The 138,286-nt window shown below is 41.9% G+C and overlaps 1 protein-coding gene across 2 annotated transcripts; it reads right to left on the minus strand.

Moving 5' to 3' along the window:
* Positions 1-52,960: 52,960 nt before the first annotated feature.
* cdh8 (cadherin 8) lies at positions 52,961-121,356 on the minus strand. 2 transcript variants are annotated; one of them, XM_037246549.1, is made up of 12 exons: positions 121,147-121,356; positions 117,640-118,056; positions 92,091-92,385; positions 74,322-74,441; positions 70,618-70,785; positions 70,366-70,553; positions 66,383-66,636; positions 61,215-61,351; positions 59,093-59,214; positions 58,364-58,481; positions 55,320-55,571; positions 52,961-54,566 (listed from the first exon to the last, which is right to left on the minus strand). In XM_037246549.1, exons 2-12 carry the CDS (start codon positions 117,865-117,867, stop codon positions 54,079-54,081), a joined length of 2,370 nt encoding a protein of 789 aa, XP_037102444.1. In that variant the 5' UTR covers positions 117,868-118,056; positions 121,147-121,356; the 3' UTR covers positions 52,961-54,078. The 2 variants fall into 2 exon arrangements, with proteins under 2 accessions (XP_037102444.1, XP_037102443.1); XM_037246548.1 differs by having other exon boundaries at positions 52,961-54,572.
* Positions 121,357-138,286: the final 16,930 nt, after the last annotated feature.

Here is a 138,286-nt window from a genome sequence, read left to right on the forward strand (position 1 = left end):
CTGATGCGGTAGCATTACTTACCTTAATGAGTCGCCGCTAATTGTAATGAATTACCCCGGGGTTTGATACATTAGCCCAGCCACAAACAAACACTCTGTTATATGCTGCGACCGCCCTCAGGATTGATTAGAAAATACAATTATGAATGAATAAGTTTGGACTGTTCATGCGTGACAAGTAGCACAAGTCGCGTCCCCTAAAAGTATCGATCTGGACTCACATTGGGAATTCCTGAAATCAAATTATGAACCATTGGTCTTACTTGTCTCGATTCTAGCTCATAACCTTTAGCGCTAAAGCTAACTGTCAACTCTTGAGCTAACCATTAGCTAACCGTAAAGATAATCTGTTAACTCCTAACCGTAAAGCTAATCTAACGCAGAACTCAGGAAAAACGTGAACTCTGACCCTTTGGCCTTAGCCTAATCCCAAACTTTAACTGTTATTTTAGCTTTAAAAGGCGAATATTTGTCACTTTGAAGAAGCCATGCAGCATACTGCGAGATAAATGAACGGCAAGAGTCGAAACACACGACTGCGCCTTTTCCAACATCATGTCTCAATCTTATTTTGTTGTTGGTGGCTTCTTCCGCTCGACACGCGTTACTGCCTCCTCTCGTTACCTAACCTAACGGGGCGCCATGCTCGATAGCGAGCCTGCAAAAGCGCAGCTGCCACTAAGTAGCCTGAACCGGCCTGTCAGTCTGAGGAAACGACTCTTCTTTGCAAGACACCGACTGAGAGCTGTCAGTCCTCTTCACGTTTGGTTCTGATTTATCAGAAAAGCGCTCGGCCGTGGCCGGGACAACGGTCGGGGACTTGACTCAATATAATTACGTTCAAACAAAATAAATACGATTTTTTAAATCGTAATGACATCATAGTATATTGACAAACTAATTCCAGATCTGGAGATTTATTTTCCTTTGTTTGATTATTTTTAACAAAATTAGCACAGATTTGTAAAATGTATTTAAGATCATTAATGACATCAATGGATTGTGCATTTTGTATTTATCTTTTTTAATTTTACATTTTAAAGCAAAAATCGTCACGTGAGAGTATGTTGACAAACTAATTATAGATTTCAAAATTTCTCATCGAAAACGTTAATATAGGCGTGATATAGATGAATTATATATTTTTTACATTTTCATCCAAAATAAGATTTAATGATTCAAGAGGATTTATTAGTGTGTCTCAATATAGTTGTTTGCAAGTTTACTTATTTGACATTGTGCACAGTGATCAACGAGTTCCACCACGTGACATTGAGTGCATCATCCATAGATTAGGACACAGCACATCCAACAACTCCAAACTAGTCAGACAAGTATGGCCGCCACTGCGTGCACCAGATAGTGTGTTTACTACTTAGGCGGCGAGTCATAGGAGATGTCGTCTTGGAATTAATTAAAAGTCAGTAGCGTGAATCGTCAGAACGCTCATTAACGTTGACGCCGCCTGATGTGAATTTTGTTGACAAGCTATCAGCGCAGCGGCATCACTCAGGCACGTCAAAACGTACAAACACACACACGCACGGCGTAGTCAAGCGAGGCCAGATGAAGCCATCCCTCATGCAGTCCCAGTGTTACCCCCCCTCCAAAGTCTCCCCCCCACCATCATCACCATCACCCTCATGCTGCGAAACATTAAATTTCTCCTTCAATCTTCTCGTTGTAATTACGGCATATTAATATAATGTAATTGGGCGAGACAGAGCAGTGGGATGCGGTGACACACTTACTGACATTAGCAGGCCGTGTTACATTTCCATGGCTTCTATTAAAAAAGGAGTGAGCGAAAGAGATAGCGAGAGCAGCCCTAATTTTCCTTTGATTAGTGATCACTCCCACCGTTTTTAGCATTTCTGTTTATTTCGATTGGTGGCGGTTTTCGTGAATAACCGGCCGGAAGAGTCATCAAATTCATTTAATGATGTTGACGTTGAATTGTACTCATGATTGCAGTGGACTTTTTTTTTTTTTCCAGTCGATGGATTTGTTCTCATTTTTTCATTGATTTATTTATTGATTTATAATATAATAAAATATAATGTAATAAATAGCAATAAATACTTTATTTATTTATGTATGTATTTATTTGTTTGTTTATTTATTTAGGCAATTTTTTTTCAGACCAATCAAAGTTGTCCATACATTTCTTCATTATTGTCCATCTCGAAAATTCAGATTGAGTTCCGCATCATAGAATTGACTTCAGGGGTGTAAGATTAAAATCAATAGGAAGATGTTTTGACTTTTTAGCTAAATATCTTTTTGCTAGGTCCCCAAATCACAAGAATAGCAAGTTTTCACTGCATGATAAATGTTTCATCTGCTCTTCACGTAAGTTGAGGGTTGAAGAAGAAAAAGTGCATTTGAGTCACAATGGCCACACGGGTACTTGACCATATCGATCATACGGCGATGGCAATCACTCGGTTTGAGAAAAACCTCGGCTTGCCTGATTGTCTGTTTTCTCGTGACCGCATCTCACAAAGTGATAAGACCTCAATTACCCAACAGTAGAGAGCTAACGTGTCCGAGGCAGCGAGCCTGTTACTCGCCGGAATGACTCTCGGAATGTCATTTCTTGCACATATGATGACGATCTAGTGTGCTTCACTGCCTGCGTTCTTTACCAGTCGAACTCCAAATAAAAGTACGTTTTGTAAAAGGTACTATTTGTGAAAATGTGGCACAATCCCTCCACGGTCTCCATTATTGAGATGTTTATGTATGGCTATCAAATTAAATTTGAATCCAGTTTGACCCATCAATGTGAAATTCGGTGGACTTGTCTACTATAACAGGGCACACAAAAAAATCTCGAAAAACCACAAGAAGTCCCCGCCCCCAATTTCAGTTGTGAATCTTTTATGTGTCTTCTAATTTGGGTGGAGCTTGGTGTCCACTTTCGGTGATCATTTTGATGATTCGCGTGCAAAAGGGTGTGTGAGGGCCCATTATTCAATCCTTAATTTAATAGAAGAACGAATCATATTATAGCACTTTATATAATGAGACGCAAAAAAAAAAAAAAATCAACTTGTTTACTCTGTGTACTCGACTGGAGGTCACCTCACATAGAAACCTTTTTCCATCAGCACAAAAAAATAAATGTCCAGCCTACTCCAACACACGTTTGAACAACCTGTACGACAGCATAATGCGCACCGCCCAGGGCTTATTCTGCTGTTTGTCCTCAGCGACGGCCCGAGGAAGGGGGTCCCGGCCCCTGCGCCGAGGGATCGTTACTCCGATGAACAAAGCCTCCATTGTAAACAGGCTCATTGAGTTCTGGTGCGGCACAGTCCGTTGTTGCCCCTATTTGTCACATCGATCATTATACGCGAGCTGCCGGTGGGGAACGGAGCGAGCGAGAAAAAAAAATTGGAAAACGCTTATTGACTCATCAAAAACATCTGAAACATGGTTACGTTTATGGGATGCGCTTGTGTGCTCTTAAAGAGAAATCACTTGAAGTATCACGTCGGGAGAACGGTCGCAGTTGTAAGTACAAACGAGAGTGAGCCAAAGCTCATTAGCACGCTATATGCTAACTCACCGGCCGCAATATTAGGCTAAGTAGACTTTCTCACTTTAATGACATCCGATAGAAGATGTAAATAGAAAAACAAACCTTTAGAGACGTAGAGTTCACGTACCACCTCATAGAATAGTCAACATCCCTGAAAGTAAAATGGCGCCTTCAAACAAAATGGCCCCCTTCGGTGCCATTTTAGGTGAATTCTGAGGCTAGTACTCCTATTTCTGTTAATATTTTTGCCATTTAATAGTGTCAAATACATTACACATGAGATATTTGGTATTTGTGGTATTTGATATTTGAATGGCCGGCATCCCCAAAAGAAAAATGACGCCTTCAAACAAAATGGCCGCCTTCGGTGCCATTTTAGTGAATTCCGAGGTTCGTACTCCAATTTCTATTAATTTGTTGACAATTTAACAGTGTCAAATACGTTACACACGAGATATTTGGTGTTTTTATTGCCTGCAGTTGATGAGTTGTTGACTATTTCGAAGTGTGAGAGTTCACAGATTCCTTAAAGCAAACGCATTTGGAGACCCATAATGATGATTAAGCTCACCGGTGAAATGCCGCTGCAGCCTGCAGATACAATTAACACGCACCCCCAAAAAAAGTAGTAAATCTAAAAAAATATATTTTCATTCTGCCCTCGTCGCTCTGCGAATGTATGTTTACATGCACCACCTCGGTGTCTGTGTCGGCCGGAACTTCACAGATGTGCTCCACGGGGCTCTGCATTGTTACGCCGCAGTCAGCAAATTTCCCAGCACTGAGCATATGTGAGCGCTCTGCCTGGAACGCATCCACGAGGTAGAACCCGAGAAGCATTGCTGACCCCGGACAAAACAACGTGTGTGTAAGTGCGTGTGTGGGTGCAGGGGCGGCCATTTTGAGAGGATTAAAGTGCAGCGATTAAACTTTAACGACTCCCCGCCTATTGATGGAACGGTCGTCCACTTGCCCACATATCACGCACGCGCTCGGTGTGAGTGCGGTGCCAGACTACATTATGCTAAGCCGTAACGCTTTACGACAAACTTTAAAATAAATGCGTGTTTGGCTTGAAAAGGCAACATCATGTACCGAGGTGATAAACGCGAACGAGGGGCAGATGAAACAATGGCGCTAATTGCACGAGACTGGGAAAAAAATGATATTCAGACTGTAAGTGAGGTGATGATTTACTGTACAGATGATAATGGACAGTAGGCATGCTGTTCAGTCATTGTATGTACAGTGGGTAACCAGAAAAAAGGAGAAATGGGACATACTGATGATAAGACTTTGCAGAAGAAAATTATCAAAAAAACTAAATATTTTAGACACTTTGTTCACAAATACTTAATTTTAACAATTTACTTTTTTCTTTCTATCCATGCACCCCAGAATTATAATTTATTTTCCCAGTTGGAGTGTGGCCTTAATAATTGCCAACAAAATGGCTGCCCTAAAACCAAAACAGTGAGAGGTTAAGATAATAAGAAATTTTATTTTGGCAACATTTAAACTTTTTTTTACTTGGAATGTCAAAATATAATTAGACTTTTTTTCTCTAACTTCATGCATTAATTTCAAGCTATTTTTTTCTTTATTTTTTGTCTTGATTGAAAAGTATTTGTTTGAATGTAGAACCAATTTTTTGGGTAATTCTTTGCTCATTTATTCTTAAGAAGAATTACTTTTTACTCAAATGATAAGAAAACTATCTTCCAGCTCTACTGGACCCGTATTGCTTGAGTATTTCAACAAACTCTCGGCACGGTGGTGGCAATAAAAAAATCCCGCTGACCTTTAAAGGCAGGCGAGCCCGTCATATCATTTAACCTCAAGACTGTAGCGCAAGTGCGAGAGGCGTGGTGGCGCGGTCTAGCCCTCATTACAAGCTGCTCTGACAGAGCCATGCTCCTTAAACCAAAGCCAGCCTTTGGTGACACGACTCTTTATTGCCGTCATTTCACCGAAATCCATCAGTCAAATTGAAAACTCAAAAGCATCTAGTCATTTTTGTCTATTGTCCAGAAAATACCTGCTAGACAAAATACACCAGACCAAAGTGACAAAAGACAGAAAGTTCCAGCCAAGGTCAGTGTAAAGAGGTCGTATTGGGTGTTTGTATTGGATTGTGCCCTGTCAGGTACTGATGAGCCCCGCCGGGCTTTGTAAATCAAGCTGGCCGGCACGCTGAGAACATATCGTCCATCAGTGCAACTTCAGCGCGTCCTCGTGTTGTGCAAATTGATCACCTCGGACAAACATTGTCGCTGCTATTTCCAAACTATTTTTGCACACGGGGCCAGCCACCGCAAACATGCGGCATAAATAAGATAGACGACACACACGCACACGAACCACCCGCCTAACACATAACGGATGGCCTTTGGGTGCGCCAATTGCAGATTTTTGACAGAACAATTAGCATCCTGCAGACAGGCTAACCTTTAACACAATACATCACCTTCATTATTCCCGACCTTCCATATGTTGGTGTGTGTACGTGTGTGTGTCGGTGTTGACGTGTTAAGCTCACCCCACAACACCCCTAAGGAGCGTGGCGAGCGTTTAATGCGGTGAAACAGGTGCAGCCAGACAGAAAGGCCAGCACCGTTTCAGCGTCGCACTCTGACCCCGCAAGCTAGCAGCTTTGTGGGCAGAGAGGCACAAATTGCTCTTGCTGAAATCAGAATGAGAAGCGATGCCGCAGTTTTGGCAGATTTGCTAATTATTTCTATTTGTATTATTTGCTATGGGAGAAAGTAAAAACAAAATGGAGGTTATAATATTTTGGACTTAACAAATGGATCACAATGAGCTTAATAATAATTAAAAGACTGGGCATACGGTAGCTGGTTGTCGTTAGCTTGGAAGCTAAAGCCATCTCCATTTATTTTTGGTGCCTTTCATACCAGTTGGACTCGTGAAAAAGTTTAAAGTAGCATAGTTGCTAAAGTTGCATAGCTTATATAAAGTCTTAGAAAAGCAACTTTCTTTGCATGTGGGAGGTCCCTGCAAGCTCAGTGATGAGATTTACATGCAGTGCAGCCAAGCAGCTCATCGCATGCAATTTATCAGCGATATAAAAATGTACTTTGAGGAGATTTGCGGGCCGTTTTGGATCGCAAGCTACCCACTTTATCGCGGCCAAAGCAGAACTACTTAGCGCGTATCCGCTGCCAGGCCGCCTCGGCGCAGTCAGGCGGAACCGCCCCGACATGAAATGTCATAAAGTCATTTATGATATTTCTCTCTTAGAGTGAACATGCAATAAAATACAGACGTAAATACAAGTAGAGGTGGGGGCACCCCGACCCCGATGAATCAGAGAGCCCGTGAAGCTGTTCCCCATTTTTGTGTATTTAATTTCACACATATTTGCACAAGGAAATTACATTTGACTTATCTTCTACAGGTAAATATCAAGCGCTAACATGACCCAAGAACTTATTCTTCTTGTGCTATTCATGAAAGAAAATTAACAAAAACTTTCATGGGTGATTTCATTCCATTCGTCAGCTTTTTGGAGATACATGGCACCCTTATTTGGCCTTGAAAGCTGCCACCTAAAGTGGGTCATTGCCCTCAAGACAACTCATGCGCATAATGCTTTTATCGATAGCGGGCTCCGTGATGACGATCTGATTTTATGACCACTAAAATATGCAATTTCGCTCTGATTAAATGAGCTTCATACTGTGAGACCCAGCTCATTACTTGGTGATATGACCCGTGGCCTTGGTGTTTGCCTTCACTTGGAAGGTTGCTGCTTTCGAGAAGCTAGATGACAACAATTGAAGGAGAAAAAGACGATGAACTTTGGTAGGCAAGGGAGAGTGGGCAAACTAAAAAATGTAACTGTGATAGGCTAGGTAGGCTGAGTAGATAATCGTAGGCTAGTTAGCTAAAGTACCTAAAATAAGCTAGGTTGCTACACTACCGTTCAAAGGTTTGGGGTCACAAAATTGTTTGGGTGACCCCAAACTTTTGAACGGTAGTGTATATATTTATTTAGATAATTATTTATAGATTATATATATAATCTTCTGTGTAAAAAATCTTATAATATATATGTATACTTATATTCATAGATTATATATAATCTTATACAAATATAAGATATAATTTATAATATTTAATTCATAATATTTTATTATAATAATATTTACACTACCGTTCAAAAGTTTGGGGTCAATTTTGTGACCCCAAACTTTTGAACGGTAGTGTATGTTTTGAGTAGATACACTTGCTAAGTCGGTGGGAAGCTAGCATGTTGCCGTGATCGTGCAAAAGCTGAAGTGATTCCAGTGAAAAGAACCTCAATGGTTATCCTTCCGACAAAGCGATCATCACTTTTGAAGATGCGCATGAAAAATGCAACGGCAGCCTGGCGGAGAGACGCGTTTCCTTCCCTCTCCGCCAAGCGATCCCTGTTAGCAAGCAGGTGCGAGAACAGAGGCGGACAGCGGGAGAAGCCACGGGAGCTCCCGACCTGCCCCGCTGAGGCGGAGACGCACGTCCTGCCACTACTACAATATTTATCACAGCGGTTCTGGCGGTTGTAGACACAAACGCAGAATTATGGATCAAATGGCATTCGCCGCTCTTTGACAGGCTTCAGCTTCAGGGTGCCGGTTGGTCCGAGAACCTGTCATGTTAGCTGAATAATCCAACCCACTCTACATCCTAACATCTTAACACATATCTGAGGTTTTAGACTTGGATTGTTTTTTTTAATTACATCTTTAAATTGCTTATGTCCTTTATTGTTTATTTAAACAACCGTTGCTGGTTAGGATGGTACCGGATCCAATATAAAAGATAAAAGCTTGAGCACAGTACATGCGGCTAATAGACTACCACAAAGCCCCAAAAAAACGACCTTTTCTAATAATATCATTTTGTGTGTACCAACGTGACGAGCGGAAAATGTGAAGTCTGAAATCAAATGCCTGAAAGGATACGCAGTCGTCTTTGTGAATTCATAAAGTAAAATAGAAGCTCTCTAACATTATATTGCTTCTCGGCCTAATGTGGGGCTTACAAAGAATACAATACAAAATAAAGGACTGTCATGCTGCATCGCAAGGTTGTTTAAATGCTTAAATATAACACATTTATTCTGTAATGGTAGTCATGGAGGGAGGGGGGGCGACATCGACAGATGCTTCAAAGCAGCTTTGTAGCGATGGCCAAGAAAGACCCCCTCGTCATGTCTGATAAGGCAGGTGGGTGAGAGTGCAGGGGGGACTATCGTATTAACCCGTGCGAATCCGTCCAAAGCAAGTTGCAAAGGCCGAAGAATAAACAGGCTGACAAAATTCGCTGGTGTGTACACAGTACATGGACAACAATAGCGGCTTGCTACAAACTGTCCACTGTCAAACTGTACCAGGCATCATCATCATCTTGTGTCTGAGCAAGTCAATTTAAAGTTGTCTGTTGCCTTTCACACCATTTAATTGATTATGAAAAGACAAATCAATTTCTGTTCCTTTTTCATTCTGTCGCAAGGTGCAAATAATGTATCAGAGGAGAAAGAGTTGTATTTATTTCAAATGTGCCATCAAGAATGTTTTTTTAGAGGACAACTAATACTTTAGCTTAGCTTTCCATTGGCACAAAATCGAGCAAAGTTTGGACTTTTTTTTTTGTGTACGCACGTCGCCCATACTTTGACCTTTAAGGACTATCCGTGTGAATCAATAAGAAGTTGCATGCTGTCCAAACTTTTTTTTTTTTCTCCAAGTATTCCCCATATCAGCATGCTGAGCATGCGGACGGTGCAATGATTCCACGTCAAAAAAAAAAAAGTTTTGCAGAAGTTGCCAGCTTCTCTGGCAGTAACACTTAAGTGAGAAACTAAGTGTTGAATGCTAACTAGCTAATGCTAGCTAATGCTAAAGAGCATCACTGTTTATAAACCAGATCTTTTTTTCGACAATGTCCACTTTATGATGACATTTCATGTAAATTTTCAGTTCAGTGGATTTCACAATGACTTGAAATTGTGATTGAAAAGCTCTTTTCTTCAGGTTGACTCAATTATGGGATCTACAATATCCTTTGAGCATTTGTGTCTTGTTTGACCTCCAAATCTGTATATAGCGCCAGACAGCACAAACAAGCGCATATGTCTTTGTTTGAAACAAAGCGCCGCGCCGTATTGATTATTTGCCTTTGCCAAACAGTGGCTCCAACACGCCTTATCCATATTTATCACCAAAACAAGCACCTCCACGTGTTCCTTTTTTTTTCCCTTGTGGCCATACGGGTGCAAATTGTTATGCATGGTGTGACACAACCTGCAGGCGCTGCTCAGATGCTTATCGGAGCGGGGCTCTCATCTGATGGCGACACATTGCTCGGACAAAAGGTGGACCCTCCTAGATGCCGCTCATATCTGCTCTTTAACAATTCCATCAGCGGCGGATAAGCCGGTCCACAATAAAAGGCGGCGTGAAAATACATAGAGGGATCTAGGGGGATGACAGATAGCACAGCTGACGCTTGAATCATCAAAATGTGCTTTAAAAAAAAAAAAGAGATCGCATTTATGTGCGGTGTGATAATATAAGCAGGGGTCGTCACAAAATCCGCAAATATAGAAGTTTATTTCCTAGGGAATCGCAATGGCTCAACAATGTATTTAGATTAAGAATGCCAGCATTGCTTGTTTTCGGGAGTGAAGATTTATTGATGTGACGCTTAAAGAAACCAAACATTAACATAACTTTCCACGCTGTCAAGTTCTCGTCTAGCCACCTTTTGATTGACAGGTTGCCCCCCTCACACCATTGCTGCCCAGCCACCAAGACTGATTGGCACTCAAGATCATCACACCGATAGGGAAGGCGTTAAATTCGGAGACGGCGCCACTTCCCTGTTTTTATCCGAGTTCCCATTTTCAGGAGGGTTGAGCAGAGGCAGAGAGAGCCAAGGACTACTTTGCATGCTGCCAGCCGACGATGGCGACCCCGAGGGGGAGAACATTGGTGAGGGGGCGACGGCTTTCTATGCAGCAGGGGAGAAATCTCCTCCAGGTTGCACACACACACTTTGAGCCCAACCTTTCTGACTGCACATATTCCCGGCGTCTGCAGGGATTTATGACACATCACCCCAGCATCTGTTGGGTGTGTGCGGCCGTCATCTGCGTGTCACTCTCGTGAGCGCCGTGTATCACTCTGTTTCACGGGCGACACGGCGAGAATTGTAAACAAAAACGCACGATTCGATATGATGAGATGTAAAAAACACAATGAGCCGGTATGCAACGTTATGAAACATGATAGGGATACAGAATGTGATCAAATGCGATACCGTGTGATATGATTACAATACTATTCAATATAATAAAAATTCTATATGCTGCAATATGATACAGTATGACTGAATATGCTTCTATACTATGCGATGCAGTCGGCTTTAATAAAGTATAAAGTACAATAAAGTATCTCTCTCTCTTTGTCTCTCTCTCTCCCTATCCTACTGTATAAATCGTGAGAATCCGATACAGTTCAATAAAATCCGATACTGTAAAACGAGTGTAAGGATGAAACAAAAGCGAACACTGGTGAAACAGTAATATTTGAGTCAGCCTTTGAATCTCCTATAAATTGCGTAACTGTGCCTTGGAGGTATAATAATCAAGCGGCTTCACTGTGTTGGAGCTCCATCGGAAACGACAAGTGAATTATGCCCGCTGTTGTACGCTTAATGCACTCTTGAGCTAAGACGGCGCTGTTTGTCAAAACACAATTTGGTCTTGATGTCTAATGCTGCAGCATAATGTTGGACGGAAAAATAGGATATCAAATTAGATACAATGATAAGATGCAAGAGAACATTTGAGGTGAACTGGTTGGAAATAAGAGCGATGACCAGGATGTTGGGATTAAAAGATGCAGCAGGCCCAATAGAGGAAGAGGAGAGCAGCAAATATTCCCAGCAGCCACCAGAAGCATCAAGTAAAGAGAGCGAGAGTAAGCGGACGGCTGACACAACAGAATTCCGGGTGGTTTCTTGAAGCAAACATGAGCTGAAGGGAAGAAGATGTCAGCCGAAAGCAATTTCTTACTCGACTTTACGGCAGCTTACGAAACTCGCTGAAATGACTTCATCAAACAGGCTAGCCAAGTTTGTGTCCACTCATTTAAAAGCATTACAATATGTTCAGTGATGGGTTGCTGTCATTTTTTTTTTTTTTGCCGCACGTCATGTAGCCAGAAATCGGATGGCTTGGCGGCCTCAGAGTGCTCGCTGGGAGAGAGAGGGGGGAAAAAAAATCATCCAGGGGGATCAGTGTATCGCGCAGCTGTGGCCCCTTCGAAATGCAACCGCGGACGGCGACATGTTGAATTTCAACAGGGGCAAAAGAGAGGAAAATTGCCCCTGCCTGGCCGCCGGGGCTCCTGGCCGACAAAGATAGACCCTCTGTCGCTCGTGAGAGTGCGGGGACCGCTTGGAAAGAGCCCCGATGGCGGGGGAGCAGGGGTCTTTGATTGACAGCTGAAGGTCACCTTCAATGAGCCCCCCCCCACATTGTTTTCTAAGTGGAATGAGGAATCTGATTTTATTACTTTTAATATTTTACTTTTATTTTTATATTCTTCTATTTTTACTTTTATGTCGTTTGTGATTTTTTTCCATTTATTCAAATTTGACGATAATCATATTTAGTCTCTTTACATGGTGTTTAAAAATTTAATACGGTATTTTTACGGTGATTTATTACGAAACAATCCGATTTGATATGATTCGACATAGTCTGATATTTGAAACAATTCAGCGTGATACACTGTGATATAATCTAATATGTTAGACTGTCTATTTTTTTTTTTAAATAAAAAGTCAGTGCCAGGATGTAGAAGAACAAGCTGCACTCTTTTCATTCCACTTGAGAGAGAAGTAGCTCAAGAAGAAGAAAAAGTGAATTTGTCATGGCGGGAGCACACGAGATGTCCAGCGGTGCATCAGATTTTTTATTTTTTTTTCCTGTTGGATGGAACAATGTGGTGTGCTCTTGACAGTAAACGCAGTCATCCTTCAGGAGAGGCGGTGGCACCGACGACTTGGGCTGACTGATGGCACTGTCAAGGGGTAAAAAAAAGACTCTCGCGCCCACATGACGGCACTCGGATGCCTGGAAATGTGTATGTATGTATTTATATGTATGTTATATTTTCTTTTTTATGTATTGGCCTGGCTTGCGGACGACGGTTGAAAACTAGCCATACTAGACTATAATCAATATTGACATTTGTTTTCGTACTGATGTTCAGTAATGTGCACTGTTCCGATTCAAATAAATCTAAATAATGTGGAAATAAATAAATTTAAAAACAAACCAAAATAAATAGAATAAATTAATTAATTAAAATAAATACATATTTTGTGTATAAATTATACAATGGAGCATGAACAAAATGCTCATTAAAAAATTGTTCATTAGACAAAACTTCCAAGTTTACAAAAATACCAGTTCTGTTCGTCAGACTAAACCTTGTTGATGTTTAAAAATCACAAAGAAAAATCACATTAGATAAGAAACAAACTGAAGCTTATGAGCTAGCTGTGTTACTGTCTTTGATGCCTTGCAAACGGAATAGATTTTGATGCTAATTTTCCCCAGTGGCTTTGTTCCGTCGCATCGACTGCAAAAATGATGCTCTATCTCGACCGCTTTCAACACTCCCTAGCATTTTCTTTCGAAATTGCTATTCTACTTTGATGTCGACCAAACACTTTACCGGTGTCTCTGATGTTTTGAAAAATATCTAAATTACGTCCATTTAAATTGGCTTTAATGTTAAGGAAATATTCCAAGACCGTATTGGCATGTGAGTGTTTTCATTGACTTCAATCAAGTCTTTACACCATTTTTGAAAAGACAACACGACATCCCCTCATGTTCCTCATCTACACCGTACGCATGTTTTACACAAGACTTTTAATCCACGACATCTTCTAACTCATTTTTGGAAGCGGCTGCAACTCTGGTTCAGCTATTTTTATTCCTGCTCCTCCTTTTGGCTGTGTGTCATTCTTTTATCCCCATCTCACAAAAGCTGTCTTTGTGACGAGGCCTGGAGAGAAGAAGCGTGTCAGGCTTGAACATATTTGAATATGTTGAGCGAGTAGACGAACGCGACATAGGCGTTTGAAGCAAAATAAGAAAGGGGGAAAAAAAAGAAGGAAGTGATGCAGCTGGAAGGGTTCGTTCCGGGTGACCCCGCAAGGATGAAGAGAGGTGCGCATCCTGGCGGGGGTGACCTCGCCGGCCCCGGGTGACACCGAGGAAGGATGGTCCAGGTGGAACCTTTGACTTCCTCGAGAACAACTGAGCTCAGTGGCCACAATTAATCTTCATTAAAAACTATGTTGTCTGCTCTTCTTGGCCCCAATATACCAAGTTTGTGCACGGAGGTGGACAAACTTTACCTCACTAGGACAATAAAATGGATTAAGAAGGTCCCTTCAATCGGGAGGATGATGTATTCTCGCATATAAATATTGTTATAATATATTCTGAATAGAGGGGAGTAGCAGAAAAAATGGATGGAATAACAAAAAATGAAAAAATTAATTATTCTATGAATATGTAAATCATTAATTGCATTCAGTCTTTAGATTTTGACTTCAGAATGATTCTGTGGTTTTCAAATATCAACATGTATCGACTATTCTATGAATACGTAAATAATAACTGCATTTAATCTTTAGATTTTGACTTCAGAATGATTCTGTGGTTTTCAAATATCAACATGTATCGAGTGGGATCAAAGTATCGATATTCATTCAGCTAGTGGGCATGGCTCTATTTTTTTTTGCATTGCGCTTGCCAGCTTTTTTGACGCAAATCTACGAATTATCCTGAATTACATGAAATAAAAAAGCAGTTCACGTAATTGCTAACATTGGTTGTGTTAGATAAGCAATCAAAGCTTTTCTTTTCACTCCATCACATGCTTTTACTCAGCGTCAAATTCTGATCGAGATTAAGCAGTGCGACGACGTTGCTGAAAATAAAACTCCAATGAGCAGCGGGAAAATAAAAAGCATTCCGCTCACTTCCAGACAACAGTCTCTGGTGAGCTCTGAAATAATCAGCCCAGGCGCTTAAAACGCGATACAATGTTGCAATGCTCCTGAGGGGGACTGCTTCTTAGTTTTTAATAACGTGTTTTTGTTACCCCTAATATGCTTTTAATGCTTTTTGTGACAAACATGGTGCTGATAGCACAACGCTTTGATTCTACAAAAAAAGCAGGAATTAATTCCTCCCTCTGTGACACGTCGGAGGATTTGTGTCATCGAGACAACGGTGTTCGCCGACTTCCTTGGAGAAATAACTTTACCCGCAACAATTTCCTTTAATTAGATGGGGGTGGGGGTGGGGGGGGCGCAACGGAAGCAAAAGGGGCGGGGAGCGTTCATGATATCACTAATAACGAAGATTAATTTTGGATGAAAACTTGCTGTAGTTTCATCATCTATCTACATATGTGCTAACCTTTATATATATGTTTGACATCCTTGTACTTTATATAGCAATAAAACTAATCAAAATTTCAAATTAATTCGTCTTTGATCTTTAATTTATCTTTATATAGCAATCAAATTTATAAAAAAATTTAATTGATTTATCTTTGATCAATATTATGAATATATATATATTTTAATATACGTATATTATGAATATATATAAATATTTTATATATATATATGTATATATAACAAAAATCTGAACTGTCCGAAAAATTTACATACCATAGAGAGGAGTGTTTGATTCTACATCAAGTCATATTGACGTTGAATGGACATCAGATGCCCGAAAGGGTACAAAAGCCACTTGAGCTGAAACACTCGTAACTCTTGCCCATTGTATTCGTAGTCGTCCGAGCCAAACCAGGTGTGACGTCTCACGCTCGCCTTCTCCTCTACAAAGTCACTCCGAGTAAAAGTGACTTTGAATCAAGCTGATGATCACATCTTGCGATTGTCACTGTGCTGTTTTGTGTGCGTCTGACAAGGAGGCGAAGGTGTCCTATAAAAAGGGGGAGGGAGGGGGCTGGGATGGTCGTGATGCAGTACAGTACTTAAAATGAGATACAGTCCTGTTGCTCACAGGTGCATAAAATTTTATTGTCCTTACACAGGGGGGAAGCTTTGGGGCTTGCTGGACGTGTCTCCAGCTTGACTTGCTGCATCTTTTCCGGCCCAGTGGCTAACGACCGTGATCCTCCTGCCATATTCATTTCTATTTTTTTTTTTTATGTGTGAAGCTGATTCTACCCAAAACTTTCTTGAACATAACCTTTTGTGTAACTGCAACAAACATTGTGAGCAGCTGGTAGCTCGAAGACAAAATATGGCAGGGATAGAGTTAAAAGGAAAAGTGTGTGTGTATGTGTGTGTGTGTGGGTGTGCATGCTGACATTTAGCAAGGCAGATGGGTCTTTTAGCGCATTATGTTTATCATTAAAGAAGGGCCCCAATCTGTTTGTGCCACTTGCCAACAGTATACACAGCCATCAACAATATACACGTGCATCAATATGACAATATGCAGACACCACTTGGAAAAAGAAGAGAGGGACTCTTCAAAAATTGCCCCAAAAAAATAATATTCATAATATCATCAAAAACATTGGATCATGGGGCAGTTTTTATACTTGCACGGAAGTTAATTAAAAAAAGAAAAAATGAATATATATATATATAATATTTATAATTGATGATATAACATTTTTAATTTTATAATAATCTAAAATGAAAATAATATAAAATAATCCCCCCGAAAAAAAAAAATATATATACATACCTTATGTTTAATGTCTTATGTTAACCGATGCGCCATCGCAGGAGGGAAGTGACCTTGTTCCGGGTTGGGGGAGGTGACGGCCTGGCTGCACCTGATAAAACAAGAGTGAGTGTGACATTTAAGGAGAGTCGGGTGCGGGCTGATGAGGATGAAGTGGAGCTGATTGAAGAGCAGATGTACTGGCACGCCAGCAGATGGGCACGGTTTAAGTAGGAACAACGAAAACTAAAGGCGGCTGTTCTGCTACTCATCCTGAAGATGACGACTAAAGAGACGATCCCCTGTTGTGAGGAACCAAAGCCAGAATCCATTCATGTGCTCCCAAAACTAAAATAACCTCCAGAAAGTTTCCGTACTTACTTTATGTAACCATCTACCTTCAAAATATTCACTCTATCTGCAAAGCAGTTTAATTTTTCAGATCACATGTAGAAAAAGACCTTTGGGTCCTTTTGACTGTTAATATAATTTAATAAGCATCACCTACAGAATAACCAATTTGTGTGCTTTTGCTGCCAAGGTGTAGCAAATGAGACAATTTAGGTCATTCGATGGGCTTGGAATTAAAAGCATGGCACAAAAGACGTAACCTTGACAACACAACATGTCGCAGATGTTTTCAAGCAAACACTGGGAGGATGAAGCAAAATGTGTGGCGTGTGTACATGTGTGTACGCATGTGTGTGTGGAGCAGAGCTGCAGTAAAGGAGCACAATTATGAATATTCATTTGCACATTTTACCTTGGGTCATCGTCATCCAGACTTGACCTTTGAGTAAATTGCAGCATGCTCCTTTTAAGAGCATGTGCGATGTACGCATAACCTGCTTCAGATTGGCCCTCATTTGAGCGAGTAGAAATTCGTCAAAGTACAAGACCCGGAATTGTCCTAAGATATAAATTAGTGGTGCAAGAGTCAAAAGTTCTTGTGTTCCTGATTAACTCTGCTGAAACTGTGCAATGATGAAAGACAATAAAGATTTAAGATAAATAGATGAAGATAAAACACTAACAAAAAAGGGATTATCTGAATGCAATCAGATTACAATTTGCAATTGACTGAGGGAGTAAAAAAAATAAATAAAGAAATATACTCAAATTAGATGCAGATTTGCCTTGGCACAAAAACAATAGGCGAGTTTCGTTTGAATAATGAGCAAGTAAATAAATAAAAATAATGAAAAAATATGTTTTAACTATTTAATTTTGTTTCATTTATTTTAATGATTTATTTCAATATTTTAAAATATGAAAAAATGAATAATGAGAAATAAATAAATATATATATTAAGATCATATCAAATTAGTGATCAAAAATTGTCTTGCAAAGTCTTAAATTGGACCTACCCTGAGATTGTTTTTCTCTCTCCTGCAAAAACAAACAAACAAACAAACTACAAAACATAAGTTTCACCTCTTTTGGCCACTTGTGAGTTGTAATCATTTCACGCCTGCAACTGAGTTTGTGTTTGCATGCTGGTGTTGAGCCATATTAGCCATCTAATTAGCGTGCAGACAAAAGGAAAGTGTTTTCCGTATGGGGAACATCCGTTCACACGGAACACTCTTATGCATATTAACCGCACCGTGCCATCGGGGTGCCGTGTTTTTCTGCATTAATAATAAAGAACTGCCATGACAGAGAAGCCTTGTTTTACACACAAGCAAGGTTTCATCTCCCCCTTCCTCTGTCGGTGGGTCCTATCATCTTCTTGTAAAGTATTTATTTTTTTCCCCGGCTGTCACTTTTCACTAGTGCCTTGCTTGCGGTCGGTGAGATATTTCCCGCCAGCGCCGGCAGAGGCCTCCACCCCCCGGGGTCCCGAGTTTGTGCCTCATTAGTGACGGGGCATGAAAGTAAAACCACAGCCATCAAAACATCGGCTAATTGTGTTAAAGTGGAGACAAACAACGGTTCAGATTAGAGGCGGGGGCCGGGGATGCGTGGAGGGACTCATGACACATCCCCTGTCATCCAGTGATGGAATTTGGGAAATGTTTATGTCATTTTAAATGATGATGAATTCAGGAAAATGCCACGTTTTAAGAGGTTCCATAGCAGGGATATAATACATAATAGTTTTCAATTTTATGTATGTATTTATTTATTTATTTGTTCATTTAATAATTTATTATTTATTTTTCCAAGTGTTTCTTTTTTATTATTTTATTCTTATTTATTTATTCTTTTATTTGTTCATTTATTTTTTCAAGTGTGTTTCTTTTTTATGATTTATTTATTTATTTATTTCCAAGTGTGTTTCTTTATTAGTTTCAGAGTTAGTTTTATTTTTTTTGTACTGTATGGAGTTCAAGTGGCATGCAAGATTTGAAGAAAAAAAAAGAAGGGCCTCAAAACATTAATTCACCCGAATTCTTCAAAAGCATCGTGGAATGTTAGTCAATATCCACGTGCACATGCATTGAGTCAAGGTTTGATGATCATGTGAAAGACTTGCAATGAAAAAGGGGTCGCAAGAGCCCATTCCTGCTCCGGGTCTCTTGTTCGATGTGTTCTACTGATACTATCGCTTCCACATCATGAAATCCAAGAATTATGGACCATCGATCGGAGGCAGCGGGATTCAAAAGTAGCTCAACCTTCAGAATGATGAGTTCACACTTTTTTCAATGGGTCGGGACTGGATCTGGTGTTGCTATTCTATTCGGAAGCCACTTAAGAGCTGCGGGGGATCTTCTCGGAGAAAAGACACTATTGATCGAAAGAAGACGACAAAAAGGGTGCTTGGACGCCACGGCGCAAGGTTAAAATGTCTGCTGACAGGTGAAAAGATGAAAAGACACAATGACTTTTTGGACTGTTGGTAAACATGCATGCTGTGGAATATGTGAATATGTCTTTTTTTATTTTATTTTTTTTCTATCACGCGGGGTGGCAGCCATTATTCATAACCGAGAAGAAACGGTCACAATACAGGAATTATACGACCCGTATCTGTCGCCGTACAAAAAAAACCCCCAACAACCTTGTATGTGTTTCATTCCATCCTATCGTCTGCAAAGCACACACCAAAAAAAGTAGCCTCGCACCCGAGCGGCTATCTTTACAACCAATCTCCACTTCAATCCAATCCGACGAAAGGCCGCCAATCTCGCCCCGCGCCGGGTTTTAAGCGGCGGGAAAGGTCGGGCGGATGGACGTGATTCATGCGATGCGCCGGGAAACGTTCACTTGTTATTAGGAAGGACACGGAGGAGGAGGAGGAGGTAGTAGGAAGAGGCGGGAATGCCGGCCGAGCCAGATTGTGTGGTCTGAGGGGCTATTAAAAGTGACAGCGCCGAGGCCTTGGAGTCGGCGAGGCGCCTGATTACACCTCACCCCCGTCTACCCCGCCCCCCCACCACTCCTCCTATTGACTGTGTTTAGAATGTAGCTTTCCATTTCCTGCCCAAATAAATTGAAAGTCAGAAGTAATTTGCCTGATGTAGGGGGGTGCAGGTGTTTTTTTTACTCCCCGCACCAGCATCCCCTTTTATTTTGATCTTCAAAGTTGCTGAATAAAAGAAAAGAAAAAAAATCCTCCCGGTCTCGGAAATCAATTGAACCCGAGGCTCTTTGATAAGGCCTTATTCTGAGCCTGCTGACACTTTGTGGTGGGGGAAAAAAAGCAGAAAAAAAGGTTGTGATTTGATTAAAGGGGAGATAGGCGTAGATTGAGGTCTTGTTATTTGCCGCAGGACAGATCAAACCGCGTGATCGCGGCTGCTACATGGCAGCCTCAGACGCCCGCCACGCACACACAAGTGCACACAAAGTGGGTTCTTTGTACCCACAATCAGTACGAGAACTTTTTAACCAAACTATTGCCGTCCAATTTTCTATCAAGGATATAGAAATAAACCTTTTGCATGATAACATCATTGAATATTCCCATAGGTGTGAATTTTGTGCCCTACGATTGGCTGGCTTAACGTCATGTGACATGGACTCCAGTTCACCTGCGATGATAATGTGGACGAGTAGAAAAACAAATTGATCAATTGTAAATTAAAGTAATGGTCGTATTACCGTAATTATGTGGCAGTTATTGAACTTGCTAAGAAATGTCACCAAATCAATTGCCACGTCATTTTTTTTTTCTTCTGGATAAAGTAATTGCAAGGGACAGATATAATACAGCAATTGAATGACCTTTAATTACCTTTAATACAGCTGGACTAAATGACAGCTATCCCTCCGTCCGTCCGTCCGTATATATACACTAACACTTCAAAAGTTTGGGGTCACAAAATTGTTTGGGTGACCCCAAACTTTTGAACGGTAGTGTATATATTTATTTAGATAATTATTTATAGATTATATATATAATCTTCTGTGTAGAAAATCTTATAATATATATGTACACTTATATTCATAGATTATATATAATCTTATACAAATATAAGATATAATTTATAATATTTAATTCATAATATTTTATTATAATAATATTTACACTACCGTTCAAAGGTTTGGGGTCACCCAAACAATTTTGGGACCCCAAACTTTTGAACGGTAGTGTATATATATATATTTTTTTTTTATACGTATTTTATTCACTGGCTCAGGAAAACATGTCATTTGCCGCAACACAGTCTGGCTCCTAAGCGGCAAATAAGCGCTTTTAAATAATCTCTGGCAAGAGTCACACACTTAATAGGAAGGAGAAGTCGGGAAGTAGACGTGAAGGTGAGACTGAGGTCTGTCTGCTCCCCAGTAGGAGCTGTCAGCCATCAAAAAAGACGCCAAACAAAAACATGTTTCCTTGCTTAACAAGCTCACCAGGACATTCAACGGTGAGACGAGTGAAAGGCTCACTCTGCGGGGAGCCTGAGGAGGAGGATGAGCGTGTGGGGGGTTAAATGGTCGCCATCAGTCAGTTGGACGCCTTCGCAAAGACAAGCTCAGATTGTCACATTTTGTGGCTGGTGCAATATAATGCACGCTATGTAGCTAGTCCAGTGTGTAACACGCTACATGTAAGGTCTTCACTTGACTTTTACTCGTAATGTTGTTCTTGAAGAGCCTTCATTGTGTTGTGCTGCGTACGTAACACTTGTTTGTCAACGTCTGTCCTGTTTGTGCTTTGATCAACGTCGCCGGCGTCACTCGGCGGAGGAACCGCGACGAATGATGAAAGTGTCACAAAGTAGTTTCAGCATCTCCCCCGTGCAGCTTAAAATAATCATTCCGTGTTTTCCACCCCCGCACGTGTCAGCGTACACTGTCGTTGTTATTTTCCCCCCCTTGTTGATTTCCTACTGACAAGAGACAAAATGGCTTACAATGGCGCAATAAAAACCTTCATAAGGCCTCGGGTAATTTACAGGCGTTGACGTCCTGTGATCACTGTTTGATCCGGAGAGCAAGGCGCTGATCAGTCACAAGGCGTGCGTCTTACGAGCTGACTTTTTACAACCAATGAACATGCCGCGCCGCTAGCATGAGAAGGCCCACTTAAACACACTTGTGGGGATTGCATCACTGTGTTGTCTTTATCGACAGTAAAACTCTCTAAAAACACAACAGTTAATGATATATCTATCTATATCTATATATATATTGATATATTGATATATAGATATCTATATATAGATATCTATATATCTATCTATCATCATCATCATCGTCGGTTTAAAGTCCGCTTTCCAGGCGCCGCTGGGTTGGACTGGGTTCTCGATATGGCCTTCTTCCACCGGGAACGGTCCACGGCCATCTCGTGGTTGATGCCGAGTGCCTTCATGTCGGCTGCCACGGTCATCTGCCAGGTCTTTTTAGGTCGGCCACTGGGTCTTGTTCCCTCTACGTTATACGACATAACTTTCTTCACCCAGTCATTCTCGTCCTTCCTCACTACATGTCCGTACCATCGCAGTCTGCCTCTCCTCACCACATCCACTATGGCCTCCACTCCCATCTTCTTTCTCAGCTCTGCACTGGTCTTTTCCTCCCTCATTGACACACCACACATCCATCTGATCATCCTCATTTCTGCTCTGTTTAGTTTATCTATCTATCTATCTATCTATATATTTATGACTTTTTTTCATTTTATGTTGCATTAATTGTGACCCTGGTGACAGTTTTAAATAACTTAACTATGTAGCGCTATGTAGCAATTGCTATGTAGCATTTTATTCAACGCATGCTATGTTGCTAGTCAAAATCAGTCTTTGGCGCTGAGTAATAAGCCGCAAGTGAGGGATATAATAATAAATAATATTTTGGTGCACAATGATTGTGATTGCCCCTCTCACCAGTTATTATATATAAACAACATTAACAATGTAAAAAAAAAATCCTCCAGAAAAAGGCAACAAAGGAACGACTTTAATGACATTGTTGGCAATGCATTTCATGTGATTGCTCAACTCGCCAGCTATTAATTATAAGTATCACCTTGTAAGACAGAATTACATCAACAACACTCACTAATTTGCAGAGTAAAACAAACAAAGTGGCAACAAATAAAAAGCTACTGCATGTACGCAGGAAATGTCAGGTTGATTTCCCACACAGCTTTCTCCCTGCCTGTCTAAGGTGAACATTTTGCGAATGAGCTTTAATTGTGATTCTCGCAACTGAAATCAACACTGGCATGCTAATTACAGCACTTTTGTTTAGGTTAAGCTACATTCCTCACTCATCAAGTTAGCATGTTTAGCCACATGTGTGTTCTCTGCGTCATGTAAACACCTTGTTTCACTGCTCACAGGATGATTATAAAAATATGCTTTTAAAAATTGTGATTACTCTTATGGACAATCCTAAATACAATGTGTGACATATCGTGTTGATGGGTTAGCGTGTTTGTCATTTAATTGGTCAAATGCATGCCATGTGGCCTAATCACCGAATTTAGTCCATTGTACGCGACGAGGCTAGTCCAATGATTTCTATCTGTCCACATCACTGAATGTCAAATGTGTGATCTCCAAAAATTGTCTGGCTCAGTCCTTTAATTGTGTTTAACGTGTGCTATGTGGCTTGTCGAATTTATGTTGCCAAGTGACGTAAATTGGTCGTTTTTATTATGTGGCATGGTTGGTCCAATTTATGCTATGTGGCTTATTAACGGGATTTTTAAATAGACTTAAATTAGATTATTTGTTTTGCAGTAGATTTTAAATGTGAGCTGTGCTAAAGTTGTGCTTTTAGCCACATGCTATGAGGCAGATGAAATTCAGTTTCTATTGTGTTGTGGCATCCCAGTGGATTGTTTCTTCACACATTTTGACAAGCAACGGTAAGCGCCAGCATGACTGTGTACTTTACAGGCAGAGTGCCACTGAATTAGCAAATGAAGTCAACTTTACTACTGCCATTGTGGTCACTGTCATACTCGTTTTACAGGCAAATTAGTTCCATTAAAAACACAACAGCAGCAGCATGCTGCCTCCATTTAGCAGTTGATGCACATACTAAATAAGTTGAATTGATTCCAGTTGTGAGAGAAAATCAAGCCGAGAGAGTTTGGGGAGTTAGTCCGTGAAATGAGTCTTCTCACTGACGTAGTCATTAAAAATCTGATGAGTGGCTAATCTGCCGTTCGCTCAGTCTCTCGCCGCGTTTTGGGAGCAACACCTGCTAAAAGTGCCTGGCGCATCTTGATGTTATCATGCGTACACCAAGAGACATTTTAATTTGCTTTTAATACGTCGGGCCACTCCCAGTTTAAAAGCACGTGCGGATCAAAGTCAAAGCAATTGTGGCAGATTTTGTTCCGAGATTTTGTCTCACTTGCATGTCCCTGGTGTTGCAAAAAAAAATTACAAGCAGTACATTCGCACCTCAAATATATTAAGTCACAATAAAAAAAAGAAAAGAAAATATAGAAAAGCATCCCGGAAGACTTCAACAGCGCAATTTTGTTAGCTGCTCAACCTAATCAAGTCTGCCTGTGTCATACGACGATCCCCATGGAAATATGGAGATTCATCATCTTTTATGCTCCACGCTCTACTGTCCCCGAGTACGAGGAAATAATTTCAATTTCTCCCCTTGATGAGCTTCGACTGCCGGGGCAATTATGTGCACACAATAGACGGCACCTGGGTGAACAATTTGGCGGCTGCCGGCCAGCCGCAAAATGATGCAGATGGACGACGGCGAAAAGCAAAAAAAGCTCGTAAGTGGTTGGAGGTCCGTAGAGGCGTTGCAGTAACATGACCATGTCAGGATTGCAATCACTTCACATAAGGAGGACACACTTCAGAAACACTACCGCAAAATAAAAGGCTCGAGAAGTAACGAACCTTCTGCCATTTCGATGACTCATTTTAAAGCATCTTTTAAAAACAATCTTTGGAAAATTAACCCCTCAATGTCACTATAGTTGGGAAACATAAAATGTGGTCGCAAAATCAAATTTGGAAGGCCGATCAATCTTAATTTGACCCACAAAAAATTTGGAAGACCGATCAATTTTAAATTGATCCACAAAAAATATTGTGAACCTGGACCAAAAAATACAAATGATATGCGCCATATTGCTTAAAAGAAATGAACTCACCAAAAACGAAGGCACTAATGTCAGTAACAGGAACTTTTGGGGGCAGGAAATTTGTTGGCATGTCAACAATGATTCGACCCACAAAAATGTCTCAACAACACATGCATGGAAAAGCAGGCAGGAAGTCTTCCACTTTGATATCATAGATATCTTAGCTCATTTCCACAGATCTTGTAAAAAAAGATCTTCAAAAAATCAGCAATGAAATTTGGTAGGCATGTCTATCATGGATGGATGGACCCACAAAAAAATCTCAAGAGCTCATACCTGGACAGAAACTTGCCGTTTTTTGGACTTGACATTTGTTGGACTTGTCAATCAAACGGGACGTAGGAAACTATTTTAGTGACTCATACTTCGAACAGAATGGTACGTTACTTTACATACTGCGGGATAGAACATCCCATAGAAAACACAACATTGTCACTTCTCAGACTGAAGATGTAATTGTGCAGCACACTAGTTGTTGTTTTTTTGTATCACTATTATCGAGCGATCCGGTCCGTCTCCGCTTGGGTGTCAAAAGAGCATATGATTATTCTGGTATGTGACAAAGCCGTTCGCCAAAGGGGGGGACAGTAATTACATTGTTGTCTGCTTTCCAGTCGGGAATTATTGGTAATCATCCATGTAATGCTCTGCCACTCAGCTTTTGACAGCTGAGTGGAGCACATGGCGGAGAACCCGCAAGCAACGGCGCGACTCCATCTGCTCCTTGTGCCGTGTTTGATGTCGCCCGAAGCGGCAGGAGGACACCAGGACGATCGTTTCTACCACTTTGGCGACAGGCACGGCTAGTCGACAACTGGCGACAAATAAGACACTCATTAAACTTAAAAAAATAACATCCACTATCTACCTAGCGACCGACCTTGCTAGTAGTAGTAGCATGTTTTTGTCAGAGCAAAAGGTGAACGCCAGTGATTAATAAATAAGTGTCCAAGGGAGGAGGGGGGGGGCAGTCCGAGTACCCTCCCAGACTGTCAAACACTGCTGGGCTTCAGTGATTTGGTTTGAGTAGATTTGGCACAGGACCGCAAGGGAGCTGACATCCAATTCTCTCTTTCTGAAGGCATCTGAGGTGAGGGTGGAGAAAAATGGGCCGTCAACAGGTGCTCAACTTGTCAAAAAGAAGCATTTTGGGATTGGTAAACAACCTGACAGGATGGTATGGGTTTTATTTGGGTGTACAGGCTGAACTTCAATAAAGTTTTGTAGCTATTTTACTTACATCGACTATTGACGATTAATCGGTCGAGTTATTTAATCGCCAGTATTAGGTCTTTTACAATCGGCATAAATTAGCCATTTGTTTGCTGATTTTGGATTGGTAAACAACCTGGCAGGATGACACGGTTTTTATTCGGGTGTACAGGGTGAGCGTCAATAAAGTTTTGTAGCTATTTTACTTACATCGACTACGACCGATTAATCGGTCGAGTTTTACAATCTGAATAAATTAGCCATTTGTTTGCTGATTTTGGATTGGTAAACAACCTGGCAGGATGACACGGTTTTTATTCGGGTGTACAGGGTGAGCGTCAATAAAGTTTTGTAGCTATTTTACTTACATCGACTATGACCGATTAATCGGTCGAGTTTTACAATCTGCACAAATTAGCCATTTTTTTGCTGAATTTTGCTGATTGTTATTTTTTGAAAGATATTACAACATACGACAATAAAATTTAAACATTCTGTTGAACAAATACGACCTGGAGACCTCGGGTTTCAAAGTAGGTTGATGATTTATATTCATTGGCTTGCCTGCCGCTGAAATGCAAGTATAATAATAATGTGGAGTTGCTTCATTGCCCATGCCCACTTCCTTCCACCATCAGTGGGTGTTCCGGCAAATAGAACATTAGGTGTGTTTGATTTCCTTTTAGCAGCAGCTCATCAGGTCCCACTCATCACAATGCCCAACTATTATTTAAAAGACCAGTCGACTGCTGTGACCTCAGGGGGATCGTTTTTTGGCCATCTGGAGACTTGTTAAGGGGACCCTCGCTACCCTACTTTAAATGAGGGACCTTAGTGATTTATAGATGTTTGCTTTAAAAAGTCATCTGCATTAATCCCACGGCTCATTAAGCATTTAATTAAAATTAAATTCTGTGTGTTAGGACCTCACAAGATGGAGAGCGCTTCCTCCTGGCGGGAGGCTGTCGATTCGCCATTGTTTCTTCCAGAGGCGCAATCATTTGAAAGCCCACATTGAGTCTGAAAGTGTCATTTGAAATCGTGAACACTTTTGGGCGAGCCTGAGCTAGTCTTGAAACGTTGTCTCGCATCAATAATTCGAAACCATAATTTTAAAACATAGCTCCTATTGTGATCATTTCAAACTCTAATCCTGAATTGGAATTTTAATTATGTATAATTATAATTATTATAATACAATATATTTATATAATACATTATGTTATAATTATTATTTTTTATTTCCAGCTCATATCTTCGATATTGAATGTATTTAGAAACTAATCACAAAAATCCCTCCGCTTCCGTCTTTTTGCAGTGACCAGCGGTTCCGCAGTAAAAGCGCTTGAAGGGAGCTGCGTGATACGACGCAATTAAGAGGCACTTCATCACGGCGCGGCACGAGAATGTGTGTACTCATCTAAATGGCTTTCTAAATGCGTCTGTTACCCAATAGGTGCTTTCCACGTACAAAATCAACTTAGCGGGACAGTGAAAAAGATGGATCGTAATTCAACTCCACTTAGTTTCCTCTGCTGCTTTGCGTGCCTTTTAAAATAGCAATGCGGTAATGGGCTACACACACGCACACACAGGCATGTATGCACTTTAAAGGACAAGGTGTGGTCTAAAAGTGCTGGGAATTGTAAGCGGGTCAAAGGGATTATTTTGCATCTTCAGAAATACAGGAAGTGTAATTTGCCATCTATGTAAGACGCATACAAGATTTAAAACCATAACCCTGTTTTAACGCATTAAACCTCATTTTGAACCCTACCCTGGCTTGAAACCCTACTTTTTAAACCCAAGCCCTGGCATAAAACTTAATTTAAAAGCCCTGCATTTTTAAGTACCTAACTAAGGCTTTTACCTTGATACATTTGAAACTCTAACTGATCTAATTTGACATCATAATTTACAACCCTCACTCAAGTTTGACACCCTAATGGGAAATCCCAACATTAGCAAAGTCACTTTACAGAAAACGTTTTTGAAAATGAAATTATCGCCGCTTACCACTTGAGCTACGGTCAAAGAGGCCGGCGGCCATTTTTATAGACCCGCTCGTTCAAACGCTGTAAAAGTCAAACGGTGCATTCTCGCATATATATATTTCTACTTTCAAACTTATACAACTTGCTAATAAATCTTTCCCTTGGTCACTCATTAGCATTAATGAGGCGGACCACCTGGATGCAAACACGACCTGTTGAAGGAACCTCACCTCGACGAGTTCCGACTTATCTTACAAAAGTGGCACATGGCCGCCACATCAATATCCCAAGTAGCCCCGAAGACGTAGTGACGCTGGGTGAGTAAGTCAGGGGAGGTTGGAGCCACTTTGAAAGTAGCAGCTGGCGACATGATGTGAGGCTTCCCACATTGTGCCGAGGGGCTTTAAGATTCATTTAAATGATAGAGATTACTTTCAAGCGCTACACACATTAATTGATGTTGAGAAGAGCCGCCAGAGATGGAAGCTGGAGGATATCTGCGAGCAGAGATGAGAACACCAATGGCTTTTGTCTGCTCTCTTTGTTTTACTGTGACTAACAGTCGTAGATTGTGTCCACACGCACACACACACTCGCACACATGAGCTCACATGCCACAGGAAAAGAAATCTCAAGGACATTTTGCCGCGCCTCTTAACATCCATCAAGATAAACACTGATCCTCAAATGTTGCGCTCGCAGGTTTTGTGAAGCCTTCATCTTTCGACTGTCGGAGGAATTTCACTCATTGGCCGTGTTAGCATTGTAGTCGAGCAGCCTCACTCTGTCTGGACTCTCATTAAAATTCTTCGCGGGCCCGAGAGGTGCTGCTACTTCCCCGAGGAGCCTGCTGGCTGGCGCTCAGAAGCCCTTTGAGCTGCCAAATCAGCTGAGGCCGCCGGTGGCCCGACGGCACGTTCCCCCCGCACGGGCCCTGGCCCATTGATTTAGTGCCGTGGGCTACAAAGCTCTCCGAGGAGTGCTCGCCATCCTGGCTGGATTCTTATTTATTCCCGAAGTGCGTTTGGCCAGCCGGCTATCTTGGCCCTCCTTGAAATGCATCGCGGCGAGACAAAACAAAATGAGGTCTATCAAAAGCTGTGATGCAATCTTTGTGAAGGATGGTTGAACAAGATGGCCACCACCAAAGCTCATGCATACCATGTTCACGAGGGAGTCGGGTGTGATGTCGCACCTATTTTACACTCAAACGTTACAAACGTTTACTGGATAAAAGACCAAAGTCTCAGGACTACCGTATTTTACGGACTATAAGTCGCAGTTTTTTTTTCGTACAATTGCCAAGGGTGCGACTTATACTCAGGAGCGACTTAATATATCATTTCACATGTTATTTTCACACTAAACCCCAAGAGGGCGCTTATATATGTGTCCTTTATTATGCATTTTATGGCTGTGTGACTTCTACTTCAGAGCGACTTATAGTCCAGAAAATACGGTATATTTTGTGTTTATGTCATTTTGATTAAATATCAGTCTAAGTTAAGATGTTCATTTTCATTTCCTTTATCCACTGTCGACCTTGGCTTTTTCAGTGTTCAATTCTGTCAGTTTTACCCCAAAAAGTCTTTAACAACAAAGCGCTGTTGCTACAAACACAAAGCATTGTTACCTGCCGTCAATCGTAATGCCCCATGTTACCATAAATATTTAAATTCAAATATTTGAGCCTTTTCTTTTTTCTGCCGCACGGCCCTTTGCAAGCTCCCTTTGACAGACACCAGAAACAGCCGTATTTATAAGCAGTGGTCCGTGGGAATAAACTTTCAAGACATTACATTTGACGGCAATCTTCAGCGGGACCTTGAATGACAGCTACGCGTCTGTTTGGAGACAAATGCAAAAACAAAATGCTGCCACTCAACTGTGGCGCTGTTGTCCCCACGGCCGAGACACGAGGCGCTCACGCTTGAAAACAGAACAGTGGAAAGAAGGCGGCCTGTGTTTGCATTTGGGGGGTTTAAAGTTGGTAAGAATATGAGTTTTACGGTAAATGCCTCCTCCAATTTAATATGATTGCCGTAACCCATACCCCACAAAATTGTGCATGGTAAGATTCTCGTCAAACCAAAAAGTTGCACAAGTTAGTTGTTCTACTCATTCAGTGCCAACGACGTCAAAGATATATTTTAACTCGCTTAGCGGTGAATGAGTTAACGTGCCTTCGGTTAACTTCCTTGTTGAGTCACTCGTTTCGAGCCGTTATGCTAACATCTCTCTGCTAGCTAGCTTAATGCTAGCATTATTGATATTATGGTGCTGAATTAAAAAAAGTCTCCATTTTGACCCGACTGGCCAAGGCAGATGGTCACCCCACAGTGCTTGGCGTCTGTTCGAGGTTTCGTCCCAGAGGGAGTTTTTCCTCAGTCACCAAGTGCTTATGAGGGGTCCAGAAGATTTCTTAATATACATATGGTATTTATAATGTAACTTTTTATGAGTGATGTTGTGAATTTGTCCTCATTGTGTAAAGTAGCATGTCAACATACATTTTCAGAAATAGGCAGTGAACAGAAGATTTCACTTCTTGCTTAGGCACGCACCTTAGAGAGCCAATTATTATTAATTTTTTTTTTTTATAAAAGCTATTAAAATATCAATTTTCTATTTAATTTTCTTTGCCTTGCCCAAAACAAATTTCAGCTTCCAATTGATGTGGAATCAGGCACATTTGGGAATAAAGTTAATTTTGTTGTTCTTCTCGGATAAATCGAAAGGCCAACTTTTTTTAATTTGATTTTTATTTTTTTCTATTTCATAATATTATGTAAAAGTATTATTATTAGTGTAAAAGCTGATTTTCTATGTACAAATAGAATGAGCTACTACTGTGTTTGAAGGTATTATCCTTGAGTTTTTCTTATTTGGGAGTCTTGCAAATCAATTAAATGTGACCCCGGCACTCAGCGTTTGTAATATTTGGAATCAATCAGCCACTGGCTTAGTATGGATTTACAATGGCGCACCCTTCAGTCCTCTTAAGAGCAGCGGCGGGTTTTCAATCAGAGCCTGCCATTACCTTGGGCTGCAAAAAACCCCAAAACAAAACAAAAAAACAGGCTCTGGAGATGTTGCCATTTAAAAACCATCACGTTCCAAAGTGCAGCAGATAAAGAAAATTGTTCTAAGGTCAAGACCGGCATATAAAAAGCATGTCTCTGGAAAGGGCGAGATGTAAAATGGCTGATAAGCGGCTGAAAGGACGCCGGGGCGAGCATGTGTGTATGAAAACAACGGAGAATAGACCAGGCTGTCACCTCGCAACTTTTCCAGATGATGCGATTGCCAGCAATTGAGCGTGTAGGGCTCATGTCCATCTTCGGCTGATAGCCAAACGATAGAATTACCACTGATCTCCTCAAAGTCATTTTCAAAATTGCATCATTTGCTAACTTAATATTTTTATATATTTTTTATGATATTTTGCTTTCTCTCTTATTTTACATCTTCCTTAATAAAATCCCGGAAATCCCAGCGACGGTGGTCATCTCCATCATAATAATTACCGTATGACATTTTCATATCGTTTCATCTCTGCTACACTATCACAAGGGCCATAAATTGCCTGGAAGCAAAAAGCCTTCTTTTGTCTCTATCTCAAATGCATTGCCCGAACCTTTCCATGCATTTGTAAAGACCCGTGGCTCACAAGGGGAGGGGGGGGTGATATAAACAAGTCATTCCGAGCTCACGGCGACTCCTTCATTTCTGGAAGACGCAGTCCCGAGATGCTCGACGCTCTCGGTCCCAAACATGTCACACTGATTGTGTCATGGCAAAGTCCCCTAAAACCTTGCTAGTATTTTTTCAGTGTCCTCCGCAGTCTCGTCTTTGCTGTAGCGCTCCAACGTAGCTTCTTGCTAATTGTAAATCGAGAATACGTGGAAGGTTTTAGATGAGCGTAATCAGTACGCTCGGCGTGAACCTTAAAACCGATGTGCAAATGGCGCTCATCTGACAGAATCGTCGTGCAGCGGAAAGTATTGTAACCTAATTAACACCGGACTGTGGCCTTTTGCTGCCCCCCCGTCCAGCTTTGATATGTTTCGTGATGCGTTCTGACACCGTCGTTAGGGGAGTCGCTTCCATGCGCATGGTGGTATGAGCATCGTAATTGCACTTTAGGGTTCAGACTTATTACATTATGTAAATGACTTTCGCAGTCGTGCCGCGGATAACTTAATGATGTCCCTAACCGGTTGTACTTAGCGTGATCGAGGGGAGTTTTTAAGGTTTAAGCGTTGGAAAAATATCGCCTTTGCTGCGAGGATTTGCAACCGGGATTGGCCGTTGCTCGAGATATTTTGTTTTACTTTTAATTGGAGACGTTTTATTTTGAAGACGGCCAGGCGATGACACAGTGGGAAATTCGGAGTCATTTAGTCACCCTGTTGCGTAAACCGGTGTTTGGAAAAGGGAATTTCAGTTTATAGCGTTTTTGTCTCGGCTCGAACAAAAATAGTGGATAGACTTGTTTGTCTACCAAGGGTGGGAGGGGTGGGCGGGCTATCATTTGTGATTTCTCACAGAGAAGAGAGGGAATATATGTTCCTAAAATCTATCTCCTTGGATGGAATGAGCGCTCTGCAGTCTGACGGAGGTCGGGCTTATGAACTTTGGCGTTTGAGACGCACCTAAGAGCACTGGCGTATGCGCTCCCTCCTACTCTGTCCCGCGCTATTACCGCCACGGCACAGCAGACCCTCCGCCTACATTTACATCAAGTTACGTCTGATGAGAGCAGCTGCTCCCGGCCATGGTCAACTTGAGTTTTTTTGTGTGTCTGTCGAGGTCCTTATGCCGGCTGGCAGATGTTCATTAGCTGGCGAGCCTTTCATCTCGCTATGGAAAACAATTGCCTGGCACTCCTTTGTGCCCTTTCATGGTCTAATAAGGGATCATATGCGACCTCGGACTCGGCGGCGATCTCGGCCGTGGTAAACACCTGCGGAGATTTCATCAGCAAAAGTGGACAAAGGATTGTCGGTATAGTCGGTGAGATTTCTGCTTGTCGACCGTGACGATTTTAATTAAAGCTGTAAGATTTCATTTTGTTTCAAGTTTCCGACGTGTGGCTTTTTCCATGTTGTGTTGGTTAAGTCGTTTTTTTCAGTTCGCTTACAAGTCGACAGACAGACGGAGAGTCAGCTAGACAGATGGACAGACGGACGGAGAGTCAGACAGACAGACGGAGAGTCAGACAGACGGACGGAGAGTCTAGATAGATAGATAGATAGATAGATAGATAGATAGATAGATAGATAGATAGATAGATAGATAGATAGATAGATAGATAGATAGATAGATAGATAGATAGATAGATAGATAGATAGATAGATAGATAGATAGATAGATAGATAGATAAAAATAAAATCAGAACATGCCACAGAGGAAATTCGGTTAACACGATAGCAGAATTTTGCACCTGCCCCGCTCTCTCTGGGGGGAGGGGGGGAGTGTTTTTGCTGGCGACATAGTTGGCTTACAATATGGCGTCGGGCAGTGTCGTAATTAAATCCACTCGAACAGCATCGCCTTCTTTTCTAAATCTAAATGAGCAACGGATAGTCATTATGTTTGCAAGATGGGAACATGTTGGCAAAGTGCGTGACAATGCGGCAGCTAGTGACACAACAAAGCGCCACGCAAAATTCGAAACAACAAACTCAATCTGCGTTGGCTTTTAGCTCATAATTAGAAAGTAAAAATAACCTCTAGAATTAGAGTTGGATTCGACACTCTTTCTGGACACTTTATTAGGGACACCAGTGCGCTCTAATGCAGTTGCTCTCGACATCAAGAGCTGTACTTTAAAGTTCTTCAAACTAATTGATTTTAAATTATGTCGTTTCATTCCCAAAAGTGAAAACCTACATTCGAGTTTTCCAATGAAAGCAACATAAAATGTTTATTTGCCCTGTTCCATTTAGCTTTAAACTTTCCAATGAGAGTATCCTGCAAATAATAATAATAAAAATATAACAAAGCTATAATTATGCAAATGTTCAAAAGAGTGCTTGGACCAAAGCAGTGATGATTGTATATAATTATTCAATTATCCTACCATTTGTTGTAAATCCACTGCACATTCGCCTGACAATGTTCCTCCTCTGTGACAGCGACGTCGCTGAGATTAGTAATTAAAATGACAGGGAAGCTTTTTGTGTTCAGTTTTGTTTTTGCTGGTTTAATATTAAGAGCGGCTTTGAAGGTGAGGAAGGCACCACACCATACTGTTAAGGCAGGAAAAAAAAAATATGCAAAGGCGTCCAATGTCATGAGAGCACCGAGCGAGGAGGATAAGTGACTCCCATGGAGACAATGAAGGGAAGAAGAAAAAACCCTCAGGTGTGCTGTTTCTTTGTTGCTTATTAAACCCGCACGTTGTTTGAAGTGTTTAGGCGGCGAGCGTGTACCGCAAACAAGTTCTACCGCTGAGCATCAGCTAGTAATGAGGCTGCAGGAAAATGTAAAGCAGGCAAGGATGAAAAAGACTGAGTGATCCATCAGCTGTTCAGCCACGTCGAGTCCTTTCGAGAAATCTTGCGTGACTCAATTTTGGTACGATTAATACGTAAACCTAGAAGTAACAGTGTGTGGTTAATAAATTTAATTTCATTTTATTTATTTTAATTTAGCAGTATTTTGAGGGTATTTGCGTATATTTGTGATTTATTTTTATCATTTGGCCTAATATATCAATATGTTCAAAAGTTAAGTAAGCAAATAAGAAAAATACTGAATGGAAATCATGTACTGCTGATATAATAATAAAATACTAAATGGAAAATACTGAATGAAAATCATGTACTGCTGATATTATAATAAAAGCATGAAATTACAAAGAAAAAAATTGTAAAGGATCCCTCGACCCGAAACGTTTGCCAACGTCATCATGTCGAGGATTACGACAGGCTCAACAGGAGATTCACTCTATTTATCGTGCAAGTTCTTGATAACCGGCGAGCCCGCCCCCACCCCGAGGCCGACTCTGGGAATTGATTTCTGACGAGGCGAGATTCACTGGAAGGCAGAGTCAGACAGCTCTGCTGGTCGCACACCATACAAACAGCCATTAGTCCTCCTGATAGCTCTTTTTGTCTTCTGATTTGGAAGGCGAGCGACGGGAAGGTGAAGGTGTGAAAAATCACAAAGAAAATTAAAGCTGCAAGCAGCGACGAACGAGTCTTGGCATGCCTGTTGTCAGGGCGAAACCTCAAAATGATGACTTTGACTTTGATTGTCTGGCGCTGGTAAAAAAAATAATAATAATAACACTTTACAAACTTAATTTTAAAAGTGCAAAATGTAGAATAAATGCTGAGCCGCTGCGTTCATCTGTTGTAGTAAGTAAATTTGCAATAGATGAATTAATGGTCACAAATGAAAAAGGGTTACAAATTGGCGCTACCTATACTGGGCAGTGGTGCGGCTAGCATATTATTAGGGAGGGTTGTGGCCACCCCTGGCCACCCCCCAGTGGATGCTCCAAAACATTGGTGAGTGTGTGCGATGATTGTCTGAACAGAGCAGTCAGCAGTAAAATTGTCTTATCTTGAACTCGGATGGAAGCATTCAAATTACCATTCATTTTCTCAAGTTGCAAAAGTACGCACACCCTGTACACCCTGTACACCCTGTACCCTGTACAGAACACATACTTGCTACCACTGGTCACATGACACGATGATGGATCAACACAGTGGTGACGACAAGTCTCTCTGCCTCCAGTCGGGCCCGGTGCGTTTTTGACACAGCCGATCCGTGTCACGCGGCGTGACAAACGAGCCGAGCCGCGACTCGCCGCCCCGCCATGAGGCCGCACTTCATAAAAGGGGAACAGTGCACTCAAGGGGGGATTCCACTAGAGGGTTATGGATTTTCCAGTACATCTCTGATAGATTGCACTAATATAACCTCAATAAAAGAGTTGGAGAACAACTTTATGGATGTTTCCCATCTTTTGTCACCTCGCCCCCCCCTCACCCAACACCCTTTTCATCTCCTTGTGTCTATTTTTCCGTGGCACTCTGCCTGGCTGTCACTCATGCTGTCGCAATGCATTAGTCGCGGGATGCCAACCGTGGAGGGTTTCAAACAAAGTTTCACAACAAGAACCTGGAGCAGCTCTTTTTTTTTCTGTACTTGAAGCCACAGCAAATGGAAATACATTCCTGAAAGAACCACTGTTTGGATTCCTGAGGGGTTTCTTCTTATAATGTTTATAATTTTAGAATAAAGCAGTCGGGTTTTTTTGTTATTTTTTTGCTAGTACAGTGAAAAATGCAGGAATGTGCAAAAACAAAAGGAATGTCACTTGAGAATTAAATATTCACTTGAACCTAATTTGGAGTGATTCGGTAATAATACGGTTCCACCAAATCGATATACGGTCTCAAAATAGTTCTGTTTGGCCCTCTTGCCGTCTCAGAGTCCAAGGTTCCACCCCGAGTACCGTCTTCTTTTGGACCAAACGATGATGTTAGGACAGATGACCCCCCCCATTCCATCTGCCCCGCCTTTTTCTCTGCATTATCGTCCCTTGCTGCCCACGTTCAACCACCTTCGACCCAGTCTGTCTTTAATGGCGTCTGGACTTTTTGCGGCGCACCTGCGCTTCGTAAAAAGGCTCTTCTCTCCTAAACTGGTGTGTGTTTGTGTGTTTGTGTGGCTTGCAGCTTCCCCCTCACCACATCGCCCACCTCTCCTCGGAGACCTTGAGCGGTTTTTGGGTTTGTTTACGAGCTCGTGTTGGGAGCGTCCGGAGGAGCAAGAGGCGTGTGCCAAGAAAAGCATATGGCACTGCTGGGATGCGCACACCTGCCTTCGCAAGCCATCCGAGAGCACTCTCTCCGAATCGTCAGGAATTAGAACACTTTAATCACTTCACAGACAATGTAAATTCATTTCCTCGGTGGCTCCTGTTTTTAACGCCCGAGTGGGTGACTTATGTCTGCTGTAATGAATCCTGTCTCACCTCCAACAACCCCAACGGCGCAACTTTGGAAGCCATGAAACGACCACAACGTTCACCGTGCTCCCTAACTAGCTTTAACTCTCCAGACATCTGCGGACTGCCACCTTCTCTGATGCGGAATGGGGAGTAATAAACAATGGCAACAAATAGTTAGTATGAAACGCTGATGTAAGGGCTACTTTTGAGTGCATATGCTTTGTGGATGGTAAGCAAGAGAAGCCACAATTGAGAGGAGAAGGTGATGACAACCATTGTCATTGCGGAATTATTAAATACAGTCTAACCAACTTTGACGAGCTTTGCTGCTCGTCTAATTAAAGGAGAAGCTTGTGAGGAGGTGGTTACACTGGCGGAGCAAGAGGAAGGGGGGCCACAGGGGCATTGGACCCCCCTTGAAATATGAAAATACCCCCAGTTGCTGAGCCAGAAAATTGACTTTTTAATGTTTTTTCTGTTCTATTTATTTATGTATGTATTTTTTTGTATTATATATATTATCATAGATATTATATTCATTTATTTATGTACTTATTTATTTTATTAATATTACGTTTTTAAATATATTTTATTTATATTATATATATTATTACTATACATATGTTTATTTATTCATTTGCTTATTTATTTTATTATTAATTGTTTATTTATTCATTTATTTTGATGGGACCCCTGAGATAGATTTGCCCCCCCCAAAAAAATCCTCGTTCCGCCCGGATGGGCAGAATCTCTCACCCATTGACATGACATCAAACAGAATTTTTTTGCGTAACCCGAGTGACGCTGAATCAACAAATAGGTGGCGCAAAAGCATGGCTGTAATTCACGATGTCCCCCACCACGATGTGATCCTAATGTTTATGCATGTCTTACAAATGTCTCAGCAGCAGTGCCAGACAAAACCACATACGGAGACACAAGTTGTGTTTCATTAGTACAAGTTCAAGCAAGAGTGATAGCAACAAACATTTTGTGGCTGTGTAGCGGACACGGGTTGTTGTGAAACAGGAAGGGAAGTTTCTCACGCATTAAATATTCATGAAGGCTCAGGAGGAGCCACTTACGATCAGGTCCTAATTAATAAAGGTCAAGTTTTGTTTCTTTAAACAGGTTGCTTCCTGAAGTGAGGCACAGCGGTGAGAAAACAAGCCGGCTAGCGCAAACCTTCATTGAAGGTGCTTTTCAAAGTACATTCCTACGACATTTATCTGATGGGTGGATTTTTTTTTTTATGAGCGTCTGATGAGGAGCAGCGTCGTAAGTGAGCACTTCTTTGCATTTTTTTTGGAGTGCTACTTCTCTTCTTGGAGTGCACGAGACTGATTCTTGATTAACAATTGTAATCAATGCCCAAGCCTACTCAAGTCCACTCTCTCCGGGAGCCAATCGAGATGGGCCGCGAATACCCGCTCGCCACCACAAGCACTCGGCACCAATCACGTGGAGGGTCACGGAGTTTGAATAGTGACAATCAGTAAAGTAAAGAAGTGCTACCTCGGGATCTTTTGGTGGCCACTTATGCTTCTGATTTCACTTTTTAAGTTCCCCAAAGAGTTAGTGAACTTTAGATAAGATTCTTTCCCACTGTCAACTTTATGTGCTCATTCCGGCAAGTCACTTTAATACTTGACTGCTTGTACTGGGAACTAAAGTTGATTGTTTTAGGAATATATTGTGTACTTTAATTTTTACATCCTGAATTTGTACGTATTCCGCACTTGACGATAAAATCTTGCTTGAAATCTCTATTTTAAATCCCGGGCAAGGATTTGCATCTCCTGGTTGTTCTATCCCTCCACTGTTGTGACAGGTGGTACTTTTGAGCTCGCAATAAATCACAAAGCAAACAGCACGGTGAGCTAATTATTCTTTTTTTTTTTTTTAGAGATCGCGCGCTCGGTCTGCAGACCCAGTCTTTGCTTGTGCATAAATATTTGCACAGCAGCCACGTTGTGTTTGGCTTCACGGCCGCTGATTTGCTTCGTAAAAAAATTGCCAGACTGAAAATAGTAAATTTTTGAAGGAGGGGGAAGCATGACGGGAAATAGCTTCACTAAAGATACCTGGACTTTCTTTAAGTTCCAGCCAAGTACACACAGGAGAGCGCAAATGAGAGCTTAATTATGTCGCAGCTCCAGACGCAAGCAGCGGGATTTGGACACGACATGGCCTCGGGTCTGTCGCATGGCAATTAGTCTCCTGAGATTTAATTTAACGCAAAATCTATTTGGGATTTTCACCATGCAAAAACCTTATTAGCTGAGGTTTCAGCGACAGACCCAAAACGTCAAGATGTCGCCTCGGGCTGAGGTAATAACGCAAAGGCTGTCCAAGCCTGAATGATGAAGACATTTTAGTGTGCTGGAGCAGAACGCAAATATTGCTCGTCTTGCAATCCACAGAAAAAACATCTTCCATCGGGACCTTTGACCTCGGCTTCCTTCGGGATGTGGGAGTCGACGGAGGAAGGAAGAAGATTTTATTTTCCTCAAGAGAGGAATTTCACTTTCTATTTGTTATACTTTAACCATTTTGATGTCCAGGCATGCTCGGTTTTAGCGGCGAGTTCTCACATGCAAATTAGCCCCACCCACTTTGTAAGTTTAATAGTTTCGAACAATAATTTGGACTCAGCGTCTTAAGAGAAAAGTGAGCCTCCAAAACAGATCAACTAAATGTACCATGTGAATTTTCGTCGGTGCATGCAGCACTTCATTAGCATGTCAACAAATGACAGTCAATTACCGTAGCAGATTTGTTCCTGTCTTCCATTTGAGCAAATGTGGGCAAAAGGGTCCAAATTATCAGGCCCTCCTCCTCCCTTCACCCTCGGCAACCTTTTTGTCGACTTTGCCTTCTGAATATTTCACTTACATTTTGTGTGCGGGAGAGGTCGAAAATCCCATTAATCGAGGCGGCGCGGCAGAAACAAAAGACGAGCGGGTCTATTTATTCATTTATTTTCTGGCTTGTTACAAATGAGTCTCAAGGATTGCCTAAGATTTGCCTTCGAAGGCGGCGCGCGCCCTTGGCAGCAACTAAGGTTGGCGCTGCTTTATCTTATGTACCTTCAATTACAATGTGTCAGAAGAAGTACGTGAATATTTTGTTTAATAGCGGCCGCCAATGAAGAACTCTGGAGCACGGTGTGTTCATTTCATCTTGTAAGCGCCGCTTGTAAAAGGGCAACAGTACAAGGTACTGCACACATACATACGCAGTGCTGGATTTGGAATTCAGTGGACATTCCGAATATGGTTTTCACAGGCACACCAGATATGAAGTAGAGATGAAAAGGTATTAAAATTTCATACCAAAATTATCATCTCAACTGTTGTCTGTGTTGTCAATACTGATAAAAAATATATAAGAAATTAAAATATCTTTATATGTATATATAATAAAAGAATATAATATATATAATAATAATATAAATATAATAAACTAAAAATCTAGTAGCTGTGTGAACGTGCCACACCTTGTCAAGATACTGATAAAAAAATATAAGAAAATGAAATATCTTTATTTATATTTACATATAACAAAAGAATATAATATATATAATAATAATAATATAAATATAAAAAAAATAATCTGTGTGAACTGTGTGCCCTAAACCTTGTATAATCATCTCAGCTGCGGATACTATTGCTAATGTTGCACGAACTGAGCAACAAACATAATTTGGTCACTAACTCCCAAATAGTGAGTGTTCACGGAATTGAAAAAATAAAATATTAAAAAATATATATATATATTTTTTTTTAAAAGGTAACACTATTTATCTGAACTGTTTAATGACCTATGCGGACTTTGACTTGCCAACTCAAAAGCTACAACGTCTTGTGCAGCTGAAAAGTTGTCTTTGTAACAAAGTTCTGCAGCAGAGATCATGTGGGTGGAATCATGGCATTCCCGTGGGATCCAAATGTTTGTCTGCTGGCAGAACAACGAGGAGTTGCGTGCCGTCTCTCGACTTGGACCGCTCCTCTCGTTCGTATACTTTCTGTGACGTGTTGGCAGACGTGTCCCGGAGTGAGGGGAGGAATTATCTCACTCCACTTGTCTGCAGATGTGATACGCGAGGAATAAGTCAAGGCCAGCTAATTGATTTAGTCCCTCGGGTTTCTCTCCATCTTGCAAATGTCTTTTAAGACTTGTAAGCGATAAAAGGCACGTGGGCGTGGAGTCCGACAGCTGCGGCGCTGACGTTTCGATGAATTGCGAGGGGCGCACATGTCCGATCGTTCGAGGTTCCTTCTGGCACGTTGGGCTCAGGTGGTGCAGACCGGCGCAATTCGACCAAGACAATTACTACCAAAACCTGTCCCGGGCTTTGCGGCGTTTCACTGACAGCTTCCGTCTCTCAAAGAACAGATGAATTCAATGGCCTGGAAGCTAATTAATTAACAAACCGAGCGTCTGGATTTCTCGCCCTTGGTTGTCGTTCAGTTTGAACATGACATCCCCCAACAAATACCTGGCTCGGGTTTCTCGCCTGGTGCCCGGCTGGGGAGAAAGTCGTGATTGGCACAGTTTAATTTTCACCAAGGTCTGCATGAGGCTGAGTGGCACTCTGGTAATTATGTTTGCAAATATCTCGGTCGCTTAGTCAAGCGTCTTGACAAGCACAGGAAGTTTACACTTGGCTCCAGATGACAAAAGATGCCAGAGATGTCACTGCGAGATCTTTTTTAATATTGCAGTAGCTTGTTTGTTAGTTTGAGGTTCACTGGGGTTGAGGTAGGACATTAAGACAGCAGATGAGATTGGTTTTAGGGAGCCATGAGGTTCTATCTCGAAAAATCTTGACAATGGTTTGGTCCATGTAGCTCAGGGGTGTCAAACTATTATTTGTTGCGGGTACGCATAGTTTCCTTCAGTGGGCCATTATGACTCAAATAAATGTATGAACGCCTCATATTATATACGGTATAGACTACAAAACAAATCGATGGATAACTAGTTTTCAAATCTGAAACAAGTAAAAAATATTCAAATATTTTGAAAAGATAAATGGTAAAAAAAAATCCTATCAATATCTCTTATTTTTTAAAAGTGAAGACAGTTTGCAATTGTTTTACTGACATGAATTTGATTTGTCTTCGCGGGCCACATAAAAGGATGTGGCGGGCCGTATCTGGCCCCCGGGCCTTAAGTTTGACACCTAGGATGTAGCCCATAGATCAGGGGTGCCCAATACGTCGATCGCGATCGACCGGTCGATCGCCAAGCCACTATTGGTCGATCGCGTGATATTAAAACGTTTTTGGTTTTTTTTCGCACTTGACGCGTGTACAAACAACGGCGCTAACAACACAACACAAACACGCTAGCTCGCGAGTTCCCTCCAATTGTCAGAACCCTGTTTTTTCTCTTAAACTTAAGAAAGGGTATAAAAATGAGTGGGGCAGCTGGCCATAGTAAGAAGTATCACTTTCATAGGGAATGGGAGTAGGACTTTTTTTTCACGATGACACATATATATATATATATATATATATATATATATATATATATAAAATTATTATTTTTTTTTTTAGTGGGTAGATCTTTGTGACTTGGTCATTTCAAAAGTAGCTCGCGAGCTGAAAATGTTTGGGCACCCCTGCCATCGGTGATCAATTTCTGCTCAATGCTCAAAAACACAAAACGGTTAAAGGATAAAAAGTATAACGAATGCGTTTTTTAGATACAGGCAACTAATATCCTTGAAGGCAGATGTTTTATTTCGGAAAGTAAATGTCAGATGATGTGAGTCAGTCGCACAGATCAGCACGCCGTCATTCGCAAGAGACTTAACCTGACGTCTGTGACACCGGATCGACGCTCAGTATTTTAGTTTCCGGGGTTATTTTCAGTTTTTTTTTTCCATGTCATTCTTCAGAGGCAATCAATGGACCCTTAAGTGCACAGAACAGCGGATGAAAGCAAGAAATACTGACAAAAATAGGAGAAGCAATTTGTCTCGCGATCCTGATTTCCTGTCTACACTTGAAAGCAGCCCACACGGCTACATTATGTTTCGCTTTGGCTTAATCCAGATGAATTCTGTACGTGTGACTTTCAACCGTTGCAATCAGCGAGTCTTGAGGGAAACTATAATGTCCAATCAAGGACTTGAGCTTAGTGTTCCGGCTTTCTTGAACTGCACAAATGACTTGACCATAATTAGCCCGTATGTAAAAAAAAAAAGACAGCATTTTTTTTTTCTCTCCCTCTTGCAACTTCTTTGTTGCTTTCTTAACTTTAGCCCATCTATCAGAGCTCAAGAATAATCAATGCATTCCTAATGACCTTGGAGCCCCGTGGCGTCTCTGGCGGCGGTGCAACCACGTAGCATAGCAAAGCTGTGATCCTCAAAGAATTTCCATCACAGAAATAATGCTCTCCCCAAAGGCGCTGCCGCAAACGCCCCGCCCCGAGCACCAACGGGCTGAGATAATTTCAACACATAAGCAGGTTCTTAGCACACCTTTAATCAATGCCAACGCAGCTTTTTTGGGGGGAGGGAGGGGCGAGGCAATGAGGAGATAACGCCGGTGTAACCCGGGGACTTGCTGCGGAGGAAACGCGGGGCAGCAAAAGCCCGCTGGGTAATAAGAAACAAAACTCCTGACAAAGACTTCCCCTGCCGGGGTTGGTTGCGGCGAAGTCACCTAATGAGCAAGAAGTTTGCTAGCCGACAACAACACAAACGATAAAGTGTTTTGCTGACGTTTGTGAGATGTACACAAATCACAATCTTAGAATTTCGGGATCCAGATCAAACTTCAAACCAGCATTCCCACAGCAAAGAATATGAAAGTTCCTCGGTGGTTTCCGACCCACCCGTCTGTATCCCGCCACCCCCTTCGTCTCCCATGAAACTGATAGATGAAACCATTTCCCCCGAACCAAACATGCCCGCAAACATTACGAGCGCCATTTCCTCTTCCCGTATGAGGCCGGGAAGTCGTGAAGGCGGCTGTTGAGGGCCTTTCCAGGTGATGAAGTGCCTTCCCTCGGTGGCTCTCTCCTCACATATCACGAAGGAAATACGCAAGATTTATCAGTGTTGGCCCTCTGCGGAGCCCATATGCTGTTTTATCTGGGAGCAGGTGTATTGAATTGAATCCTTGATAACATTGTCAGAAAAGGCAAAACGAGAGACGGATAACTCAGCGCGTGTCTCCAGCCCAACAATTTTGATAGTGTGAGACCACCTGATTTAATGACCCGCCTCGCCCTTTCCGAGCCGCTATTTGTAACGATGCCGTCGGCATGACTGAGATTAAACACTGTGCCGGTTTTTCTGCTGCTTAATGACAAGCGCCAGGTGTCAGCGCGCGCTAAACTCGGCTAGCGGAGACTCGTGCTAATAGGACACCTTCGGGCCTTTGGCTTTGACCTGTGGGGGAATTTGCATTTGTGAGACGTGCGGTGAAAATGCATGATTTAAATCGTGCGGCTGGTTACGCATAAAGTAGGTTGAGTTTGGTACTTAGACAACATCATCAGCACTTTGCTGATACTTTTTTTTTTGAAAGGGTTAGCTTTAGCCATTCTCTGAGCAGTATTGGATTATGAAATTTATGAATAATGGACAACCCGCCCTCCTTCCAAAAAAAATTAATAATTGATTATTGGTCTTCAAATTACATTACTCTTGCATTAAAATCAGTATTTATTGATTGTATAATTTAGATCTTTACATAAATCATATTTCTTATTTAAATTGTTTTTTTTCATCCTCATTGATAGCAAACAACATTATTAAAAACTTTTTTCTTTCTCTTTCCAAATGAAAATATAACAGTTTTATAATGCAATTTTCTGGATTCATCTTGGACATCTTGTATTTTTTTCCAAATGACATCACTTCTGATGATGTCAGAGGTCAAACCGCACAGAAACGTTCTTCTCCGTCAGAAGGAGATGGAAGTGCACGTGGCCAAAATGTCGCACATTGTCGACCTGATCGATTCGCCGCCTCTTCTGGGACTAATCCGGCCAAACTGTGAAAATGGAGTAATATTAGCAGCCGGTCCATATCGCGGGGCTTCATCGACCGAATGCTCAATAGCAAAGAGCAAATATCAAAGTGTTGCACTCAGCGACGCCTGCTCGCCATTTACTTGCGAGCGCTGAAATGCAAAAAAAAAACCTTTTGTGACGTCTGAACGGCTTCTTTTTTGCCTCCCGGGCGCTCGCCGTTGGATGCTTGACTTCCGCCTCCTCCGTCAGTCAAATGTCTGCCAGGGGAGTTTTTAAAGCCTCCACATTCCTCTTCTGACTGACAGATTCCAGCCGAAAGAGTCTATGTTTAGAAGAACGTAGGCCGGCCGCGTCAGAAGAGGGCTTTCAATTCATGCCACATCGCCAGGAAAAACAACACTAATCTTTGTTTTTTTTGTGAAGCCCTTCACCTGTTAGCTTATATTGTCCCCATGTTTTCAAAAATACAAAAAAGTCATAAAGGTTTAGAGTCGGCCATTTTGTATTAAGCAGACATTTTTCCGTTTCCAACTCGAGCTATCTCCATATTGGCGGAATCTGGTGTCAACGCAACAATCTTGTCTCTTTGCAGACATTTCCTGAAGGTGTGTCAAAGTAAAAGAAACCGGTGGCAATCAAAGACTCTTTTGTTACTCCATGATAGAGCTTTCTTTCCTCTCGTCTCGTTTTGAGAACTCAGCACAATCTCCTTCTTTGGAGCGCTTTAAGTCCTTATAGGATTCTATTGTGAAGACTCAATCATCCTTCAAAGAATGGAGGTTTTTTTTGTTTGTTCTCGAAGAGGATCTTTCAGTCTTATCTTTCTGGAGATTTGGCATTCATCTTTCTTGTTGGCAGGTTGTTTGAGCTTTCTCGTGGTGTCAAGCAGATGTTTGTCTAGCTAATTGCTAGCAAGACTTTTGCTAGTTAATTAGAAGCTGGTATAAAATGCGAAATTTCAAAACATTTGAGATTTTGTTATTGCGTCATGTAGGCTATTTCCTGGATATTCTTTATCGACCAATTTTTTTTCCGTCAAACCTTTCAACCACACACAGTACATAGAAGGACAACCCAAAATTAAGAAACATTCGAATTATCATCCTTGTTTGTGGGCGTAGCGTGACAGCAACGTTTGATGACTCGCCATAAAAGTCTAATAACTCAACTCCACAAGATCAGACGTTACCGGAATAAAGAGGTTTACTTGCCACAAAATCTTGTCAAACCAGCACATTTAATTTAAGACCGTGGTTGAGTTGTTGAATAAATTGAGTTGTAAAACACAGACGCACTACCAAGCAAGCCGGGCTCGGATGCAAATGTTTGATTATGCGCCGAGTAATGCGCTTTTTGGGGAAGAGGAGGCACTTAAATATTAGTAAATTGGCGGGATGGCCTCATGCGTGGTTGCCCCAATGAGAAGGCAAACACAGAAAATTGAATTACACAATGTAGTTTTTGTCTTTATTTCCATAATGTGGCCCTTTAATGGAATTACTCGGCTAAGCACTGGATTTTCATTCGTCATTTGAAATTCAGATCGGCGCATTATGGCAAAGCTGCTGACAAAATCGAAACACACTAAAGTGAAACGCAGGCTTGCATTTAATTACACAAAGAGAGCCAGAGCCAAAATGGATATTAATATTCTGCCGCATCATTAAAGAGAAGAGTAATTATTAAGAGGAAACACTACACTTGGTCTCAGTTATGTTGTCGTTATAAATGTCAAGGCAAAGTCAGCCCGCAGGACAAAGCGGCAACCATTAAGGCCGGGGCTTTAATTTAGAGTTAATGCCGTGTCTTCTTTAGCATATTTTTATTAATTTTCACGTTTTATGACTTTGTTTTAGAGGCCTTGCAAGGAAGATGAATTACTTAGCGTTTTGTTCCGTCTAAACCAACAGACTGATGACATCATCAGAGATGTTTTGATGTTGGCTGACCGGCTCTACGACGGCCATTTTGGTTCAACATGTATGTCTGATAGACATACAAACAAAATTTCACACGGCTGAGTTTAACTGGTTTCCAGGGCAGGATTTATTCTTATTATTATTAAATATATTATTATTATTAAGAAGAAAGTTAGATGGAGAGCTCTGCTTACAAGCTATGACATCAACTCAAACAAATTTGTGCTTGCATCTATGCGATTCAAATATGAAAGAAATCCGAGAAAATCTCAAATCGTCTTTGAAGGACACGAAAGACGTAGCAGATTTCACGACGGTGAAGGAACAAAGCAAATTCCAGAGGGCCTTGTCGGGTGAGGTGAAATTACAGAAGGTGAGGAACATCGGGGAGGATATGGATGACTCCCGGGGAGAGCTTTACAGGCTAATAATTAGACATCAGCCATAACCTCTCTGCTCGTACAAACCTCTTCACCATTTCCTGCAAGTCATCACTTTTGCGTCACGTTTGAATGTACCGCACGGCGGCTGGCAGACTGGGACCGGTCGCTTTGAGGCAAATTCAACCTCATCAAAAGCGGCCTTGTATTTCCTCGTTAAGCGCGGGAAGCGTGATGAAAGCCACGCAGAAGGAGCAATTGTACGGCTGCTGTATTAGCCGGCCTCCATAGTTTTGTCTTCCTGTTTAACACAATGAAAGATTCATCCGCCGGTTTGGTCCCAGCACACCCGCTGTGCGGCAGCGCGGCGGCTTCCCGCCATTTGCCGGCTCACCGGGGGTCCTTTTAGATCCCGCTCCCGGTGGCCATCTTGTAATGTATCATCTCACGAATGGTAGCGTCTTTTAAGATGCGTTTCAATAAAACATTGTGACGTTTGACGCGAGTCATCAAATCGACGAGGATTACGAGGGCCCGACTCGTACGCTGCTTCCTTGTATTTCGTGGAATATGGACTTATTGGGAAGTAGAAAGTAAATACAGTAGATTATTTTATTGCCTCTTTTTCACTTGTTTGACCTTAATTGTTTTTTTTTTGATTGACAAAATTTTATGTTCAAAGTATAAACCTCCCCCCCCCATTATATTTTCTGGTCTTTTATTGTTAAAAAAAAAAGTAGTGTAAAGTGTCTGAGGTCTTTTTGTGGCTCAAGTAATTAGCTTTAATGATTAAATCCGGCCTAAAAGAAAAACGGTAATTAGTAACACTCTTGTCACCGCCGCAACGCTAAATAATGAAACACGATTCATCTCGTCTTAATTCTCGCTCAAGTAATTAGCTTGAATGATTAAATGTGACAAATGGAAAAGTATTCATTTGCATTTTCTCTCTTTTATGGTTCAAAGCATCAGTTAGTATTGTCCAAAAGAAAACGTGCAGTCGCTAGTACTTAATGTTACCCTTTATAACATTTTTAAAAAATCATCTTTGACTTTTTCAGCTGCCGAGTGGAACAAAAAGTTCCTAAATAAAAAAAAAATCCCTGATTTTGCTTTCGCCACCGTCGTGTAAATCTTCCTGCCACGCGTTTGTCAAACAAACAGCTCTAAATAGTTTGATGTCAGTCACAGCCTAAATTTGTCATGTTAGCCTCCAGCTAAGAGGCTGTTTTCGTATTTTAAAAGCATTTTTGGGGCTTTTTCAAATGACACTGAAAGTGGAACAGACAGTGAAGACAACATTAATGCTAAAGGGTTAGCGGTGTTGTGGATTTTTTTTTAGGGGTCTTGTATGTCAGATTAAGACTCAAGCCGTAACGCATATTCATCATGGCAGAACGAACGAGAATCACAAAAATGATCATCTTTCATTATTAATAACAAGAGCTGCAACTAATAAATCTTTTCGGAATTGTTCCTCGGGTAATCGCCCCGCCCCCGTTTTCGAGGCAGACATTTTTGGGCCAAACAACTTTTTTCATAGGTGAAGCTTTTTGCTTGCAAATTTGTTTGAAAATACAAACGTTCTACAATTTGTAACATTCGACATGTGCTCTACAAGCTTTGCGTGCAGAGAAACAACTTCGTTAGCCTCCAGGTAATAAATAATAACAAAAAAAAACTGCGTATTGATTCTCGTCAACAAAAGCCCTTAATTCTTACCTTTTGTTCACAATAACAACATCCCAGCAGAATTGCCGTCTAACCCCCCCTGACTGTTCTTTATCCCTCATTACGATTGAACTTATTCAAGCTAGCTAACCTTCACGTTGGAATTCATCAGTGTTTGCGTATCTAATTCCGTCCACTTTGATCTTCGCTGGTGAAATAGAAACATCACGGTAAACAATCGGATCAGGTGTGCTCCACTTGAGGAAGAAAGTTTGCTCCCTTGGAGTGGACCGAGTTGCGCTGGCCCGCTTATTCACTTTCTCGGGTAGCGACCCGGGTGGATGGAAGTCGATGCGATGACAATGTTTTTGTAATTTTTTTTTTAAGGACTCGGTTGCAGATCGTATTGGTCCGAGCGGGGATGAAAGGATGACCTGATTGTATTTTAATCCTTATCCTAGGCAATGAAAAGGTTTTTATAATTAACCAGAATGGTAATATTGTGTTACAGTACAACTCATCACCCTTCCTATTTACTTTTCTATGAGAACAGGAGATTAGATATGATGCAATTTCCCCTTCTTTACTATTTTTTGTTGTCTTTTTTTTTTTTTTCTATTTCTGAACGTGGTTGCGGTCTTGCCTCTCCGCTAATCTTGTCAGGAGATTAGACTTTGTAGGCCTTTATCTGATTCTCAGCATTCTCATAAATAACAAAAGCTTCTGATGTTATCCATTACTGAGTGTGACATAAAAAAGTGTGTGCGCCTATAGCGGGCTTACACGTGCTCGTGTTTGTTTTTCAACACATTTGTAGCATTTATTTGGAGTCCAGCTCAGTCCGCATTAATTACACGACGTGATTGGGAACATTTTCACTTTGTATATTATTTCAGTTAATTCTATTTTTATTGTGCCTTATATAAGACACTTGCTAATTGAGTTTGTTTCAAGCTCATGTCGGTTGTACTTCGATTTAAAAAGAAATTCTTCCAAATGCAAACCGATGAGATTGGACAACTTTGAAGGTTTACTTTGTGTTGAAAGGGAAGTGCCCGACAGCCTTTGAGGCGTCTTCCACTTTATGCAACACGGCACTAAAGGCTCCGACTTTCCTGTTAACACTTCATAATGTCAACCTGATAAAAAGAAAAAAAATAGAAAAAGTCCACATAGGCAGAAGCTTGGCAGCATGAAGGTCTGCGTCCGACATTTTGTCGTGTTGCTCAAGGGTGTATGATAAGGTTTTTGGCGGGTTTTTTTTTGTTGTAATAAAAGCAAGTTGAGTCAAGTGGGTGAAAGTCAATTTTCTGTGTGGCATAAGCAGAGCAATATTTTGGTTTTATTTTGTGTAATTCTATTGACGTCGAAACAAGTCCTTTGTGTTTACACCCACAACGGCGCAAAACACCTTATTTTATTTTTTATTATTTATTTTTAAATATAACACGTTGCATAATTCACATTGCACGTGGGACTTTTTTTTTTACCTTGTGGATTATTTTATAAATCTGTTTCTTTGACTTTCTACTGTGCAACTGGAGAGAAAAAAAAAAAAAACACTTTTTGGGGGCTCTATGGAGTCACAGTCGTTTCTGTAGTTTATTTCTATTTTGTAACTACAACGATAGCACAGCAAGTAAAGTGTGTTAAAAGGCATTTTCTTTTTCTTGGTGCAGCACACCCAGAAACAACAAACTGACATTTATAGCAGGGAGAAAGGCATTTAAAAAAAAGAAAGTTGATGAGTAAGTGAAGAGCGGCGTAGGAAATGGAAAGCTACGGGAACGCTTATCCTGCGGTTAGATGATGCATAAACCTGCCACCAGCCTTCTTGGAACAGATTCAACACGCCCGCTCCGTCCGCCCTGTTGTTTCTTGACACCGCCGGCTTTTAAATCACAAGAATGCCGGTGCTACAAGGCTTTCTTTAGACTTTATTTCTTGATGAAATGTTCCACTTTACTTTATTTTTGTTCTTCTTCTCCCCTGACTCATGCAACATGGTTAGACGACTTCTTTTTTAAGATTAGAGGAAATGAGAGCATCACGCAGGACTGGAATGGTTTTGGAACAGCAGGGTAGGCTCCACTACTGAGTCTTTAAAGGCTCAGCAAGAGAAGGAGAGAGATGTTTACTACGTTTCCCATAAACACTTTCTTTGACTTATTTGATCAATAAGGCCAATCAAATGGGAAGTACTCGGCGATGTTTTGAACGCCTTTAGTTATTGCCGTCTGACTTTGCCAAAAGGAAAATGCGTGATAACGACCAACCTTAACCGGAACATAACCTTAAAGTTTTACAAGACAAACTAAAATTACAGAAATGGAATGGCCTTTCTCCACAGGGTAATTTATAAGCATCTGACATGGCTGCTCAGGACAATGTAGCCAAAGCAAAAAGCATAAACTGATCCCCATTCTATTTATTTATATTCTTATTTACTTTTTTAATTTATATTCTTATTTATTCTTATTTTTATTTTCATGTACCGTAACTCCCTGCTAGTATTTTCAAACTTTTACTTTATCCCTCTCAAGGTATTTTTCAAAGATTTATTGCAGGGGTGGCCAACCAGTCAGACACTAAAAGACATTTTATCATACACATCCATCCCTTCCTCTTACACACACACGCCACTGCTCAGCCAAATTTATTGTGTGACATTATTATGTCACACACCAACATGATAATGACAGAAATTGACTCCTACAATACTTAGACCACAAGCCAGTCATTTTCAATAATGAACATTGTGTGCACTGTCTCACAAACTCTCAGTTCAAAAAAGTCCAGAAACAAAACATAATAATTTACAATAGTGTTTTTTCACTTACTATGCATGTTGCTTCGTGCGACTTCTGGCATTCCTTGCCTTGAACAATCCTCTTCAAATGTGGCTTGTATCCCGTTGTTGCCACTCGAAGCAATTCTTTTTGTTGGATGTCTGATACCATTCGTTTTAGTTTGGCGTTTTCAGGAGACAAGATTTCAAAGACGTCACTGAGGTATGTTTTAACTTTTTAGACCGTGCAATGTTGCAAGCCAGTTGTTGCAAGCCAGTTGATGCAAGTGTGGCAGTCTCTGAGTGCTTCGTATTTTTTTTTGCAAACCTGCACCTGTTTTTCTGCCTGATTTTTCAAAGTGTCCAACTTGCGCTTGCAAAATTCAGTCCCTTTTGGAAAGTCCTGATCGATGTTAGCGTGGAGTGATCGGAAGTGGCGCTGAAGATTTCAACCTTTGACATGCGCGAATGACGTCTGACGTATCAGGCAGAATGGCTTGCCCTGACGTTGGGGGGAAAAAAAAAAAAAACTTTCCCACCCTGTTAAAAACCTCCTGTGTTCATCTTCATATTTTCGTTTAGCTGCGCATTTTTTCCTGCCATTTTGAGAGCGAAATTGACACTAATTGTTTATTCGGGTTTGCCCCACCTGCTTTGTGGAATTTCACCTCATGCGCATGCGCGTTTGACGAAAATACCTAATTGAACTCAAGCGAAATGAACACGCACAAAAAATAACACTCACACAAAGAGACAGCCTGATGTACTGTAACCCCCTGCTAATATTTTCAAACCTTTACTTTATTCCTCTCAAGGTATTTTTCAAAGGTTTATTCAATAAACCTTTGAAAAACACCTTGAGAGGGATAAAGTAAAAATACATCTAAATAAATAATAATAATAAATATCTAAATCTAAAATCTATAATAAACTTTCCCCTCAAACTCTAATGGCCCTAATCCAAAACACTAACAGTAGCCCATTGTTTCATTAAAAAAAAAAGAAAAAAGGTTTGCTGATGTGTGAATCACACGACCTTAAAAACCGAGCTACATATCCAACCGCAGTCAATATTTTGGTCATCTCCATGGCGTGTTGCTTTCCTCTCCAAGTCGACGGTCCTTAAGCAACAGACGGAACCCAGTCAACGCTATTTATAAAAATATATTTCAACAAGTAGGAAACAATACAGGGTAATCTGGAGAGATTACAATACAGGGGAGTAAATAATTGAACATACACACTGATAAGCTTTTGAACGCACAGCAGAAAAGGTGAGCGGAAGACCGTCGGTCGAGTCTTCTGTTTTCGGAAATTTGAAATTCTCTACCAGCCTCGTCTGAAACTAATGATGTTAGCAGAAATGCTATGTACAGCACAAGCCAATATTTTTCTTTACTCGTATCATACAATGTACGCACAATATGCACACGGGCTGGATTTGCGTCTTTTTTTTGTCCTGGCGAATCAAATGCTGAGTTAGCGGTCAGCAGAAAGATGCTAACGCCGCAACCGGTGTTTCTCTTGGACTAAGCCCACTTATTTGAAGAGGATGGAAAGGAAAAGATGTAGAAAAACTCTTGAAAGGTAATGAACAATCAACACAAAAAAACAAAGCATTAGGTTTCAATTGAACTTGCTTCTGTAAAAAGAAGGCCTCAGAGATTCTACATTTTTTTGTTGTTGTTGTTGTCCTCATGTCTTTTTATAGCTCAATGGCAACGCGCCAACCGTAGCATGTAAATACAAATAGTTGTATAAAGCGTAATTTATAAATGTGGCCACCATAGAGAGAACATATCAAATGATAACAAAGTCACTTTTGTTGTCAAAGCCAACACTCTTTTTTTGTCTTTTTTTGTTTTCTGTCGTTCAAATCTTCTCATACATTCATTGTTGCAAGTTAGACCACGTATTGCTTTAAAGTCCGTTCGAGATTCGCTGACCTTGCAGCTCTCTGCTACTGGAAGTCACGGCAATGACTAACACCCAAAACACTGCTAGACACTCCACAACGGAATCTAAAGTTTTTACACCCCACAAGAATCTCCTAGTAAAAAGACGGTTTGTTTCGGCTCAACGATTACAATGTGGATGACTGCTAGACCTCAACTCTAGGAAGAATACAAAAAAAGTGGCCCGTGGTTTTTTTTTCTTCTCCTTGTTTTCTGTTTCTATAAGCCGATAGAACTCTAGCGCTTAATACACACGTGAACGGTAGAGAAAAAAAGATTCCGAAAGTCTTATGTTTTTTTTTTCAGGTCAGGTCTCGCGGTCGCTCTCGCCCACCGAGTACAGTTCCCCAAGTCTCCTGAAGCGAGGGCCCCACTCCCTGAGGTAGTCATAGTTCTGGTCCGAGTCGGACGAGGTGGTCTCCAGCGAGCTGAGCGAACCGGCGACCGATCCCCGGCCCTCGTAGCCGTAGATCTGGATGGAGTCGTACGGCGGCGCCGTGGGGTCATTGTCAGCCTCGTGCAGCCGCACGTTGATGAATTCGTCCACGTCTACTCCGTTGGGGCCCGAGTGGTGGCCGGCGCGCGGCATGAACTGCAGGTCGGGCTTTATGTCCTTGCGCGGGAGATACCCGTTGATGCCATCCGGGTTCTGCAGGGTGGCGATGTCGAAGGCCTCGGTGTCTTCCTCGCCGCCGCCCTCGTCGTCGTAGCGGATGATGTTTTCACGCACGTCCTCGTCGTCCTTAATTATGAGCGGCTCGTTCTTGTGTCGCCGTAGCGTCACGAAGAGCACCACTATTACTATCCGACAAAGACCGAGTCACAAGAGGGGGGGGGGGAGACGAGGAAAAACGAGTTCAAGCTTGTCTATCTCAAAAGTTTGCCAGAAATCATTTATTTTGTTGGCTGCAAAATCATCATTGCAGTGTGCGGGCACCGGGAACCGTACGAGACAGCCAGCCAGCTTCCGCTAGCGGGACCGAGCCAAAAAGGCAGCAGGTTTAGAGAATGGTGAGCGAGGAAGTTGGTGCAATTTGTCTATTTACTTGTTTACAGCTGTTTAACTGTGAAACAGCATTTAGCGTTAGCCAAAAATCTTAGTGCAATCATCGGCCGTCTGATTGACTCGTGATTTTCATAATTTTTTTTTTGTCTTCTACGTGCTATATAAATAACATAATGTTTGCAGTTAGGATGCATTCACAACAAGAGAATGAGTTTGTATGGGACAAAAATCCCACTACCCAGGGACTAAAACCAAATTTTGTGACTGCTCCTTGGTCATGGAAATTGGCTGGAATGTTTTTTTTGGTGGGTCAATTGGGATCACGTACAAAAACCCTAACCCTGACCCTGTGCCGTGTATGCAAATCTATATTTGTTAACCAAGTAATGTCCAGAGGCCAAAATCTGCTCCAGTGTCAAAAGAACTGTCTAGAAATGTGTTTGGTTGGAGGTAGGGTCATTTGGGTCAACATAGATGTAGCCAACATTCATCGTCTTCTCAGAAATGTCAGGTCAAGAATGAAACTTTGGTCCAAACCTCACCTAAGAGCAAGATGATGCAGGCCAAGATGGCGATGAGCGCTCCCATGCTGAGTCCGATGGGAAGGACGTAAGCCTCTACGTTGCAGGACTGCACGATTCCGTCCTTACTGCAGCCGCACACCCGGATGGTCAGTGTGTTGGTACTGCTCATGGGCGGGCTACCGTTGTCCGTCACCACGATGGGCAGGAAGTACATCTCCTGTTTCTGTCGCCGGAATGTGTCGTGCTTGGCTAGGACGCTAATGGAGTTGTCTGAGAGGGGGAAGATGAGGAGAGAGAACTAATTTCACATCAGTCACCGCCTCGCTTGTCTAGCGTTGATGGATTTTTAGTGCTTTTAATCAACAGTATGAGGAAGGCGAAGCGGCAGGAAATGTGCCGGCTGATCTTTTGAAGCCGCACGCCAGAAGCCGCCCGCTCGTTAGCCGCCTCTCCTTATTAAACACCGGGCCTCTTCTTATGAAAACTCGTGAAATTCTAACCTTTACCTCTCCCGCTGCCGGGCGGGAACAACACGGCGCTCAAACTTGATCAAGAAGATGCTCGACGGGCGGGATGATTGATGTAATTGATGCTCGGGTTTATCGTCTTATAAGTGGCGAAGAACACACGGCTTCCTGAACGCCGGAACGTCCCATCTCATTTGGATCGCTCCGCACTTCACGGGGAGGGAAATTAGATGGATTGTTTAAGAGTAAAGCAAGTGGGTCATTTTCGATCTTAAAAATAGAAGTAAACACCATAATAAATACACTTTTGATACCAAGGCTGAGTATATATTTTATATTTTCCCGGCTTCAAACGCTCTTGTGTGAAACTAGCCGGGAATTTTGTAAGTTGACTGTCGCGAGTTTGATTTAGTTTTTATGAGGGCTCAGGTGGATATGGTGGGGTCTTGACTCCCACTTAATATGAATCCTAATTACTTGTATGATACTCCCTCGGATGCGGGTATATTTGGTTCGGCTTTTCTGTCAAATTGCCAACTGGGAGAAGGTTTTGCTCCTTTTACAGGTGCTCTGCTGCAATTCACCATCTCGTTATGGCTGCTAAGGCGTTCGTTCACCTGCGGGGGGATCATTTTAATTTGTTTTTCGCATAAAGGCTTTTGATTTGACACAACTTTGGAAGTTGGGAAATTTGCGGGTAGACTTTGCTGTCAAGTTGTTGATTGCACTTGTGTATGTGTGACACCGTGGGGGCTCGTGTGTGTTCTTGCGGGGTCATTATAGCTGCCGTGAAACTCCCATGTAGTTGATCATGAAATCTAGTTAACGTTTATAATACAAGCTTGGCGCATGAAAATTTTGTCGGTCGAGGTGGGGATTTATTGTCATTTTGTGGATTCGGAGGCAATCTGTCAGGGCGTTGTTGGCATTATTTCCCATTTGAGGCAAACCCTGGTGACACTTATGATACTACCTCAGAGGTTGGGAAAATTTGCGCGTCAACAAAGTTGGTGGACGAGGGATTTATAAATTTAATGGGTGCTCAAAGTTCTATTCAGTGAACTTCAGGGCTTGACTTTTTTTGGAGCGAACCGTCTCCCAGATGGGATGGCATTGTAATCTCAGTTTGAGCTTGTTTTATCGATAAATTCAACCAGTCGTGAGTAGGGAGCACTTAAAGTTCAATCCGTTGAAGAGTTTTTTTGTTCTACGAGCGTGTGGGCCGTTCCCGTGATTACACTCATCATCCCAAACAAAAGCGGCACACGGGGGCCCGCCTAACACTCCTCAGTCAAGTGTCTGCCGCCACCTCCGCCAGACAGAAATAGTCGCTGGAGTGGCGATGGCGGGCCTCCTTTCAGGCGCTATAGACAAGTGGCTGCTGCGTTGTGTACTATATAGCTGAAGAATGACAGCACATATTTGCTTTGATTCTTGCTAGGGTTACATTGTGTGCGAGAACAAACGTACGCTTGCTCGACTCGACGGAAAAGCCAGCGAGCGAGTCAAAGAAAAAAGAACAACAGCGGCGGTTTTGATCCGACACGTCGCCTTGAGAGAAGAGAGAGGAGCTTGGAGAAGAGCAGAACCTCCGTGACTCACATTTGATCCGGTGTTGTATGGGTTAGGATCGGACCAAATGTGTTTATTTTCCCACTGGTTGAATTGTTAAAGAAATCATGAGGTCATCTGAGCCTACCAGAAGACTGAAGAAAGTCATTTCCCCAAAAAATAAATAAATAAATATAATAATAATAATTAATAATAATAAAGCAACTTCTGCCAACTTCTGCAATATTAAAATTAAAGAATGAATGAAGCGGGGGAAAGAAATGATATCTCATAAAATACCTTATAAATAATAAAAATATAAATAATATTACATAAAGGATATAACATAAAATATAAATAATAATATATTATATTGAAAAGAATTATAGACAATAATACATAAAAACAGTAATGGGGAAAAAGAGCTTACAAAAGCCAAATATATAATAAAAAAGGGAAAGAAAGAAAACATTTGTTCATATTCCGTATCATTTCCTGCTGTGCCAGCTAATGCACCAGCGTAAAAAATACTACTATTTTTTGTGGAAGGTGAAAAGAAAATGTGTTTTTCTTCCTCAACTATGACCTGCTTTTGATGGCCTGAGTGAGCCATCAAAGACGACTGCAGTATGCTAGCCCACAGCCCGCGTGTCCAAACAGAAGGCTGCTACCATATGAATAGATTTCCGCTGTGAGCCCAAAACATTACACGTGACGGTGAACACAGCTTGTTCACCGCCACTTTGGACCAGCAGAGAAAAAAAAAGATAGATACCCAAGAAAGAAATGAGCAATATTGTGTAAATAAACATAGCACCATCTGCCACAAGGTAGCTTGGAAGTTCCCCTACATTGAGCAGCAAAACTAGCAGGACAAACTCAATTTGGATCTCGTTGGTTTATCTTCACTTTCAATCCAACATCTGTTGAGTGGGGCTGGATTGAAGAACAATCTGGTCACAAACATTTTGCTGCGGAACTTTTTGTTCAAAATTGAGGAAGAGTTTTACCTGCTTAATTCTTTTGAGACTTTTATTCGCTCACCTTGGTTGTTTTTAATAGTGAAGTTGGGATTGTTGAGCATCTCGGGGACCAGACGGTACTCAAAGTAGTGACCCTGGATTGGGTCATCTCGATCCACGGCGCTGACCGTTTGGATCACCTGTGTTTAAAAAAAAAAAAAAGATGATACTCATCGCACGTGCTGGAATATTTGCTCTTCACCGCTAAGAGATTTGGATTGTTATCATTGAAGCTCTGTCCGGTCTGCCTTAAAGCATCGCCGGCTTTATCCGCTAATCTGTCATCGGCGTTCTTATCGCACGCTCGGATTGATTGGGAATTAGAATCCGGGGGCCTTTGAGACGATTTTCTTTTTTTTTCCCCCGCCCCGGTCCAATAAAAGTGCATCCGACACATGTAGCTGCCTTGAATGAGGTTGATTGATGAGAAGGCAGGTGGGGGGAATGCTAAGCACCAGTCTGAGGCTTTTTTTGGCAGGGCAATGCATTGTGCCATCTGGAGGAGGCCACATGAAAGACATTCTCAACTGACGATGTGTCGTGATCAATCCTGACGGCTAAGTCCCCCCCGCCATTTTTTTTTTTTAACACCAGACTCTCAACCTCCGAGGCTTCTCTGCGAAATAATTAAGGCCATAATTCACCATGGCCAATCATTAAGTGGGCGGAAAGCAAGAAAAAGGAGAGTGACGGATGGCTGCTTTGATGAACGAGCGTCTACTGTATTCTTTTTCCCTTTTTCACCCTTTACCTGTCCGGGTTTTCCATTTTCACACAAAAAGGCTTCATATTCGGTGGCGAACTCCGGGGCGTTGTCGTTTATGTCCATGACCCGGATGGCAACCACCGCCCGGGATATCTGACTGTGGTTACCTAGGAGACAGAGAAATGAATGTTAAAACAGGTGAGTCTTTGGGAAAAATACAAAATGAAGCAGGGTGGATGAAAATCCCAGCTACATGACATGACCTAGTTTTAATTTCCTTTGTTTTTCCATCTTTATTTCTCCTTCATTTCCGGAGATGATGGGAGGACGGCATGATAAGCCACATCAATCTACCTTTCAGCCATGCAAAATAAAACGACACAATTCAAAGTGCTTTTGAACAGCGCCATGTTTGAAACATGAGCGTTAAGGAGACAAAAAAAGCATATTAATGACTCATTGGTAACGGAGGTCTGAAAAGGCAATCAAAGACAATTTAATTAGTCCTCGCTAGAGTGAGTGGTGCAAGTGGCGAAGATGAAATCCGTTGTGGATTAACGTGGCCTCTTAAGAGGCCTCGAACTTTAGACAATGAGGATGACAGCGCGTAGAAATTTTTATTCGAGTTAAAAATAAATGTCAAAGTGAGATTCTGCTTCCTTGCAGTCTAACCCCAACCCTGAATTGAAACGCTCTCAACCACAGTTGTCAAACTCAAGACGCGGGGGCCAGATCCGGCCCGCCACATCATTTTATGTGGCCCGGAAAGGCAATCAATGTGTGTCAACTCAATGTTTCTTCTTAAATGACACCTAAAATCCAAAGTGTGATGATGCACTATAACCTCGCGCCAAAGCTAACCAGAATCCTAGCCCTGGGGTTCCCAATTTTTTGAACACCTAACCTGAAGTACAGCTGTAAAAGAAATAATAATTAAAACCCAGTGGCTGCGGTCCAAGACTTTTGCACCGTTCCGGATATGATGTTAACATTAAACACCGTACTAAGAACAATTAGTGTTTAAGCCATGGATGCATCAACGCACACTCATTTGCTTAATTTTGATTGAATTAAAACAGCTCAGTAGTCACTTTGCACAAGAACATTAACACGTATGGAGTAAACACTTTTTTTTTTTCATCCAGACACGCCTTACAGATTAAAGAACATCTGCAAAGCACAAAAAAATTCACTGACGAGGTGGAAAATCTTTGCCGGCAGAGCTACAAACAGCTTTAGCCCGTACGGAAGGCTTTTATTTGCATACAGATTGTTTCAGGGGGGCTGTATGTCGCGATAAAGCTTAATGTAGCCCTTAAAGCTACTGAAACAGAAATTTACACTGCTTGTAAGTTGTCTGTCTCCACCTCCTCGCGCTTAATCAAAGAAGGTGCGCGTTAATTGCCAGGCTAAACGAAAGCTGTCGGAATGTTTTTTTTTCATTTGGGGGGGTTGGTCCCGCTGGCGTGAGGAGTCGAACGTCTTATTCTGATAAGCCGCCGTCGCCGACATCTTGTCTGGCGGGTGTACATCTCGAGGCTAAGTGACTGCGGGTTGCAGATAGCGCTGGCGAGCAACAACACTTTATTGAGAGTTTACAGGGGGTGGGGGGCCGTCTGCTCTACGTGAAAGGGGGTAAAAATAGAAGACGGGTATTACATTTCAAGTTGGCTCTTTACGGTGACGCCATTACACCGAATTCCCGGATAATTTTGCGCATCTGAGGCGTAACGGTAGAGCTGGCATTTATTCGCCCGTGTCTTTCAGAGCCGCCAGGTGACATCTGACTAATCACATTCTATTCCCCCAAGGGAGGGGGTGGGGGTGGGGGGGTCACAAGAGGGAGTGAGGGTGTTCGTCCCTGCCCTTAATCCATCCATCACTGCCACGCTGCCAATTGAGCGCCTTCTTTACAGCTTACCTTTCTCTGCCTTGCAATTAATTGCCCACAGGTCCAGTTTAAAGATTGGTTTGGAATGGTGCATGTTGTAGAAAGCACATTGTCTTAACTCGTTTACTCCCATTGACGGCTATAGACGTCAAAGATCAATTTTAACTGGGTTAGCAGTGGATGAGTTAAATGCAAACCAGCGAATGCAAATCAGGAATTTGCAGATTTTGTGAACCATGGCGTCTCCTGAAGATGATTCCAGAAAACAGAACTTACGGACTTCAGTTGCAGTGACGGTGATGTTGTGCCACATGTCCGTCTCGCGGTCCAGTGGTTTGGCCAGCGTGATCTTGCCATCATCAACGTTGATGTTGAACTGCCTTTCCAGGTCCGTGTGACGGTCAATAAAGTACCTGAAAAAAAAAAAGACATTTGAGCCCAAACGCAGCAGCATGGTTGAAGGAATTCCACACCACTGCCCAACTGAAGTCATGGAAAATCATTAATTATCCCCCGTGGAATGATTACACAGGCAGCAGGGGACATTAAAGATTATTCAGGTCCGAAAAAAGCCCCCCCCACACCACCCTCGAGTCTGATCGAGCCGACACCCTCCCTCGCCCTGTTTAAAAGACCATTAGTGCTTGTTGTGTCAGGAAAACAGATGTGGTGGTGTTAACCTCATTTGGGATCTGTCAACAATCAATGATAGCTCCAAAAGAAGTGTAAATAAAGAAATGACGCCGGCCGCACGCTTGACAAATCCCGTGGCGAGGTGTCCATTCAGACTTTAAATGACCGTATACCGTTCCTGAACCTGTGAATTTTCCCTCAGTAGTTTTCTCTTGTGACTGGACGTCTTTGGAAAGTCTTCAAAACAGTGCAAGAAAAAAGAAAAATCTGAAAAACTCACCGGCACCAACAGCTTGCTTTGAAAGTGGACCGGCACATAAAAGGACATTTTTCTTCCCTGTGAAATCGCGCTTTTTGAATGCAGGAAACCAGCGCGACACCAATTCTCAGGCCAAGGCAAAACACTCGTTCGCACACACATATACACACACATGTGCACATTGGTGAAAAAAGACAACGGGTCATTTTTCGTGTCACTTATTTTGACCCCCACGGACATCCCCAATGAGACAGAACATGAAAAAGAGCTAATGTGCTAATTACACCGTTTGTAATTATCCTCCATCATTCAATTTCCTACACAGATTGGTCGGCACAATAGTTACGAGCTAATCCTACCAGTATCAACCAAAAACATTAAAAAAAATTCCAGTTGGCTTTACCTGATGTGGGGTGAGATTTCTAAGATTCATTACACAATTTCGAATAGTTAATAATTTATAAGAATGTATAATTTAGAATGTATTTTTTTCACAACACGTATATTAGCCTTCAACCACAAAATCCAACCTTGAACCTCTAACCCGTGCTCAAACTATAACTTAAAACCCCAACAATGGATCGAAACTTAAATCCTTGAGTAAAACTCGACTTTAAAACCTTGACCCTTATTTGAAACGCAAATCCTCAACCTGTCCAAAAACCCAAACTCCTGACTAAACTCTTTCAACCCTAAATCGAGACCCTCACCTTTAAGCGCCAGCAAACTTTGATACCTCAACACCGGCTCAAACCTTAATTCAAAACCCTAATTTGAAACCGTGACAGGCAAGTGTGGACAGAGAATGAAATAAATAAAAGCAATGGCCCAGATTCCAATTGTTGGAGAGACGTAGCGAGCCGTGACATTTCCATTTTTTTTCCAGATGAAATGGTGGAAACTCCTCGAGACGCCAGTCGGGGGGGGAGACGTCCACCAGGACCTTGGAAAAAACTACACTCCCCCCTTCCTCCCCCTTTCCCCGGCCCCCCGCAAAAGCACTTTCAAGACGGGCCGACAGCAGCAAACCACTTGGGAGCGCAGCAGTTGCAGGAGAATCTCTTCTCCGGCTTCCTGACAGCCTCACGGCTGAGCGACGAGACGCTCAGCCTGAAATGTTCTGCCACCTGTCACTCAAACTGACAGCTCACTGTGAGAAAGAATTAAAAGCAAATAAAAATATACAATTGCGACCAGATTTGCAATTTTTTTTTTCTCCAGAGTGTGATAACGTGAACCGCGTAGGTTTAACAGGATAAGCGTGACCTAGCTGGCTTCTTGGCGCTTTGTCATCGTGCAAAGGAACATTGTGACTTGTATTTCACGTTGTTTGTTTCACTCCTCGTTACTGGGAAAAGTCTCAGTGGTGAATAACCCTTGCAAATCGACTGTCAATCAAAAGGTACAAAGCATCTTTATGTACCTTGTTACCTGCGCCAAGGAGCTGTTGTTTTTGTATTAGCAGCGGTAAATGTTTCACAACAGGAGGATTTTCAAACTTTGTGTATTGTGAAATTGTATTTAAAAACATCTAAACTTGTAATTTAATAATAACTCTTTTAATTATCTAAATTAGGAATTAGACATGTTTAAAATATTGAATATAAAATTATTTGCAGTTTGATTCTTTAAGATAAAATAAATTCAATTTAAGTATAACTTTTTTCTTTATTATTATTATTATTACTTTTGTGATTTTATTAGTATTTATTTAAATTTAGAAATTAAATCACATTACCAATCAATATGATGTATATTTGTTTTAATAAAATAAAATACGTCAATACATTGATTTTTGGGGGGTGAGTCATATAAATTTAAATATAGATTTTATGTAATGAAATTAATGAATTTTTACATCTGTTTATTTATTGAAAAAACTAAATACGTCAGCTTATAAATCTTTTAAAGTCAAAATCATCTTTGTTGCTAGGAATGAAAAACATTTTTTTTCTTTTTTTCTCTTGACCTCAACAACATCAAGTCTGACATTGCCGCTGTTGCCGATGAAGTCACTTCTTGTGCAGCAGCTCATATTTTAAATAGCATACAAAGACGTTATATTACCCATGTAATAACTTTTCAACTCAGCGGGGGTCCCACAGGCGGCATGTCAGCTCCCGCTCTTAAATAAATATTCTGGCTTCTCTAAAGTCAAATAAAATCTTTTCAAAGCTTGTCACAGCAGCCATATTTACGAATGGAGCGCAGTCATGGCTCAACCCTGCAAAATTGCGTCAGGCAGCTGGCGAGATGTCACGTTGCGTCTTATTTGTGATCACTCAGGTAGAAATAACGGAGCGGCGAGCGATGCAGGGCGGCGGAGGCATGGATTTCATGGAGTGCACCTGAAACGTTGTTTGGATGCATTAAGCCAGGCCGAGGGCATGTGAGCGCAAGTCCCCTTAGTGGCTTTTTTTGTCCTGCTGCTGCAACACTGAAAGCCTCTCCGAGGGTTTGAAGAGGTCGGTGTGGCGACGGCGGAAAGGAAAATGGCGTGCGGGGTGATCATCTATGGATCAATCACCATGCTGCGAGAAATATGTTGAATAACTTTGTTGTCAAAGTGATGCCGTAATGCAAAGCAAGCCGGGGTAGCTACCAAACAAAACACAAAAGAATGGAGAGAACATTGCTTTTCGCACCGTCAAATCATCGTGATCTTTGTTGCCGTTCGATGACGTAAAGGTCGGATGAGCAAAACATGAGCGCCCAGACATGCCGGTGGATATATAGCCGATTTATATTCACCAAGGAAAAAGGCCTGGTTTGGATTTGAAAAATATTTGAGTTGTATTGTTCACATTGAAAAAATATAGATTTTTGGGGGGTGAGTCAGTTAAATTTAAATAAAGATTTTTTTAATGCATTTAATGACACAAATTTTTATATCAGTTTATTTATTGAAATAACTAAATAGGTCAGTTTCTAAATTAGCCTTGTTGCTAGGAATGGATACATCTGTCACTGTCCAGTGAAAAACCAACATGGCCGCCAAGATGGCAGCCATTTCCGGTACCGACAAACTTGTCAGTGCAAAAGAAGCAATTTGATTGATCTCTCGCTTCCGTTATATTGAGGTTCCATTGTATCTTTGCCCTTGGAGATAAAGAACTGAAATATTCCTGCCAACTCTACCACACAAACAGAGGACGAATCTATGGGTGTCAATCAAACGTGAACCGTAATATCAAGATGGTGTATGTTTACCCATTTTTTAATATTCCAAAATGTCATTTTGATAAATAACAACAATATAATAAAACATAATTTAGTGTACAACAGAAGAATAGAACCCAAGAGACGAAAAAATATATAATTTTTGGCTCACCTGATTCCCGCTACTACCGCCGCTGATCATAAGTCATAATGGAATTCATTACTTTGTGGCTTCTCTGCACATTAAGTGGAACAGCAAGTACTTATGATTGGAGCAGGCATAAAACAGCCGAGGCAACAGTCGGCCCGTGTGAAGGAACAAAGATCTTAGGGGGAGCTACACAATGGTAAGAGCATACTTGGACTCAATATGATTCCAGTGAGCTCAAAAGGAAAGTGTACATTATATAAAGTATTTAGTGAGGTTAATGTAACCCTCGGAAGCTTTTATGTGGAGTTCCACAAAGAGATTATTGTCATAGTCACGGCCGCTTTTTGACAATAATGATGGGAATGTGAGCATGGATTGAGAAAATTGCTAATTCACTCTGTTCCTGCCTGACTTGCTGTAGCTTTAAAGTCAAGCCGGCATCAACAAAATAGGCCAGACTGACCTAAAAGAGTTTTTCATTCTTTTTTTTTTTTTTTTTTTTTACCAGGGGAGTAACATCCTACAACCTCCATTTCTGGCTATCTCATCACTAAACATGAGGATGCCACCATGCATGCAGAACAGCAAAAAGTGCAACGGCGTTTTCTTTCGAGCCAATCTATGAAAGGCGGCCAACCCGCCACGCAATTACAGTACACACAACCTGATGAGTGTTGTGTCCTGGGAAAAAGTCGCCAAGGGAATTAATGAAATGCCACGGCGGATGGAAGAGGTGGAGAAATTGCCTGTGTAACCTATCGTCAAGGTGCCCTTGTCATCGTCACGGGTGAGAAATTGCGGCAGCTTCGACTCATAATCTACATTTTTTTTGGCTGCCTTTTCTGACGTTTGTGGAAATGAGTGTGATTCTTAAGTAAAACGTACGGAAAGGTCACAAGAATGAAGACATTTAATTACCTCTGTGTCAAACTTTATTTTAATAATACAACTTGGAGACTGTTCGCCTCTTGTGCTGCAAGGGAAAATTGGGGTCATCATTTGGTTGTACAGCGGAAAAGCTGACAGAGTGAAACGATGCAGAATTTCACCAAAATACACTAACAACTTGACTTACCAGTGCCCTGATGAGTTTCTCAAGTTTGCAGTAGTTACTAGGTTGATTTTTCTGGTAGGATGCTGGCGACCCAATTTTGAGACTTAAATAAACTTAAGCTTTGTGAAACTAGTGACGTTTTCAGAAATGTAGTAACTCCCAACTGAAAAATTGAATAAACTCCTCACCTGACTTGACTGCTGCTGGAGTCCGGGTCCCTGGCACCAACAGTGCCGATGACGGTATTAACGGCCGCATTTTCATTGACCTCCAGCGTGTAGATTGACTTGGAGAACACGGGCGGCTCATCGGCGTCCTCCACGACAATCTTAACCGTTGCCGTATCTTTGAAGGGACCGCCAATGCCGCCACCGGGGTCTGACTGCACGTTGGTGGCCTCTACTTTGAGCGTGTACGTCCTCCGGCTTTCAAAATCTAATACCTGAAAGTAAACAAAATAGGAACAGTCACAATGTGTAACAATTTACGATTCACATAATGACATTGACGATAAGCTAATGTTGTTATTAGCATTGCTCAGTCTATGCTTTGCTTCAGTTTCATTTTCTCATTGCTTTAAGTCACCTATTGAATAAGATTGTGTCTTTTTTGAAGTAACCAAGTTACCAAAGTCAATTATATCAGTTGTAGATAAACATCTAGAAATTACGAAAGGAAATCCGCATGTTAATGTTAGCTTAGCCTGCACAGTTTCTGCTTGACTATGACTTCAATGATTTTGACTAGGATTAGCCTAAAGTGGTACCCAAATAATCCTTATTGGGGTAATAGTCACTTAAAATCAGTAAGTGATTATTGTTCTGTCAGCGAGCACACAATTGATTTACTTTTGCATCTGTCGGGCTTTGTCGTGATACTTTTCAGAAAATGATGCTTTGTCAGGCTGAGCAATTACCCTTGTATGAATCTTTTTATTTACGCTCTTGCTGACATCATATTATTAGCTGCCCGGCTAACACAAAATCAATAACGACAAGCACTCTGCGTAGGCTATCAAAAAATTCTCCGAAGGGCGTTTAAAACGTTTTGTCCAGGGCATGTTGACATGTGGGCAAGATTTTGTAGTCGCCGTACTTGGCCTGCAGTGATTCTGTCACAGATGGTCGATCATAAATATGTAACCACCTTGTTTTAAATGTTTGTGTTTGGGAAAAAAAGGATAAAAAGTTTTTGTTATAATTTAATTTATTCAATTGTATATTATAAATATTATATATTAATTTAATTTATTAAATTATTTGTCAGTTTTCATTTTTATTTTCACATTGACCTATTAAAATTTTTTTGGGCTTCACTTTTTATTACTAATCATACATTGGGTGTTATATTGACCCAAACACAGTTCTGGTTTATCCTTTTTAATGGCGGGTCACATCGAGAAAATTTTAGGTGCCCCTAAAACCTCTCTGAGGTTCGTTCCTCCACGGTCTGAGAAGCTATTTGGAGCACTTTCATCCTCCTCCATCGTTCTCTCCCTCTGATCCCTCCATATGTGGTGACAGACCCCCAGCCAGCGGATAACACTTTAATTCAAAGGTTAGCGACGGGAAAGAAGCCGGTGTGAGGCTGTGCATGGATGGTCAGAGTGATTATATGGAAATAGAGAGGGGTGAGCTTTTGGAGACTTTTATTCACCCAACCAAATATTGCTTCCACCTTTCGAGTCGGCCTGGTAAAATATGGATGAAAACCAGTGGGGGAAAAAAAGTCAGTGTTATACTGCACTATGGCGAGATAATCGTAAAGCGAAACGGTGACGTTCCCATTCGTGTCGGTTGAAATGAACTCAGTTGGCAATATAATGTGCGGCTTGTTTAAGTTGTGATTTGTCTTTGAGTCGTGTGTAATCGGTGGTTTCAGTTGGGATTGACGGATTTTGTAAATCGCGAAGTTCCAACAGGTGTTGTCATTTGTTCTTGTTTCGTGCTTGAAATTAAAATGAACTATAGCCTAATGCAATAAAAACCCGAGCGACGGCTTCTGTTTTAGCTAGTGAGTGCACATCATGCTTTTTAAAGCAGAAGCTCTCAAGGACAGCATTAGCATGGTTTCTTGTGTGTTTTGACCTTCACTACTGTCGAGTGGAGGCATTAAAGTACTCAGCAGTAAATTCCAATACCATCCAAATAGCTTCAAACACACACACACATGGATGCGCACACACACAGTGGTTATAGAGCATTTATCCTGACTTGCTCTCAACAAAATGCTTCAGTGTCAGCGAACGGACAAGTGAGAGGATCTCATTTCATGAGTTATGTATTGTAATAAAAGCCCGCAACCTGAAGCTAAATATGCTAAAAAAGTGTTGCAGCATGGCACCGTGTTGCGAACCTATTGAATAAAACTCAAAGGGAAAATTCAGCTTGCCTAAGGGCTCAGCTCGCCAACGTCGCATGACCAAACCCAGCAAGCTGGTGAGCTGTGGCAGTCATTACCTCAGCCCTTAGACCACAGGTGTCAAAGTCAAAGCCTGGGGGCCAGATACGGCCCGCCACATCATTTTATGTGGCCCGTGAAGACAAATCAAATTCATGTCAGTACTAAAATTGCAGTTGTCTTCACTTTAAAAAAAAATATTTTTTACTAGTCTGATTTGAAAACGAGTTATTTGTCAATTTGTTTTGTAGCATATACTGTATATAATATGAGGCGTTTATACATGTATTTGTGTTGACGGTCATAATGGCCCTTCGACGGAAACTATGGCCCTTCGACGGAAACTATGGCCCTTCGACGGAAACTATGAAACTATGATAATACCCCTGGCCTTAGACTTTGTATTCGACTCCTATTTTAAGGTTCAAGACCCCCAAAGAGACACGAAGGACCATTTTGTTTGGTGTCGATAATATTCACAGTCTTGTAAAACATCACCTTTGAAATAATGGAGTCAACATGTGCTCAGTCACAAAGAAACAACAGAGAAATTTTGAGTGAGGTCGAACACTCCGCCGCCCCCGCCTGCCCTCGTGTCATTTCCAGTCGCGGCATCCCATCTGGATGGACTGACTGAGCATGAAGAGACTTCAAAGTTCAGCGCAGGCTGCAGGGGTGAAAGCTCAACTAACATTCTTCTAAAGGCCTGAGGGTGAACCGCAAAAATATTTTTGAAGCATCAAAAAGCAAATAAGCCTCTCCAAATCAGCACTCCGATTTAACCCAGTCGGTTGAAGACCTCCTCCAACCCCAAAAAGTTTGATCGATAACTGATAACCTCGCAGCAAAAGTGTTTTTTAACAAGCGCTAGATGTTAAAGACCGGATGGGATGAGTCAGCGGGAGTCTTTTTGGTCTGTCACCAAGCTCCTTCACCGGACCAGAAGAACTGAGCTCACGAAGAAGCTGACTTCCACTCGCATCAGCGTCATCGCTTCCTCTTCCTCCCCTGAGGGCCCGACAAGTGTGTTCACACTTCAGAATATGGACTAAGACCACGATTCAAATTGCATAAGGCCTTCAAAAGTAATCACTAACTTCCTGTGTCTTCTCAGGAAATAAAAACATCAAAATGTTCCTGTCGTGTTTATTTAAACAATTTATTCTTGTGATGTTAATGAAAATGCGACTAAATTTTACAAGTGACTTACATAACAACCTTCATCCAAGTGGCATTTTCAAAATTAAACACCGTCCGCCCACTCGTCTGACTAACGCGGCAGCTGCTCTCGACGTTACACAAAAGATTCACCATCTCGTGATGGCAATTGTTTACAATTACCGAGGCCGGAAAGAAAATTTAAGTTTCAACTTTTACTGCAGTGTAGGCTTGGAGCCTTGAAACGGAAGTTTCCTGTTTGTGTTTTTACAAAAGACTCGACAAACAAGACAATTGTGAAACTCCCACTCAGACGAGAAGTTGCCCTAAAACAGACAAACATACTTGTGACATTTACTTTGTCAACATTTGGCGCTTTTTATGACTGATGTTCTTTGTGGTCCCGGCGGACTGCCTGAGTTGTTTTTGCACTGCACACCTCCTACACGTTGTGCTCGTCATTGTTCACACTCAGAACTAAAGCGGAACCGCACGTCCTTGGGCTAATGTGGATTCACGTCACAGCAAATATAAAGAATAAAAACTGTGGTTTGTTTGCTTTGTCTAATTTCTACAGCAGCCCGGGTAGGAAGGAAGCAAAAATATTACGTACCTTTTTGAGTCGCAGGATGCCTTCTTGGGTTTGCGGGTCGATGACGATTTCAAACACGCCTTGCTCGTCACCATCGATGATGTCGTAGGTGGATTTGGCATTTTCGCCCATGTCCCGGTCATTGGCCTTTACTTTGCCTCCCGTCTGCCCGATGGGAAGGTTTTCCGGAATCACAAACTCATACAAATCTGTCAAAAAGCCAAAAATTGATTAAAAATTGATACGGAGATTTTGTCATTTTGGGATGCTCACTTTTTGAAAATTTAGGTGGATTGTCGTTGATGTCGGTGAGGGTGATGGTGACGGTGGTGGTCCCGGATAAGCCGCCCATGTGACCGCCCATGTCCTTGGCCTGGATGACCACCAGGTACTCCTCTCGCATTTCTCGATCCATCCCGTGGAGAGCAATTTTGATGGTGGCTGGAAAAAACAAAGACCAATTAGAATTCCAACATCTGCTGAGAAAATGTTCTAACCTTCACAGCCCACATTACTTGACGTGCATTTTTTCAGAACCACTACTTTTTTGCAAAGCGAGGTGACGAATTCCCTGCAGGGATATGTATACATTTATTTTCTTCGCTTAGCATACGGAAAAAAAATACATCAGCCGCTTGTTTTGTGCAGTCTGCCATCATTTGTATTCGGATTGAGTGCAAATGATGCTGTTTGTGTCGTGTATAATCTGAGCTACTGTATGCAGAATTGGACCTTATTGACTGTGCCACAAGCGTGGAATATAAAAAGGGGCTCAACGGCGGCATCCCTGGATAATCCACTCAGAGAAACAGAGAGCCGCAAGATCATCAAATGAATATCAAACTCGGGGCATTTTTTTTTTTTTTTTTGGCACGACACCCCGTAAAGCTTCCATTCCACACCCCACAAAATGCGATTAGGCCAAAAAAACAACATTGAGGGTGAAGCTTGCATTTTGTATTCTGGAGGCTTGCTGTCCGCAGAGATGGAGCACCAGTAGGGGTCAGATTGTTTTTTTTTGGGGAGGTCACGGGCAGAGGTGAAAGTAGATCACATTTGTGCAAGTCTTAACCTTCGAGTTTCAAGCATGGAGAGAAAAATCAGGGAAAGTCTGGTGGAGGAGTCAATGCGAAATTTCAAGCAAGTAGAAAAGTCATCGTCATTCACCAGTTCTACAATCTACAACACAGGTGTCAAACCCAAGGCTTGAGGGCCAGATACGGCCTGCCATATCAGTTTAGGTGGCCCGCGAAGACAAATTGTGCATGGAATTCATATGTGAATGTCAAAATTTCAAATTGTTTTTACTTTTGAAGAATAGAGATATTGTTAGCAATTTTTATTTTCATTCATTTTTTTAAATACATTTTATTTTTAAATATTTGATTTCAATATTTCATTTTTAAATATTTGAACAGTTTTTATTAGTCTCTGTTTTGAAAACTGAGACGTTCATACATTTATTTGGCGTGTCAATTTTAGTGGCCTTTTGAAGCAAACTATGACTATGATGCGACCCGCGACAAAAATAAGTTTGACACCCCTGATCTACAATCATATTTAGTCACTAATATGGAATCAGTATACCATTTTAAAAGGCACATATATATGAGGTGCACCATCTACCCGTCATGTGATGCACCAGGAAAGGTCTGAAGAACTAAAAATGTATAAGGGAGAACTTGAATATTCCATAAATATTCCATTACAAGTCATTATATTCGGATCAAATATTCCAAAGTACTTTTAACTCCTTGTTCTTGCCTGAGGAAAGTTGTGTGTGTGTGTACATGTGTGGTGAAACAATGTGTGTGGAACTCGCATCTGATTTGAAGGTAGGCCATGTCAGGCAACAAGCAACAAACAAATCCAAAAATAAGACGAAGGCACTTCAGTGACTGGCGCGCTCCTCATCTCTGAAGTTGATCATGGTTGATTATTCAAATTAATTCCTAATCACTCAAAAATGGGAGGATAGACAAACACTCATTTCCATAGTTGATTCCCCCCCAACCCACCCAACCACCTAGCGGAGTGATAAAGTGGGCCTCAATGTTTATTTATTGATTTATTCATCCGCAGCTTTTCATTCCAAAGTGTCAAACACTCCTTAATCATCGCTTACCGTTTTTATTTTTCATTAAGATTCATTAAAACATCTGCCGTACGTGAACGAGCCATCTGCATTCGCGCAGCTAGCACGGAATGCTAATGCCGCGCGCTATTGTGGATGATCTCTTTCCCGACTGCAGGTGCTGTGAGACCGCGGCGATGGCGAGCACAAGGCCGGCTCCGCTTAGGACCGAGTGTCCCGGCTAATTATGCACATAAATATTCTCGTCCTCGCCGTCTCACTCTCTTTTTCCCCGACTTGTTTACGTCTCATGTGTTATTAATATAATTCATGTAATCTTGTCCTTTATAGACACGTATTAGAACGTCATCTTGAAAAGCAAATATTTCAAGCTTCCTATTAGATTTTGGCTCTTCCCAAGTAAAAAACGAGAAAATACAGTTTTGAAAGAAACAACAGATCCAAGTAGCTGGAATGTGTTTGATGATTCGACGACGGTTCTCGAGTCTTTCTGCCTCATAACGGCAACGAGGGCACGTCATTATTATTACTCTTATCATCAATATGAATTCATAACCATGCGACCGTGCTGCATTAAGGACGGCCGGGCCGGCAGATAGGCTCCTGCTTACGAATCTCGCAATTATGTAGATTTAATAAGGGCTTTGATGCCGCTCATTGTCCGAGCACGCAATATATCACAGATGATCGCTTGACCTGGCTAAATCCCCTCGCAAACAACGACGGAGAAAAGCGCCGATGTGTCCCGCTGATATCGAGGCCGCCCGCCTTTTGTCCTCATCTATTCAGCGGCGGCGGCCATTATACGGTTTTTGCAATCACATGTGCGGCAAGCTGATAATACTTTCCATTTGTGCCGTCATTAACTTTTGAAGCCGGGGCGAAAGATCCCCAGTGAAGATCGCCAACGTGGCTTCATTAAAAATCATCTAAGGCCACTGACACGATCGCCGCATGTTTTTTCCTTATTCAACCTAATTACTCTTTTCGGGTTTTGGTCAAAGCTTTACTGTCAAAATGAGAGGGCGAGGAAGCCAATTATCAACCGTCAAGCCCAAAAACCACGTTCACTTTCTAAAGACTTTTTTTTTCCCTGCATCTTCACAAATATGAAAATATTGTGGATCAATAAAATTGGCGCCGAGAGTTTTATAAAACTTCCAGTTTAATTGGGACACAGGTGCTTGCTAAGATTTGGTGACTTTTCGGGTATGATGAGACCCACAAAATGGTGATTAGTTCGTTGTAATAATTACAGAGATTACAAGAGGACCTTGAAACCACCAAGTGTCCTTGCCGTAAATATAAAATATAACATATCTCCCTACCTGACCTCGGCTGACATTGTGAGCCGGTTTATCTACGTGTCAGCGGCTAATGAAAAGGGCACAATGTTTAAATACTAAAAGAGTTCTTGGCCTATTGAAATAATCCAATAAGATGTTATCTCCACCTCCCGTTGAAGCCTATCTCACTGGCATTGTGGCCCGTTGTGGGCGTGGCGGTGTTCATTCACACACCGTTTTGTCCGACACCGTGTCGACTCGGAACCGGTGAAAAGGATTGGCACGCCATATTAACAACCGCGATTAAATTTAATGAGCCATCTTGCGGGGATCTGATCGAGGGGCAAACAATAGCAAGGAGCACAAAAAGAAGCTTTTGTCGGCCCAGGTGCTCGTAAGCATTTAGCACGAGGGACTTCTATTTTTTTTTTCTTCTTTTTGGGATGTAACAAATTAGAAATGATAAGTAAGTCGATTTTTACGGCCATTTTTTGTGTACACACATTTCAAATTTTAGTCAGTGTACTGCTAGCTAAGAGCGCGAGTGATTTTGTGCTTGAATGATTTATTGTCAATGAGGAAATAAAAAAATTCACCTGAGTTGGGGTCCACGGAGAAATAGGGCTGCCCCTCCAGGATGCTGTAGACTAGCCTGGCGCTGTTGCCGTAAACCGGGTCGTCAGCATCGGTGGCGGTCACCTGGGTCACCGGGGTACCTGCCGAGAAAGAGCGTGGCATAAATCGTTTCGTATATATTCTTTCTTGGTGGTAGATCAAATGAAATCAAATTCAAACGATCCTTCTCAATTTAAGTTTGGGTCGCTTCCAGGACTCGTACTTTGAAGAAGTCTGAGTAGGGAATCGACCCAAAAGAGCCACAATCCGAGCAGATGGGTGATGCTAAACTCTCATTTGTCGCTATTATATACTTACTGTGTGTTTTTCTGGCATTAAAGTGTCATTCTGAAATTGTGACACGGCCCCCACTTGAGACTCCTCATGACAAGCGTTAAGCCTTACTGAGCATTCTGCGTTGATTAGCTGTCTCCTGCTAGCTTCCAGCTAACCTGATGGATGCAGGGTGTATTTATAGACACAAGGCAGAAGAGGTAATTAGTCAACTGAAAGCTATGTTCCGCTCATTTTTGTGTCTGATTTTTAATAACTGTCCATTTTTGAACATGTTGGCTCACCTGAAGAAAAAAAAATAGTGTGAAAATGCTAGTCAGACGTGCAACCTTCACACCTCTAATGTAGCGAGAGCCTCCTGGGAAAATTTCCAAATAGATTAGCCACGACCATTCAATCGGGTTATTGAAAAACAGACTACTGAGGAGTTATTAGTGAAATTTAACCGGTTCAGGCTTATGCATGGTGAGTGATGCCCTCGTAAGTCCCCGTGCAGGAGCAAAAAAAACAACAACAACACAGACAAGCTGGCTAGAAGCTTCAAACAGGAATGGAAATGGTGCCTGTGAAGGATGTTTAAAAGGTGGGCTGGCTACAAACGCCGAGCGGTCCCTTGTCGTCACACGACAGAATTTATTTTGGCCTCGGATGCGGCAATTCAACCCTTCCAAAAACATGAAAAAAAAAGAATGCACCAGATGTGATAGGAAAATACAAAAAAAAGCCTGCAAAGTTCAATGCAGTCTGGCCAACAGTCTGATGTCTGTGCTGTGAAGTCCAAGACAGGGTCTACAATAAATGGGTTTCCGGTTGGTTCTGACTGGAATATAGAATTCTTACTACCCCTGAGGCAGCATGGTCGGACCGGGCATAACAACGAGACCTTAGAGGAAAGGCAAGCCACATTGCAGTGGAAGAAAACACGGCGATTGGAAGGGCGGCCATTTTACGGCTGCCGAGAGCCATTGTCGTCGTCTTGGGCCGATGATTTCACAACGCGAGGGTGGTCATCCGAGACACGGTCGCTGCACTGAATCACAGTCCTGAAGATTTATACTTGCTGCCCGTCTGTTACACCTCCCGTGGTGATTACGTTGTAGACAAACGAGTTGTTGTTTGCCTCGTAAGCACACGCACACACAAAATGGCCACTTTTAGCCTATAACAACACAAACTATTATTATTTGAGTAAATATTCACGCTAGTTTCTTTTTTATTATTTTGACAGAAGGCATTAAAAGTTAAGCAGCACATGCGATCATTAAAATCGGTCCACTTGTGTGTCCGTGCGGAGGAACAAATTAGATCCTGTGTGCTGTTTGCCAATTGTCAAATGAATAACAGGAAAGACAGCCAAGGAAATTGCACCTTCTCCCGGAGATGCCAGGTCTTATCTTTGCTCAAGTTAAATTACTGCCACTCGAGCGAGAGAAGGCAGCCAGACACACACACATGCACACTCCTAATTATGAAAAGTACCTTCGTCCTTCTAAAAGGTGTCTGACTATTGCAAACAGGCTTTATAAATCCCGAAGTGGGGGGACATTGAGGGTGTGGTGGTTCATAAAAAACAGTGCAAGCGGCGAGGCATGAAATAGCTCCATCTTTCTTTCTTTCTGCACCACCCCATTCCTGGATTTAAAAAAGTGACGGATTACAACACCATTGTTTTTTTTTTTGGTTCCGTTTCAAATCAGCAGATTAGCTTTTCCCAAAACATCCTGGCATGCTGAGAGATGTTGGACCCTAGCGAATGTTCGCCGCTGGAGAAGAGACATTTTCCCCGCCTTGACATTGTGGAGATTACGATGCAGGCTTCAAACTTCTGCCGGTGTGGAGAAGGCCGGAAAAAAACATGGGGAGGAGGGGTGATGGGGATTATCCGTTTTAAAAGCCCACAATGGAGAATGTAATATGCCAGAATGAGCGAGTATAATGACTCGCGGGCGCGTAGATAAATACGAGCACGTACGATATCGGCTAGTGAATATGTAGTGCGCTTTGTTTCCACGTTTACACTCTAACGACCAGTGAAGTGAAGGACAAAATATGGGTGTGTGTATGTGCTTCCGCGGGAATAAATGGATTGGAATGGAAAGCGGTGGGGAAGAATTGACGGTGAAATGAATTGGAAAAAAAACGTGGTGAAGAACTGCAATCGTTTTTCATGGTGAGGAGAAACGTCAAGTGAACTTGATTCGAAATTCACGCTAAGAAATTTCAGAAACTTTTTCAAATATCGATCAACACTTTGACTGGGTCATTATTACACGTGCATATTATTTGATTTCATCGTAACTCTGGCTTCATTTTTAGTGTCGTCTCACTGGAAAATGAATTGCCTTCGCAATTTTTCAGTTTTTTGCGGCTTCCAACAAGTTTTACCCCACAAAAGAATGGTCTGTCCAAAATTTAAGTGAAATTTTATTTAAATAAATAAAATAAAAAAATATAAATAAATATAAAAATAAATAAATAAATCATTTTTACCCCGCAAAAACCAGTCTGTCCAAAATGTAAGTGAAATAAATGATTTTTCCTCCTGGTAGTTTTGAATGCTGTGGCCGCCGAGTTCAAGCATTTTCTAATGTCCCCTGCACTTTAAATCGTTTCTGCCTCAAAATGTTTAACTCCACACCCAGTCAATATGTTGGCTAATGCAACTTGATTTAGGTTGGCGAACAAAGGCACACCTCAATTGTTCGTCTAATGACCTGTCAAGTTAACAAATACTGGACTCGCCTCCCCGGAGCCACGACTGCCTTCTGCTTTTACTTTCCATCCCGTCTTCAATCATGCCAGCCACACTTGGCTCTGGTCATATTTTATTGTGAGAAATATATTTTGTGATAAACCATCAGTTGTTTGTGCAAAAAAAAGTTTTAGAGCGGACAGACAAACGGACAGATGGACGGACGGATAAAATTATTTTGTAATATCCAATATGCCTGTTTTTTTTGTAAACATCAAATACATTTTATCTGGCCGAATAAAGCTATCTGCCTAAAAATCAAAGACACCTGAGTACTACCATATTTTTCGTAAACATCCAAGACAATTTACGGTAGTCTTTGAAGAACATTAAGATCAAAGACACTTCAATGAAACGTCAAAAACGATTTATTAATAGCATGAAAGTTTTTGTAAGAATTAAGTCAAGCAACAAAAACAATACCGCTTTCAACAAACCTTGTATCTTTTATCGAAAAATCAAAGACACATTGGTTATTGATGAATTGAGCATAGTAGCGCCGTGAAAATTGAATTTTTGATGACCTGAGCGTATTTAATTTCATATCAGCTACAATTTAGTTTTATACCAACGCCGGCGTACATGTTTTGCATAAACACGGTCGAGCGTCAAGTCTTAGATGAAACACGACTGGACGAGTTCATATTGCGTTGCCTCACACATCCAAAATCTTACAAAGCAGCAACACAACCTGCAGATGTTTTGCTCAAGCGTTTTTCACCACAGGGGAGGATTTCCAGTGAAAAAAATAAAATTTTTAAAGGCCTGCCAGCTGGATGACAAAAGTATGCAAATGAGTTACCTGCTACGAGTAAACACTCGTGATATTTCTCTTTGTGTACAAGTGAGCCTCAGCCGGCCACCTTGGTGCCGCACAACTGGAGCACACGTGCTCACTTTCTGCCTATCTTTATTCATGCCGGTCTCGGCGCTAGCCCTCTTTGTGTCCCCCTGGGGCGTGCAGCCAGTCAGACATAAACACTATTGTTTTAGCAGGGCTCGCGCTCTCAGCAGGACGCCGTGAGCCCCCCCGATACTCTCTTCTCCCCTTGTCCTCCTCGCCTCGGCAAAATCCCTCTGCATGGCTCACTGCCCGCATGCATATGAATGCCGAGCGGCTGGCGGCTGCCCTTCACGCTTGCGCACCACGTCACCCAACCGCCCCGTTTTTGTGGACGAGTTGTGCAAAAAAAAAGCACGCTGGGTAATGGTGTCACCATTCCGATGAGTTGCGATGTCTAAGAATCTGTTGATCTTCTAATTTCATCGACACCAAATATAATTTCAATGACAATTCATGTCATAGTGTTGTATCCATGCAGCTGACAAAAGGTCCTTTGCAGAGTCGTAAAAAAATGTGTTATATGGAAAGTCAATATTCTCTTGGCAAATAATAAATGGCTGTTGCAAAAATCAATGGAGTTTGCTTATTGCCTAAAAAGTTGCTCTTTACGACCAATCGATCAAAGTAGACGACAACTATTTAAACAAACGGACTGAAGAAATGTTATCATTCACTTGTGTATTGTTGATATAAAGCCAGTCAGTATTTTCTGTGTCGTATTTTCAACTTTTGACGAGTAAGAAGAACTGAGGCCATCTGGGAATTGTCGAACAAGCTGCTCAAAAACTCAAAAAATCTTCCTGACCCTTGGCCGGCATCGGTCATCCTTGAAGGAAATAAGCAAACGTTACCGATGACGCTTTGGCTAATGCGTTTTGCCCCAAATGAGTTGCGATGTTCTTCTGCCGCCTTTGCGCGTCACATCTCCAATTTATGCCCCTCGCCGCTTCCAGGAAGATTCCTATTGATTTCCTATCTCACAGAGTAAATAGGAAGTGCGAGGCCCATTATTTCTCAGCCGGACTGGCTCGCACATGTCTTTATTCAACGAAAAAGCCCGCAGCCCAACAAATGTGATCCCGAGGCACGGACATATCGGTGTATAATAACGCTATGACTAATGCGATTAAACTCGGCGTGAGCATATAAGCGTAATTACAAACAGTGGTCCTGTAGGCCAAACAGACAGAGAGGTTGCTTTTATTGAACTAAGCTGAAATGTATTGATGGTATGATGCAGCTGGAAATATGGAATCCAGATCCAGAAAGTTAAAATCCTACCACAGTTTGGATTTAGTCGCACGTGCTTCAAAGTTGCGCTGACTGACATGGCAGGTAAACCAGGCACCTTTGGTTAAAGCCAAATTGTGGCATGGTTTTATCTTATCCATATTTTTGGCCATTTTAGTACTACCATATTTTCCGGACTATAAAGCGCACCTAAAAACCTAAAATTCTCTCAAAAGCCGACAGTGCGCCTTATAGTCCGGTGCGCCTTATATATGGACCAAATTCCTCAATTTAAACTGGCCCGAAGTGTCATAAAATCAATCATAAGTGGCCGGCTGATGACTATGAATCATGAATCAAAAAGACTATGGATCATTATTTTGTGATTATAAAGTAATTTGTTGCGTCTGAAGTTGAAATAAAAAAGATAAAATGGTGAATGATTTGATTTGGATTAAAAATCTGACATGATGTATTCATGGTGCGCCTTATAGTCAGGTGCGCCTTATATAAGGACAAAGTTTTAAAATGGGCCATTCATTGAAGGTGCGCCTTATAGTCCGGTGCGCCTTATAGTCCGGAAAATACGGTATATATACACATACTCTAATATACATGTATAGTTGGACAGTTGCGTGAATGGGTTTTGTTCAAAACTCAACACTTGAAAATGTAATTTTTAGGGTTAGATAACATACTCGAATAAGGAGCACGTCCATGTGATATTCATAGTAGTTTCTAAAAGATCCTTTTATGATTAGAGCACTCCAAAAGAGAAAATGAATGCGGCAATTTTGATTTTGAATACAGATGTCCTCTGCTAATCAAGGATAGAATAATGCATTTTAGATTAAGTGGAAGCTCTGTCTGCTTGCAGTGTCTCGGAAAAATGTCTACACTTGATCCTCGCTTGGGCTTTTATTTTAACCAAAAACGTTTGTACTAGATTAGTAAAAATCGCAACTTCTTTTTTTACTTGGCCAAAAAAGGTACCCAAATGACTTTTGGGTTTATGAAAGCGGTGTACACTCGATATATCAAAAATGAAAATGGTTTGGATTTTGGGTAGAAAAAGCTCAATGTGTATATAGTTGTATATAGTTGTTGATATTTTCTGGGAAAAAAAAATCACAGTTAATCCGAATCTCGAGTGTTTAGCATGTTCTTGTTTCAGTGGTTTCTGAGTGGTCTTTCACCTTCACAGTTATTATTTTTTAACTTAGAAAGACGGCAAATGGAACTTTCTTTGTTTTTTTTAAGACAGCAGGCCAGTGCTTATACGGCAGCACGGAGTAGCTGATTGTGTATTGATTACATGAACACCAGTGTCACTCTCTCAGCTGTCAGAAGACGAAGAAAAGGAGGAGGATGATCAGACAGAATGACAGCCTTCATCTTTTCAGTGACTATTTTTAGAGTAGAATGCCAATTTGGTTAAAAATATACATGGAGATTGAATTAGTGAGACATTCTCTTAATGTCTTTGTTTATCCTCATTCATTTACGTGAACATCCAATTGGCAATTAAGACGATGTGACAAACTTGGCCTATAGTGTCACCAATTTAGGTCATCCATCTGTCCATCCAACTAAAAAGAATATTACCTACTTGATCCTGCATCCATCCACTCATACTAAAAACCATCTCCATTTTCTCATCAGTCCTCACTACAGCACTAATGCCAAACACAGCAAATGAACGAAGCTGCTCATAATTTGACAATGGTGACACGGGCCAAAGGATTGTGGCCCTGGTGAAGAAAAAAAAAACATCTTCGAAGATGAGATATGCTTGTCAGCATCCCAGAAATTGCTCCCAAGAGCCAATGATGGATAAGGGACGCCACGCTTGTGACGAGGAAGGGGACCGTCACACTTAACACTGACACTGTTATTGTTGTAGTGCAATTACGAGTCTTTTATAAGACAAAGCATGAGGAAGAGGAGGAAGATGATGATGAGAGTGGGAGGGGGTGATGACGGTGTTTTCCGCTTTTTCATGTCCTTGTCTGTTTTTGACATCCACTTCTGTAGGAGTCGACGGAAGCAGGAACAAAATAATTAGGCGGGTTCTTTGTTGCCATGACACGCCACCGCTTCAAAAGAGGGACGCGGAGAAAAAGTAAATCAGGAAGCATTAAGCTAGATGGCAATTTGGAGAAGCAAGAAATTCCTCGTGCACTTTATTTCAGAGAATTGGTTGATGTTGTCCGGTACATAAAATTTGCTATCATTTGCTAGCTAGTTAAGGATTTTTTTTCAGTTATCAAGTTTACAACTAAAGTTACGGGGACACTTTTTGATAGCATAAAAGGTTAGCCAGCGCTAGCTAGCTCTTTAAAACCTGCAAATTGATTTTTTTTTTTATTATTCCCTGTACAAGCACAACTCAGGTTAAATTGCAGAAAACACTTTGGGTTATTTTTTATTCTCAAAATAGATTTGTATATGCTTCAAAGATTTTTTTTTGTATTTTTAGTTGAGGTCAGCAGTAGAATTAGGATGTTGTCTCCTCTGAGTCTATCTTTGCATTTACAGCATACGAGTACCTTTGCCACCTCTCGTTGTTAGTGATTTACTTTAATTATTCACGTTTGGGCGCAGATTTATAGAATTAGCAAGAACGGAAAATCGGGATTGCCCCTTTTAGCCATGTTTAATTGCTCCCAAGGCGAGGTAATAACAAAGCCTAACGGCTGAGCTGTGTTGTCTAATGAACAACTTCATCACAGATAAAAGTGCCAAATGTTTCTTAATTTGAGAGCGCTGCCACCCAAGCCAGCCTTTTAATGTGAATTATTCCTCAGAAGACAGAATAAAAACAAAATTCAGCATAATGCAAATGCAGCAGAGTATGTTGTGGTTAATATCATGCCACCCCCCCAGAGAGCAAAGACCCCAGATCAAGATTCCTGTTAAATACAAGAAATATATTACTTATGTGTGTTCGGTCACCAAAAGTGTCTTTAATGAGGCATGTAAGCTGCTCGCTGGCCGGCAGACAATTCCAAGTTGGTGTTTATTTCTGCGTGTGCGTGTAAAAAGCTCCTACGCATGCTAGCATCATGCTAATTAAAGGCACGCGTGCTAGCATCATGCAACAATAGGCAACAAGTGCGGACACAGACAAATACATCCTCATGATTTCTGATCATTGACAAGAAAACTGCAAGATTTTTTTGTAACAACAGGCTACATTGATGGCAAGAACCAAATCCGGTTACAAAACCCTTACTTGACTTTGTCGCCAACCTTAAACGGCTAAAGGCCACGTTCAAATCCTCTCGAACCACGAAAGCAAAATCAGCTTCATGACATAAAAGACAAACTGTAGGAATGTAAACACGTGGTATGGCTTTCTATAGGTGCCACTTGTTCTTGATTCTGTTTCATCTACCGAAGGCAGCCGCGGTGAAGAGCAGGTTGCAATAGACGAGGACAGCGTTGGAGGGAAACGCTCAGCCTGAGCGTCGACAACGCCCCCAGGTTGCAGCGTGGTGCGAGATGTTCTGAGTCAATTTTTCCATTTTTAAATCCTCGCCACGGCCAAACAAAAATAAAGCAAAACAAACCCGAGGCCCCGCGGCTGACACCGCTAGCTCTCGGGCCGTCCGTAAAAATGTGACAGCGGTCCTTCAGCCTCCCACACGCGTGAATCTAACATGTTTGGCAGCTCCTAAGCAGCAGCGCCTTGTCACCTGACAGCCGTGTCGGAGCGAGCGGGTTCAAAGCCTTTTCCGCCCTAGAAGGACGTCGGGATGCTGACGTGACCGGCGACTCAATGTGTCCGTCAGCCTGCGCGAGTTCCGCCGGGCTGCTGTCTGACAAACTAATCCATCACGGAGAACGTACCACACGCGCACACATGGAGAAGTTGGCCCGGTGGGAAATGATATGAAAAGTAATCTGAGCGTCACTGTGCGTTCCGTCTTACTAAGAAATCTGTCTGCCGCTTATTTGCATTGGAAGTGACAATTTTCAAAGGCCACGGATCTGAAACTTTTATGATTACTGTTGTATATTTCCAGTTGTGTTGTTTAACCAAATGGAGTACTGATGTAGACTCCAATACTTTTTTCGAAAGGGGCCATCTTGTGAACAGGTTCGGCCAATTCTACGGTGGTCCCTGATGCGACGTCGCTAACCAGTAGTGGGATTGACTGTGTGTTTTAGTGGGTGTCGTAAAATCACGAGGCTGACTAAATCCATACTGAGTGATGCGGCTGCCAAATTCAATGCCAGGAGAGAGTAGAAAATTGGAGCGGCACCTGCAGAAATACACCCAAAGAAATGACAGCAACTAGTGATCACTTGTTGCTAGGCAGAGTTCACACGGTACCTTTATTTTTCACGTTGTATATTTTCTATTGATTCATTGTTATCGTAATGATAATTTCGAGAGCTAAATGTTGTTAAAAAGAAAAAAACACCAAGCTTTGTGTCACCTGGGGCACCACAATGCTGTAGTCACACATGCGCACCCACATCCAACCCACTCACACTTCTGCACACCACACACTCACACATATCAACACAACACATTCAGCCCACACACACACAGTGAAAATATTTACCAAACATTAGCAGATATTTTTACCATGTTTCCTCTGCAGTGAAATTGAATGTACACATGATTATTTTTTTCCAACTTTGAATCGTGTCAGCAGTGCTTTCCATTTGGAGCAGCAGTCAGCAATGTAAGGTTTGCCCGAAGGCCTGAAAGCCAACCGTACTTTGCTCTGTGGCATGCAGACAATTAATAATGCAGACGTGCGAGGATGAGAAGGGAAAGGGGATCCTGCTCAAATTCTGTAAAAGCACCCCGAGCGTGACGGGCAAATGCTCAGAGGCGCGATCGAGTCCCGCGTTATGCTTTCTTTGGAGGATTGTGAACTCAAACTTGCGGTAATGGGACGTTGACTAAATTTGCAATTGCAAATCAAATTCAAAAGCTCGGGCGAAAAATTGTTAGTGAAACTATTTGTGCAACACTTAAAAAAAAGGGTTGAACTGACCTCGTCCCTCAGGATCCAATCAAACCGAAAGATTAAACAGTTTGCAACAATACTACTTGGCACAGTGGTCCTTAAAGCCAAGCTGTTCTTGACTGAGCAAGCAGTCCCCAGTCGTCCGCACTAAATTGGTCCTCTTCCCACTTTCATAACATCCATGATGGAGTCTCTCCTGAGCTACCGCATCAAAGGTAAACACGTTAAGGTGCTTCCATCATTGATGGCGGGATCATAAATAAAAATGTAATCTTTTCCCAGCAGCAACATCGGTGGCAGCAGGCGGCTTGTTGAATCTTTGACGGCGGCGGGAATGCTTTCGTGTGGAGTCGGAGGAAATCACTTTAAAGCTGCTCCACATAGCAAACGCCGTCACTTGACAGCAGTCGGCACTCTAATGAATGTTACATAGTGTAAATTAGGTTCCTTCCAGTGTGCGAGCGCAAACTAAAAATGACTATAAAAAAAGTTCCTATAGAATAAAAAGCTCCTGACCTGCTGTGAAAAACTTAGAGTGAAAAAAATCCACCAACAGTTGTCTTTTTAATTGCGAAGAAGCAGAGAATGTAGCAAGATTCTTCGATATTTTGGGTTTTGTGCCATCTACGAGTATTTGCCCCTACTAGCTTAGCGTCACAGTTGGCAGGCAGCTAATAGAGTATCTACCGTATTTTCCGGACTATAAGGCACACCTAAAAAGCTAAAATTTTCTCAAAAGCCGACAGTGCGCCTTATATATGGACCAAATTCCTATATTTAAACTGACCCGAAGCATTGTGTCATGAAATCAATCATAAGTGAAAACCATGAATCATGAATCGAAAAGAGTATGGATCATCATTTTGTGATTATAAAGTAATTTGTTGCGTCTGGAGTTGAAATAAAAAAAATAAAACGGAGAATGATTTGATTTGGATTAAAAATCTGACATGATGCATTAATGGTGCGCCTTATAGTCCGGTGCGCCTTATATAAGGACAAAGTTTTAAAATGGGCCATTCATTGAAGGTGCGCCTTATAGTCCGGAAAATACGGTACTTGTTCATATCTGGCACCAACACACAAAGGAATGTCTTGTCATTCGATACTTTGCTAACGCTCTCAGGTATGCGAGCTGATTTTTAATTTAGCATCCGAAGATCCAAGTTGTGTTTTTCAAAGTTTATGAACCAAAGAATGCAGATTGGTAGCAATAAGAGTTTGAACAGAGAGAATCATGATGCTATGAAACCAGAATGTTTTCACTGTGTTGCCAGATTTGCATTTGTTTCCTCATTTGGAAAACACTCTCTCTCATTTACCTTCTTCAAGCATGCCGTCTTTGTGCTGGTGACTAAGTGAAGCGTGACAAGAAAAGAAACGTTGTTTGAGGCGCCCGGTCGGGATCTTATGGAGATTGCGTTGAAGGGCTTCATTACTTTTTGTTCTCCCTTGAGGGAAGGTTAGTGTTGGCTGGGAGACAAACGGGGAATTTTAGCTTCATATGCTAACTAGCGTGAAAAAAATGCCACATGCTAGAGGATGCGTGGAAGACACATTAGCTAAGGCATGAGAAGTGGAAGTCTAATATGACATCTACTTTGTAAACAAAAACAGTGGCAGTAATTAATTATGAATCTCACAATATTGCAGCGGGGCATGTCCCGCTTTGAATTCAAGAGGGATTCATGACATGGCCTTGTCATTGCTAGCTAGCAATACGCTTTTGATACGACGTCAAACCTGGTAAAAATAGTTTTTGTTTTGTTTATTTCTACTTTCTACTTGATTCTCCCCTAGGGAAATATAAATAATATATAACCTCTGCAAAGGTGCCAAATCAGACCGTTGACACTTCATCTGCAGTAGCTACAGGCAAGAGCAGCGAAGACAAATGGCCGAGCAGAAAAGGGGAAAAAAATAAAAACACTCGGCTGAGTTGCTGACAGGTGACACGTATGGCGGATCACAAAATTGGATACGGCATAAACATGAAGATGCGAGACGACGCGGGTCATCTGAAATAGATTCGAGAAGAAAAATATGAAGATGTCACCACTGTAAAATGATCTCTGCTGTTGTTATTGCTCGACGAATAACATGTGAATGTGCCAACGATCGTTTCCGTGTCTCGTTTGGTTGATCTTCGATCCCGGCGGTAATAAGCAACCGTTTCTTCCCTGGGTACGACTTGCACGTTATTTCCAACTTAATTCCAGCATGTTGGTTGAACACCTCCGAGGCCTGGCCGAGTTGCCTTCATACGGATTCACACACAAAGGCCACCGAGCAAGACCAAGCTTTATGGCCCGCTTGGAAACCTCTAAAGCCGTCGATGCCAGGCACCACTTCGCCCCCTCTGGCTGGTCAGATGTGCCCCTGCCCTGCTGCCCACTGTGTTAAAGGGCCAGGGGCCTCCTGCCACCGACTTCATCTGCCAAGCCGCCGCACTACGGCATCCATGAGCAGCAGCCACGCTTGCTTTTTATAACTTCTTCTTTATTCATGTGACCCGGAAACACGGCAAGATTATCATTATGAATTAAAGAGCATTTAATAATCCCCGACTTCCTGAGATATGATCATCACTTCCTGCATGGTAAGATAATATTTTTCAAAAGAACATCTGGCCCAAGTAGAGCGTGAAATGCCCTTTAAAATGGCTTCTCTCTCTTTCCATGGATCAAAAAGATAAATAGACGGTGGGAGATGAACACGATGCATTCCCGATCGGCATTGTGCAAAAAACGTCAGATTTGTCAATTAAGGTCAATTAGTGAACTTCAGGTCATGATTCAAAGAAATACAATTTTATGACCTTCTGTCAATTTGTATGTACCGATAATGACATAATAAGCTAATTAAAAGGCTATTTTTAGAACTCTGACATGCATGAAACGTCACCAAATCGGCAAATATGTCCGCCCAAGGGAATATATACATGTGGTTGGGAGCATTTGAAAATTAGCTAACGTGAAATTGAGGTGCATATAAATAAATATACGCAGGTTTATTACCTCGATAAAAATGGATGAAAGTTGTAATCGTCCAAAATGGGGGAAATTTTTGATTTTCTTTCTTACATGGTGTGTCCACACTGTAAAAAACATTATATTTTGTGGTCTGAAAAAAAATCATTTAAACTGAAAATAACCCGGCAAAAAAGCGTAATGTTAGCACAACAAAGCAAACAAGTTACTAAATCTTTAAAATGGGGTTCAATAAAAGGACCAGCCATTCTATAAACTCTTATTCCTTTGTTGTGAAATGCCGGGAAGAAAACTTCAAGTATTTATTTGAATTGCACCATCATCCAATTTCAAAATTTTGCCTTCACCCAACATTTTTTGACAGCGCAATAAAAACATAACATTTCTATGGGCCGACTGAATCTATTTCTGTGACTAAGACGACAATGAGATCCTATTTTGTAATTCCAAATGTTTCACGCCTTTTATTGGGTGTGTAGATGGGACACGGGAGCTCATTTCTCGGCATCTCGCCCTGTGATGAAATTTACTCGTTTGCGCGGTGACAAGCCCGAACGTAATCAAAAAACATCATTACGCCGCCGCGCATTCCCCCCTGCCGAGCTTTCCGTAACAAATCTAAAAATGCAAATCAGCCGCAGGTAATCTATTGCTCAGCTCCAACGGACACATTTTTGGCGCCGCTCTCTGCTTACAGGTGATCAAGTGGCAAATTCTTTCCCCCCATCTGGCCGCCTCGGCCCGTTTATTAACCGCCGCGATAATGACGCACCCGAGGGCCGTCCCTCACATCAAGTGCACGCTGCAACTTTGTGTCTTTCCCCGGCAATTTAGTAAGAAGGGTCGCGCCACCTCCTGATTAAACCTCACTCGGGTTGACTTTGTCGTTTACGCCGCCGCCGCCTTGCTGTTAGCCGCTGGAGAACTTTGGCGCCCGCCGACATCGGCATATGGCTGCGACACTTTCATGCCGAGACAAATCCGTCAGCTTGTAAATAGCCTTAAAAGTCGAAGACCCCATTACGGCGGGTAAAAAAAACAGGACGGGCTAATCCTGTGAGATCTATCCAATCCACGCAAATTAATTAACATTTTAATTGCGCTTAAGCCTGCACAAATAGAGTAAAATGAGCGCTTTTAATTAAACGCCGTGCTATGATCAACATACTTGTGGATCAGGTGTGGAAAAAAAAGTGTTTAAAAGGGCACGTTGTTTTTTTTTGACGTTGGAATTCTCAGTGAAATATTTCCTATTTCCCAACAGCCACCCACAGCTGGTTCCCATCTGCAGTTTGTAGTTTGCGCATCGTCGGAGACGACGAGGAACAAAAGAGCGAGCAAAGAGTCTCTGTGTAAACACAAAACATCGGTGAAGCGATATTCTGTAGCGTTTCGCTCTCTGAGGCTTCTTTTTTTTGGGAGGCAAAGTCGTACTTGACAGAACTCGCCGACTTTCCATTTGGGACTAATGCATAAGGAATGGAAATTGGCATCTCTTTGTTGACTGTTGCTCCCTTTTGTCACGGCTGATTAATTAAACATTCGGGAGGGCTCAGTTGTTTGCCTGAAAAGCTTCTCTCGCTCTCGCTGGCTCGCTTGCTCACCGACCGATGACTTTGCCACTGCTAAGTTTCCCTCAAGCGCATGAAACATTAGCCCGTTGCGGCAGGACTGAGCATTGAACGCTCAGAACGGCTTTTGTGGGTTATGTCAATTTGTAAAACACAAAATATTCTTTAAATTCGTAATTGGGTTCATTGAAATGTATTTTTGAGGGAAAAAAGTGACTTGTTTTGTCAGGTGTATGTGTTTGGCCACTTCCCCGCTTGCTCCAATGCAAAACAGCCACTGAGTGCTTAATAAAGTCCACGGGAAGAACGGCGAGCAAGTAAAGTGGCCGCTGATGAAGTCGAGCTCGTCTCCATGCCGAGCAGCATTAGAATGTAATTATGGTGCGGCGCTAACGAGATGCCGCCGCCGCCGCCGCCATGGCAGACAATACCGAGCTCGGCGCCACGCTCTCCCGCCGCGTTCCAAGCCTCCTGTGTGGAACAATCAGACATCTAATCTGGACCGGAAAAAAAAGCTGCCTCTCACCTCCGCCACCACGCCGCGCCGCCTGTCAGTTCCACTCCAGACCTCATCAGCGTGGCGGCGCCGGGCATCAAGCGTATCAACCAGCTTGCTGACAAATGGACTACAACGCTTTGCTTTTATCTGTCCGCCATTGCAGCCATACAGCCCATTGAATGTCACCGCCCCCCCCCCAAGTACGCAAAAAGCGCTCATCCCCGGCGCCAGATGAGATATGTGACACGGGGCCGGCGAGGTGGCCATGTTTCCTGTACGCCGAGGAGCATGGGGGTTAATGGGAAATGAAGGAGAAAGACCTTTTGTTCTTCCTTCTAAAAGGCTCGCACGGATAAGACGTGTGACTTTTCTCTGACTTTCATTTTCCCCGCCGCGGCGGCCATTTTAATTGCCACGCGACTATAGACTGAAGTTGAGGGCGAAGCTAAGGAAAAATGCCTTTGAGGTTGGAAGTAGCCAGGTTGGGTTTAGTTAATGAATAGAGGACATTATGCATTTAAATGTGCATTAATTAGCCATTTGGAGGGCTTTCCCATACTCACTGGAATTTGTTTTAAATCCAGCCCCTGAGGCCGTTTTTATTGAGCAATGTGAAATTTGGTCTATCTTGAGTAGACTCACGAAAAAAGTCTGAACAACTAATGCAGGAAAAAATATAAGTCGGACATTTTAGGATCATTTTCATGATGCAAAGTATATTTTGATATTTCACTTATCAAAATGATATTTGGTTGTTATTAGTGGACCCACAAACAGACATGAAAGGCAGTTTGCCATTTTTCAGTTTGCAAAATTCAATTTGTAGCTTGTAGACAGTGGCGGAGCTAGGATTTTTTTCCCATGGGGGGGCCATGGGAGGGTCGACATTTTTAATTTTTTTTTACAAAATCAAACAATTTTTAAAAAAATGTTGATGAAGATTGAATGTGTGTGCCTCAGGGGGGACGGGTGGAAAAATTGGAAAATACCCAAAAATTTGGTCTGGCACCGCGGATGTCCGAGGAAATTTCAAGGGGTGCGGGGACACAAACCCACATAAAGGTTACAAGTATCAGAAAAGACATACAGTAGCATGTCCACTATTTCAGCTTGAAGCGAAACAATTTCTATGCAGTTCACAAAGTTCCACCGTTGCGGTTTTCTGAAAGGCAGCATAACACAAAGAGGCTCAAAGGAGGAAATGCGACACTTGGCGACAGCGTCCTCTCTCGACTCGTCCGGTGTCAAAGCTGTATAACGACGCTCTGATCTCCTTCTGAAGGAGACCCCCTGCCGCTCGGGGGTCCGTTCAGCAGCAGACTGAGACACTGGTGGGGGCCTTTGCCAGTCTCATACATGCATTAAAATTGTGTGATCATGCCAATGCGCTCCTTTGAATGCATGACCGCGAATGAGAATTTGAATCTATGAATATATTAGCATTGAGTGAGACGAGCATTGCGTGCCCGGCTTGAGCCCTGCGAGAATGTTAGCTTGTGGCAATTAGCATCCGTCAGTGCTGTTAGCTCAAATGACAGCGTGACCCGTTTCAAGGGGGAGAGATGCGCCGCTCATCTCAAAACATTCTAGGCAATGTCCCTTCTTTGTAGCACGCTAAAGAAGGTAGCGCTAATGCACCGATTGTATATGCCGACCGAGAAACTAAATTAGACTAACATGTGCCGTAAATCTAGCTAATGCTAGCATCCGCTATCTACCACAACAAGGATTTACTATTTAACAAAAAAGACCGACAAGGATTCTATCATTGGCCATAATGTGATTCGGGATTCGAGATAACATTTTAAACTTAAAGAAATTCCGTAGATAGAAGTAAAAGTATCAGCATCAGCTTGTTTGCCGCCCTTCACATAAGTTGGTGGGAAAGCTACTACTGCAGAAGCACTGCCTACATTATTACATCTCTGATAATCCATAAATCATATAAAATTCATTGGTGTGTCTATTTCACCCTGAAGCACCAATCCTCAGTTATTTATTAGCATTAATTAGCATAATATTGATCTTCAATCAATCCAGCATGCTTTCTCAGGTGAAACTGGAGTACCGGGAAAAACCTCAGGCAAGCATGGGGAGAACATGCAAACTGCAGATAGAATGAATCCCAAATCAGTTGTCAATATTTCAAACTCATCTTACATTACTTTTAAGAATAAATTAACAATTTATAAAATTGAATCCTCTGAAGAGAAAATGCACCAAGAATGTGTCACACATGGCTAAGACTCTCCACTAACTAATCCTTAACATAAAAAACTCGTTTTTCAGTCGAGATGTACCAACTCAAATCTAATTCCTATTTAGGTATGTCTTTGGTACCTTTTTGTGGCATTGCCATCACAGAAAAAGCAAAGTAGGTAAATTCATAAATAGTCATGTAAAAGCCAATTAAAGTGTATAAGCCTCCATCCTCATGTTTGGATGGCACAGAAGCCTTGTTGTATTAATGTGATTTATTTTGTCCCCATTTAATAATTATTCGCCCCAGTTGTTTTCCAAATAGTCCCGTCCCAGTCTTGCACTCATTATATCGATGCCGCGGCCGCATATTTGTGACTCACCGACCGCCGACATCTCGGCCACGGACGCCCGATAAGGACCCTCGATGAACTGCGGCGGATTGTCGTTGATGTCTTGCACTTTGATGATGAACTCGGACGGCGGCTCCAGCGGCTCGTCGGTGTCTGCGTTAATGACCTGGGCCGTGAGCGTGTACTCGGCCTTCTCCTCGCGGTCCAGCCTCTTCATGGCGTGGATGTCGCCCGTCAGCTCGTTGATGGCGAAGATGGTGCCGGCTCCCTCGCCGGCCAACACGTACTTGATGCGCTTGCCGCCTACGTCCAAGTCCGTGTGGAGCTGGAAGAGAGAGTTCATTTCAGCACATCTCAAAACCAAGCAACACACAGGATGTTGATTTGACTGTGACTTTTTCTCCCTCTTAAATCCTCTCCATCGCTAAAGGTGAACGGTGAAGCAGGACGGAGCTTCCAGGGAGGATTTTTTCCAATCCGACAATGTTCCACGTCGTTTATTGTTAATAAAGCCGCGTTGGCCACAGTGGAGCAATGGCTCAAACTTCTGCCGTGCACTTCTCAGTGTTTTTTTCAAACACTAATATTAGCTTCGCTGAAGTTTGTTGTTGATTAATAATCACATGCTAGGCAAACTGGACTCTCATATTGTTTTGGATGTTGCCAAGGTAATGTTTGTAAATTGACTGATTGTTTTTGATGTTTACAAAAATGCACAGACAAGGTTCGTTATTGAGCTAATGTTAGCTTTAGCGAAGATTAAAGTGTTTTTGAGATGTTCGCGTTACAAAACTGTCCTCACTGCTTACAAAAACAAAAACATTAGATGGTCGGCCATCTTTGAATCACAAAGTATTGACACTTATGATGCTGTGCGTATTGGCCAGCAAAGAATACAAGCTGGCAGGCACGCATGAAAAACATCAACATTCAGCAGCTTTAATTGAATTTTCCTGCCACAGCGTTTTCAACGTCAGCCCTTCCGCCCGAGTCGGTCACGCTGCAGGATGGCTGAAGCCTAAAAAAAATATTTATAATAACAAAACGGTGACCTCTAATGCCAGCCTAAAGAAATCCGCTTTGCCTCGTAGGCAAATTTTGTTCTTTCCGACACTGACAAAGCAACATTCACTTCAATTGTCACACCTTGCACTTTTTGTTTGCCTAATTGCGGAATCATTCCGCATGAACGATGTGACTCATTAGGGGGGAAAAACCCTCGCCACATCTCGCATGCTGAGAAACTCTTTAAACGGACACCAATTGATGACAGCCTGTCATTTTTCTTAATAGTATAAGTGATTTTTTTTTTGGAGTGTTGATGGCCATTGGTCCGTTCAATGCGAGGGGCAATTGACTATTTTAGCGAACATTTTCTTTAAAATGTTGGCTTCTATGCAGTATTATCAGTTGTGATCAAATTGAAGGCTGACATTTATTTGTTTTGCCGACGCGTATAAAAACGAATGCCCTTGTGCTTTAAAGTCAAACTGGTGTTTGATGTTTACAAAAACATTTGGGAAGCTTTGACGTTATCAAAAAAAAAGGAAAAAAGCCTAAAGTGGTTTGGTGAAGACCAAAGGTTTGAAGAGTAAAACGAGATATGGTGTTTTTTTTTTTTTTGAAGACTCAGGGCCTGATTGTAACGAGCGGGAGCTAAACTGCTAGTTTGATTGCGAGGGCTCTTGAAAAGAGGTGAAAAGCGGCGGAAGCGGCTATTTTTGAAAGCTGTGATTCTTTCACCGTGGAACATTTGTGAGCGCAGAGCAAGTATTAAATAAAGTTTGAAGTGATAAAATTGAATGTGTTATTAGATGCGAAACAAACATTTTACAAAGAACACAAAAGAAATCAATGGCTGTATTGAAAAATCAAAAATCACATAAAAAGTCTGGTTCATCAAACTCGTCCCAAGTATGTGCTCATTGAATTTCTGTGCCCAGCCTTTGTAACTTTTTGCTTCAAAGTTGGATAAGCAAACTTGATATTTATGAAAAAGTACAATTCAAAACGCAGACAAATCCTACAAGGGGTTCATTGAAGACTAAATTGTCAATTTTCCAAAAGGAAATAAAAGTAGACAAGTTGTACTAAAGAGTCAGTTGACACACGCTGTATTTGTGGAAACCTGAATAAACTCTATTTCCATCCATTTCCGCCCACCCGTAACTGCATGGCGTTGCTCATCCTGTCAGTGCAGGAGAAGGCGGACAGAATAAAATATGTCAATCCCAGGAGAAAGTAAGTTTTTATTGAGATTACTTGAAACAATCACACCATCCTAATGAGGAAGATCCTGTAGTTTATTTTTTTCTCCTCTCCCCCACCAACACCCATTGCCCTGTTTCCTCACGCTTAAGTGTTCGCCCTCAGAGGGAGCTAATGATTGCGCTCTATGTCAGGGCAAATGCGAGCGAGGACGTGTGCTCCTCCCTTGCATGTAGCGTGGCGTGAAAGCGGGAACGCTAGGGCGGAGACGCTGTCACGCGTCATGGCGGGATGTCAGCAAACGTCTGCGTGATGCACTCTGAGGCGCAGCATCCGACATCTCGCGTCTCTCGGGAGAGTGGCTAATGTGTCTCGTGCCAAAAGTTTAGTCTATTTCTTAGTCTTGTATTGCCAAGAGTGACAAATTAAGTATATGTTTTCAAAGTTAATACCCAAAGCTCGCTGGCTAGTTTGAGTCACTCACTTCTTAGCATCCAGCCGTTTTTTTTTTGTACATGTAGAATTTGGAGGGCTATTTCAATCTTCATCTCATGTGTAGGGTGAAACTTTAATTCTTTCGGTAACAGCACATCAACCGCCAATCAAATATTACACCTACAAGGAAAAATATGCCAGTCGTCGCATGATAAGAACCAAAAAAATGGAATGTTGCAAGGCAAAGCTGCCACATTTTCATGACAAAATTTCCCATGAGGCAAAGAACCCTCAAGTAGATCAATAACGTATTTACCGAACAATTGAACGCCCCCTCGAGCAATTGTTCCAACAAGGAAGTATCCTCAATATAGTTGATGCTGCCAACAAGGAAATGTTCTCCTGAGAAAAATTAATGCTGTCAACAAAAACCTTTTATAGGTCAAACTTTTTTTTTTAAAAAAAGCACAAAAAATCATCTAAAAAACGACAGAAATGTTTTCAACTCATTCACTACCATTGACGTCAAACATTCATTTTAACAGAGCTGGCAATGAAAGCGTTAAATGGGTATTAAAACTACATGCAGGGACACTTAACCGATCTCTATCGATCAGCGTAATTAATACCCCGTTTTGCCATCAAATGACGTCGCCCTACTCCAATTAAGGCTCGAAAAGCAAAGCGGGCCAGCGTCCTAATCATTCACAAACACTCCAGCACGTTAGCGCCCGAGTGACGACAACTGTGTGAAGTCTCGCTGAGATGCCGCTAAATGTCACAATTGTGCGGCGACTCCAATGTGACAAACACGATGTGCTTGTTAAAAGGAGGCCGTGACCAGACGGGCTGTTGGGGTGGGGAAATGTCATGTTAGGCATTAACTATGCAGGAGTTTGCGTGCTGTTATGTAAAGTGAAAGCTCGAGGCTGTGCGTTTGTATATTTGTTTACGTTACGCCATCGTTGAATGCCAGATGTTGACCTCTTTTGATTCCATTTGTCTTTTTTAACCATGTTTACTATAGAAATCCGTTACGGCTTTTCATAGTTGCATCGACTCAAAATAAGCAATAAAATTAGTGCTGCCATTTCATTTCTTCTGCAACCCCTCGGGCCGCCGTAGCCTAAATAGTTCCTGCGACTTGAACATCCCTGGAAATGAATCGTAGCTTTTCCCATCCCGTTTGTTGAATTTGGACTCAGTTAATTACACCTCCATGAATAATCTGTAACTCTAAATATTGCAATAACATTTGGAATCCACCAAGCAGATGGCGCAATGCATGATATATGATAGGCGTTGCTATTTTTGGCAACATAGTCCCCCCCTGAACCACCACCAACCCCCACGCCATGTCTTGTGCCATAGCACTTTCTTTCCCCCTTTCATTTAAATTGTATTTAAAATAGCCCAAACTCTATGAGCGGCGATAGAATGAATTTAGACTTTTTAAGGCCACATCAGTTAAATTTGAGACATCTCATTCATTAGATTTGGCCATTTTCTTTTCTCCAGTCGACTAAAGGGAATTCATGTCACGCTAAAAGCTAAACTAAAATAAGCTACATGTTGTCGAGGATTAGCTTTAGCTTCTGATAACTAAAATGTGAACACAAACATGCAATATCCAGACCACACTTAATGGCTATCACGTCGAAGCCATTTTTGTTTACACAGATTAGCATTAGCTTCTGATGATCGGCACGTAAACACAATTTAGCGTCGGGGGGGGTAGCAGTCACAAGCGGAACCAACGAAGCTAGAAAAACACGAGTGTACTTTTACAAACACGCCGCAGAACGAAACGATTCTGCCATTGTGACGATTAAAAAAAAAAAAGCACAGAGGGGAGCTCATTTCCAAAGATGTCAAGGTATCACTTTAAAAGCCTCAATTACTTTGCCAAATGGCCTATTTGCACAAGTCAGCTCTCCTCTCGCACAAAGAGGAGTGAGGTCTGTTGGGACTGCGTAGCGTCTTTGACACGCAACAATAATCAATATGGCTGCCCAAGGAGGTCAAACGCAGTATTGGAGGAGGCCAATGAGTGCCGCTTGCGTGACTTGCTTTCCATTACCGAGACAATGGGAAGGAGATGGTGCATGCGCGGGGGGATCTTTATAAATGAAGCCAGCCTCATGTAGTGAAGGTACAGTCATTACAGTCCGAATAGCAAAGTCGCCCACCCTTTGCTTTTGCCGATAACACCAATTAGATTCAAGTCTGTCGGAAAGTCGCAAATATTGTAGCAGTTAACCAATTGAGCTTCAACAACTAAAATATGACTTAGAATTTACATTCCTATGCAGGAAATTGTCATAATGTGGGCCGCTAGTCTGATTAATTAAAATTGTGAGTTTTGGGGAAAAAAATCGTATTTGATGACTACAGAAAGAATCTGGGAGAGGTTCAAACGGCAAATAAAAGCTCAGCTTGCTTTTAATGTAACTATAAGTTTATCCTTTGTTGCTTTCAGAGGACATATTTTGGCTCTCTGACAAAGTGTCAATGAGTTGCTCTGCAGGAGCTAGCAGCACATGCTGAGCTAAAAACAAAACAGGCCGTCCCCGCTCCCTCCCAACCGGCTTGCGGGTTTCGAACCCAGAATGCTAAAAGAAAGAAGGACTTCAATGCAGAATACCCTTTGCGTCAAATTGGTCACAGGTTTTTTTTTCCGACAGGGTGCAGATGGGTCGCGTAGCAAGTCGGAGTGAGATTTCTCGGCCCAGATGGAGCGGCTGGGCTTTTGTGATTCATCTTTAAGCATTTCACGCTCGCTCCCGCCTTCTTCATTTCACTCGCGATTTCGCAAAAACCCCGGAACAAACGTCATTGGCGATCTTGTTAAATGTCACGTGCGACAAATAAGTTCCACATGCAAGACACACGCAAAACTTTGACTACGAAATGGAATAATAGCTACAAATGACTTGTCGCTAGGCAGAATTTGAAGGGCTCATGGATAACTGCCCCATGGCAAAAAAAAATTCTCTGTAATGTCATCTATAAAGTGATCTCTATTTGATGATTTATGTTAACGCAACTCACGAACATGTCCTCGAAAAGATTTGAACTATTTCCGTGCTGCCGATTCAAATGAGGAAACGCGTTCAGACTATCCATCGGCGGTCTCCTGTAGAGTGTCAATGTAAAATAATAATGCTCAAGAGCACAAAAAAAAAAGCTTTCCAGTGGCTGCCGCAATTCATTTGAAGCAGAAAGGGTAATTTGATGACCTTAAGGGTTTCAATAGGAGTAACATTCCTCCTCCAATTCATCACATATTTCGTAATGTTAGCTAGAAAAGAAAAAAGGAGAAAACGGGAGTGAAAGTTGGCGACTACCGTTTAATTGAGGTGAATATAAAGCACAGTGTCAGTCTGCCACAAATGAACAATCTTTTTTTTTCTCCCGTGAACCCCCAATCAGGTTTTCCACATACTTTATGTACAGTACAATCGCCTATTTCTGTAATTGGGGCTTATATGGAGATGTTCTCCACACAAGCCTGTTGGGCCTGTTTGAACCTTTTGTTTTCAACCTGAAGAGCAAATTAGTGAGCTCAGATGTCACCATGTAAAGGCTCTGTGAAGCTGATCGTGATAGTTTGGAGCAGGAAAAAAAAATCCATTTTATTCCCCAGTAGAAATCTAACAGGGGTGGAATGTCGGACGAAACTCGATTCAGGACCAAGAACTACAATTCCACTGTGCTGCACAAAATATTTTCTATGGGAAAAAAATTCTAATAAAATAAAAATAAATAAATAAATAAATAAATAACCCAACATCCCAGAACAGATTGTAGTTTGTTATTTTGTTGAGTCTCTACGGGTATTTTAACTACATGAAGATATTGCATAGTTGACGGATGAGGTCACATCCTCTCGTCCAATCAACTCCCAAGTCTGATTATGCCCTTTTTTTTTTTTTTTCAAACAGTTTCGATTGTATTCTTCCCACAAGAATTATGAGAATGACTGGTATTACAGATAATACAACCGCTTCAGTACATCAATATTCAGATGGAGCTTCCCCACATTCAAAGCCAGAGAGGCTCTCTGAGGACTAGAAGGGGGATTTCAGGCAGTATTTGCTTAGGTCCGAGAACAAAAGGGCGACAGTACACGCAAGCTCCATCGACCGTTAATAATCATCTGTGCCTCGTCCTTTGCGAGGGCTCGTGATACGGGGTGTCATTAGACATGCAAATAACTTTGTCGCCGGGATTAGGAAACGGGGGGGAAATGAGCGAGAGGCAGGGAGTCGGCTGAAACAATTAAGCTTGGGATTTTGGCAGCTGGCTGAGGCCTGGCAAGGCGACAGCGTCGACGTCAACGCCCTCGTCTGAGTGGATGTGACACGGAAACCGGGCACCGTTTATGAACGTGTCACACCGGCTCACGCTGGATAGACGCGATGAGTGTGGATTGTCTTTTCTCGGCGTACCTGTTGGAGATTTAAGGATCTTGAATCTTCGCTACTCTCAACAATTTAACAATTCGGGAGAGAAAAGTGTTTTGGAAAGGGCAGAATCTTCAGGAGAGGATGAGGAAGGTTGAAAGCTGTTATAGGCATTTCATCATATACTCATTATTTATTTACGGTGGAAACAAAATGATTCTCGAGCATTTCTGCCGATTTGGTCATAAATAATGAACACATTTAAAGTTTAAGAATGTTGCTTTGCTGTTTTGGAGCCTATTATCAAGACAAATCCACTCTTACTAACTCGGACTTGAAGACAGTCTTAAAAGATTTATACGACGTGATGTCACACTTGTACCAAACACAGTTGCTTCATTAGCTGCTGCCACTTTAAACACAATTAAACCACACCAGGGATGATTTTGATTGGTCAATTCAATTTTGGGTATGGACTATTGCCTAATACTGGTGGTGGGGTTGCCAGGTCTAGAAGGTTTTTCAGTAAATAGAAACAGAAAAAGCAAACACTGACAATAAAGCTAAAATCAAATTCGACTAAATATATTTGACTAAACTGCAACTCCGTTTGTCCCCGGAGTGTGTGATGAATTGCAGGGTGGAAATTGCTTCTCATAATCCCGCACTCCCTTGTTACCGGAGCCTTTGTTCCCTGTTTACTTTGTTTTAATCATGGGCATAGCTGAGAAAACAATCAAAATATGAAAATCAATCTAATGTATTTGTATTCAAAGGTTACCTGGAGCAAAGTAGGAAAGCAGGTTAAGCCCGAAGGGCTTTGATCATTGCAAGAAAAGTGCTTATTTTAAGAACAGGCAACAACAGATAGTCGCAGAGCGACGCCTCATAAAAAGAGAGAAAATCTTTAACAAGCCAAATGAGAAAGAGACAGCGGGGATGAGGCCCACCGAGTCCACTCTATCATTCGCTAAGATAAGCCCCCGAGTCCAAAAAGGATCCGACGCTAACTTCAAAAGGATTTAATGTTCACGCGGGTCCTGGCGTGCTGTGGAGTTTTTTTTTTTCGAGTGTTTAATTCCATAGTGCAAGGTGGCGTTTAACATGAATAACTAACCGAGAGCGGTAATCTATAATTATAGGACACTTATCGTATTCTCCGGACTATAAGACACTACTTTTTGCACAAGCTTTGAACCCCGCGGCTTATAGACCAGTGCGGTTTATCTATGGATTTCTCATGATTTTTATTGTATTGTCTGATTTTTTTATATATGGAAATTAAACATTAAAACAACTGTGTCTTATAGTCCAGTGCGTCTTATAATATGAGCAAAAAAAGGATTTTCCCCTAATTTTAGCTGGTGAGGCTAATATTCAGGTGCGGCTTATAGTCCAGAAATTCCAGTAAATGCTTGAGTCAAGTGATCACTCCCACAACGGCGCAAACGCCTCTTTCTAACTCAACCAAAACCATCAGAACTAAATTGGAACAAGACATCCCCCCTCCCATCGCTACTGTACTCTTGGGAATTGAACTTGCAACCTCGAGGCGCAGACAGAATCGCCACACAACCGGACTGTCATGCGTATTGGACCCCCGCAGCTAAGTGAAACGTGTCAGCACGGAACTAACGGGTCGGGAAGCGTTATTTCGGACATGCCATTTGTCTTCTGTAATAAGACGTGATGGCTGGCAGACATTTGAAGGAAACAAGTCCTTCCAGGAAAGATGCACTCTACCAGGAATACACATCGTGCGTGTGTGTGTGCTTGTGTGTGCATGTGTGTGCATGTGTGTGTGTGTGTGTCCTCCCCATTACAGCTGACTGCGAGATGGATGCTGGCTGTCACACCTGCCTGACTTTGTTCCCGCCAGATGCGGCGGCGGGGTCACCGGGAAAGCGCCCAAACACTCATCAATCTCAAGCGTTGTCCGACGTTTCTTCCAACTCGGCGGCGGTGGCTTCCAACATCCATTTAGACGATGGGGAAAACAACAAAGACACACACACGTACACAATCACACAAACACATGGACACGCGTGCGTATTCAAACACACCCAGACGCTCTCTTAGTGACACAAACACACACACCTCAGTTCGCTTGGAAAACAAAACAGCACGTGAGCTGTAAAAGTGATTTTGGGCGAGGTCGTTGCCGTCATTCAAAGTAATTGAATTTGGGTCCTACGCACATAGGTAGCCCAACCCGCTTGCCCACCCGCCGCCTTTTTAATAACAACCACTCCACAAAGTCGAAAGGACACAGATGGAGTCGGACACTTGCAAATTCGACAAATAGATGCATCACATATATGACACATGCGTGTGGACAAGTTTTTAGACTACGGGTTATTCTTATTATCTTTCTTTCTATTTTGCAAAGTGGCTACGATGACGGCATAAAGGTCTTCCATGGAGATTGATCGTCCAAGTGGAGGGAGACACTCTACCCCCGCACAAAGACCCTTCCTGTGTGTGCATGCGTGTCCGGGACATGCTCAGTGTCAAAGCAAACGTGTGATGAACTTTGCGAGTGGCGCGCCACGTCCTCGCAGCAGACTGTGTCAAAATCCTGGACACACACTGATACACAGAGCATTTTTGCTTCCTGTGAATTTCATTCTGTGAATTCACACTCAGTGGGAAAGTGCATAGCCAGTCATGGTCTTCCTGCTATGAAGCTTCCTCTACTTTTTCTTGTCAAGTCACACTTTAATGTGTAAGAACCTTCTTCTGTTTGAACGATTAGCCGAGCTGTCGGATATTGGTGGTCCGTTTGTACTACACAATTGTGCTTTTAGTTTATTTATTATTATTACCGTATTATCTGCACTATAAGGCGCACCTAAAAACCTCCAATTTTCTCAAAAGCCGACAGTGCGCCTTATAATCAGGTGCGCCTTATATATGGACCAATATTGAGCCACTACAGCAGGCGTGTCCAAAGTCCGGCCCACGGGCAAAATGTATATATCTTATATATGGACAAAGTTTTAAAATGGGCCATTCATTGAAGGTGCGCCTTATAATCCGGTGCGCCTTATATATGGACAAAGTTCTAAAATGGGCCATTCATTGAAGGTGCGCCTTATAATCCGGTGCGCCTTATAGTGCGGAAAATACGGTACTATTATTAGTAGTAGTAGTAATTAGGATGACTGTCAAAAAGAGCAACACCATGATTCACGATAGCCGAGCAACACGCTAATGAGAATTTAGGGTTCCGGGTCCTAAACAATAAGTGTCACGCTGCAGCTTTGCCCGGTAACGTGAAGAGGTGGGGGGGCGTGGGACGTGTCGTGAAAGAAAAGCGACCAACAGCACCACCGACACCCCCCCCAAACCTCCCCTGAGCAAGCGTACAACAACAAACGGAATATTCAAGAGCGGCAAGCAAAGGATGCCGCGGGATGAAAACGTCTCACCCACAGAGGATCCCATATTTGCCCGTTTGAAAAGCAGCACGCTTTACAAATCACATTCCAAACCAATTTGCGCTCCTCGGGATTTCCAGCAGAGCTTTTTATTTTTTTGGAACTGTGTGTTTTTGTGTGTGTCGCCTGAAAATAAGTCCATACGTGACCGAAGACGTACACACCCTCCTGTGCACATTGGCCTCAAATGTGGAAGCGACACAACAAAGTCCTCTGGTGTTACATCTTCTCTACTTTATTACAAGTCTTCAGGGAGTGAAAAGGTGGGGGTGACGGGGCGGGGGGGTCTGCAGCCAGGGCTATCTGTTTACATTTTCTTTACAGGGCTATATTGGAATTATAATTGTGTTCTACGCTACCTTTTTTTCTCCACTCTGCTCTGTTTAAAGGTCCTGTGGACGCGGTGAGATGAAGAAAAATGGAGGCCTTTGGAGGGATTCGATTACCAGGGAAGAAAATGCAGCTGCACGCCGCCGCTGCCTGTTTTCCCTCCTTGTTTTTTTTTTGTTTTTTTTTCTCAACAGGTGGCAATTCCTTAAGGCGCTTGGACGAGTTGCAATGATTTTCATGATGAATTGACCAATTGGTCAAAATGTTTTGACACCCACAAAGTTGGCTAAAAAAATCTTGGTGATCCTAAAATAGCAGAGGCCGTGTGTTCTTTAGGCTTTTTATGGGTCATCTGACTGACATGCCCACAAAATGTTCAGAACTGTTTTCAGGGGGGCTGAATTTTTAATTCCCGTTCAAGTTTGAACAGAATTCAAGTTAAATTATCAGACATTGTCACTATCTGGATTTTTGTGCTTGTGTTTTGGGGGTCCGTTTTGTCATAATTGATTTAACTGTCAAATGTTGCTAAATGAAATTGCCTCGATCCATTCCACAGTAGGGGGCAGTAATGTGCATAATAAGCCGATGCCTGCTGCCAAAAGCAGACAGCCAGTAAAAAAAAAAAAAAAAAAAAAAAGAGATACTACCTCCTTGGCAGAATTAGATCTTACAAGTAAGGTGTATGCTTGTGTACTTTATTTTTTGACTCAAGGTTGTTGTAGGTCATGGAATTGAAGTGCTGCCTGGGCGAGCTCGCTTTGATGCAGATTGCGAAGTGCTCACTTTAAGTGTGTGTTAAAGGAACGCATTCATTTAGTGTTGGTTTGAATACAGCCTTTGATATATATATATATATATAATTCAGCACCGGGGATCTCAACACTGGAACAAACTGAACGAGGGTGGACCTCATACAAACCCAAAGCCACAAATCCAACAACTTGGATTCAAAAGTATACGTAAAACAAAAAACTAAAGCACGACTACTTTTGTAACGTGGCTCAAATTTGGCGTCATTCATTTTCACAGTGAAATTGGCTTTAAAAAAAGTGAGGTCTCTTGGTCATATTCCACAAACAGCATAAATATTGCAACCCAATTTGGCACAATACCGCGACCTCATTTGCACTCGTGCGGCTGTGCAGCCGAGTGTACGCTTGTAATTCGTATCCTTGACAATTTTTTTTCAGAATTAATTAAAAAGGCAGCGAGAGAAAGCAAGCGCAGGTGGCGCAAGTGAAAAATGCTCACACATGTCCATTTCGCTGATGACTTCTAATTGTATCCTTGTCGTTATTTGCAGCTACATTTCAATGAGATGCCTCTGCCTCTTTTTTTTTTTCATAATACAATTTCCACTCTAATATGACTCTGTCAATAAGCAATTACTCGGTCGGTAAATCGAGGTGCGCAATGTTCATCGGAGGGAAGAAGGAGGAATAATGCAAATGAATCTGTGAAGGGGAAAAAAATAACAATTAAAACTGTGAGTAACAATCACTGAGCATCCCCACCCCCTTTCACATATCCTCAAAATGATCAAACGTTTTTGAATTTGAAGGGAACGAGAGGAACCGGGAGCGAGTCGTCTGTGTTCACACCCACAACGGTGCAGATGCCTCTTTCTAATTTAGTGTCTACGATAACACCAAAATAAAACTCATTCAAGCACAGTTAGACCACATTTTGCGTTAGACTTGCCTCGGGCGGCTAAACAGATCCCGACGACTCAAAATAACGTCCTTGAGATTTTTTTTGTGCATTCTGTTACAAGACATTTTCACTCCATTGTGTGATAAATACATGCATTTTTTAACTTGTGTATAATTTTTTCAAACTTGTACGTGATACACTATCTTCAGTTTGAGTCCCAGTCATCTATTTGCTTTAGTCTCGGCTCAGGAATTAGCTGGACTAGCTGGCTCGCCGCTCCATTAGAGTCTCTGTGATGGAGGAACACCGGCGGCAATTTGGCCACGCTCGTTTAGTTTCCCGCACAAGGACTCCGCGCTGCCTATTTGTGACTAATCAACTGATAAGACCAAAGGCCTTTTTGCGTGGCCCCCAGAGATGAAAACCAAACTCCTATTGGTCATTAGGAGCAATTACTTTCAGTAACTGGCACAGACTTCTTTTCGAGCTAGTATGCTAGCTGCATATGGAACTTAACGGAGCATCTCGGGACTCTTATTTGATGGTGAATTTTTTTTTGTAGTGTTACACATAGTGCTTGTCTGGACAAACACACACCATTTTTCCCATTGATAGCATTTTTCTTTTTTAAATCCAATAAAAGGCTGCTTATGGAAAAACGTGTCCATCAATTTTAGCCAAATAGATGGCAGATGAAAATCATTTTGTGCAGAACAACAAAATGGAATTGTATGTGTTCACTGATGCAGTTGAGTTACTCCCGACAATTACATCTGAAAATGTTAAAAGAAAGAAATGAAAAAAAATGAAACATTCATAACTATCATTTGCGTTCAATAAAGGTCACAAGACAATACGCTGTATACATTGCATTTGTGCATTCTTAATAATTCATTCATTTTCCGTACCACTTTACTATGTATGAAAATATGTCCATACCGTATTTGTTTGGGATATTTCTTTGTGAATGTCACGTCGTTTCTGGGTAAAATACAAATCAGCAAACACACCGTCTCATTTAGGGCTTGAATTGCCTCGATTTTTGATTCCTCAAATTTTTGATTCTTCAAACCAAAATGTTATGATAGATAAGAATTCCATGTTATAATTTCATTGATTGAGGGCAGATGTTGCCTGAAATTAGTTTCTTAAATCATGGGCCCTGAAATTTGGTGATGTGGGTTACGTTCTATTTATCCACAAACAGCTGATGTCCGACCCGAGACGACCCTTGTTGAGGATCTTCGCAAATGGAAGAGGTTCAAGTCTGGAAGAATCTTCAAAGTGTGTCCCGGGTCTTTTGGTAGATTGCCAAATGTCTGCCGATACAAAGGAGCTAACAAAGGTGTGCTATTAGCTGATGAAGACCACCAACCTTGCTGTGTTGAAGTGGCAATATTTTAATGGATACTCAGTGGGAGGTGGTCTGGCATGGAGGGAAGGGGGAAGGGGGTCCTTAGATAGCCGTGGAATCCATCTTGGTTTGCAGTCGCAGAGTGTCCAGATAAGAAAAGAGGACATGATCTCTTTTGTTGCGACTGCCCGTCAACACTCGTATTGTGCGCCGAGACAAAAGTGTTCATTTCATATCAGCCCTTGATGTGCTTTTGCGAAGCAATACTCTCGCTGTGAAGGATGGCTAGAAAAAAAACCTCTGCTATTTAAACAACCATTCCAAGAGCCCGCCATAAATTGCTTTTGTGTACTCTTGCAAGCTTTGAAAGCTGCTTTAAAATCTGAACCTTGGCATAAAATTCTCATTTCTTAAAGCTGTCCCAAAACCCTAGTTTGAAAACATACTCTTTGAAAACCTAGTAGTCCAAGTTTGAAATTCTATTTTGAAACACTAACCCCATTTTGAAACCATAATCCAAGCGAGAACTTGTGTAAGAAGCTTTGTTTTGAAAGACTCAACACTTATATGCAAAGCTAATTCAAAACACAATTTTGCGTGAAAACTCTCATTTGAAACCCAAACCCAGGTTTTAAACCTTATTCCAGATTTGAAACTCTACTTTGAAACCGGAATACTGTGTTGAAAAGCTCTTTTGAGTTTCTGGTTTGAAACATGAAACCTCTTGAAAGTCTAAACTCAGGCTAAAAACTCATCTAACGCTAACGTCTTGAAATCCTTCTTTACAATTCAAACTTCATCTTGAAACCACAATCTAAGCGTGAAACATTTTGAAATCGTAAATAAGTTTCAAAACAGTAAGCCTGATAAACTCAACCCAGACGGATTCAACTCACCACGTAGCCGCTAGCTTGATGCTATGCTTATTGAGTTAAACACTGTTGGTTCAAAGCAGAGGCCGTTTGATCTCGCCTTGGGCTCACACACATGCGAGAGCCTCCTGAATGGAGCCGCAAACAAGCTGAGTCGGCTAATTGGAATGAGGCACTGACTGATGCAATGCATGCTGGGATGGATTTACACCATCCGGGCTTGCATGCTGTGTCCTCAAGATGCCTTTGACCAGCTCGCACTCAAGTTGGCATCATTTGAAGTCTACATAAACGCTTCCTTTTGTTTGCGCTGTCTGGCGTCTCCGTTTGAAGCACCACTTGCGATTGTTTTTCTGGTGCTATTGCTCTTTTTGGCCGTCAACATTAGAAATGGCATTTACCGACGAGTAGATTTTGCCCACGTTTTTAAAAAATACAATTAAATGAAATTCTGACATTTAAAACAATGTCCCTTACACTCAATCAAGTAAAAAAAAAAAAGTTTCACTGAGCTTAATTGATAAGATGCCATTTTGTTTGCTTTACTTTTGCACACGATCTACCGTGACAGTTGCGGATGCACTGATTCGCTAGCTGGCAGCCAATCAGAGAGGTGGATTGTCCCCGAAGACGGACGCCATTTTGAATGTTGCAGCTAATGTCTCATAATTTGAGATCTGATGGGAAAAAGAACAATAACTCGAAAATTTTGACTTCCCGCTTATATTTTGAATGTGTATTCAAGGCATACACATTTATTTTTATGAAACCATGACTGAGGGATGTATGATCAACAATGACGTCTCAGCTAAAATACAGGTATGTTGTTGCCGAACTGTTTTTTTATTATGTTTTTTATAGTTGTCTGTAAGAATTGTATGTTCCTTGCTTTCACAGATTTGTTTATTATTTGGATGAAATGTATGTTTGTTCTTTTAAGTCAGCAGTTAATGTAAGGAAGCTTTATGGCAGTGTTTCAAATTTTGCATTCATCTTAAAACTGACGTTGTTTTTTTTTTACCAAATTCTCTCTATTGGTCCCAACCAAAAACATTAGCAGGTGTTGCTGCTTTGCCACTGCTTTGGCATTTACTCTCTTTCTCTGCCTGCCATGTTCAGGTTTTGTGCTCCCTCTAAAACTCATGTAGCAGTTGTTGTCATTTTCGAATGCTGTTTTTGTTATCCTTTCCTATTTTGTTTTGTGTCTGTCTTCTTGAACATTCCATCCCTGTAAAAATACCTTAATGGGCTCCCATGCTAAGACCCCTCCTTCCTTATCACAGCAGTCCACTCAGTCCTCTTCCATGATATTACTTAAATTGCTCTTTCTATTATTCATAAGAGCGGGAAGTTTTTCTTGGAGCTCAATATTTCATTAAAAGCCAATAAGTGAGCGAGCAAAAAAAAAAAAAAAAAGAGGAGGGGCTGTCATCAGTGAAGATTTGTGAATATTTCAACACGCACAGATGCCCGGCACGCATCCAGCAGTTGCACAACAACAACAACAACAAGCGTTTGTGGCAAAGATGAAGGCAATTAGCACCATTCAAATAACAGTTAAAAGCTTTTCACATGTTGCTGGCGTCAAACGCTCGCTGTCCCTCAGCACCTCGTTACCGCTGAGGAAGATGGAGCGGAGTGAGGGGGGGGGGGGCGGCTTGGGGGGAACAACACGCCCCAGCCCGTGTTGTGAATGCGGCCCTGGCAGACAATGCGGGCGCCCGGCGCCAGAATACTTGCAGAACAATTTCAACACGCACACACGCTGGCTGTCTTGCTCGACCACCGTCTCCCCATTAAGCATTCATGATTCATCTGGATTTTGTATTATAAGCGCTTGAATTTTTCATGCATTATTTTTTTCTTTCCTTTCCTGATTCAACACACACTCACACAGATTTAATCAAACACCGCAGGAGAAGAGAAAGTGTTACTTTCACACAGGAGGAGGCTTCAATCATCACGGCGTACCCGCACACACAAAACAGCAGGCAGCAGCTTTGTCCGAGGAAAACACACACACACACACACACACACACACACACACACACACACACACATCGACCTGTATGTGTGAGTGTCTTGAAGGGTACATGACATTGTGATGTAATCAAATGAATAACCTTTTGCGGGGGGCCTCGACTCATCTGAAAACTCAACACTTCCCGAAGGAAAGTTGAAATAAATTAGGAAAATAAATAGTGATTGAAACAGGGCGTGCCCTCAAGATGATAATAATGATTGACAATTTATTGCATGTTAATCTTATACCAGCTAATTTTGACTAAAAAGAAAAATGAAAATGTGCTTGGGCAACAAAGAAAAAGTTTGTCAAGCCAAAGAAATTGAATAAAAAGTCAGTTCTGTTGCCATTTTGGGTTGTAATCAAATGCCGTTTAAAGTGGGCGGAGCTTAACAATGATTATGAGGACTTTCTACCACCATCATGATTGCAAGCAGCTTTACTGACTTTATTGTGAAGCATACATTTTTTGAGTACTCTCTTGATTTAGATGCCAAATGATCGATGTTTACTTGCATTGCTGAACGCAAAATAAAATCTTGAAAGAGGTTGAAAGAATTCACATAATGATGCTAGCTGGTCTATTAAAGGCAGGTAGTGCGTCACATACATTACCCGTGTGTGTGTGTGTGTGTGTGTGTGTGTGTGTGTGTGTGTGTGTGTGTGTGTGTGTGTGTGTGTGTGTGTGTGTGTGTGTGTGTGTATATGTGCATGGGCGGTAGCTCACTCTCGCCATTATTTCAGCTGGCCTTCTCTTTGCGTCATTAAAGTGAAATAATTAATCTGCGCGAAAAGGTCAGCAGCACGCTAAGACAGCAGAGAGTGAGCAGAGGCCTGATGAAGAGGAGGCGTGGAGAAAAAAGACGAGAAGGTAGAAGTGAGCATCAGTGATTGAGGTGAGCGACCCTCAGCAGTGATGATGATCATCATCTTTAATCGTGGGCCAGCATTGTGATCTTCAATAAAATGTCACACGTGCCGCTGCACTTTGCTTGCCGTTGTTTTCTCTCCCACATGTGCTCCCAGCTAAATAAACAACATTAATTATGGGGTGGAGAGGTCCATAAAAGGCTTAAGAAAAGGCAGGATTGTCGCTAACTAGCATGTTTCAGATAATGATCATTTGAATGATCACATTTGAAGAGGCCTTAACAGCGTGAATTTCTCTACGGATTCTTACATACTTTTTTCAAAACTCTTTCAAAATTGGCAGCCTTGTTAGCAATACTGTGTTGTGTCACGTTAACAGGACATTTCATTTTTACTTTACAGCGAGTTTAAGTACCAAAAGTGGCTTAAGCTCGAATGTAGTTTGGCCAGAATTTGAGAAAACCCGTCCCAGATTCTCCAGCACGCAGAATAACGAATGTCGCTTATTTTTAATGCTCTCACTCACATCACATTTGAAATATAATTACAGCCAGTTGTTCATATTCAGCGAGCACTTGAAGAGGGTTTAAGTCCTGCCAAATGCATCTTTGGAAGCTTTTGAGAGCATATCAGACAAACAAAGCCACAGCCGTGATTACCTCTGCCAAGGAACTGTGGGTTTTAGTCGCCTTGTTTGCTAGCTATAGTCGAATTACGCGAAAAACTGCTCAACTGATTTTTGCCAAATTTCTGCCAAGCGCGCATGAAACCCTTTTTTATGGTCGCTACGTCTTTGTGACGCTTAACGGGGCTGTCAGTGGAGTCAGTGTGAACTATGTGTGCCTGCAAATGACCCATTATTAGCCACCCCGCCATACTTTAATGTTATCGCCGTGACATTTCATTTCCCGCAGCAGCCATTCTTTAACGCCGTGGGGGGATTGCACTTGCATCGCACTACCTGTAACTCAAAGTGTTGTTGGTTTTATGCACACGTGAAGTATGTAGCCAAGCAGAAGTGGAGAAAGGTTCTCACACTCTGAATTGTGGAAAAAATACTCCTTTAAAAATATTAAATGAATTTAATTGCAAAAGTAATTTTTCATTTTGACCCTCGATTTTAGACTATTTTGATAACTTGGCACAATGAAAAAAGTATTACTCATACATTTGCATAATCCTTGCTTCAACGAGACAAATTTGCTTGGTGCCTGGCCAGATAATAGAGGTTTGTGTTTTCCAATTTCTCCAGTCATTTTTTTCCGTCACCCGTAGGGAACATCTACTGAACCTTTATCTGTCTATTCTGAAGAATTTCTGGGTTTTGTAAAGAAATAAAAATTTCAGAACCCCTGACATATCCTTGGCCCCGCCATGGCCCCTACAAGCATAAAAAAAAAAATCCTAGCTCCGCCAGTGGCCATGGAAGGGTCGCGTCATTGTGGTTACAGCGTCCTACGTGGTTTTACATAATGTACCACCACTACTATTTGTACTTAGTTACATTCCACCACTCTAGCCGAGTCACTGTATTATATTACAAGCTGTTTTTTACCCCACCGGGGAAGAAGAAATCATGTTTCCGTGGTAGCGAATCGCGAGGCCCTGTCATGGCCGCCAGCTCTCTTGTGTGTGCGTCAGCTGCAATAATGATTTAAAAGGAAAGCGCAGTCATTCACACGGCTCCAAAGTCCCCGAGCAAAATAATAAGCTTGCCTCTATTACTCACATCTGCGGCCCGGCGTGATTAAATCCAGGTTGTCACGCGAGGTTGGGTGAAGCGCGTTACTTTCCCGCGGCATTGGTAATTCATAAGGCGCGGTCCGGCGCGGCCTGGTCGCGGCGCATCCTCGCGATTAGCTCACTTTGCCGTATTTGTCGTTTGACAACTCCTCATCCTCCCCAACTTACCGCCCACCATCCGCACTGCTGGGCTTTGCGGGGGTGGATCACTTAGCCGGCTAAATCATCTGGCACTCTGCCTTGAACTTTGCTCTGACTAATTTATAGGAATTAAAGCAGCTCACCTAACACGCTCGCCTGGCGCGACGCTTCGCCGAAATGAGGCTGCTTTCATTGTGTACTATGTAAAATGGCACTTGCTGCAACGCTTTCATAGACAAGTAGTCACATTCACAAGCTCTAAGCTTGTCACACAGACTTATTTGAGTTTAAGGTTTAATGCGAGTAATAAAACTTTGCTCCACCTCACTGGCGGAGCTTGGGGGCAGGGGGGAAGAAATATGCTTGGACCCCCTCCAGGTGCCAGGCCAGATAATTGAGATTGTGTATTTTTAGATCTTTCTAACATTTTTTCCGCACGATTTCAAAATTTCCCCATCAGGAACATATAATGCATCTTTATCTTTATTTTTCAAAGAATTATTTGGATTTGTAATCATTTCTTTGCTTGTTTTGCAGATTTACGGCAAATTATTCAAGGTTATCTCTGAGCATGTTTTTGAACAGTATTTGTGATCACACGGCAGCCTTGGTGTGACAGGTGCCGCCATATTTGCTAGAAGACCTTGCACGCTGCATTCACACTAATCTGGTCCCAACAGCTCAATTGTAGCCCGGTGGTCCAGTGTTTTATGACACATTGCTGATAGAATGGCCCCGGGCGGCATGAGCAAAGGCCACACAGCCTCAGGAAAAGAGAAGGCAGAGAATCGGGGAGGTTATTTCCCTTTAAATCACACAAGAGGTGGGAATGAAGATCTAAAGGTGGACGATTACACAGTTGGGCACCCAAAAGATGTGGATGCGAGAAAGCAAAAAAAAAAAGGAAACGCAACAAAACAGAAAAATAAATCGCACTCTGACACACACTGATGGGTTTCTTCCACCTGCTTCGAAAAGGTAATAAAAAGGGAGTCAAACCGCTGGGAATCGTTCGTCTATAATCCAGCGTATGTACGTTGCAGCCCTAGCCGAGGCTACGCTAATTTGCGTGGCGCAATGACTCACTGGTGATAATACTAATAGTCTTCTTAACTCCCACTCGCAAATCAATCAATCAAAGGCAGAGAGAAAATTGAGCTCAAATTAGACACGGTTGCTTTAGTGGAGATTTAAACAAATGGACCCGACAGGCGCTAGTTTGTGACGACTAGCATACAATTGTTAGCTGTTAGCCGTTAGCGTGAACATTGAAAATAACATCAGGCTATGAGCCACATGCTGCTTTACCAACAGACATCATATTTATAGACTCGGCGTCCCACATCTCGGTTTCCGGCCGTGTGAAGTCTGCTCGCGGCAAAGATAAGATACAAAGAGCCCCCCGAATGTTGACTTTTATCTCGGCGAGTCATTAAGATCTCTTCGAAAAGGGAACATCTGTTAAATATGAATAAGTAGCGCAGAAAGGAAAGCGATAAATTCCAGCTCTGATCTCTTATCAGCTGATCATCGACGTTGGATTGGACAATGGGAGACAATGAGAGGAGAGGAACAGGGCAAGGGGGTTGGAACGGGGGTGCGAAAATAGGGGGTGCCTATCAGAAAGGTGCGAAGGGACTGTTTGTTTTCGGATTTTTCATTTTACGCACTAGAAGAAATTGACGAAATTGGTCAAGGAAAGCAAGGTTTAAGGATAAGATATTTATATATATATATATATATACAAGAATATGAGATTTTTTGCGCCTTAGGAGTCAAAAAAATATGTTTTTCTTCATTTTTGCTTTTCTTCCAAGAAAGAATTTTGAATGTAGTCTTCATAAGAAAATATCTTTTAAAGAGTTCATTCAGCCCCAAAGTCAGCTGGGAGAGATTCCAGCTCACCCGGCCATGACCGTCAAGAAGATAAGCCGTACAGAAAATGAATAGATGGACGGTCACTATTGCTTTTTTGTTTGATTGTTTGATTTTTCTGCTTGAACAAGAGACTTAAGAAACACTTCACATTTTTCAAGGGATTTTTTTTTTAATGTGGAAGACAGAAAACGGAATGTCAAATAATTCTGAACAATATAAAAGCCCAGAATTAATCTATAATAATGATTTTTTTTTTCCAACAACATTGAGTGTACTGAATGCTAATGCTGGAGAAGTGATTTTCATGGAGCGTGGAACATTCTGAATTCAAATTTGCTTTTCTTACCCCATCATTATATTTTGTTGAAAGAAACAATTTAGACGTGACTTATCTGAAATGTTTCTTTGTTTGTTTGCTGTTTCGTACTTTCCTTTCCCTCGGGAAGCCCCGTCAACTAGTGAGTTTATTATCCCGAAGAACACCGCATCACGCCATGAGCATTCCTCAGCAGGATCGATAATCAAAGTCGTATTGCCATCGAGCGCGAATTGATGAATGCTAATGGTTGATTATCAGCGGCGGATGAAAGGCCTGAACAATGTGCTCAGCGCAACTCGGCAGACGGAAACGCAATCATTATCAATCCTCCCTCGCTAAGTGATGGAGCTCTGAAGGAGACTCGGGGAAAGAAAGTTGTGTGAAATATTCACGCGCCAGCCGCCATTAATTGACTACAAAGAGAACAGAAATCGGATTTGTCTCTGCTGCAAACGCAGCGATTTGCTCGCTGTTTGTCTTTTTTGTTCCGAGGCGAGCTTAATGGCCAAACGACACGCGTCTGCGATCGTATTTTGGAATAACAGAGGCGGCTTTGATTGAATGCGAGGAAAAGTTTGCCTAAGAGACGTTTGAACGCTTTGCGAGGCTTGTTTTTAGAAGAAAAGTTAAACCGTGTCGCTGTGCGAGAAGAAATCAAGTCACTCCTGTAACAAACAAAAATACATTCAGGCTATTCTGGCTAATCAGAAAGACATTAAAAGTAATTTCTGTGAAAAGTCAAAAGTTTGGCACTTAACTCCCATCCATAAATTCATTACAGACACTTAGATGTCTTAAGAATGGAAAAGGCAACAACAGTGAGGCCATTTTGGCCAATCAGAGACCAGACGAAAATAATTTCAGCAAAAGTCGCTGTAAGATTATCTTGGCCAATAAAAGGCACAATAATATTTTCTAGGCAACACCACTAATCTAAACACTGCATTCAGATTAATATCGCGTTTAAGGAATTTGAATTAAGTGTCAAAATTCATTTTGGTTTTCTCCCACATCAACGGGGCGGCCATTTTGCCATTTGCTGTCGATTAAATATGACATCACAGTCGCTCAGGGCATCGAAATATCTTGCCGATTCTGTTCGAATGTAATTTTGAGAATGTTCGAATAGATATTTGAATGTATTTGAATATTGTTACTTTACATTGACAGCTCCCCGCTTCCATAGAGCAGAACATTTTGGGCTTGACATCCCGTTGAAGGGAATCATGTCTGGACAAGATATGACAATTTGGCCCTACAACCCCAAAATGTAAGCCCAAGAAGGCCGTTTCTGAAAATAATGAGATTATTTGCCATGTATCAAATACTTCTAACACATGATAAAGTTCCTATGTCATACATATAAGACTAAAATACACTGCAAATCAAACATTGATTTATTTTATTTGGCTGACTACAGCCAGGTTGGCATTGCAAAAGGGGAACTACTGTTTTCAATTACCTAAAATGAATAAATAAAGGTCAAGATATGCTTCTGAAAAATAACACGCTAGACAATCTCTCTCTCTCTCTCTCTCTCTCTCTCTCTCTCTCTCTCTCTCTCTCTCGTTCTCTCTCTCGCTGAAAAGACTATTGTCTGTCTTTCTTGGTTCCCCCAAAAAGAAGTACCACTCCACATCAGCCTCACACTCTGCATCACAATGTCAGAAATACGGCGAGCTGCAGAAGAACATTGGAAATGAGACAAGGGGTGGGGTAGGGTAGAAGGAGGGAAGGTGCTGTCACGCCTCACGGCCGTCCTTCTCTCGTCTGCTTACCTACACACACACACATCCCCCCTCACATTTGCGCTAATGGTCTGTGCAGGGCGAGAAGGCTGTGAATGACACGCTGCTAGAAATCGATGGCGCCCAATCTCCCGCACAGCCGCCGTGATGATGTCGCAAGAGCAGACTGGGGGGGGGGGAGCACGTGTAATTAAAGCTCAGCCCAGGCTGCACATTTTATTACCTCCGCAAAGGCCTGGCAGGGGAAGAGTGTGTGTATGTGTGTGCGTGCGTGAACCAGGAAGTAGAAAACTAACTCAGATACTTTGTATCCCACGTCAGATCATCCACATTTTGTTACAAAACAGGACCCCCCCATCCCACCCTGCCCTCCACTGAGCGCTGTTCTGAGTCTTAATTGAGCGTCACTGAAAGAGGAAGTGAGAGATAAAATAGTCTCGAACCAAAACGTACTGCGCCCCCGGCTCAGCTTTTAATCCTGAACTTAGTCGTGATGAGCACTTCACCTTGCTCTTAATCATCGTCATTATCACCTTGCAAAAATATGCATATTGAATTCCTCCTTCGGTCCATTTACTCGTACCGGGTTCTTGCCAGGTCCTGTTGAATATTTAACGCCAACGTCTAAAGACAAAAAGGCCGCCATGACTACCAATGCACTTTATTTTATCAGCCCCCTCTTGAAATCTGCAGAGGATTTCACACTACAGCCAACAAAACACGAGTAACGCGTACTTATCAAGCTCTTCACTGTGTCCACCTACATGCAAAATCTTGGTCCAGTCTGTGTAGGTGGAGTCTAGTCAGTCGGCTGAGCTAATATAGGTGGCATTAGTCAAGATACAGGTGGCATATCGTCAGAATATTCAGTATGAACTATAAAAATACTCATTTTATGATCCAACTTCATTCCAAAACAGAATTTGTTTTCCTCAAAATCGTGCACACAGCGACGCAGGACAACAACTTTAAAAAAAAAAGCTTTTCCCACAAAACTCTAATTTGAACTCAGGCACGTCATGTTCCCGCTAAGCATCCTTGAGAGTTTCCCACTGCTTAATTGGTTTTGACTTAGTGTTTTAGACAGTCTGGCACTCGTGAAACCTCCTTGGGCTTTCGATTGTTTGTTTGTGACGAGGAGCCATTGTCAAAGTCATTTGAGGCTTCTGAATTGACTGGTGCTAAAAAATTAATGTGCCACTTAACAGCGTTTTTGTGTTTGCTCCGTATTTAAAGCGTACCACAAACCCACACACACGTACACACACACGCACAGGTGCAAGTCCCACAAGGTGGCCAATGTTTAATTGATGCGACCATATGACAACGCTGCGGAGAAGCAACACAAAATGTGAATGACTCCGAAAGGTGAAGGCGCAGGTTGAAACGCGCTAAGATGGGGAAGAAAATGGACGCCAATTGTGATGATGTACAACGCGGGCCAAGTGGAACCGCTATGTGCCAGCCGGGCCGACCGCCCGCCCCCGCAGGTGAAGCCCAGAAACGAGCTGTGAACAAGCTGCTTTGGCCGGCCTGACACCTCCAGGCGGGCCAAGGAACAGGTGGCCCGATCGGCGGGATTAGCCCGAGGTTCTGCCTGGAAAATAATGGCCGCCCTGGAACGCAGGCAAACAATGACGAGTACATTTTCCCCAATATGTCAGATGAAAATACCTTTGCAAAAAAAAAAAAATGAAAATGTCACTTTTGGGAATGCTACCAAAACCACTTTTTGTTGAATGTGCTGTCTTCCTAGCATGTAGCGTCTAAGCTAGCTATTAAACTAAGAAAGAAAACGGTACATAATTATAAACAACTTATTTGTAACTTTTCAACTTTTCAATATCTGACGATAAATCCTTGACTTCATTTTTTGAGAACATAAATCGGCATTTCTGGAAGCGTAAACAATCTTTCGCTACGCTTCGGGGTTAGCCTCGTGTTCACGTCCTGTTTTCTGAAGGACGCTGTGGAGGGGTTTAATCATCGCCAAGAAGCATTTAAGCACTTCCCATATCTTAGCTTCCCCATGACAACCAGAAATTCTCCCCGAGTCCGCCGGGAGACGACGGGAGGGAGAGCATTGAAACGTCCGAATTAATGTTCCCGCACGATAAGCGAGCTTAATATAAACGACGACAAAAGCCGCCACTCACCCTGCCAACCAGGATTGGGTCGGGTCCAGAAAATTCTTCCAGCACAAACATTTGGTTCCAAACCCATCCTCTCTTGGCTCGGTTCAGCAGTCGCTGTCCTTCGCCGGGGCCGGCCGCAGTCTCGCCGCCTCCGACGGGGATCGTTGACACGCAGGGAAGCAAAGTAATCCACACCAGCAGCAAGGACATCCACACATCTGTCGGCATCTCCTCAAATCTCCTCCGCATCCTCGATAGCGTTGGTGTGGGAGGGTTTGGCGTTTGTTTGTTTGATAGTAGAAACTCTCGTCAAGCGGACGGACGGCTCCTCGGATCAGGTCGACAAAAGGTTCTTGGCGCTAAAGGTCACTCGGCTGGGCCTTCCATAGTGGCGAGCGGCCGCTGCGGCGTCCGTTCACGTTAGTCCGAGTGGGAGACCTGAACCAAGGAGGGAAAATCAAACAACTATAAACTCAAAATATGGCAATCAATTTTACAACAATGTGACATTCAATTGCACACATGCAGGGAGGATCTCTCCATTCATCAGTCGCCATTTTTACAATTTGGGACTCAAATGTGGCCTCCAAGTCATTTATGAAAGACTTTCCAAACATTTTTAAGTGTGTGCTCAGTATTTGGCAAGTTGGCTAGTGACACATCTTCTGTTAAATACCATAAAATGAGCCTAAGTGAAAATCAACAAAGTCTATTACGTTCATTATTCATGAGCTCCACCGCTATGCATAGCAGTGTTGCTAAAGGCATGCTCACTATTTGGCAAGCACCAAGTCCCTTTATCTTTTCTCAGCAATCGGTATAATAGAGTTCGGTTTGATGTCATTACAGTGCTTTTATAAAGAACATTTTGAGAGTGGGCTCACTATTTGACGACTGCCTTACGCGAGGCTTTTTCTGTTAAGGGAGCCTAAGTGAGAGTCTAAAACAACTACAACATGATTTATTCATGAGCTACACCGCTACATGTAGCAGGCAAAAGCACTGCAGCTGAAGGCAAGCTCACTATTTGATGGCAAAACCGCTCGGATCAAATAAGCTCTGGCAAGTTGATTGAGTTTTTTTTTTTTTTTGGACAGCGTTAAACTAATTAACGAGCAATTTACAAAGCCTTCGCGAGGTGCTGCTCGACTTGTAAAGAGGCGGCTGTAATACGCCGGCGACCGGAATATGCTTTTTATACAGCGTCTTCTATACTAATGCATCTTTTTACACGGGCAGCACTCTGATCTCTTAATAACACCGTGGATTTAATCAGCAGCTTCTCTCAAATGTCACTTTCATTATTCGGCTCCTCCAACTTGGCGCGCGGGAAAAAAAAAAAAAGGATGAAGCACGGGGGCCACTATTAAAGCTGTGCTAAGTCTCATAGCACAAGTACATACGAACAATCACGCACGCATCTCATGTCATCGCTTTGGGGAGTAATACGGCTCTCTGCGGCAAGGCACTTCCAAAGACAATAAGTGGCAGCCGAGCCGAGCCAACTGCAATATCGTAAAGTGCGGAGTGATCCGTGCTGCCACAGCCGCGAGACGGATGGGACGGTGGATAGAGAGGGGTTAGGGATGACGCCGCTTCTGGCTAAGTAAGAGTGGCTGGTGGAAATGGAGGTGCGGGATACGAAGACAATAGTCTCGGGTCGGTGGTAGAATATGCAGGATGATTGGAAATTATACAAGTGCTGGGTAAGGCAAGCTGGGGCTGGATGCGAGGAACTAATTCCGGTGCTGGAGGCAGAATACGGGATGCAAAAGATGGCTTGGAGTGGTTTAAAGTTTTTTTTTGCGAAGAGATAGAATAGATGCTGGACGTGAGTACAATGATGCAGGATACTATGAAAATAAAATACACTGGATGGAAAATATGAAGTCCAAAAGAAGTTGGTGCTGAATACTGAATATACGTACGGGACTATGTGTCCTGGTAAAATATACGGGTTGTGTTTTATTTATTTATATTGGGAGTGGTGAAGGTTTTTTTTTCTTAGGGGGCGCTGTGATTTGGGGAATAGGCACATGATTTATGACTGGGGAAGGACACCGGGATTGGATGTGAAAACAAGGAATAGATGCTAAATGCAAAGGAGTCATTGGGGATGCAGGGGAAGTGAGAATATGCTAATACGGATGCAGGGATACTGGTGACGGTTTTAGTCAGACTAGAATGAACAGAACACAAACGAGTCACCAGGATACTTCGGACAGAAAGACGGGGGATGCTGGGAGTTGTCAAGGGATACAGAAGGACTTTTGAAACGGGCACGAGTTGATGGAAAAAGGGGAACGAGACGACATGTCAGATGCTGAGGATGTGTGACAACAGGGGGAGCGATGTGCGTGTGCGCTGCAGACGGAACACAGTGGGACGGACTCGAGGAACATATTTGGGAGCTGGGATGGGGATTTGAGAAATGGCAATATATTTCACCTGGAAGAGATGTGGATACTATGGACAGTGCATAGTGGGAATAGTTTAAGGACAGGGGGAAGAAATTGGAATGAGTTGGAATAGCGGGAAATGTGCGGGATAGGGAATGTCAGATGGGTGGGAATTGCAAAGGATTGATAAAAGGCACTGGGAGTGGCGATTGAATTGGGAGGAATTTGGGAAACGGAAAGTCACTTGGAATAGAGTAAAATATAAGTACTGATGGTTGTTGAGTACTAAAGACAGATGGAAATAAATTGGTAGTCATGAGGAACACCTCCTGCAATGGGATAGATTTTGAAAACGGGCATAATTTTCCTGGAAAAAGATCAAATATTACAGATACCTGTGGAAAATGCTGGAGAGAGATGCGCGGGTTGGATGTGGGACGCCGGGGATGGATTTGGGGAAGGAGCAGAAAGTATTTCAACCATGAAAGGTTTAATGGACACTATACTGGATATCATATATTGGAAAACTAATGAAAAATACTAGAGCGCAATGCAGTACATTCTGAATGGAAGGCACTACGGACTCTAGGAACAAATTCTGGATAATGGGAAAGGGCACAGGTTGCTCGAAATGAGGAGGTGAAGGGGTGGAGGTAGCGATTCATAACGGATGGTTGATATTGGGAATGGATGAAAAATCATCGAAAGATTCAAGAGACTGGGGATGGAATTCAAAAATGAAATCACCTGCGAGATACTGTCATTGCAAAACGTGAAGGAATACTATCCGAAGTGTCTATTTCAAACATATCCTAGTGAGCGCTTCGCTTTCAGCACCACGGAGACCGGACAGCTCCCCCGCCGAGCCAATGTGCCCGACGCACTGAAGCCTGTTTGTATTCTTTCTCATTTTATCTCTCAGCGCTCACAAATCTGTCAAGACATCGTTTCAATCTAAAGTTGTGAATGTGAGTCCACGCAAGTAAAAAAAAAAAAACACTGCCTGACATGAAGTTTGAGTGTTGGAGCTCGTCTGCTCGAGCAGCAGGTGCACTCGGCGCGCGCGCGCGGGCGAGCAGGAGCTCATGAAAGTTGCGGCTATCTAAATCACAACGACGGCTTGACTTACTAGTGACACTTGCATTCTTCTTCTCTGCTGCGTCATTTTTCAAGCCCCCTTCCTCAGATAAAAGCAACTCCAGCGTGCACGAGACGGCGGGGAAATGAACAGTTTGCCGCTGGTCCCCGCCAGACCTCCCCTCCCCAAAAAAGGAAGAAATCCTTTGCGCGGCTCGTCAAGCTACCAGTCGGGAGCTCCGACAGGCTCACTGGCCGGATGGAGGAGTGAAGAAGAGGAGTGAGGAAGAGGAGATTGAAGAGAGAGAGAGTGAGAGCTAGAGAGCGACACCCCCCCTTGCTCGCAACCAACCTTCCTTCCCCAGCGCTGCTCATTGGGTCAACAGGCGCGCAAATGAACGCGCAGAGGTGGCGGTGTTCAAAATGAGCGCCTTTAAGTCATCAAAAGGTATCAGTCCACTTTAATGCTTGCCCTTATTTATCGTGGACAAGCTCGGTTTTTATAAAAGGGGACGGGTAATTAGTGGCTGCCAGCCTGTCATGTGCTACACATACACACGCTCATAAACACGCACACTTAATCACTCATTTGGTGAGAGCTCAAAAAATGAATGATGTATGAAATGCAATTAAATGCATATTTCTTCAGAGCTTTTATACCAATGTTAGTATTAAAGTACATAAAATGCGACTGATTTAATGAAGCACTTCACAAGAGTCAAAGCATCCCTTAGCTTTGAAAATGAGTACTATATAATGAATGTTTCATTTGTAGGAGATATGCTGTTGAATGAAATTTTGTGGATTGTGCTGTAGCTCAAAGACATATTGGAGAATTATTATTATTATTATAATTATTATTATTATTATGTTCTTGTTCTCTATTTTTGATGCTATTTAAATTTAGAGTGTATTATTTTAAGAAATTGTTTCAGTGGTCTCATTGAATTCCCTCACAGAAAGGTCACGCTCATCATGGCTGTAAATGAGCGCATGTACTTGCATGCGCGTTTGTGACAGAGAGAGAGGGGGATTGTTGGCGCCCTCTAGCGTTCACTGGCGACGAGGCAGCCGTGTGGGAGGGGCGGCGGTATTGTGATGTTTAGAGGTGGTTAACATGGGAGGGGGGGGGCGGTCTTTATTCGTGGAGTTCTATTGGCCTGACACACGTGGCTTCTTTCAACTCACAAATTGTGGAAATAAAAGGCCTGCCTGCGTCATAACTCAATATTATTCCTGGCCATGATGAGGCCACATCAGCAGCTGCAGTCCAGCATGGGAATTTTTGTGCAGTGACAGAAATCCTCTTGATTATAGAGGGATGGCGCCATTTCAGATGTATATATTTAAGCCAAACAGCAAAATCCACCTGTTTTTATCCATCTCAGGTGGTGGCCATTTTGTTATCCACTGAAAATGACATCACAGTTGCTCAAGGCTCAGGTAAGGACCAAACTCAGAAAATAGGTGAGCCCAAACCTTTGAGGCTAAGCTACGTAGCCTATACCTAGGTAGCTAGATGTTAAAATAGCTGATAGGCTTAATCATTGTGATGTCACTTAAGGGTGTAAATTACTTTTATTTTAAAAATACGCTCTTCTACTTTATAAGCAAGTCTTTTTAAAATGATAAATATCACTGCCCCGTCACTTTGCCTATGCATCATTCTCAAAAGGTGACATTCTTAATGCTTTTTTAAACATCATATTAATTTAGAAGATGGTTAAAAAGACCTCTATTGACGTTATCAGAGAGTAACTCATCATTTCAAATCACCTTTCTCAGCAAGCAGATGTGGGGCAAATGAGAAGGTCAGCGCATTAAACGAGAGAGTAATTTCGCCGCTCTGGTCTGACCCACCAGCACATAGCCAGATAATCAGACAGTTTTAAAGTTTGCGGCAAAGAGTCGGAGCAAAAAGGCAATTTATGATCAAACAAAATGAAACATGGAGGTTTGTGTGTTTGGATTAACCCATTGGGGGAGAAGATAACGAGTTTTGCCCCAATTCCATGTTTGGACGTAATTGTTATTTTGCACACAAAAAAAAAAAATCTCCCAGGGAACAAGTGTCACATGTCGCCGTGGCGATGTTTCCGAATGGTGTTCCTCTGATGAGAGTCCCACAGGATTGCTGGTCGCCTCCAAAGATTTGGCGAGGGGAGGAGCAGGCGGGGTTGCGCCACTTCAAACAGAGCACACACACACGCGTGCTAGTTATTAATTAGAAAGCGGGAATCCCTGCGAGATTTGGTCTTGGTGTGAGAAAAGAAAGAATGCGGCAGTCCCGCGGCTGCCGAAGCTGCGAGCCATTTCAAGTTCGTCTTCAAATGCGGCCCCCCCCTCACCAAGTATCCACATGAGATGTTTAGAAGGCTTCATCCCAAAACATCTTCACGGATGTTTACAATGACATACTTTTATTGAACAAAGAATAACATGGAAGAAGTTGCCGATTATTTGTAATCGAGAAACAATCGTGTTAGTTTTCCAATTATGGTGAATTTGTCTTTATGTAATACAAATGATAAGATATCGACCTTTGGATATAAATGTTCATCTGCTTTGTTTTGAAGATGGAATTCCATCCGAGGTCACTCAGAGAAAAGACGGTCGCTCATTTGTGCCTCATCGTCTCACATCTTATTACAAACGTCCCTTTAATGAAGCCAGGATGAAATTACTGTTACCGAGTTGGTACTGTCCCGCATAATTGTCAAGTCAGTGGTGAGCTGTGTGGATTTGAATAAATAAACCCAATGTAATTAATGGGCGCCAACGATCCGACCGGGCGATAATTAAATCGGCTGTTGTTTTCCAATTTGCATGATTAAGGCGCTAGTTAACGTTTGTGTTGTTGCGCTCGCCCAAATGTCAACATATCACAATTCTCACCAATGCTCTTAATTATATTTACAATCCCCTGAATTGATTAGTCGTAAAGGGAAATTTGGTAGAACCGGGCTGCTACGGGTGATGACATCTTAATGAGTTGGTGAAGCAGCATTTGGTCATATGTTAACAAAAAGGTTGTGATGATGTGGAGTTGCAAATTGTTTTTTTTTTTGCATCCATTAATGTTTTTTCTCCTCTTTCATGGAATTATACTGGAAAAGAAATTCAGTATGTCTTACAAACTCACTTCCACATATATTTGAATGTATAACTTATAATTTAAGCTTATTTCCGCTCAACTCACATATTTTGTATTGTCCTAGGCTTCTTGCTTGTGGAGGAGTAGTTTGCAATGACCACCAGCCTGCTTGACAGCCAATAGTAGCATGATGGAAGATTCCAGAGGAGGGCCGACGGGCAGGCAAGGCTGCGAAAATGAACGTCAATATGCTGCCGAGGAAGGTCTGGGTCACTATTGGCAGTGGTTGAAGTTAACAACCGCTATTGGCTAACTGCTTCATATAAAGTGCACAGGAATTGTCCTATTTTAAAAAAAAAATATATATATATAGTAATATTTTGTTGAATGTGATATAAAACAATTTTAAATTATTTGCATGATGCGCAGTTACAAGCCAGGGTGAGAGAAAGTTTTTACATTTGGAGCCTTCCTCTTTATGGCACGACTTCTCTTCCCTCCACCCTCTTCATCCTTTGTTCCAATTTTAATTTTTTTTTTATGCTGCATTTTACGACCCGGGAGAGGTCAGGAGTGATTTGCATATTTTGACATTTAAAACATTTGCTCGCCGATGGCGTTTAAAAAGGCAGAGGCACTTAGAAAGCGGAGAATAGGAAGATGGCTAAAGCTCGGCAATGCCGACTGAAGTCTTTGGATAAAAGACAGCTTGGTCACAAAATGTTGTCATTGCGCTCTTGGACCTTGTGAACTTCATTACAAGGGAATGATGTCATCCACACAGCGACCCTCGCCAAACACATCCAAGGCCGCCGGAGAAACCACAGTTGCCGTGCCGCCACCTGGGAAATCTTCACCGAGTATTGCTGCTTATTGTTCCGCCGCCTTTTAAATGGCCAGCGGACGCTTTAGTGCACAGTTCGGTCCATATTGTAGCCGTCGCAGGAGGTGATAACTGAACTTGAAATTGCAATTCTCTCAGAAAGTCACCAGTAAAAGAAATGAAGGCTGCATACAGAAATGAATTCTTCGTCACCGATGTGACATCATCAGTCAATGCCAAACAGTCCGTTTGGAAACGATTGAAAAATTGTAAATTAGTTGCCCTACATGCCCTGAACTGTATCAATAATTGCAAGTGTGTGTGTGTGTGTGTGTGTGTGTGTGTGTGTGTGTGTGTGTGTGTGTGTGTGTGTGTTTATTTTAGCGATTATAAACATGATGACACAAAACTTACTCAGTTTGAAAAAAAAGTAAAAGTGAAAATAAAAACAAATATCCCAAAAATTACCTAAAGTATATAAAAATAATGTTTTATATATTTGTTATTGTATATAGTTACATTTATGTTCCTATTTATTATTTGTTTTTATTTGAACTTTTATTTTGTATGGTATTTTTCTTGATTTTATTCTGTACATTAAAAGAACTATTTTTTAAATTAACTTTAAATTAATCCCAAAACATAATTGAAACAAATAAATTAAAGTATGTAAAATATTTTTTATATATCTATATTTATTTCCACATTTATTTTCCTATTTAATATTTGTTTCTACTTTTATTTTGTACGATGTATTTTTTGTTGATTTTATTCTGTACATTTAAAAAAAAAATCTATTTTTTAAATTCATTTTTATTTTAACTTTTATAGTTCATGGAAAATGGATGGCTGGATGTTCCTGAAATGCTCAAATGTTATTCAAATGAGAAGGACAGGGGGGAGGCCACTAAGCGGTTGAACGAAGCCCTTTGAAGAAATCTGCAAATCAAATTAGTTTATTGGGTAGACCTGCCACATTCGATCGGGTGGACACGTTGATATATACAAGCGACAGGCCACATGCTCAACGGGGCATCGATGTACCGTACATACCCAGCATGTTAATGCCAAAGCATGTTGACGATATCAAGGAACCCCTGCTGGATTCTTCTTGAATGCTTCCCGTCGCCACAGTCGCTTCATTGTTTTTTACGCGTCGTTCTTCAAAGTACACTCGTTGATTTTGAAGTACGATGACGCCCCGTCTGTCTTCTTTTTTTGGTTAATGGCTTCTTCTTCGCCCTGATGATGTAACAGATGACTTCATAGGGTGAAATATCATGGTGCTCGCTAACAGCTTGTTGAAGCGGCGCTTTCCAGCGAGCAGATGGCTCACGAGTCGTTGACACATGTTGACATTGCGTCAACTTTCCACGTCGTTGCGCATTCTTTCTTTCTTTCTTTTGCAATCCTCAAGTGTGCAAAATGTTTTTTCGACATTCCTGTTGACTGTTTTCCTCTTTGGATTGATGCCGAGTACTGTTGTGTCCCTTCTTTGGTAAACTTTTTGTGCTCGTCTTCCAAACTTTGTGTTTTCCAATAGATGTATTTGGAGTTGTTTTTATTAATTCAAGGTGTTGATTCTGATGACTATCACTTAAATGGAATGTCGTACATTTCAGGGCCTAAGAAAAATACCGAGATTTTATAACGTATTTCTTGCGTGTGTCACCCCAATAAATAGAATAAATATTTCGGATTCAAGTATTTATTGAGAGCGGAATCAAAATATGCGTGAGGAGGTTGAAACGTGATCATGAAAGTAGCGTGAGGGAGAGAAAAAGAAGCTTGGAAGTAGAATGGAAAAGCAGCACGGCAAACACGCATCGAGGTTATCGATTTATCGGGCGCTATAGTCTTAGAGACGGGGTGCAAGATTGATCAAATGGAAGGTTATCCTTACTCACAGAGGCAAGCTGTTTGCCAATATCCATCACGGCAAAGTCCAAATGGCTTAAAGGATCCCTGACATTCTCCAAGCGAGAATGGAAAGGGGCCCCAACGTCAGGCGATTCTCTGCAGGGGATGTTATTAGATGCCACAATATCCTTAATGGACAACGCACAGACGCCAAGCGTGTCTTTTTAGCCTCATGCTGGCTGCTAATACCGAAATGCTCACACCAATAAGCGGCCACATTCATCCTTGGAGTCTGCCGGCACTAAAGTGCTTTCATCTTATTAACTACGTAAATAGAAATGGGGGGGGACATGTGCAACGTCAAAAACCGTAAATGTGACGGAAGATCCATCACTGCACGTCTGTTTGTTTTTCTGAGATTGTTTCCAGTTTCAATGTGGATGTTTTGGATTGAGAGGGTGAAAGATGATTTAGGATTTTAAACAGGAAGAATTTCGAAAATATGTTTGTGTGTTTTGGATGCTAATTTGCGAGGTTATAAATGAATGAACATTCAACATTTTTTTTCCATATCGGAATCAGGAATATTTGTTGGGATGAAATCCTTTTGTTTTTCAGCGTAAGAATGAAAACACTTATTTGAATCTTCACTCTTGTTTCCTCTTACTGCCCCCCCCCACACTAAAATATAGACCAGATAATTAACTTTTGGGTATTTTACAATTTTTCCACCCATTTCTTAAAGCAAACATATCATATATTTTTATCAGATGATTTTTTTTGGGGGGTTTGTTGTTTTGCAGACCAAGAGATATCTTTATATCTATATCTCCGCCAGTGCTAATGTGGCATTGATGGGTCTGTCATTGTGAAGGGCCTCGTTGTCACGCGCTCGTCACGTGACAGCCGTTTAAATGTGGTCAGCTGGCCCGCCGCCATATTGCCCCCCCTCTTTTTCCTGCATCAAAAGTCAAACTGTAACCGATGTTATTATCTAAATCCGTGATTCAATAATCTGGCTAATCCCGCGGGACTTCTTAGGACGGCGTCTTGTCGGACTCGGAACTCTCGCTGTGCTCTGGGAAGACTAAGGCGCCTTAGAGTCAAGAGTTGAAAGTTGTGGAGCATCAGGATAAAAACTATTTCTGGGATTTGGCAGTGTTTCATCGGTTGCGCGCTGAGAAATTAATGAACTTTGTTGCAAGGAAACTTTCGAAAGCCTCCTTTTATGATCCGGCTCATGTTAATATTTTAAAATGAAAATAAGTACGAAATTAAACCCAAAGAAAATCTTTCAATTGTACTTTAAAAAAAAATTCATATAAATTGAATATTGACACAAATGGGCGCAAAACTGAAGACATTTGCAAAAAATTTTAAATGATTTTGGAACATTAAAAAAATGTATTACATTTTACCACGATGGTTAATAGAACCTCACAGCAAAAAACCAAAAAAAAACAGTACATGTTTCTGTTGTTATTCAGCGTGGAGCTATGACTAAATTAACACTTGGGTCATAAGAAGCTTCCAGGCGGAAACACACACACAGACACACACACACCTCCTAGCCTACATCCCTTACTCCCGTCACACTTGAGATTTAAAATCACCCTGGGATTTAAAAATAGTATTAAGCCTGTTCTGGCCCGTTCTGTTTGAGTGGCACTTGTCATAGACAATTTTGATCAAAACAAAAACATTTTCACCATCAAGGAGAGAAAATTCCCTTTGAGGAATCTTGAAATATGATCAGTGCCAAAAAAAAAAAAGGTCCCGGAAGCTTCATGCAAATGAGTGTAAGACAACACAGACAACAAACGGAGGCTTGTGCGCCCGCAATAAACCGGTGAAGACTGACCGGGCAACGCGTCTCGACTTGAAATAAATTATGTTCCGTGGGTCATTCTTTCATCTATCCTCTTTGTCTACCCTCTGCGGCATGTTTGCATCAAACAAAAAAATTGTAATAATAAATAAAAATCACCCACCCTTGAATTTGTACCATGATTGACATTTTTGTACAAATAAATCCCAGCTGCTTTCTGGATCTATTTTTAGCTCATGATGTTCTTTGGGTGACGACCAAACATGGCGGCCGAACAGTGTGGCATCCATGTTGACAAGGGCGGCCTTCCCCCCCAAACCGCTTCCATTTGGACCGCTTGCTCCTTATTAGAGAAGAGACCCCAAGTCTTGCCCAACTAATGAAGATGAATATTCAGACGCTTCTGGAAGGCTGCCCGCTTCGTAGCTCAACTGGCGGCAAGGTAAGGTGTGTAGACACACACACACATGATAACACGCACACTGTAAAAGTGTGGTGCTGCACATTTTAGAGAAAATGATTTACAGCATGGCCTCATTATACGCATGCTAGTGAGTTCCTATAAGGTGGGGGGGGGGGAGTTGAATACTCAGCGCACACATTAGTTGAGGCAATAACATAATGGAGATGTATGATAGTGCGCGTCTAATAATACTCGCCGGATGTAATGAGCGCAAGGTTTATCTGCAATTCTTAGACACACTCTTGATGCCGTGACCCGCCCACGGTAGATAGCTAAAAAGCTCAATTTCAAAATGGCCGACTTCCGCTTATATTTTATGTACTCATTGAGACTTCCCATGTAGGAGTTGTTCAGAAAGAATCCATGCAGAAAATCAATGGGGTGTATTTTTCCACTGCTTTTTTGATTGAAGTAGTGTTTTGAGCTTAGCGGTCAAGTTGGACATCACAGTAGCTCGCTGTCATGGCCGCAGACACGGATTCATTTATTTTCCCCCTCCGTCAGGCGGTTTGTCCCCTTCCGCCGTCACAAAGCTGCGGTGGAACCGATCGAGGTTGACCAAATAATCTGCCAATTCCCTTCTGAGAAACGGCAAGGCGACGAAAAAAAAAAGAAAAAGTAGGGGGTGAAATGAACATCTAAGTCTCTCAAGCCCTCATCCCCAAGAGCTGGATCAGCAGTTGTGTCACCGACTCCCCGCTAAGAGCTCCAGATTTTGAACTTTAAGAGGAGGACCGCTCGCAATTTCATGGCTTCACTTTTAATTCACGTTTAATCGGCGCATCTCGCGTGGGATCACAGAGCAGAGTGCTGACGGCCTGTTACAGTGGCTTTTAACGAATGCCGTAGCCAAAATGTCACCACTGTTGCTGTTGCGACGGAGACTTAAATGAGCTTTTTTCTTTTTCTTAACGGAAATCACTTACAGTACTTTTGAGGGAAACTGTCCTTTCTTGTAACTACATAAATTATTTACTGACTCTTTCAATTGGATGTTGACTTTAGTGACAATCTCAACTCATATCTTTGCTCACTCAAGCGGTCTAACAAGATTCGATATGTTCATATCGATCAATCGTGAGCTAATATATCTTTCGTTGCCTTCGGGGACAATTTGAAATCGCATTGCCTGGCAGAGAAAGGACAATTTACATTCTAATGAATTTCATGAAATGTTATTTACATTTTGTATTTGTGTGTCTTTGCATGTTTGCGTGTTTCAATGATTTTAACCTCCTTTTTTTTTTAATCAGCTTATGTTATTTTCCGTCGTGGGATGCGAGATCCAAAATTATATCTTTAATGATCGATTTGTTTCGATGACAATTGAACATTTTGTCATGATTATCATCGCGCAAATTCCATTCATTCAATGCAGTCGAAATATTTTGTATTTAAAAACAGCAACAACAGTCATTTTTTTAAGCTAGTTATTTCAAAACTATTTTAAACTTAGATTTAATGGAAGTTCATATTTTGAATTACAAGCAAATTGTGGCACATAACAAATTATGTTCCAATTTGTTTTAGTACCCTCGCATTAGTCCAAGAGGACTTTTATGACTAAACATCGATTTCCTCTGGCACCAATTAAAGCATTAGCGATGCGTCACATGTCAACTGCGCATGTTGAATTTGATCTTTAGTCCTTTTTGACCGCCGTCCATCTTGTCAGTTCCTGCTTTCGCTTCAGGCTTATTTAAAAACACACACTCGGCTGTCATTTGTTAAATTTGGCACCCTGCTAGCAAACATGCTGCTAATTTGCTTGGCTTTAGCCTGATCATTCACACACCTGAGGGCCCGTAAAAAAAAAACTTGAACGAGGATGAGAAATAATGACTCTTGGCTAGCATCCATTTAGAAGCGTAATCAGTATTAGGATTATTGATCGATATGTCGGGTGTGTGTTTGTGTGTGTTTGCGAGTTTTATGCCAACTTGTGAGTTCAGCGTGTGATTTATCGTTCCGGGCATCTTTTGTGTGCTCGCTGAAAGGTTTCTATGGCTTTAACGCGGCAGGATCGTGATGTATTCATCCACCTATGCCGTTACCCCTTAAAGATGAAGATGAATGCAATATTGAGCACACGTGTGTGTGTGTGTGTGTGTGTGTGTGTGTGTGTGTGTGTGTGCGTGCTCTGACAAATTACGCTGGTGCAATATAACAGCGGTGTGTCCTCCCACAGACAATGGCCTAGTTACTCACAGTGTGAGAAAAAAAAATGTGCAGAGCTTTTTATTTCATAAGCTTAATGTAAATGAGTGCTCGGATGCTTTGAGTAAACTTTGAGTGCTTTTCTCGTAAAAAGATGTTTTGGTCAATTGTGTGTGGGGGACAAAAAAAAAAAGAATATTTTATCTTAGCTTTCAAGTTTGCGGAATGTCTGTTTTGGTTGATGAAGTTGATGAATGGTGGCTGGAGTAGTTTGAAAAAGAGTCGCCAAGATATTGCTCATGATATAAAAATATTTTGGACAAATGAATGCTTCGAACTTTGTTGTTACCATGGATACTCCAAGCAAGGTCCCTTAACTGAGTGCTTGTCATACCAGAAGAGTTGCTGATATGATTTTATTCCACATTTTCTCTACCTTTTTGTCCAAGTCGTGTACGAGACGAGGCTGTAAGATGCTTTGGAGCTGACGAAGCGTTGGCGGATGGTGTCACACAATGTCACCCAGATGGTTAAATTGCCATCGGGCAAGTGCAGCACAAGTGGAAACCGTGAGGAAAACAATATGGATGAAACTCTGCAAATCTCAAAACACTAAAAACGAGGCGCTTTATTAACATCAAAAGATTTCATTTAACTGAGGACATTAAAAAACTCATGTTTATTACTTTCCATCTTAGAAGACCAAACATTTTGTGATCCTGGCTGTAAATGTTGCTCTCTCTCATCTCGCATGCAGATGTTGCCGGCTTGTCCGCAAACGGCGACTAGAATACTAATGGAATGTCGTAATCAGCCCTTTTGAAGTAGGCCAACGCGTACTGTTGCAGAATGGTAATGCGCCAGAACTCCTTTTCAGTGGTAAGCGCTCGACGCCGCTTTGGCTTGTAGCATGTCTCCCTCTAGCCACCACCTCGCTCTGATAGGTCTCCGATGATGATCGGGTTCTGCGAACAACGGCGTGTGAAATGTAACGATCCGTGGGAAAAAAGGGAGCCAGAGGAGCCATCGGGGAGGGAGCTGGATTATTGGTTTAAGAGGAAGGAAGGTTGAAGAAGCACATGCTAGCTAGCGAGATTTTTTTTTTGCTAGCTGACCTGTGAATGTCATTTTGAAACCATGAAAGGAGGTTTGAATGTTGGACTGGATTATTGGTTTAAGAGGAAGGACGTTGAAGAAGCACATGCTAGCTAGCGAGACTTTTTTTTTGCTAGCTGACCTGTGAATGTCATTTTGAAACCATGAGGTTTGAATGTTGGACTGGATTATTGGTTTAAGAGGAAAGACGGTTGAAGAAGCACATGCTAGCTAGCGAGACTTATTTTTTTGCTAGCTGACCTGTGAATGTCATTTTGAAACCATGAAAGGAGGTTTGAATGATATGCTTGTTTGCTCGGGCTGTTTCACCGCCGTTGTTGTTTATTTCAAGAATGACTGAGGACATAATGAAGGCTTGTGTGTGCACAGCGATTCAAATAACCATCGTGTTCTTCTCCCGCAGTCACGTTGTGTCTTATAATTGCAGACACACAGGCCCACTTTATTCGGCTCTTAACTCGCAACTATTACGGCTCATTTCCAAGTCCAGCGTTTGCACTCTGGGAACGCCGCTGTGTGAATCACGCTTCAAAAATTTTATGATTGCTTTTATTTGGCTCTCCTTCACCTTAGTTTGGTCTCTGTGCTTTGCGTTGCTCACCTGACGGACGGCAGCTTCCCCCACGCCCTCCAGGGCCCACGCTTTACTATTCCTGTGCCTTATTTTGCCTGTAAATGTGCTTTTAAGGGGATAAAAAGGCAATAACTGACACTAAATAGAGGGATAAAACAATGGGCTCCATCTTAGGGGTTGGTCTTCTGCGCTAACGAAAGCCATTTTGTGCTGGGAACTTCACTTTGGTGCCTCGTTTGGGAAAGTTTTACTCTCTTGTTATATCAAATCATCAAATTGACCCACTTTTAACCTAGAAAAATGTTTTAAAAAGGGAAATGATTTTTTAATATCTTTTTAACTAAGCCCTTTAAACACTCTTCCACGGTGATTCCTCAAAACGATCATTAAGCTGTCCCGTTCAAACTACAGCTGAACCGTAATGCACGACTCAAAAAACAGATGCAACAAAGTTCAGATGAAGAATAGCATTTATGAAGAAAGTGAATCCAAAAATCACTAAAAAAGGGATAAGTCAATTTCTAATGTTGACACCATTTTTTTTTGGTCCAAAATAATTGGCTGAGTTGGTTTTACTTATATCTTTAAATTAAGTACAATACAAAGCACAATTGGTTCTGTAATGTCTCATTTCTTTTAGAAACGCGGGAAAGCCAATTTTCACAATTGTAGAATTTCTAATATTTTGTTGAATTGATTCAAAAGTTTGTTTTGTCAGTTTGAATTTGAGGCCTGCAACACATTCACCCCCCCAAAAAACTTGAAACATGGAACATTCCATGGGTGAGTGTCCTAATTGGAAACAGGTGAGTGTTCTAAGTAGGTATAAAAGAAGGATCCCCGAAAGGCTCAGCCGGTCACAACTCTTCGACCAACTCATTGAGCAACTACTCCAACAGTTTAAGAACAACAATTCTCAACCCAAAAGTTGCAAGGAATTTTGGAATTTCATCATTCACAGTCTAAAATACGATCAAAGGATTTAAGTAATCTAGAGAAACTTTAGTATTTGACCTTTTGATTACTTAGGCGCCACAGCAATCGGTCAAGATTATGGGCCACACTTCAGGAACTCGTTTAAACAATATTCCGACCATAAATCCGTTTTTGAAAACAAACATCCTTTCATACGATGATTTTTTGTTTTTCGCTTTTATGGTATATTCCATAGCGTCCCTTGACAACACCTTTCGGACTTGTATTTGATTTAATGTGGCAATCTAACCTGCTGCAAGGTGTTGCTTAGAAATCAATCGAGTTCTTGTTCAAAATGATCCCTGCCCACAACTCAATAAGCTCAGTAAAGGCATCATACGTGGAGCAAAGCTAACGAGACAAATAAAAATAAAATATAGGTGCGCTTTAAATTTTAGTGGTGCTTAAAGTGGCTTCATTTTTTTTTCGTTCCTGTCAATCACGTAGACGCACTTATGGCGCCGTTGACTTATGAAGAGCTTTTATGACACACCAGCACCATTGAATCCGACCCTGTGATGAAACCTTGAGGAGCAAACGACCACGATAATGCGGTGATGGATAAGTGGCTGCAATAGAGATGTCAGGCTGCAAGTTCAGTGCGTGTAACGTTGCGGTCAAAGCTAAGGTAAGCTAATTTTACACATATGTAGACAATTATCATATTTGCATTGTTTTTATTGTTATTGTATGATTTGTATTTTGTCCCCCACTCAAGTTCACTGTGATTGGTTGTTATTTAAGTACTGTGATATCATTTTTAGTTGACAGTGTCGCGGCAAAATGGCTGCCCGAGATGGATAAAAGCGGGGTGATTTTGTTGCTTATTTTCATACTCCATAAAATCAACATTAATCACAATGTGGTGTTTAGACTCAGAGAGGAAAATAGTATTGTAAAGAAAAATGTTGACCTCTTCTTGACTTCGGTGTCTTGTGTACAAACAGTTGAGTCTCTGGAAAGGCTATTCCCTGAAAAAACTCTGTTGTTTTTTTGTTCTATTTGTCTGCCCGAAGATATAAACACCCCGCTATTATAGTGCAACGTGTTAGCAGAGGAGTAGCTCGTGTTTTCCAGGTTGACAACAGACAGCAGTACTGGACAGGCAGGCGAGGCTTCTTTTAGAAAGCAAATGTGTCGGGAAGATGCAGATAAAGGTCAGGATCACTACTGGCAATGGTGCAAGCTAATAGAAGAAAGAGTAAGAGCAAAAAAAAAAGTCATATTGGATAAACAGGAATTTTGACACGTGAGACGGATGGTTCAATAAACTTATTTTTGTTATAGTTATTTGAATAACTCTTTGTTACGTCAGGCACGTTCTCAGTTCCTTGTTTATGTAACGTTAGCATACCATACCGTTCAGCCTGTTGTTGCCTATTCATCTCTGTTCTTGGTGTTGGATTTTGTTAAATAAATTTCCCCTAAAAATGCGACTTATACTCCGGTGCCACTTATATACATTTTTTTCTCCTTTGTTGTGCATTTTATGACTGATGGGAATTATATTTTGGAGCGACTTATAGTCCAGAAAATACGGTAGTTCAATATAAGGCCCAGAATGGGTTAATTGCATTTTAATTCATTCCAATGAGGAATTAAATTCAAGCCAAGGTCCAGCTGTCGTTCCATTATTTTCACGAGGTGAAAAAGTCACTGACATTTACTGTCACGGAACACTCGGACCTTGACGGGCATTGAACTCATCAGCTGTTGTGTGAACTTGCCAACCCCCCCCCCAGCTACTGATAACTTGGAGGAGCCCACACTGACAGCTCGAAAACGTGAAAGCCGCCGCGTGGCTCTCTGCTGCTATTTCTTAAATGCCAGCGTCAGTCAGCGATAGGTCAGGACAACAAGCACTTAAATACGGCTTTGTCGCTGATTAATGAGAGGTGGCGCTGGTGCTGGAGGGATGTTTTGTAAATAGCCACGGGTGAGTCAGACAAACGCTCGCCTCTGGAGATGGCAGGAAAACACCTGTTTGGACTGATGGCAAATCCAATCAGATCCCGGCGAGCCTGCGGTGGCCCAATTTGACATTGCTACAGCATTAAGAGACACCGATGGACTAACGGTGCCGTATTAGAGCCACTTAGCGGAACATTGGTGTTAACCCGCCGTTTTATTCGATGAGGGACAGAGTGTTGATTGGCCGACTGTGAGTAGTTAGCGGCGGTCGTTCTTGGATATTAGCAAGCGGCGGGAAATTGCTAATTACACACAATGTGTTTATTTTGTACAAATCAAGGAAAATCTTTCTCTAAGTAGATTGTGTGTGGAACTGAAATGGATTCATTTCAAACATTCTGTTTTCCATACAAACATTAGGACCAGAGGTCACTGAGCTCTAAATCATCTTCATCACGACACGACAAACACACTGAGGCCTCCACTCAGTCTGCCTTATTTAAAAATAAAAATAAAACACAAGAAGACTAGGAAGACGTGGACTAAGGATTCTGCGGCTGGGCCTGGATGAGAGGAAATGATTTCGAGGATAGACGGAGAGACACTCTGGCCTAATATGAGCAATTACTCTCCACACCATGGGCATCCAGTTGTCAAATGAAGCGGATGAAGCTTTCATATTTCGCCAAATAGACTCTGCGCCTGTGCAGTTATCCAGACCGACACTGTGTGTGCGTGTGTGTGTACGTTGTCCATTTTATGCTCCATCACAAAGTAGTGAATTGTGTACTCACCAGAATAACAACTATAAACTATATGTCGATATGATTTCAGTATTCAGAGCATACGAGTACTTCACTTTTTCCACATTTGGTTGTTATAGCAAGATCCTAAAATTGATGACATTATTTTTTTCCCTCATCTCAATTTTTTTTTTTTGGGGGGGGAGTGACCAGTGTTGTCAAACAAATTGTAACAGACCCGGTGTTTATTGATTGGTCGCTGACTTTTACACAGTTTCCTGTCATTTGTAAATCAGCCAACACTCGCATTTCAAAAGCACTCATGTGGCTCTGGCAGCTCAAATTCGACTTTTTTTCTTTTTTTGCGCTACAAAAAAAAGGACGAGAAATTGACGTGACAAGCAGTCAGGGCTAAATCATTTCCACGGGGGTAATTACTTCTACTGCAGCATAGAGGAAAGCTGCTGCCTGGATTACAAGAAGCATTTTAAAGTGGAAGGCCAAAACCTTTGCCAACAACACCACTCATTCAGCTGAAAAACAAACTGTACGCAAGGAGCAGGAGAGTGAAAACGCAACTGTGGAACATTTCAAATCAAACACACCAATTTTCAAAACTATAAAAGAAAATGGAGGGCCCATATGTTTATTTCATCCGGGTCATCCGATCCATCCAATTCTATCGATCCAAAATCTGGAAGTATTTCGCAACACTAGCATACACCGTCTATATTAAAAAGTATTTACTTAGATTCCAATCAATAGCAAATTTATCATATTAGCATGGATGTTAATTACCGTATTTTCCAGACTATAAGGCGCACCTAAAAACCTAAAATTTTCTCAAAAGCCGACAGTGCGCCTTATAGTCCGGTGCGTCTTATAGTCCGGAAAATACGGTATTCAATCGCTATCGGCGATACTGACCCCTGTGTCTTGGATCAATACGGACAGTATCGCTCATAACAATACTGTATGTTTTATTCATTCAATTTCAAGTACTATCGAAAACCCGCCTGCAACTCCTGTTGTACCTTTTCCAGCTGTCGGTCCGTCTGTCCTGTTCCTGCGTGGCCACTGCATCAGCACCTCGGCCGCAGGGACGGCGACTATATGTGTTTCTCCAGCAAAAGGCCATCATTCTCCCTAATTAGCTGCTCTCAAATCACCTCTGTGGCTCTTTGCCTCCATCCGCTCGTCCCTAATTTTAACAACACCCCTCGGAATATTAGCTACGGGTCTCTTGTTATGGAGGCAGATAAATTAGTTTGAAGCAGGACGCTTGGCCCGCTACTCGGATCGTCGGCCTATTTGAAGCTGATGGACAATCGTCATTTGGAGCTAATTAGTGGTAGAAGTTTGTTTTAGTTATTTGTGTTTCAAGTCAGTTTCAAGCCACGATTGGGATCCCAAATTTAGTTTTCAGGCAAGGGTTGGGTTTCAATGGAGGGCCTCGATTCAGGGTTAGGAATTCAAGGATTCAGGTTACTTCGTGAGGTTTCAACACAGGATTTAGTTTTTAAAGTGACAATTCAAGCCATGGTAATGTTAGTGGCTGTTCTGGAAAAAAACATACATACGTACATTGGAAAGCTCACATACGGTCATCTTCCTCCCTCCATGGTGCATGATGAATTATGAAGGCCGG

This window comes from Syngnathus acus, chromosome 3, assembly GCF_901709675.1.
Source record: "Syngnathus acus chromosome 3, fSynAcu1.2, whole genome shotgun sequence".
NCBI classification, from domain to species: Eukaryota; Metazoa; Chordata; class Actinopteri; order Syngnathiformes; family Syngnathidae; genus Syngnathus; species Syngnathus acus.

Excerpts from the sequence above, each read along its gene's own strand:
- cdh8 (XM_037246548.1), bottom strand. The coding sequence starts at position 117,867 with ATGCGGAGGAGATTTGAGGAGATGCCGACAGATGTGTGGATGTCCTTG. Across the intron at positions 70,786-74,321 it reads CTCCGTGGACCCCAACTCAG|CCACCATCAAAATTGCTCTC; the intron begins GTGAATTTTTTT and ends TGTTTTTTCCAG. Across the intron at positions 54,573-55,319 it reads CTGCATCATCTTGCTCTTAG|TAATAGTGGTGCTCTTCGTG; the intron begins GTGAGGTTTGGA and ends TTTGTCGGATAG.